Below are 144,179 nucleotides of genomic sequence, written 5' to 3'. Positions count from 1 at the left end.
TAAATAAATTCTGAATAGACTATACTATATTTTGTTTGGATTACAAGAAGTTACACAAAACCACATACTATAGAATATGAAATGGCGAAAAAATAAAACTAAAAAATGGTTGTGAAAAATATATTATAAACCTATATATACAAGGGAGGAAGATAACTGGATATATAAAATACAAAATGTGAAAAACTCTAAAATATACGGATAAACCAAACAACGTTGTTGGGACATATTTGCATGCATATTTTAGTGTTTTGTTTTATATATCGAATAATAAAATTAGTGTCAAAATAACGAAATGAAATAAAATGGGGTTTAACGTCTTATTGTTCTGCACCTTTTAAATTAATGAAAACATGTATTATATATAACAGCTAGCAGTTAAAATAAATATACCAAATGAATGAATTCGGAAAACTCGCGCATCAAGACAAGCTGGAAAGAAGTGAAATGAAATGAGGTTTAACGTCCTACTTTTTGCAACGACTGGGCGAATGAAGACAGGCATGCGTCATACAGTGTGCTATGAGGGAAATTATGCCCGGTCAGTGGAGTGGCGCTACACCCTACTCTTATTTCGAATTCCAACTGTCAAGGGTTATATTACGTGCTCGTCAAAGTGTACAAGAGACCTCGGATTTTCGTCCCATTCCAACTATTAGACACCTATATTTATCAAGAACACCCCGTCAAGGGAAACCATACCGGGAAACTACACCAGGCAATCACGAGGAAGTTTCTTGACCACCTGTCTTGGCTTGCTAACCTGGAGGTCCCATGTTCGATCCCGATGTTAGCCAATAACGCCCATCGGCATTGTGCCCCCCCCCCCTCTCAGTTAGTGATATAGGACGGAGGGCTGACAAGGTGCAACATCTAGTGGTTCGGATGTGAGATCCCGTGTACATATTGGCGTGCACGTAAAAGACACTTTTATTGTTGGATTAGGTCGAGGGCCTGGCAAGGGATAGTGTACAGTTGTTCGGATGGGACGAAAACCCGGGCCCGGTGTACACAATTGCGTGTACGTTAAAGAACCCTTGACAGTTGGAACTCAAAATAAGAATAGACCATAGCGCTGCTGTTCTGGCAAAATTTCCCTCGTAGCACACCGCATGGCGTATCTCCGTCTTCATTATCCCGGTCGGAGCAGAAAAGTAGGACGTTAAACCCAATTTCATTTCATTTTTGTATTCTGCATTACGCAGAAAAATATGATGAATAAAGAGTTGATTTCAGATGTCAAGTTTGTTTTCTTTCTGGGTTATCTCCAGGAAAAATCAATAATACATCCAACATGTTTTTGACATTACAACCCACGGTGTCGACATTTTCCTGTCAAATATGTACTGTCAAATATCATTAGAATTCTATTGATTTTGTTTGCCATTTCACCTGTATACCTATAAATACATATTATAAACAAAGATTCAAGATTCAAAATACCTACTAGTTGTTTATGGCAGTTTTCTAGAACGAATCGGGAAGTGTTTGGGTCAGATTCTAGTGAATATTTATTTCAAAACTGGTAAGGTTGTTATATTTCTAAACTTTTTTATATTAAATCATTGATATTTCTAAACTAATGATGAATTGGCAAGGCCTTTTTTTATATTAAATCATTGATATTTCTAAACTAATGACGAATTGGGAAGGCCTTTTTTATTATTAAATTGTTGATACTTCTAAAATAATGACGAATTGGGGAGGCCGTTTATTTTAATTAAATCATTGATACTTCTAAAATAATTACGAATTGGGAAGACCTTTCTTATCAAATTATTGATATTTCAATTATTGATATGGTATTATTTTTAATTATTGATATTTCTATAAAACAAATGATTTATAGGTATGGTATGGTGCTATTTTTTATTATTGATATTTCTAAAATAACGATGATTTGGCAGGGTCTTTATTTATTTATTGATATTTCCAAACTAATGATGAGTTAATATTGTTTTATTTTTAATCATTGATATTTCTAAAATAAATGATTATCTGTTAAAGCGATAATTTCATATTTTCTAAGAAAGTCAAAACATAATTATTTCTATGTCTTTTGCTCAATAGGTTATCAACTCACTATTATACGACCATGGGCATTATTTCCCTCCCTTAAAAATCATTGACACAGGAAATAATAACACAATTACTTCCCTTGTTTTCCTATTGCCTCCATGCATTAGCTACCTTCAAACGTTGGAATTTGAAGTTGAAAATGATATTTTTGCCAATTTCTCAGCTGGCAATAGTGACTTATAGGATTAATAGGATTATTCTTTAACAGGACGGTTTATGGATACCATCTATTTTAAGGCTTTATTTTAATAAATTTTAAAAATATAACTTAAAAATATGAAATCAACCACAGACTTCACAATTTTGCAAATAATAACTGAATGCAGTCCTGGGTAGATCCACGTAAATTCTGCTTCCACGAAAGTGATATCGCAGACAAGAATCTTAATGTAGCTATTGTTTTATTCATGAACGAATGATAAAAAAGTAAGAATTCGTGAAGCAGACTAGTGTCCCGTTTGAGTACTCTCTTGTATAGCTTTACAAACAAAACTTAATATTATCGGCAATTAATCACGAATTAGTTTGAGCTCTATGCTCCTGCGTGGTTTGGAAAAAGAAATGATTCGATTTCAGTTATCGACATGAAAGGTGTTTAACATAGGCTACGATCGATAAATCGCCATTTTTTTAAAATTGTTTTATTTATTTTTTTTTCATTTTCAATTATCTACTCAGACCAACATAAGTGGAGTGACATAAATGGCGAACAAAACCAGTAGTGTTAAAATCACAAAGACAAAACGTAGATCAAACACCACTCTCTTTTGTTTAAATATGTCGACAGTCTCTGGACATTATTCATGCATTTTGTGAAGAGCTCGTTGACATTTTGTCTTACAATTATAACCTGGAAACTTGGAGCTGGTAATTGTGCTTCAGTTATTTACTAGACATCTATTCACCTTTCGTCTGTGTTGTGATGTTTGTAAACACACGTACACCATTATAAACTACTAGCGGTTGGCGTAGCAGGGGTATAGCCACGAACCGGAAGTAGCATAACTCTTAAACCGGAAGTGGTAGGCCATCGCCATCAGGCCTATGTTACTCCCCGGTCCGAGCTTCCCCCACACACCAAATTTCAACCCTCGAACAGCCCTAATATAGCCGCCAACCATGAACAGACAGATAGACAAACCAACAAACGACAGTCACAAATATTAGTATAAATAAAAAAATACTTATGGAAAACGGCTATTAGACTATTAATATTTTTGCGTGGCGTTTCGTAAGAGTATTCTCTCAACATTATCAAGCCAAGTAATACAAAATGTGAGGTAAACATATGTAGAAACACTATAACCACCCCAATAACCGAAAGGACCAAATGAATTTCGCCTTAGAAAAAGAAGAACACCAATACCCCCCCCCCCCCCAAACACACACACACCATCCATTCCTAGTGAAGAAATCTTAAAGACAAGCTTACAAGTGTATATAGAAAATCCAGTACCAATTGATGAAACATTTCCTGGATTAAACCATTTTACTTTATACGGTCCCGTAGAGTTATTATTTACCAGTATTTTTTCCCTACTCTTCCCTGGCCGCATCACTGAGACAGGACTTGCACTGTTACATGGATTAGTCCACCCTTATTTATCACTGCCACTGAAGTAGAATATAATACAGGGTAGAGAAAGCTACCATGATCTGGTCACCGTGTCGTCAACATCTGCGAAAAAGAATCCATTAAAATAGGACTCGAAGAAAAAGTCCACACAAACTACGACAACTATCCACGGCAGTAAATGAAGAATACTATCAAGGCAACCACTAAGAATACGACTTCCTCCTCCAAAAGAATGCGTTTGTGAAGATTTATGTTCCGGTAACATCAGATATATTGATAATTGAATGAAATTGGGGTTTTACGTCCTAATGTTCTGCTCAGACTGGGCTAATGAAGACGGTCCATATATTGGCATATATCGGATGGAAACTTCATGGATTATGGCCCCTGATTGTACAAGAAAACACGTTTTTAGCTTGTTGACACTTTAGAGGTAACAATGTTTATCCGATTTTTGTAAAAAAAAAAACAAACAAAAAACGTTCAAATATAACACTGTTCCACACTAATGACAGATGAATTCAAATTTCGTGAAATTCAGACCAAAACTGTTGAACAAAATGGTCGCTCCTTGCACACATAGCATAAAAGTATGGTATATCAAAGTTGTAGGCCCTTATATGTTTATATCACAAGGATCTCAGTTCCTTTCGATAATCGCGCAGGTAGGAACGTAACTTCCTGGATTATGGCCCACGATTGTTCGAAAAATCACGTTTTTGGGTTGTGGACCCCCTAGAAGTCACAGTTTGTATTTAATTTTAAAAATCCCAATGAAGGTCCAGTTCGATTAATGTAGTTTAATTACCCTTTAGTGTCATATCGTGGCAGCGTCTGGTTATTCGGGTGGAAATAAAGAGTACGTCGCTGTTTGGACCAAATTCCGCTTAAGCATAATGTATGGCATATGTACATCTTCATTATGCCGGTTGATACCGAACAGTTAGGCATTAAAATACATTTGATTTGTTTCCTTCTTCATTACAATTGCCACTTCCTTACAGTATTATTTGGGGTGTGTCATATATCTATTTTAGTGAGAAAATTACATATTTATAGATAATTTGTTTCAATTCAAATATTTATTAGGAATTTAGCCTCAAATATAATCTGAACTAAAAGTTTACAGATATATTAGTAGAAATACTGTTTTAGGAGAACTTATACCCCCCCCCCTCCCCAACCGCTCCCAGATTTACTGAACCGTCCATATTTCTGGCAATGTATTTCAGTTTTTCGGGCACAAACATCAGAGAATGGAGAATGCGACCATATATCATGGAATAAAACTGTATCATTGTGTAATTAATTTAAAAAAAAAAACCCAACCATTACAGCTTTGTGGAAATTCGTTTTAATTATTGATTGATTCATTCAGAAAAATCGGGTGACAAAGAAAATTTTGGGCAAATAGGGTTAGCAACTCCCCTACCCCCTTCCATCTGAGATTGGCCCCCTACGCTCTTGTAGCCTCTTACTGTTGTTAATGCCGTTTCAGTTTGTTGAATCAAATATTGTTTAAACTATTATTATCTTCCAGTCCCCTCCCATCCCGTACCACTGTCAGGGGGAAACCGCACAGGGGTTATCTTGTACATGTACATATCTAATCTGTGTAAGTGTAGTAAATGTGAAAATGAAACAAAGAGACTATTAAAGAAACCGAATTTGATGTTTATGCATGTAGTGACACCAATGATGATAACGACTAAATTTGGTGATATTTAGAGTGAAGAGTGACGGCGTAATTTTGGTTTTCAATGATTGTTTTACGTCAATAAATAGTTAGTTTCTGCCTTATGTCTATTTGTGTTAGCAAATTAAACAATTATAGATACGGTTTCAGTTTAAATGTTTGTAATTTGGCCTTAAATATCTGAACTAGAGGTTTACAGCTACCTGTAGTAAAAATAATGTAGGGTCTAATTGAAAGAGTATGTGGATGTGGGTTTATATTTAAATGGAAAAATCACGTGGTATCAATCCGATTTACAAAAAATACGAACAGATTCTGGTCTCCATCCCTTCATAACCATATTGCTCATCAGACTAGGCGCTCCGCCCATAATTTCGGGGTAAACACCCGCTCACCAACCCTTGCCGGCTCCTGGAACCCCATTAATGATATAAATATTGGGCTTGTGTGCTCACACATGGTCTTGTGCGTCATACAGCATCAGCGGTTAACACGAGGAACATTTGACAGAAAAAGGGAAAGAAATCTCTATTACCGTTAATGGGTTTCCAAAATTCTGTATGTTCCCTTGTCCATTATGTTTTCGGCATTTTGGTTTAAATCAATATCATATTTAACCAATATCATATTCTTTGCCGAGGATGAAGGCATTGGCTGTTTTCGCCAATATTAAATTTTATGTCAACGTCACAATTATTAGTATAAATATAGCATTTACTTGACAATTATCACAATTTTTATCTGGTCCTAAATCAAGTTATTGCAAACATTTTGCTTGGAACTCTATGGATTTGTGTTCCTGGTGTTATAAGCTTTCCAAGAATGTATAGTTTGTTTAGTAGGGAGGACCTTGTGGCGGAATTGTGTTTCTAAGCAAGCTAGAAATTTTAATGTGAATGTATTGCCTACGGACGTTTGTAGTATTGTTTGTGATAGTATGGTACCATCCTCGTATATCCTCACCTCTTCCAGATAAGGGTAGGTCACGGTGGCTAAGTGGGCAAGACGCTGACTCGCTAGTCTGGAGGTCGGGTGTTCGATCCTTGCATTGGCCGAGAAAGTTCACCCAGATTATCCGGCGTGGTTCCCCCTTGTCAGTGATGCAGGGCGGAGGGCCTGACAAGTACAGCTGTCTAGTCATTCGGATGAGACGAAAAACCGAGGTCCCGTGTACACATTGGCGTGCACGGTTGGAATTCGATATAAGAGTAGGCCGTACTGCTGCTGTCCGGGCAAAATCTCCCCCACAGCACACTGTATGGCGTATGCCCGTCTTCATTAGCCGAGTTCGGAGCAAACAGTAGGACGTTAAACCCCATTTCATTTATTTCTTCCAGATAATTTGGGAGAATATGAGTTATCGATGAGCGGATAATATGCAAAACAGCTTTACAGTTGTTTAATAAAGCTTTAAATCACTTTGGCAAATGCATAATCCCGCAAAATGTTTCCAAGTCCCGCGTCCCGAAAATCAACCAAAATGTCTCGCAATATGCGTGAATCTAGTCTCGCTATAGTCTATTTGAGTATTAGTCTAGTCAAAATACTGAAAGAACCAACACAAATTCCTTTAGAAGGTCTTTTGGTACCAACATGTAGATGGCCTTTCCCTGTACATCATTCTGAAAATCCACCGAAATCCACCGGCGTTACCCCCCCCCCCCACCTTAAACTAGTGCAGAACAGGGGGCCTTGGTCAACGTATACCCATTCGGATGAGACGCAGTTGGAATTCGATATAAGAGTAGGCCGTAGCACCGGTCCCGGGCACGTTTTCCCTCATAGGACACAATATGGCGTATGCCCGTCTTCATTAGCCCAGTCAAAGAAATATATATTTTAGTGTAATAAACATAAGAAATGGAATATATTGACAAAAATCAACGAATATAATTTATATAACATTGACACCCCACACTATAGCTACAACCACTATCAGCAACCGACAACACCACGACCGTCACCATAATCAAAGAAAATTAAAGGAAATTAAATGAATATATTATATTATATTTTAAAATATATTGTAAAGACCTGCACTACCAGTAGAAATCTCAGTTCTCAGACAGTACATCTTCTACAATCTCCAAATATTAACGTACAACTTGGAAAACGTGCTTTGTCCTATGCTAGACCTTTTCTATGGAATAAACTACTAAAGTCAATTATTGTCAAAACAGTCCAGGGAGAGAGAGAAAGAGAGAGAGAGAGAGAGAGAAATGGGATTTTACGCCCACTCGAAACAAACTATAATTCGCTTGCACATAAGGTCTTTGGCTTTGTCACGTACAAGCGGGGAATCGAAACTACGCCACTTGACTCAATGACAGAACTTATTACCCAAAGAATAATAAAATTAAATAAATACTAGTATTTGTTACATGGTGAATCACATAAACAAAAAACATTAGCCGTGACCGAAGGCTATGTATTTATATTTTATATGAAAAAAAAATACTAGAAGACAACGGATGTATCGAATTGCGTGTTCCTTTATTTTGATGTATGTATACTTGGTTTAATGGAGTATCAATTACATTCGCTTTCGCTTTGCCGTCTCTGAATTATTAAAATTCAAATTATATCTATTGGTGTATAACATGATGGTGTAAAGGTATCTTGTATTATTAATATAGCATGACACGGTGATCAATCACGGTGATCAAAGTTAAAGATGAATTACGTAAGATTTAGATAAAGAGCTGACAGTTCTTGCAATAATTCTCCAAACATACATTATGCAAGAGCTCTTGAAATGTTATATAAACCATTAATTGGACATTTATTAACAAAACAAGACCATAATCAAGAACGGTTCGCCAGTTAAAAATTTAATCTAAAAATGGGAAAGTGAGGCTAAGTCTCAAATATACCAGAGAGAGGGAGAGATGGAGTTTAAGTCCACTCGACACAAACTAGTTCATTTTGGGACCTTAGAAAAATAGAGCCCCTGTGTAAATCACGAATAGCGTCTAGGGTTTTTTATTTGTAGGAATAGGTCTTCGCAGAGAGAGAGAGAGAGAGAGAGAGAGAGAGAGAGAGGGAGGGGGGGTTAACGCCCATTCGACACAAACTAGGTCATTTCGGGACTAACACATGATTTAATTTTATTTCAATCATTCGCTTGCGCGTACGGGTCTTTAGCAGTGGGAGGAAACCAGAAGACCCGGAGAAAACCCACGAGGTTGGACAGGCGATCGCGACCCTACTCCTTGTCACGTACAACCGGGGAATCGAAAATATGCTAGTTGACTCAATGACAGACCTTATGATACAGCTCGCACGTGATAACCATTCGGCCATCCAACCTCCCAGCCCTTAAATAATGCATCTTTAGCCAGCATTTAATTTTAACGATAAACGATTAATGTGTATGGATGATAATTCGGCAGTCATTTGATTGTAACTTAAAAATTTCATTCAACGCCATGATATATATATATTACAAGCACTCTTTCAAATGATTCTGTCGCACAAATTAATAATATATATATTTTGTTTGAAATGAAAGATGGGTATTTTTACATCTACAAAAGAAATTGTGTGAATATTCCATAGTTTGATTTTCTATTGTTGCTATGACGAAAAGTGAAGTGACTATATATCAACAATGTTATGCATACTGCCTCAGCTTTTTTTTAAAGAAAAAAAGACAATGTCCCGCAATATGATCAAGCAAAGGTGGTCACCCATTCTTCAAAGCCAGGATGTCTTCAACTTGTTATAGGACTTGGCGAGATAGTCGTAATTTGCAGCGGGTTATTTTAAATTTATAATTTCTCAGTTAATTATTTTCGGATGCGTGAATTAATGATAGAGAATATTTCTGATCTGATTTCCTTAATCTTAAATAAAAGAATTAAGTGCAGAATAATTTGTCATACATAAAATCAACCGGGAAGACACAGTAGGAGGACTTTATTAGATCCTATTTACAATCTGATATATATATATATATATATATATATATATATATATATATATATATATATAAATATATATATATATAAATAAATAAAAAAAATACGTCTAGGTAAGATATTCACCACTTTACTTCATTCTACACTGAAAAGAAAACTTGTGTTGAAACAACACAAACTTGTGTTATTTTCAACACAATTTGGGTGTCTCTATTTAACACCACAAACTTGTGTTAAATGTTGAAACAAAACAAAACTTGTGTTAAAATGCCTAAAATGTATTGAAACTAGTGTGAAAATCTACACATTACTCGTGTTAAAATTTCTGAAACTTGTAACATACATTAAATCATATATATAAGCTAGCTGTCTGCCCTGTATGAGCGTCTTCAGATAGTATTTATTGTGCATGATACCTAGATAAAAGTATGACGTCACCGCTTGACATGACTTGTTGAATATGTTAAGCCTCGTTCTTCGAGTAACTTGTTACAAATAGCGCCTAAACGCATTATGGTACACGAATCGTGTACCAATGGTTAAAGGTTTATTTTGTCTTAAATATTGGATACCAGAGGCCCATCCTTTCCCGGTAAGATCACAACATCAATGTTGATTTAAATTGACAAATAATTTGTGTTTTCAAAGTCGAAGACTTTTGATGATATTGAGTTAGAGACTCAGCTACTTTAAGTATAACTGAACAATCATCCAAAACACGCTTCTAAGATCTCGTTATTTGGTCTCCGAAATCGTTGCCAAACGTTGTTGTCACCATCTCATACCATAACCTAAAGTTAGAGTAGCGTAGGTAGGGCCAACTTTAGTACCGATTGCGACTCCTTTGATTTGTGAATAGTATAGGCTATTGAAGAAAAAAATATTATTTGATATTACAAGACCTAAAGCCCAGAGAATGAAAGATTATCCAGCCAATATTCAACAGTCCCAGAACTTTGCTTATGTTATTGTATAAATTAACTACATCAAAACTAATAAGTGTACTACCAGGTTCTACCTGTCTTGGTAGTTAATGTAGATAATCTATATCGTCGCCAAGAAAACTTTTTACACGGGAATATACAGGTTTTAAGATGATATCAAATAAGTTACTGAGTCGCTGGGTGCTACTATTTCGCCTTCCTACGATGGGTCGAAAATTTAAGTCTTTTGGACTTAATATTTCAATAACTTCACAATTTGAATTTTTAACTGCATCTTCTATAAGTTTGCTTTTGTGGACATTCGGCAAGTAAGCTGTGGTTGGTTGAAAATTCGCTAAGTATTCTTCTTCGCCTTTGTGCAAAGCCTTTGAGTTTTTTTAAACGAATTTCACCACTTTTTTCTTTGCAGCATTGTTTTCATCGGTACTTGATAAATGGTAATATTCCTTCCTTGTCATCGAGCATTTTCGTGATGTTCTGTTCGTAGAAGCAGCTATCCATATCTACTATAGCACCCCCTTTATCGGCTTGTTTAACAATTATGTTTGAATTGTTCTCGATCTCGTTTAACGCCTGTTGTTCACTCTTACTTAAATTTGGTTTGTAAGGTCTTGGTTTAAATTTGTGAGCTGCTGCAATAGTAATGCATTTGTCGAGGTGTACATCTTTGCCTAATCCCGGTGTGAAGTTCGATTTGTTTCGTAGACACTCCGTTTCTGTAATGCTTCTCGACGGGTCATCATTATCATTATCCTCATGGAAGTGGTGTTGTAGTCTTAATTTCCTGCAGCATTGTGCTATTTCAGACATTAACGCGCAGTTATCACTTCGAGGTATGGACATGAATTTTAGGCCGTTGTTAAATAAATAAATATGATTAAGAGATAGTTTAACGCTGCTTAGATTTATTACCATAGGATCCTTTTTGAAGGCTCTTGGGACGGTTTCCATTTTTCTGTCGGCCCTGGCCTAAAAAGAATTCCTATTGTCGCTGTGCGTATTTGCGATATTTCGGAAATATATCTTCGGTCTCTTTGTCCTGCGTTTGTGCTTGTATGGTCTTTGACGACGAGGTCCCACTTCTTGCCGCCATTGCGTTGTGGTTTAGGCCTTGGAATATATTGTCTTTCCTCTAAAACACGTTGAATGCCCGGCTTCGCTCGGGGGTCATAACCCCGAAACCGGAAGTGGTTGACTAACGCCACCTGGCCTATGTTACTCCCCGGTCCGAGCTACCCCTATACCCCAAATTTCTGACTCGGGGCCGACCTAGTGTAGCCGCCAACCCCGAACAGACAGACAGACAAACAGACAGACAAACGATAGTCTCAAATATTAGTATAGATTTTGGACACTTTTACTTTTGCCGCTGGATTTTGGTTTGTGATCCTAAATTAGTGTTTCGGGTTCTTCGCGTATGTCCTGTCCTTCTTCATAATCTAGTCCATAGGTATCTGAATAATTGTCAAGCCATTCCTTTCGTTTGGCCCATGTTGACTCGGTGTCAGCTTGATGAAATAGGCATTCAGATTTCCATTGCTGTTCGATTTCATCCAAAACTGGTTTACTCAATGCATGTTCGCAAAATACTTCATGTATATTTTGATCAACTTGTTGCCCTTTTGATTTAAAGTTAATGACATTGATCTTGAGCCTTGAATTTATTGATGGCTAGTTAAAGTCTGATGTTAATGACTTCCTTTGTTTGTCCAGTGACAGGTTTTAGCCGAAACTTTACCGGAATCGGTGGGTTTTTTTCCCAGTTGATCCATTTGTGTATTGTTCCGTGTGGTAGAATTTATTGTACCATCTTTTACGGTTAGAGTTTTGTGCTTTCCATGTTTTGTTTATTTTCATTTTCAGAGCATGCACTGCATCCACTTCCTTGCTCTGTTTATGGTGGTCTTTTGCGACATCATTGGGTTTGAGGTTGCCAATGATATTCATCATGTTTAAAAGTATTTTCGGGATATTTTGTCCTTCGGTGTTGCTTTGCATGCATCGAACTATAAAAAAAAGAAACGATATAGGATCTGTGTTTTATTCAGATTGTTATAAAATAATATTTTTTCAATAAATTGGATCTCAATTCATCAAGTCGTCGAATTCTGGGATCCTTGTCTAGGTCATTTAAAAGTTTTTGCAAATCTGCTATTGGGCCAAGATTAGTTTTCCAAATGAGGAAAGAAAACATCGTCTAAATATCTTTTTTAATTTCTCTTCGATGTAGTTTCTATAGCTAATACCAAATTTGTTTTCAGTTATTGTATATAATTCAATCCAATAACTTGTTGTCTCCAGGCAAAATTATGTTTAGATATTGCTATAGAGACTACAGACATCAAATGTTACAAATATTTCCTCATCATTTATTCTCAAGGCAGTTTATTAAGAAAGTCAATGTCATCCTTTATATACGATTTAATTCTAGCGACAAAGGATTTTAAAAAAAGAATATCAATTTAATAAGATAATCTGTTTGTAGCACACGACGTGCTAAAATCACAAAGACAAAACGTAGATCAAACACCGCTCTCTTTTGTTTAAATATGTCGACAGTCTCTGGACATTATTCATACATATTGTGAAGAGCTCGTTGACATTTTGTCTTATAATTATTACCTGCAAACTTGGAGCTGGTAATTGTGCTTCAGTTATTTACTAGACATCTATTCACCTTTCGTCTGTGTTGTGATGTTTGTAAACACACGTACACCATTATAAACTACTAGCGGTTGGCGTAGCAGGGATATAGCCATGAACCGAAAGTAGCATAACTCTTAAACCGGAAGTGGTAGGCCATCACCACCCGGCCTATGTTACTCCCCGATCCGAGCTGCCCCGATAACCAAATATCAGCCCCCGGACAGTCCTAATATAGCCGCCAAGACAAGCTTACAAGTGGATATAGAAAATCCAGTACCAGTTGATGAAACATGTCCTGGATTAAACCATTTTACTTTATACAGTCCCGTAGAGTTATTATTTACCAGTATTTTTTCCCTACTCTTCCCTGGCCGCATCACTGAGACAGGACTTGCACTGTTACAGGGATTAGCCCACCCTTATTTATCACTGCTACTGAAGTTGAATATAATACAGGGTAGAGAAAGCTACCATGATCTGGTCACCGTGTCGTCAACATCTGCGAAAAAGAATCCATTAAAATAGGACTCGAAGAAAACGTCCACACAAACTACGACAACTATCCACGGCAGTAAATGAAGAATACTATCACGGCTACCACTAAGAATACGACAGAATCTGAAAATCTAAAACTTGACAAACCACCAATAACAATGATTTACCATTCAAGGGGAAACTATCTTACCACCGCAAGAGACTTCCAATCCACACAGGCATACAAGCCACCTTTTCAACAGGATGAACCCTGAAAAATCTTCCCAAGTCCAGAGGTAAACTTCCTCCTCCAAAAGAATGCGTTTATGAAGATTTATGTTTCGGTAACATCAGATATATTGTTAAACAAGACAGTTCATTGATAAATGAATGAAATGGGGTTTAACGCCCCACTGTTATACGACTCCAACTAGGTTTTTGAAGACAGCCCATATAAAAGAATCAGTCTTTCATAATAACGCGGCCGTAACCTAACTCACCCAGTCAAACCTAGAATCACATCCTGCAAAAACCCCAAATCTGCCTATTGCAGGTCTTTCTTTAGGCCTTAAATGGTATATAAACTATTAATTAGACAATTAAAATTACCATACAAAACCATAATCAACTCTCGATGCCATCTGATTGGTACGATGTTAAACAGATTTGAATCCGATCTACTGTGCAACATCTGTTCATGATGACAATCGAGGCTACAGTGCTCAGAGCGAAGGAGTTTGACTGAAATTTTCAGCATAACCTCTTTACGTTATCGTTTTTTAACTATTATATCGAGAACTGTCAGCTCTTTATCTGATCTTCCATAACACCCCTTTAATAAGCCATCAACCAATGTTTCCTCATTACTGGAAACTTGTGCTTTTGAGGTTTAATTCTCATTAAATTATTTTTTATTATATGTTTAGTGTATTATTCATTACTCCATAATAAGTTGGGTTTTTTTTATCAACTTTGATATAGTTTAATTATCCTTTACTGTCATATCGTGAAAATAAAATAAAATATATCTTGTTACACTGTTGTTACAAATTCTTTATTGTCTCTAGTCCAGTTATTAATTGCCGCTATTGCATGGACAAGGTTTTCTGAAAAGGGGGTGTAACTTCGGAACGGAAGGTCGGAATATCGACAGAGTTCGTCCTCTCATAACCGTTATCCTTGAACAAAATCTGTTGGTGCATAATTAATAAATAAATGATTTGGATTTGGGTCTATCAAATACAACCAAACACATCTTTTCGCACGTGTTAATCTTTAAAGTCAGACGTCAATGGTATGATATTCGGTGTCGATAAAACCAAATCGCACCCATTTGAACTGATATTTTTGGGGGTCGGCTGGTGCGTTTTGCTTGGTTTTTCATGTGCAAGCATCATGGATGTTTTCAGGAAATCGAGTATCTTTCCAGTAAAATTGGATATCCCTGCTTTCCATATATATCAAATATGCCATACTTTTTATTGGAAATAGCTACCCTATAGTATAAATACTTTGTGGGAATGCATCTTTAAAGAACAAAGTTCAGATTGTTTTGAATTACGGTCACTATAGCCCTATAGATATAAAAGTGAAACTAGATATTATAGTTATATTTTAAACACCTACCTGGTTAATGGCAAATCAATTATTGTATCAAATTCTGATACAAAACCTCCTCGAGCATAATTTATGTCATCAGTTCAACCCCCTCAATTATACAATACAAATTTCAAATAATCCTAAATTAGATATAAGTTAATCATTTCAAAGAGTGCCAACCACTCAGTCGGCCTTTAATATCGTGGAGGACAGAAACAATAACATATAATATGCTACTTTTGTTAGGTTAATCCGACACATAAGATAGATAATATATAGAAAAAGAGAGAGATAAATGGGGTTTAACGTCCACTCGACACAGACTAGGTCAGTTCGGGACTAGATAATATAGAAACGTTTTAATGAATTGATTGGGAAGATGTGAATGTATTGATAACGAAATTATACTTATTTGTAGTGGTATTGTACCATCCTCGTATATCCTCGCCTCTTCCAGATAATTTACGAGAATATAAGTTATCGATGAGCTTTACAGTTATTTCATGAAGCATATTAAATCATTTTGACAAATGCATAAAATGTTTTGTTGAGACATACAATAGTGAAATGGTGGTTTTGGATTGTGCGTCATTTTCTTGCATCTAAATGTTTAAGGGCTTTACACGCAGATAGTTTTCGGGATCTTCAAAAACAGGATGTCTTCAATTTGTTATAGACCTGAGCAAAATATAGCCGTAATTTGATGCGGGTTATTTAAAATTTGTAATTTCTCGGTTAATTATTTTTGCGTGAAATGATGAGAGAATCAGAGACTATTTCTGATCTGATTTCTTTAATCTTAAATAAAATCAACCAGGAAGACACAATGGGGGACTTTATTAAAAGAGTAGTTTAAAGTAGCTAAGTCTCTAATTCAATATCATCCAAAGTCTTCACCATTGAAAACACGAATTATTTGTCAATTTAAATCAACATTGATGTTGTGAAATTACCGAGAAACGATGGGCTTCTGATATCCAGTATTTAAGACGAAATAAACATTTTACCATTGGTACACGAATCGTGTACCATAATGCGTTTCAGCGCCATTTGTAACAAGGGGCTTGAAGAACGGGGCTAGGCATATTCCACAAGTCATGTGAAACGGTGACGATATATTCTTATCTGGAGACCATGTACAATAAATACTGTCGGTGTAGACTGGAATAACCAGACGCTAGAGATTGCCATTCGATTGAGACTTCGGGCGTATTTCGTCGAACATAACTGATTTGAAATTACAGTAAAAACAGAAATGATTGAATGTAAATCAGTTTATATACATATTACATTATTATATGCGTTTCGAACCATTTGTGTCAATTTCTAGGTCACAAATATTAGCGATTTAGCTCCTTTAATTCTAGATTCTATTTAGAATTTGTTATACACATAACATAACCAACGAAGACAGCTGCTGTAATCTAATGCAAACTATTTTAATATTCCTGTTTCTGGAAGTTGTTATGCCATATCCAAAACAGTCGCTGTAATTTGACGCTAACTATTATAATTTTCCTATTTCTGGAACTTCGCATATATATATGTCTATTTATAATTACCATTAGCAGCCTTCAAGGAAAATATATCTTAGCGTTTCCTTTTCTCGTTCCAGATCCATTCCGTATTAAAAATGGCGACTACTGAACTCTACAAGATGGAACAAACAGTCACGGCTATCTGGAGCAGTGGCACAACTCCGGAAATCATGGAACAAACAGTCACGGCGATCTGGAACAATGACACAAGTTCGGAAATCAAATCAATGGAAGATTACCTCGAGTATAAGATTTCCTGGAAGATTTTTCAAGTCTACGTGCCGATTTGTACTTTCTTTGGAATCTGTGGAAATACCATGTCTTTTATGGTTCTGATGTTATCCAGCTTACGTCACACATCTACGTGTATTTATATGGCGGTCATTTCTTGCCTAGATACGGTCATTTTGTCGGTAGTCCTATGCTACCATGTTAACCGATATCCTGGCGTCAACGTATTTCACACCTGGACGTGCAGTGTCATCACTTTTTTATTTTATTTTGCCATACACTTTGACACGTTATTATTACTCGCCATGACGGCGGAAAGATACATTGTGGTGAGGTTTCCTTTAAAGGCCGCCAGTATAACTCGCAAGAAAACGTTAATGATAATTGCTGGAATAGGTACTTTCTCACTGGCCTTAAATTTACATATTTTTTTCACAAGGGGCATGAACGAAGTAGATGGAAGGTCATTCTGTGGCTACACGGGGGAAATGGAGAAGTATTTCGTAACCAAGGTGTACCCGTGGATTGATTCCACTATATACTGCTTTATTCCAATGTCGTCTCTATTCATCTTGAACATTCTCATCATTTGCAATATCAGAAATGCTGGTAAGATTCAAAAGAAAATGGTCGCTAATGGTAATGGTGTTTCGACGGGACGGGGAAATGGAGAAAACAAAAGTCAAAACCAGGTAACTTAAACAATAGTTTATTCAATAGACAAAATGAAATGAAATGGAGTTTAACTTCCTGGTTAGGGAGCAAACGTCTTACTCACTGAGTCATCGCGGCTCCATGTTCAATACAGGAACGGGACAATATAATATTTCAATATGGCGTTTCATTTTCCCCATTCACAACGTTACTGCATTATCTAATCGAATTAAGCATCCTTATCAACCAGGGGGTTCCCGGATACATCTGGGTGTTAGCCGAGAAACTTCCTACGGAAAGGCATCTAATCGTTCGGATGGGAAGGAAACTCGAGGTCCACCCGTCTACTTGATAGTTGTAATTCGACAGTTCCTGAATTTTGCAGTATTCGAGTACATCCATAGAAATAAACAGAAACAAAACTGGGATGACTGAAATCAGATACAGAGGGAACGCAAAACTCGAATCCTTCGTAACTTTCCACTGAGATGACTGACATGAGATACAGAAGGAACGCAAAACTCGAATGCGTCGTAACTTTCCATGTGGAACAACATAACAACATATTTCTAAAATAAAATTGGCGTAGCTCTGTGATCGGTCTAATAGGGAAAGCGCTGCCACCAAATCGTTTAACACATCGTCTTGAATGTCTATTTTAGCTACTGTAGTTTCAAGTTTCAAAAATGAAACTTTTTCTTCTTCCAAGCAAGGAATTTTGTTAATCACAAGTCTTCCCGACTTCCAAGAACACCAATGAACTCTTTGTTTAATCAGAACATGACATTGCCATCAGATCATTGCTATCACTGTTACATTTCATTATCAAGGATGCCAAACAAATATTGTCATTATTCGCATGATATTTTATTTTATCTAGAACTATGTCCAAAGCAAGTGACGCACCACTCTACTCACCTCGGACACCAGTCTATATCTTTATAAACATGTACTTAGCTTTCGCTCATTAATAATGATCTCGTATATATTAATTGCGTTGTTCACCCTCGTCAGTAACTTGACGTTACTCGGGAGTCACGGTGGCTAAGTGGGTAAGCCGCTGACTCGCTAGCCTGAAGGTCGCGTGTTCGATCCGCATTGGCCAAGAAAGTTCATCGGGATTTCCGACGTGGTTTCGCCTTGTCATCTGTGCTGACTAGTCGTTCGGATGGAACGAAAAAACCGAGGTCCCGTGTACACATTGGCGTTCACGTAAAAGATCCCTTGACAGTTGGAATTCGATATGAGAGTAGGCGGTAGTGCGGTTGTACTGCCAAAATTTCCCTCATACTCATAGCACAGTGTGTGGCGAATGCCCGTCTTCATTAGCCCAGTTCGTAGCAGAACAGTAGGACGTTAAACTACATTTCATTTCATTTCATTTATTTATTAACTCATCACGTGACTTGCACAGAGGTCAAATTTTCCACGTGACCATTAATCCATGTGAGGTTTGGAACAGATTTTTTTTTCAACAAACAGAAACATTTAACGAACATCTTGACATAATATCAACTTACACATTTTAATAACATCACGTGAACAAGTCAAGCAGATATATATATATAGGGTTATATGTTTTAAAGCAACAATATACGAAATCGTAATATATACCTAATCACTGACTCGCTGGATAATGTCATAAATTTAACGAGTCATTTATTTTAATTCTTCCATGAAAATGCACCTACACACATCCTCGCGGTTTATAAGGCTTAACACATAATACAGGCACTTCTACTGCCAGAACTTTAGCCTGAATACTCTGCGAACACCTATTCCTACAAATAAAAAACCCTAGACGCTATTCGTGATTTACACAGGGGCTCTATTTTTCTTATGCTGGTACCTCTTGCCATAATTTAACCTTATACTCAAAGATTAGATAACTCATTTTAGCCTTTACTTGGCTAACATCGAGTGAACATCATAATTTATGACTTGTACTCAAAGTCTTAAAACTCTGCTCTACTTAGCTAAACACATATAGACAACACAAATCTAGTAGAAGGGACAACCATGTAAACTCTGTGACAATCAAGTCCGGAGACACCATCAATTCTTCATTTTGTTCCCTATACATTTCCATATTATTCCTTATATTATTATTATACTTAAATTTATTAACCTACTACGCCCACTTTAAATTAACTCCAATTTAACATTCCTACTCATATTTCTACACATCTGATTTGGTGCCGTGATAAGGGTTGAGTACCCTGGGAAAAAACACATGGAAACCAGATACCAAAAGAATTCTGATGGAAAAATTTGGTGGATATATGCACAATTTACAAAGAAAATGCTCTGTAGTTATTTTAAGATTAAAATGAAATAAGTTTAATTGTAGGAAATAAAATAAATAAGTATTGTCGGTCGAATATGGAAAGCAGGGCCATCAGATCGTTTATCAAATCCGACGTGTGACACATTCCTTGCTACACATCTCGTGCTGGCCTGTCATCGTCTATATAGGTTTTTCTCTGGCGCGGATATTATTTTAATTCTCTACGGTTAGGACTTCACTTGTTGTTTACGTGTTTACTTTTACAATCGCCTGGTTATCACGAATAACAGTACGATAGATTCTTTTCTACATTTTGTGTCAAAGCAGGATACATGGTTACAAGCATAGACTACACAAAATAACAGTTTATCTCACTCATTCCAACTAAACTCGCAGAGCGAGTTTGCTGATGGAATCCACTACGTCACGAAAATGGATCCCGGCCAATCGTACGCGCCTACTGTGCTAAATCAAAACAAAACAAAAATTTAGAAGAAAGACATAACAGACACACGGTGCTCGACACCTGTATGGCGTTAACGCGATAAAGCTGTCAGCAGAACTTCGGAAAAACGCTAACAATTTAGAAATAAAGTGTAAAGAGCAAACAGGAACAAAGCCTCACAAGTAGCAACATAGCATAATACTGAATTATGACAATTGTTTCCCAACCTTCTTGTACTGGGATGCATATCTGATACAAAACAGAATTATAAATGTTTTATTTTCCATAATGAAACCAGCATGTCTCAATTGATAGTTCTAAACAATATACAATATGTCAATAGGCTCACTGAACTTTTTCTTTCTTTGAAAAATATTTAATAAGGTTAGTTCGGTGCTGTTTCTTTTGTGCTTTCAAATAAAATAGAGTTGGGGTAAATTAACAATTATTGATTTATCAAATACAATTTAAGCCACGAGTAATAAACATGCTGGTCTTTGTCACTTAATACAAAGCACAAACGTGGTACACATGGCCTTTAAACATTACATAATATAAAAGCTCAAAGGTTGTAAAACATGGTCTTTATTAAGTAATTGTAATTGTAATTTGTAAATGGATAAACTTGATATTTATGAACAAAAGGGATTTAATTTCTTCTCGATATTAATAATCTACTTGTTTGTTTATTTGTAAAACATGAGAAAAGATAGCACTATCATGTTGTCGTTTCACGGACAGGTTCTAGTAGTTACATTATAAACAACAGCATAGATGACACGTGTATAAGACAATTAGTTAAAAATGAAGGTAGTTGAAAAGACAAAACGTCCTGTCGATACAATACATAGTTCATTTTTTTTTGATTGGCAGTGAGGGAGTGGGTGGCGTGGGGCGGGAAGCCTAAACAGCAGCCGGGCACTTTGGCCTACTCTTATATCGAATTCCATCAGCTAATGGACCTTTTACGTGCACGCCATTGTATACATGGACCTCGGGTTTTCGTCTCACCCGAACGACTAGTCAGCACAGATGACAAGGCGAAACCACGTCGGAAATCCCGATGAACTTTCTTGGCCAATGCAGGGATCGAACACGCGACCATCAGGCTAGCGAGTAGCGGCTTACCCACTTAGCCACCGTGATTTCCGAGTAACATCAAGTTAGAAATATAAAAACATCACTATATAGAAAGCACCATTTACAGTCATTTTCTCAAGTCAGGCGAGGGGAGAGAGTTAGGGCCCCCTAAAGTGGTCAGACCCAAGAGCCGCCGGCCACCAGTAGGTCCTTGACATGATTAGACATGATACTATCTATTATCTGGTGCACCTCTAGTAATATAGCAGTTTAGATTTTATTCATATCGCTGATAGCAACTACTTCCGATTATCTTGAACCTTGTAATACGAAACTGTCTGAATGTTGTAACTGATTGTTTTATGATAAGAGGCTAAAGCAAACAAATGGAACAGCGAAATATATGTCAATCATCTTTTAATCTTTGGTGTTATATTGTGAAGTTATTTACAAACTACTATTGATCACAAACGCAATATACAGCCACTGGCCATCTCATTGTCCACGAAAGTGAAAGTAGCGAGATAGATGATATTGGTCGTATGAATAGACTGATTCGTTACACTTAATATGGTTTAAAATTTCAAATCAATTCTATCCCCAGCTTAATAAATTCTTAATCAAAGGGAATCATTCAAGATGTTATGTATTTCTTTGAAAATATTCTTTTGATGTAGAGATAGGCACATATTAAATAACAAATAAAATAAAATCGGGTTTAACGTCCTACTTTTTTGCGTCGTCACCAAAAGAAAATTAAGGATGCTAACATGATTGATTTGAATAGGTATGAACTGATATTTCAATCACGTCAACAAAATCGGAAATCTTAGGTGTTATTTTTTATAGGGATCACGTGGCTAAGTGGGTAAGACGCTGGCTCGCTAGCCTGGAGGTCGGGTGTTCGATCCCTGCATTGGCCGAGAAAGTTCATCCAGATTTTCCGGTGTGGTTCCCCCTTGTCAGTGATGCAGGACGGAGGGCCTGACAAGGACAGCTGTCTAGTCCTTCGGATGAGACGAAAAACCGAGGTCCCGTGTATACATTAGAATGCACGTAAAAGATCCCTTGGCAGTTGGAATTCGATATAAGAGTAGGCGATAGTGTTGCTGTCCGGGCAAAATTTCCCTCATAGCACACTGTATGGCGTATGCCCGTCTTCATTAGCCCAGCATAGGAGCAGAACAGTAGGACGTTAAACCCCATTTCATTTTATTTCGTTATTTTTTTATTATAAACAATATTTTTTATTCAGATTTGTATTTAAATAGGGATTGGGAATTTGGGGAACATGTATGGCTTATATTAAACCACTCTCTCTGTCAGATATAGATACATGTATGCACATTTTATAAATAAACAAACAATGTACAAATGAAAATATAATTACAGTGAGTGTGTTACAGTTGTCCTGGGAACCTACTGGTGATTTCGAAAAACGAGTGGACAGTTTTAAAAAAATTAAGTGAAATTTCCGTGTCGTCAAGTAAAATATTTGTATTTCGATGGGTAGACGGTAGATTATTTATGGTATTATTTCGGGCATCTGAATATGAGAAGCATTTCAATAGAAAGTGTTCAGTATCTTCAAATTGATGACTTCATTTACAGAATGGATTGTTAGAAATATGACGTAAAATTTATGGCCATTTAGACTGCTGCAAGAGAGACATGGTTTACAATGAATGACTTGGTTTAGGAGGGACCCAAAAGAAGGAGTTTTACGTGGTGTTAAATCGTGTGCCATAAGTTTTGAATTGAAAGTATTTAGGGATATTGAATTATTTGTTCCATTTTCTAATTGGCTAAGGAATGGAAAATTAAAGAAAATATTTATTTTACATTGCTATTCAGGTAGACTGGTTTTACGGAAATTATTACATGCGCTTTTCTTCAAGATTAAATTATGGAGATAAGATGGAGAAAGGCCATTTATAATTTTATAAATGAATTTGAGTTTGTGCCTTCTGCGTCTCTCTTTTAGCGTAATAAAACTGGTTTCTTCATACAACGTTTTATGGCTGGTACTCCTTACAAGTGCATATTGAGGTAGATTGAAAGAGATATAGAGGGTTTGTAACGATTTAGTCTGTATATTAGGGGTCTTTAGCAATTAACAGATTGGTGGGTTTTTTCTATAATGTCCGTAATAGGTTTATTCCCAATTCCATTTGCAATTTCGTTGAAAATGTTTGTGATCTGGGACCTCCTTGATAGGAGCATTATTTAGAGTAAAGGCAGGTAAAATAGGATGAGTTAATTTTATCCAGGTCACTGTTTAGAATATTTGCACAATGGGTTGGGTCAGTAATTTCCAGATAAAGGGAAGTATCATCATTTGATGTGATATCATTCACAATATCATTTATAAAGATGAGAAAGAGGAGAGGACCGAGATTAGGGCTCTGTGGCACGCCCGAGGCAATGGTTTTGTTGGAGGAGGAGACATACCCCATAACAACGGGCTGTTTTCTTCCCTCTAAATATTTGTGAAACCATTGAAGGATGTCTCCTGGTATCCCCACAGCTTCCAATTTAATACAAAAACATAATATGGAACAAAATAACTAGTTTAATTACTATTGTGACAAATTCCAGCTGCTACATTGGCAAAGGATGTCTCCCCACAGCTTCTAGTTTGTGACAAATTCCAGCAGCTACATTGGCAAATTTCCAGATATTCGGTAGTGTTTTCGTTAAGAGGGAGTTGTTAAATAATCTATATAGTGGTTCAGAAATTTCGTTTAATATTAATTTTATAAGCTTTCCGCTGATGTATTATCTGGTCCATTAGCTTTTGAGGAATCAATAGTAGAAATTGTCCTGGTTGCTTATTTTATCACTTTAGAGATATTTACTTTTGGTTTTTTTACATGTTTTTCATGTGCGGGTAAAATCTCAATCAATAATCATTGAATATAGTGATAGTCAATACAATAATTGTTAGAACTGGTTAAAAACTCCCAGTTTTATTCTATAGATATCTTAATAATCTAAAGCAATTTATTGATGAAAACACTTTAATCTCTTCTAAGTCGCGGACAAATCTACAAAAAGGGATATTAAATAAATATAGAAAATCTTTAAAGGTTCCTGGGCCCTGTTTCACAAAAACTTAAATCTCCTTAAAATCGTCTTAAACTAAAATTCCATCCTAACTTAAGATAGATGCGTTTCATAAAACGATTTTAAGCATTTTAGATAAAATCCACAAAAATAATATTGTAAGTTAAAATTCTATCTTAACTTAAAATAGTGGCGATTCACAAAGCTATTTTAGGGACAATTTTAACTAAAATCAATTTTAACTTAGGACAGTCGTCACCCTCTCCTAACTTAAAATGACGACATTAACAAACATTGATTAGAGCTACGTTGTGGGATCTATTGCGACATATGGATATATTTGGAATAATGATAATATTGCCAATGGACCGAGTTGAAAAATTTAAACATACCGTCATTCACAAAAATAATTTTCATTCATTTTTTTTTTCATTGCATCGGAAACACCCTTTTATTTTATTGTAAGGCAATATAAGCAATAAGATGACGACCCAAATTAAAACCTCAAGAACAAAACAAAAAAAAACCCCAGTAAACAAAACTCTTTGTTACTATTTTATGTATTACCATGATTCAAGTATAAATAATATTATTTTCAAACAATTAATAGACCAAAAAAAAAAAAAAATCCTAAAAAAAATCTAAACCCACTTTATATCTAGTGTCTAAAAAAAATAATCTTGTAGGCCTACAATTGTTTAAAATATGAGAGAGAGAGAGAGGGGGGGGGGCTTTTCGGGACTATCGCATGGTTCAATTTTATTTGAATAATTCACAACCGGGAATCGAAACCCCGTCAGTCCTATAATACTAGATACGCCATATACAATTTATGGCTTTGGGGTTATGATGATTTATATAGGAGCCAAGGGTATTTTATATTGGGAAAAATCATTTTAATTTAGTAAGATAGATAGGCATTATCCAATAAGGAGTGTGGCACTTTAGCATTTTCAAATTATTAGTGAAAGGGTCAATGGGACTGACATAATTTTCAAATCTAGGCATCGCCGGAACATTGGTTATTTCGTGTATCAGTTTAAAACTTTTAAAAATCGACAATAGTTTAGTCTAGATTAATCGTTTGAGTCAGAAATATCACGTTTGTGACAATTTCTCAATAGTTTCTGTTATCCAAAATACCATAAAACTACGAAATTCAAGCGATTTAGTATATCGATACGCATTATTTCTATTGAAGCCTGCGGGTAAATCATATGCCAAGGTCACGAAAGCGACATGCAAGTTCAAGGCCAACCAACTGATACATTTCAAAACAAAAAACACGCAATAAACTTATTTATTTTATTTCTCTACGATTGACTGACCATGTGCAGACATTGTTACAACGTATGAAACCCTCCTCATTGGTATTGTAACGGTTAGTTCAACCTGGCAACAGTTTTAAGTTCCGAAGCGTGTATGCTCACACCCTATGTGCCCTCACTGGAATTGTGCACTGCGCGAGCAATTTTAACTAAAATCTATTAAAATTGCATTTTAAGTTACAATCGATCTTCGTGAAACGCTTAAAATTTAAAATTTCAGTTTGATTTTAGTTAAAATCTATTTTAGTGATTTTAGTTTAAGTTTTTGTGAAACAGGGCCCTGATCTTTAATATGCAATCTTACTGGTGGAAAATGGCTTCCCCTCAAATTTGGAAGAAACCCCCGATTCCCAGCTTAACCGAAACCAAAAAATGGGACATGATACATCTGGCGACAAATAGATATTCATCAGCTTGGATTAAAATTTTTTTTTTTCTACAATCTATAATAATTTACATCTAAGCACCAATCTGATTAAAACACAAATCCTATTTCGTTTCGTTATTTATAGTTCAAAATTTGGTTTCACTTGCCTTATCAGATTAGCTGAGTACAAGCACACATATTCATTAACAAACCTGTTTTTTTTTTAAATGTCGATGTCACTCTTTTTCGTATTTTAATTAAATTTTTCTCATCATAAAATTATGATTCTCTTTTTGAAATAAATATTAGCCAGCTGAAGACAGGTCAATAGTTTCCAATCACTAAAATAGTATTGTGAATTATTGATGTCCAAACGTCCACTCATTTGTAGTTCCTAATAGATTTATAATTTGTTTGTTCGATATTTCAAATAATGATTCTGCCAGGGTCAGTCTGTTCCATTATACTAAAAGTACTTTTGAAATACTGAGGAATTACAGATAATATTTTCCTTCAAGATAGCGTTCGATTTATTGAAATACCATAAAGTTTTCATGCGTTACTATGCGATTGTGTTCGAAAGTACACTACAATTTTTGTCGTAAACAAACTACTAAAAATTGATCGCCAAAACTTCATGTTTGATTACGATGTTGCCTTATTTACCTTCTGTGAGTTAGCCTGGAAAAATTTCCAATGTTCAAGAAGGTGAAACATGCCTTAAGGTAGTGATGATTGCTATACGGGGACCGGGTCTAATTTCTTCCTATTATCTGTAAATATTTCACATGGATTAATAATGAGCTGGTCGCAATAAATGGTTAAGAAATGGTTCAATCAAATACACACGGGTCACCCATCCCCAGCCCATGCCAGTCATCAAGTGCATCAGTAATGAGTTATCGAGATTGTTTTTATAAGCGATATATTATTCAGGATATCTGATTGGGATTGGGGAACAGGCGTGACCTATATGTAAAACACCGCTCCTGATCGAAGTTTAAAATGATTAGTTCTGGTATGGTGAGGAGGGGGTGGCTGTATTTTATTTACCTGTTATGTGTATGTGTGTACTTTTTTTTATTTCTAAATTTATTTTCAGGTGACCTTGATGTTAGTTCTGGTATCTGTTGCCTTTCTACTGCTGGCTGGACCAATAGCCATCCTAATTATCACTCAGCGATATCTCTGGATTGCTAAAACACCTTACGACAGGGCGCTCAACTGGCTGGCCCATTCTTTTACGGATAACCTGATGTATACCAACCATGCTATTAACTTTGTCTTGTATTTGGTCAGTGGTCAGCGATTCCGGGGGGAAGTCAAGCGAGTCTTCTGTGGACGTGGTAGAAAGTATACTGCCTCATCAAGTACACAGAGAACCACCGACCAAAGTTTCGCCACTGAAACCAGTTCTCAATTATCCCAGTCTAACGTATCAGTCTCTATTCCTCTTGAATGAACATGATCAGAGATACCTTGACAGTACTCTTGAAAAAAAAAACATAATAAACATACAGGCTAACGTGTATATAAGAGCCCCCCCCCCCCTCACCCGCCCACCCCTCCCCCTCCCCAAGGAAATTATAGAGAATATACAGGATAAGGAGAACATTACAAAAGGGAACCCAGAGTCTTGAAACAAGTATGTTACCAGTACATAGCATAATCTGGTGGATGATAAATGAAATGAAATGAAATTGGGTTTCACGTCATACTTGTCTAGGATGGCGTGATACCAATAACTTAACACCTAGCCCAAAATATCCGCCGTTTACCCAGAAACTCTAGGATTATGGTAGCGTTCAAAAGTCTTCACATGCTATCAAGACTACGATTTGAAGATTCATTACGTAATATCTTAATCTGCCTATTTCAGGTCTTTCTTTTGGCTTCAAATGTTATAAAAATTATTATTTAGACAAATATTCACATGACGAGCCTATAACCAACTCGCTAGATCATCGGATGGCGTAGCTTTAAACGGTTTGAAACAAGATCGGTATTAAATGATTTCATGTTAGTCTCGATTAACAAATGCCGTTGATGCGATAACAAACAATCTATGCCACATCTTGTCAAAACTTCGCCCAGAATAAAAGTAATTTGAATGAAATTTTCATGATCTATTTTTGAACTATTATAACAAGAACAGTCGGCTCTTTATCTGAATCTTACACAACGCACCCTTAAATAGAAAACAACCCACGTGTCTCACTTATTCGTCACCAATTTTGTCACCTTCGAATTCATAAAATCTATCATTATTGTTGCGATTTAGCATACATACTAATATGAACTCGTGTTCGATGTAAATGCGCATATTATTGCTATTGTTATTATATAAAGATAGTAGCAAAATGTTTATCTGTGGAACACCTACTGTTTCTCATTCACCTAAATAAATATTAATTTTACAATCTGATGTATTTAATTCAGATCAATTCTGACAGGCTGTTTAGTTCAGTAGTATATGTATAGCATTAGTCGTTCTACTTGTATTCAGGCCCTCTGAGGTAGCTATTTTTCCACAGGAGTTAGCTGTTCATCAAATTGTTGTAAATTTGTAAGTCATTTATTATCTTTTCGCGAATAAGGCCCAAAAAGTTACGCATTATAAAATTTTATGGCTATTTATACACGTATACCGACAATGCTCCCCTCAGATGAGTATATCTATATTTGCCGTTCAAAAAATATTGTCTATAGGTTGTCCACATGTTGAAACAGAATGTACTTATTCCTTGCAAAACTTGTATGCTAAACCATTTGATTAAAACGCAGATACTTTTTCGTTTCTTTTTTTATAGTTCAAAATTTCGAAAGTTTAAAAATACGAAACGAAATATAGATCTTAAAGGAGCTAAATCCCCAGCTCTATATTGTCCATAATATTCGAAATTAAAATCACAAATTGGAATTCAATATTGGTGCATTTCAATCAATATTGATGTTGTTAACTTGCCATGAAAATATGGAACCCTAATATCCAATATTCAAAACACAATGAACTTATTAAAATCAGTACTTGAGTCGTGCACACTATGATGTCGGGTGCCATTTGTAATGCGACAGTGATTAGTAATGGCTGATTCACAAACTACAAAATAATTTTAAAAAATTGTAGAATGACGTAAAGGACTGTCGTTCAATTTGGACTCTTCGCGTATTTCACCGAACATAATTTATTCAAATTACAATATTTCTTTTTTAAAAATGAATATACATGTAAATCACTTTATATATACTCTTCAAAAAAAGTAGAGGATATTCAGAAACAATACAAAACTGAGGGAATGCACTGCTGTGTATGTTAATAACAGGCCAATTGCCTACACATGAACATAAACAATCCACATGTTCGGCTTCATTCGCAAAGAGATATACCGAAAAAATGAAAATAGACGTTTTTGATTTTGTCTTAATAATGAGAAATTGCTAAAATCTGACCCACTCCTCTTGCAGTGCCACGGCCAATTCGTGCAGTGTTGTCGGTTGACGTTGACTTCGACGAACACGTCTCCCGATCAAATTAAACGTAACACACTAAAGCAAAGATACGATAAACAGTAAATCTTATGCAAGAACCGATAGGAAAGCAAACATGGATAGATAAACCAGCACGCGGCAGTTTTCATCAACCCATCCTTGAATTTGACAATGAACCCCTCCCACGTGTATTGCGTTATTGTGTGTCGCATGTGCAGCTCAGTGGTTCTCTCAAAGCATTTCAAGTGTCCATGACTATTTATCATATTGCAGCCTGCATAGGTATTTGCATTTCAATATCCCCTACTTTTTTTGGAGAGTATATATTCATATTACAATAATATGTACTTCTAGATCCATTTTCGTCTAGAATAGAGCCATACGCCCTTTAAAGCCAAACTGATTCATAAAAATCATAATCAAGAAAGCAAAACGAAAATATCATGGAGCCTGGATTCAATCGGATTAAAAAGAGGACTATCAAAAAATTATACCCAACACTTGTTTATTAGATCTGTAGAGTATACGGAATGCTGCCAAATTTTAATTTCATCAGATCTTGTAAATACGGAACTTTCACAATATTGATGTCTGCAAGAGATTCAGATGACGATTGGCAGCGTTAAGGATTTGTAATCTACTTTTCGTAGGACAGCGATTGCCCAAAAGCCATTCTACGCCCTGGGCATATATGTATTTTTCTCTAGACTAGTCGGTGTATTTTTAATATTTGTTGTGTGTATTTTTGATGGATTGATAAATATTTATTTTACGGTTTATTATTGTTTTTGTTTTAATTTATACTAAAAGAGGGGATCACGTGGCTAAGTGGGTAAGACGCTGGCTCGCTAGCCTGGAGATCGGGTGTTCGATCCTTGCATTGGCCGGGAAAGTTCATCCAGATTTTCCGGCGTGGCCCCCCCTTGTCAGTGATGCAGGACAGATGGCCTCACAAGGACAGCTGTCTAGTCTTTCGGATGAGACGAAAAACCGAGGTCCCGTGTATACATTGGAATGCACGTAAAAGATCCCTTGGCAGTTGGAATTCGATATAAGAGCAGGCGATAGTGCCGCTGCCCGGGCAAAATTTCCCTCATAGCACACTGTATGGCGTATGCCCGTTTTCATTAGCCCAGCATAGGAGCAGAACAGTAGGACGTTAAACCCCATTTCATTTATACTAAAAGGAGTTGGGGGTGTAATGTTATTTCATTTGGATTGGGTTGCCGAGTGGTCTAACGCGTGCGCTTTAAATTATATGCTTGTGCGTGACGACGGGTGTGTCGCCTGTCTAACCTCATGGTTTCCCCCCTGAGCTCTTTAGTATCCTCTCACTACTAAAGACCCCTCCGTTTAAGTTGATAATTCAAATAAAAATATATGTTAGATCTTAAATGACCACGTTTGAGTTGAGTGGACGTTAAATCCCCTTTCTCCCTCTTATAATGTTTTAGTCCTTATGGATTCTAAATGTCTGGGCCACTTTCTGGGCCAACAATTGGGTCGCATCCAGACGTTTTGATTAGTGAGCCAGAGCCATAATCAAGGATCACCCGTTAAAACCCCATGGACAGTTGCAAATCGAACTAGAAATAGACCTTATTAACGTCTGTGTCAGAGCACAAATCCCCTTGTGACATGACTGTCTTCATAATCCCAGTAGCCCGTCTTCATTAGCCCAGGTGAGGAGCAGAAAAGTAGGACGTTAAACTCCCTTTCATTTCATTTCATTTCAGGTGTAGAAAAGTAGGACTTTCGTGTGTATGACCTCTAGAGTCATATTGTGTTCATACTCAATCAAAAGGTTACTATACATTTTTGTCTGGACCGGTATTCAGACGTAACCGGAAAAAGGTTGTCGAAACCGAGCAGGACCTAGACGAGGCCCAAATTCGAAGGCCTAGAACGTTCACGTGATCATGCTGGTTAATTTGATACACATATGTATCGCGGCGACAAAGCGTGATGGGCGAACACACACAGAGACATCTTTGCTTTTATTTATATAGATTTTTTGGAACTATAACAGGATAACAATAAACGATCGAAAACCCGTTTGCCTGAAAAATGATTTATTTGAGCATATAAACAGGCCAAGTTACTCGTATATCAAGTTCCGTACCCCGCACCTCGGATTTATGATAATGATTGAAAATCCGTTTGAATAAAGAATATATGAAATAAAGACCGTTTTTTATTCGAACCCATAAAAAAAAACAAGTTCTGATCCAAGGGCCATAGCAACTACCATATAGGCCATCCCACTCCTGTCGTCAATTGACTGCTTCCCGGGATATCAATTTTTTCACTAGTCATGGCAGAGGCGGATCCAAGCCTCGCCCCCCCCCCCCTAATTTTCGACAGTGCCCTATTTTATTGCTGAAAGTGCCTTTTCTCAGACCCAAATATGTCCGTTCCCAACATGTTGCTGGTTTCCCAAATGACTCAAACCATCGACTCAAACACACCAGTCTGGTCTAATTATAATAATGCTTCCACTTTCAAACGAATTCTTGTTGTTTAGCTGACGGTGCCCTAATCCTATAGAGTGACTATAGACAGACATCAATGATAGCATCTTGTGGAATCGGCGGCGTATACACTCACGCCCATCACCGACGCGCATGAGTGCAACTTGATGCAGCATTGTTTCATGTGTGGATAGTACACAGTGCAAGTTACAAGGCTTAAATAGTGAAGTGGCTAGGGAATAGATTCGTCTTTTTTCCCATCATGTACAAACATTATATATTCCGTATTTAAGGAGTGAAATATACCATTTTAACAATAACTCGCTCGTTTTGACAATTTTCGAGTCGCATGTTCAATTGGCTTTTTTGCTCGATTTTAAGGCTCTTTTTCAACGATTTCCGAACGTTTACTTAGACGAAAATATCAGCCAAATAATAGCTCTTGGAATGGCTACAGATGCAAGGAAATGACAGATAATTTTCTTGCCCCCCCCCCCTCCGCGGTCAGTGCCCTCATTTTGCGGCGCCCCCCCCCCCTTTTCAAAATTCCTAGATCCGCCCCTGCATGGTTTGTAATTGTTTGAGGTTATTTTTTAATGAAAAAAACTCTTAAGAATGTATATGACCAATTATAGTCATTAGAGGTGTTCGAGTAGGGTATAAATTATAATATCACAAAACAAAATATCTCTCTTTAATATGGTAAAAAAAAATTAGATATAGATCGATTTGTAAACAATAGGTATCGGTATGCTAATTATCTTCAATTATACTCAGATATTGAATTTTATCTTTAAAGACGTGCAGCTATCATAAAAAGAAATTTTGAGGTGTGCGATATTAACAATTGTGAAAAGATGGTAAGCAAATATAATTATTAACAATAATGGTGATATTAGGCATTTATATAAATTAGCATCACTGTTTGGTAATATCAGTCACATATGTACCACGTGTGTTGGTGCATATGTCCAGAATATGGAACACCAATTTTATTATAGGTCGTGTATACAGAACACGATCGTCATGTGTATTCTGGTTTGATCATTTTGGAAATGGTTTAACTATTTATTATCAGTCAGGGGTCTGGGGGCTCGGGGGATTGGGTAGGTGCCATCGGCTTCGTTTAGATGGTTTTTTTTGCTCTGATATTATAACTATTGGATCACTTTGAAACACAGAGAATAGATCTTTGCTCTAAATGGTCGCCAAATCCAGCAAGTTGTACACTGTTTTGTAATGCAGACCTACTCCGGTTTACAGGGGGGGGGGGGGGGGTAGCACGTGCGCGCTGTATCATAAGGTCTGTCATTGAGTCAACTGACGTGGTTTAGATTCCCCGGTTGCACGTGACGAGGAGTATGGTCGCCTGTCCAATCTCGTGGGTTTTCTGCGGGTCCTCCGGTTTCCTCCACTGCTGAAGACGCCTACGCAATTTATTGAAATGAGATTAAACCATGTATAAGTCCCGAAATTACTTAGTTTGTGTCGAGTGGACGTTAAACCCCATCTCTCTCTCTCTCTCTCTCTCTCTCTCTCTCTCAAGTGGAACTGATTGTAAACAGACAGCTAAGCTTAGTGTGTCACTTATGTATCACGTGTGTTGTAGCGTAAACCCAACACGATCGTCATGTGTATTCTGGTTTGATAATTTTGAAACCAGTTTAAATATTTATTTATCAGTCAGGGGTCTGGGGGCCCAGGGTATTGGGTAGGTGTCATTGATTTCGTTTGGATTTTTTTTTCTCTGGCATAACTATGGGTAATATCGACGTTACAACACACTACTATTGCTGTATATCCTATAACATATAATATGTGTTTGTGCATCTTGATCTTTGACCATACAAGACTATTTTATTACAGTTGTCCCGTGTCCAACCCCCTGTGGTGGCCGAGAAGGTTCATCGGAAATTTTCTGGCGAGGTTCGTCCTTGCCAATGGTGCAGGAAAGAAGGTATGAATCCCAATCATCAAGTCGCATTATCTCAGGCACTCATCTGCAAACAGTCTCGTTGGATCGAGTTAACTCTACCTGGTAAATCGTTGATATACAATAGAAACAAAAGATACTCTGATGTCTGGTACCCCCACCTCCAAAAGCGAGTCTCGCCTCAACACGACCTTGACCTTGCCAGGACAATCGCATTAAGTTTCATGTTTCACTCTATTTCCTGTTAATACATGCAGCGGCAAAAGTAGGGCATATAATATGTGAGGCCAATAAGACCAAGTTGCATTACGTGCCAGACGGTGTAGGGCTTCTGTATGGAAATATACAAACACTTGGTGGTTGTTAATTGAACTAAGTTTCTCGTGAAACTCGCCAGTTGGCCATAAACCATCAACGTCACTGCTAATCTGACTTTAAATTTTTAATGATATGTGATGATTTCATTACAGTGTTTAGATTTTTGCTTATCCCACGAACTGGTATAATAAGGGGGCGTACATATCGATTTTGTTTGGGGGTTGTTTAGCAAAAATGAGACTGACTGACGCACAGACCCGTAGTACGAGTAACGCAACCACGATCAGAGCACCGCAGTTGAGAGCTTTTCACGGGGATCGGGGGAATGCTACCGTGGAGAAATGTTTGAATCTAGAGTCCAAGAAATGCCATTTATTAGACTTTAGGGGAAGATTTTGCAAAAATTCTGATGGTCAGAAAACACTACCCAGTATTCATGTTATTCATGGTCTGTGAATCATCTGGAAAATTCTGATGTCAGCGTGGTTAATGCTGAATAATGCTGATCGCTAGGTTTATGCATCGTGTTATACGTGAACATACTCGGCTCAAATTTAAATAATAAAATTCGCAGTATTTTAATTTCGTTTGGTTTGAGTATAGAAAGAAAGAAAGAAACTTTATTGCATAAAAAACTTTACAAGGTTATGTGCATATACAAATAAAATAATAGAAATATACATGAAACAAACAAAGGATACATACATAGACATAATTATACAAAGATACACAACTTTACAAAGACATGAACGAATTGTATACAAAAGCTCCTAAACATTTTAAAATTTCTATATTTTTATTCATCGTCAGTATTTTAAATTGTTGTAAATCATTCAGTTTATTAAAAAATTTGGTTCGCGAACTAGAATTAATCTGAACAGTTCTTTTCTTTTTTGGTCATGTCTTTTACAATTTATTATCAAAGAATTTCGTCTACTACCTCCCGACATATATTACACAAACGACCGTTTACGTCTAATTTTAAATATCTCCCTGTTTCAATTTTCAATTTATGTGCGCTTATTCTTAGATTTGTTAGTGCTTTTCTGAGTTTTCGATTTCTTATCACATCTAAATAATTTTCATTATTTATATCATTTTTTATATTTGCATATGTCCTTAATTTATTTAAGAATGTTCCATCAAGGCCTTTATGATTATTTATTTTTTCGGACAATAAATTATTATTATTATAATACGATTTCAAATCTATGTTTGATTTTATATATTCACAATGCAACTAAACGTAAAGGAAACTTCAAAAGGTATTTATCACATTGTGGAGATTGGAAATGAAATGAAATGAAATGAAATGGAGTTTAACGTCCTACTGTTCTGCTCCTAACCTGGGCTAATGAAGACGGGCATACGCCATACAGTGTGCTATGAGGGAAATTTTGCCCGGACAGCGGCACTACGGCCTACTCTTATATCGAATTCCAACTGCCAAGGGATCTTTTACGTGCACGCCAATGTGTACACGGGACCTCGGTTTTTCGTCCCATCCGAACGACTAGACAGCTTTCCTTGTCAGCCCCTCCGTCCTGCATCACTGACAAGGGAGAACCACGCCAGAAAATCTGGATGAACTTTCTCGGCTAATGCATGTGGAGATTGGAGTCCGACTTTTGGGGTTCATACTTTCAGCATTATATAATTTATAAAATTTTTGCTAATATTGAATATAATCCGCAAATAACCTAATTGACATTTATGATATCGGGGTTGGATGGCCGAATGGTTAGCACGCGCGCGCTGTATCACGAGGCCTTTCATTGAGTCAACTGGCGTGGTTTCGAATCCCCGGTTGTACGTGACAAGGAGTAGGGTTGCCTATCCAACCTCGTGGGCTTTCTCCGGGTCCTCCGGTTTCCTCCCACTGCTAAAGACCCCTACGCGCAAGCGAATTATTGAAATAAAATTAAACCTTATGTTAGTCCCGAAATGACCTAGTCTGTGTCGAGTGGACGTTAAACCCCATTTCTCTCTCTCTCGTTTATAATATCGGCTAGGTGGTTAAGACGCTGGCTCGCTAGCCTAGAGGTCGGGTGTTCGATCCCTGCATTGGCCGAGAAAGTTCATCTGGATTTTCCGACGTGGTTTCCCCTTGTCAGTGGTGCAGAACGGAGGGCTTGACAAGGACAGCTGTCTAGTCCTTCGGATGAGACGAAAAACCGAGGTCCCGTGTATACATTGGAATGCACGTAAAAGATCCCTTGGCAGTTGGAATTCGATATAAGAGTAGGCGATAGTGACGCTGCCCGGGCAAAATTTCCCTCATAGCACACTGTACGGCGTATGCCCGTCTTCATTAGCCCAGTATAGGAGCAGAAAAGTAGGACGTTAAACCCTATTTCATTTCATTTTCATTTCGCCTAATTTAATAGTCAGTCTTAAAACCTCCATACATGAAAATTACGCGTATTGTGATATCCAGTCAAAGCAATAATACGTATACACAGATATGGGATTTTTTTTCCTTCTATTTTGGTATGGTTTGTTTACCTCGTTCAGTCGTCTGCACGAAATTGACGACACAAGTCTAACATAGTCCATATTTTCACCACAAGGTCTGCATGGGCCCTGTTTCTCGAAATCTTAACTAAAGATAAAATCCCAATTTTAGTAGATACTTCAATTTTGATTGGCTAAGCACTAAAATCAGTCTACCGTCATATTATCCAATCAAATTACTAAAATTTGGATTTTATCTTAGTTAAAATTTCGTGAAACAGGCCCCAGATTTAAATAACCTTAATTGAATTTAAATGTTACCGGACAAGATTCCATAAGTTTGTATAATATTATTTAGTTTTCCCGAATCTGCATTAATTATAGATTGTAATGAATTTTTGTCTGTAGTTCATGGTCAGTATCGGCAAATAATAGATCGGCTAGACCATTAGCACTATCACTAATGACATTAATACAAAGTAGAAATAAAAAGATCGCAGAAACTGATTCCTGTCAAACAGCTACTCTTTATGAACAAATGCTTAACATGGAATCTTGTAAGACAACTCTTTGAGATCGATTAGGTAAATACTTATTCAATCAACGGAGACAAACCGTCTTGATACTGCATGTATACAGCTTAAATTAAGCTATACCGGAAGGCTTTCTTATATCAGCAAATCCGAACCTAGTTATTTGTTTTATATCCAAAGTAAATAACATTTTATCATATGATCCCAGGAACTGGCGAGAACTGGGCATAAAATCCGATTAATATTTGTACAAAAGATCATTGGTTTAAACAATATGTTATTTCAATTCCGAAATGAGTACATAACGGATTTAAAATCAGGTCGATACTTTATTAAATCATCTCGATCTCGATAGGCTACCAACAGATTACCATATATTTCAAAACCAATTTACTAAAAATGTTACTCAAATAAATATATCTATCTCTTATTCATCTGATTAAAATACAGATCTATATTTCGTTTCGATTTTTTATACTTTCGATGGCCTACACTACATGAAGATCTGACCGATTGTAGCGATAGGTCGCGTCAGAGGTCATACGAGCGGCTTTTGACCCTATGGCGTCAGACATTTGATTAACCAATCAGCATTGGTGTTACTAGTGGATTACCCACAGCCGTGCAAAACACGCCTAAAGCTCACCGTAACAGACCGTTTCATTGGCTAATTCCTCAAACTATTCAGAACACGTCAATGATAACAACACTTCCAGATCCTTGTAGTAAAGACAAGTAAAACGAAATTTTGAACTATAAAAACGAACGAAATAGGATCTGTGTTTTAATCAGATTGTCTTTTATTACACGGTCCAGCACTTCTTGATATAAACTGTGTTCCCCCGTCTTGAGGTTTGGGTGGCCGAATGGTTAACGTGTGCGCAATGGAGCCAGTCATTAAGTCAAGTGACATGGTTTCGATTCCCCGCTGGTAAGTGACAAGGACTAGGGTCGCCTGTCCAATCTCGTGGGTTTTCCTGTTTCCTCCCACTGTTGGAATTGTTGAAATAAAATTGAACCATGTTAGTCCCTAAATGACCTAGTTTGTGTCGACACGACTGCATTTAACTGGTAATATCGTCTTCCGCGTCCATCTTAGTTAGCCGTCGTTTTTCATAGTTTAAAATATACTCGCACTCATATATTTTTAAAACGTTTTTATTGTTTCTGGTAGTAAAATCGCCCCAAGAATCATATGTATACGAAGTAATAGGTTTGAATAATAAATTAGACACTTAAATAATATCTTGGAACGTTCTCCTTTAATGGTTATTAATTAAATACTCTACACCTTTAATAGAAGATCTAGATGACTGAAGAGTTGTGCCTAGATATTTATATGTTCAAGTTCTTAATTGCTTATATATCAACCTGTTGAAAACATTTCTTACCAGATCTATCTTAAAGACGTGATTTGGGTTTGCATTGTTCGGAAAATATAAAATTCTCCACAGTTCAATCCACGTAAAAATGTACACAAATTGATTATTTAACATTTAATAAAGATAACAAAATGAGAAATCAACGGTAAATAAATCACCGGTTTAGCAAGGATTATAAGTGAGTAAGTAAGTAAGTAAATTTATTGCATCAAACGCCCACGAGGAGCAGCATACAATTTCAAAAATGACATTAATACAATACAACAAATATACATGTAATGAAATGAAATGAAATGGGGTTTAACGTCCTACTGTTCTGCTCCTAAACTGGGCTAATGAAGAAGGGCATACGCCATACAGTGTGCTATGAGGGAAATTTTGCCCGGGCAGCGGCGCCACGGCCTACTCTTATATCGAATTCTAACTGCCAAGGGATCTTTTACGTGCACGCCAATATGTACACGGGACCTCGGTTTTTCGTCCCATCCGAACGACTAGACAGCTGCCCTTGTCAGGCCCTCCGTCCTGCATCACTGACAAGGGGAAACCACACCGGAAAATCTGGATGAACTTTCTCGGCCAATGCAGGGATCGAACACCCGACCTCCAGGCTAGCGAGCCGCTGGCTTTTACAGAAAATAATAATATCATTCGCGTACAATATAACTAGTGTGAGTCAGAAGACTGCGTCAAAAATTCGGTTATAAATAGAAAAGATGCTTTTAGGCAATCCAAAAAAGCAACCCAGTGACACATAAAGACAATAGTTTGTAACACAAACCATCTCTCTGTACTCGATCAGTCTATAAAAATATTTTTCTTATTGATAAGAGAGACCTTAGGGTGATTATGTTTTCTAAGGTTTTAAAATTCTTACGGAAAGCACACTGAAGTAATGAATACATCGTCTTGGATTGATGGTCAAAATTATATACTCTTCAAAAAAGGTAGGGGATATTCAGGAACAATACAAAACTGCGGAAATGCACTGCTGTTTTTATTACAGGTAACCAGTGTATGTTAATAACAGGCCAATTGCCTACACATGAACATAAACAGTTCATATGGGCGGCTTATCTGACGGCCTATCTGACGGCCCCATTTCACTCGCAAAGAGATATACCGTCAAAAATGAAAATGCACGTTTTTGATTTTTGTCTTAAAAAATGATTAATTGCTCCATCAATCGTCAGACATTCAGCAATTCGTCATGGCATGCTCCTAATCATCCGTCCAATGCAAGAACCGATAGGAAAGCAAACATGGATAGATAAACCATCACGCGGCAGTTTTCATCAACTCTTCCTTGAAGTGTCAAATTTGACGATGAACCCCTCCCACGTGTATGGCGCTATTGCGTGTCGCATATGCAGCTCAGTGGTTCTGTTGAGGTGGTAAGTTCTTCATCTGTGAACATACTGTAGTAGTTAGTGTTTCATTGTATGTTTTAAAGATTATTATAAACACTACCTTAAAGATACATTATGGGAGATATGATAAAGAGATGGCAGTTCTCGCTATAATAGTTAAAAACTAGATAGTGTAAAGGTAATTTGCTGAAAATTTCAGTCAAATTGATCCACTATGAGCCGAGAAAGAAGCGGGTGAAATTTTTGCATAGTCTCGGTCATCATTACTAAAATCATTATTATAAACAGCATAGTCTCGATTATCCACTTTTATTGATTTAATTATCAATAGCCGTTAGCGGCATATAGGAATCTTGATCCAGCCAACATCGAAGGCTAGCCTTGACATCGAGAGTTTATTATGGTCTGGATAAGTTAATTAAGTTAATTAGGGGATATTCAGGAACAATACAAAACTGCGGAAATGCACTGCTGTTTTTATTACAGGTAACCAGTGTATGTTAATAACAGGCCAATTGCCTACACATGAACATAAACAGTTCATAAGGGCGGCTTATAGGAATCTTGATCCAGCCAACATCGAAGGCTAGCCTTGACATCGAGAGTTTATTATGGTCTGGATAAGTTAATTAATGTCTAATTGATATACTCTTCAAAAAAGGTAGGGGATATTCAGGAACAATACAAAACTGCGGAAATGCACTGCTGTTTTTATTACAGGTAACCAGTGTATGTTAATAACAGGCCAATTGCCTACACATGAACATAAACAGTTCATATGGGCAGTTCAATATTTTTGTATATTATTTGTTTTAAAACTATCGATGCACTCTGTCCAAAGTATGTAGTTTTATAACTTAATTAAACATACATTATGCAAGAGCAAAATCTGATTATTGCAAGTCTTAATTTAGGCTTCAGATGTTATAGAAATTATAAATTAGATCTTTATTTAAACAACAAGCCCAAAATCAACTCTGTAGACCCACGGATGGCTCGGCTACAGCTCGGATTTAAATAGGATTTCACTTATTAATTAATTCAAATATGGCGCACCCTGATGAGAGTACGTCAGTTAGATCGAGGCTAAATGATAGAGTGTACTTAGCGAGGCCGCTGTAGAGCGTTTCCGCATGCCATTGAAAACTTTACTTGATAATCGAGATATGTAGGTCAATCAAACGATCAGCCAAGGTGAAGGCACATTTCACTACCATTTCTAGTCAAATATTACAACGATGATAACTATGTTCAGAATAAAGTAATTTGACTGAAAGTTTCAATATATTCTTCTTTCATCATCTACTTTTGAACTGTTATAGCAAGAATGGCCAACTCTCTATAAAAATCTCCCATAATGTATCTTACTCCAGCGAGTAAGAAAGCTCTTACACCTACCCCCCACTTATGTAAATATTAATATGTCAATTTATTTTAATTATATGTTTAATACTAGTATATATATTATTAATACTTTATTTTATGTAATTATTTGTTTAATTGTTTCGTATAAATATGATTATGAATAGATATAATACATAAACTTGCTATACATCTAATACAGTGTTTGTTTTATTTAAGACTTAAGTCAAATGTCCATGACTATTTATCATATCGCAACCTGCATAGGTATTTGCATTTCAATATCCCCTACATTTTTTTGAAGAGTATATTTACCTATACAACTAGTTATTTGTCAAACCGTTAAATTCATTAATTGTAAGTCTGTACTTTCCGTAAACGAATAATGAAACAATCAGCAGTCAAAGTAACCAAGTTGCAAATAATTATTGAATAAGTACATTAAAGATATATGTCCCACAAGAGTATTTATCGGGTGGTTATTTCCAATAAATGTATGGCAATTTTGGTTTATATGAAAAGTAGGAACATTCAATCTTACTAGAAAAATACTGGATTCCCTGAAAAACACCTCCGGAGCGCATACAGGATTAGGGATGCCTGTTCGACTCGTGTTCGAGTGATGTCAAAGGTTGCTCGCGAAGATTGTCTGATTTCTCAGCGGTGAGCTTTAACGTAAAACAGTTTCTGAGATTAAACAAACACGGAAAAAACGTGGACAGTGGATAATCCGAGAATTGATTAGGCTTCGATATTTATAATAAATGGACAGCGACAACATCATCCTGTATGTGCAATGAATTCTCCTCCGGGTTGAGAAGGAGCCCCTATCTCCAAGCCACATACGCTCACACCTGGGATCGAAACCACAGCCGCAAGCCAGAGGTGACCGGCCAACTAGAGGTCGAAGCGTGACACTCTAGACCACTAGGCCATCCCAACCCCCCCCCCCCTTTAGATTAATTCATTTGAATATGTTTTTAGTCCAAATGTATCATTAATCACCCAGTTTGTTCCCGGGAACGCAACTTTAATTATGGTAAAATTTTAAAGCTTTCAGCTATAAAGGAATATTTAAATATGCATTCATCTGTCTTATACTTTCAAATTTGGATGTTGATCTAAAGCACCACTAGTTGGGGGATTCTCTCCACGTCCCTAGTCTTCTGTGAAAACAGGGGGATCACGGTGACTAAGTGGGCAAGACGCTGGCTCGCTAGCCTGGAGGTAGGGTGTTCGATCCCTGCATCGGCCGAGAAAGTTCATCCAGATTTTCCGGCGTGGTTCCCCCTTGTCAATGATGCAGGACCGAGGGCCTGACAAGGACAGCTGTCTAGTCGTTCGGATGGGACGAAAAACCGAGGTCTCGTGTACACATTGGCGTGCACGTAAAAGATCCCTTGACAGTTGTTGGAATTCGATATAAGAGTAGACCATAGTGCCGCTGTCTGGGCAAAATTTCTCTCATAGCACACGTTACTGTATGGCGTATGCCCGTCTTCATAATTAGCCCAATTCGGAGCTGAACAGTAGGACGTTAAACCCCATTTCATTTCATTTCATTTCTGTGAAAACAACCTCAATCGGACGAGGTATAACATCATTGTCCTCGTTTGATTCATTTGAGTACAGTCTACAGAAAAAGTTTGTTGCCACTTCTTTTAACCTTGACAATGTTTGTATTGGAATGGGGTGTTGACAGTAGTTGCAAATTGTTCCATAAGGGATGGCACTTCGTGCATCAACGTACGTGCTTCCCCATGGCTGCATCGATCCATTCTGCCAATGTCCTGGGATTTGGGCCGTACCAAATATATGCGTTGTCGGATGCCTGAAAACAAAACTTTTGCATCAATTTGAAATGAAAACAAAATACCCATGCACGCCCCCCCCCTCTCCCCCACTAATAGGATAACCGTGACAAAATCACCCATGGCTGTCAAAAAAACTCCCGTACACCTCAATAACCTTCACATTCCTCCATACTATAAATCAGTCTAAATATAACATTTTAATACATTGCAAGCCACGCTTGAAGCAGTCTACTGTAAACCACACTGCGGCTGCACTTGAGATACTATAACCCACACTGAGACTGGTAAGTTTTTCTTTGTTTTTTTTTGCTGTTCCCTGTAATCTTAATCATAAAAGTTTTCGCATTTCGCGTATCATATCCATTAATATATATTCAGAACGATACAAAAATATGACCTAGCATCTGTAGGCCTAGAACTACACGAAAATTATCTTTATTGGAAAAACCTTGAGAGTTGGAAATGGGAGATGGCCGTAGCACCGCCGCTGTATAGCTGGACAATATAATATTGTCCTTACATCACACTGATTGCATATGCATTTATCATAAGGTGTGTCACTGAGTAAACTTGCGTGGTTGTACGTGACAAGGAGTGGGTCACCTGTCCAACCCCGTGGGTCCTCCGGTTTCCTCCCACTGCTAAAGACCCCTACGCGCAAGCGAAATATTGAAATAAAATTGAACCATGTGTTAGTGCCGAAATGACTTAGTTTGTGTCGAGTGGACATTAAACCCCACTCTAAATTTGTGCGTAAGCTAACAAAATCTGAATGTACTCTAGAAATCCCCGTTTATAATCAGTATTTGAAACAAATGCTCGCTGCAGGAGGCAGTTCAAAATACGTATTTTAGTTTTACAATTTGCAATTTCCTTTGCTCCACAATACCAACGCCACAGTGTTAAAATACAGAATACACTTTTCAATAACACAAAATACAGCGCACTAGATAGTTATTTTGCATATTACACTTTTCAATTCTGCATTTTGCATTATAGACAAATACATAATAGAACTTAGCATATTAGAACACACGCCATGTAGTGTGCTATGAGGGAAAATTTGCCCTGACAGCGGCGCTACTGTGTACTCTTATATCGAATTCCAACTGCCAAGGGATCTTTTACGTGCACAGAATCTCGAGACCTGCTTGTCAGTTCCACCTGTTTTGTGAGAGTGGACAGAACATTTGCACAGTCTGTCGCCCCACGACTCATTCACTAGTGGCACTAAGTGGACGGTTAACTATTATCGGGAACATGATAGTGACGAGATAGTATAAGACCCCAGCGGAGTGGAAGAATGATGACATAATGGAATTGAGCGCCATAGGTGCGAAAAAAATTCCAGATAGTGGCGCATAATATGTAACTGTCTCACAGTGGCACTTAAGTTTCATGGCCAAAATCCGCGCCTATACTTTGGATATAAATTGTACTTCGTCCCTGCGTTGACAATATATTAAATATTTACTTTGTGCAGCAATCCAATCTCTACAGCATACAACATTATAGTTTACACTTAAATCAGTGAAATGGGATAATCGGGGCTACTTAAAGGTCAATATCACATGTTTAACGTAATATTTTCCCTACCAAAACACCATTATAGCCACCGTGAGAGTAACATTCTGCTCACTACTTTATGGTGTCATAGTACATGTATACAGTGTTTAAAATTTACGTTATTTTGAAGATGGTGGGTCGGCCCTGTGAGCGAACTGTTTTTGTCGGGAAAAATATGTGTCATGGATATTTTGTTCATGGTTCTATCAAATTCTCCTTTGAAAATATTTATATTGTCCCTATTTATATCCGTAATATATTTCATCCAGATATTAACTGTATTTCATTATCGGAAATGAAAATAAAATTGTCCACCGAAAGAAATCGTTGTAGGAGTGATTTACTAGCAGACTTGATTATCAAATCTAAAAAATTGTGACCTTTTCTAGAGGTACCACAAGCTAAAAACGGGATTTTTTTGTACAATCAGAGGCCATAATCCATGAAGTTACGGTCCGGTACATGCCGATTTCGAAAGTGTCCACAAACAAATTGTAGACGGACGTCCGGACGGATAGGGGCGACGACAATATACATCCACATGAAAATGTGTATAAAAATGTATCCTTTACTGTGACATAATGGGTCATATTTCTTCTTTCTATGTGTATCACAAACAAGCCTATGTGGCGTATGTAGGCCTACTTCACCTGTTTTAACCTACATAGTAGAAATCCTTGAACTTTTATATTAAACTATCTAGCGTTTAAATATTTACGATGAGAACATGCGTTATTCAGCGGGCCGTGGTATATAACTTAGTTTAAGTGGGCGTTAAATAAAGATACATGTATTTCACACACGCCGAAAACCAGGGACCTGTTTCACGAAATCTTAACTAAAGGTAAAATCCAATTTGAGTAGATACTCCAATTTTGATTGGCCAAGCACTAAAATCAATTTAATATTATCCAATCAAATTACTAAAATTTGGATTTTATCTTAGTTAAAATTTAGTGAAACAGGCCCCAGGAGAATGTAGAGTTGATGTGTACTATATTACGGTACATAGTTAATTACACACGGGTATATTCTACTTGAAGTCGCAGATTTTTACAATACTGAAATGCACATGCCCTAATATATCGGAAGCTGGCAATTTTAACAGGGCTATCACTAACCATAACCCTAATCTGCAGTTGACCTTAATATTTAGAGTCCACCCGTTCAGCCAACCCGTCCAGATTAGTCTGCTTAGAACAAAAGCCGTCTCAAAGGCTGTTTTTCATTGTGGTTGGAGGCTTCCATTCAGAACGTCGTATTTCCAGATGTAACAAACTCCGTCTTCAAAAACCCAGTCGGAGCAGAACAGTAGGACGCTAAACCCTATTCCATTTCTAGATGTAACACTCTACGAAATCGACAAACGTCGTCAATCATGGCGATTTTTGTTGTGCTGGCACAACGTCGTTTTCTGGGTTACATCTGGAAACACGACAATCTAAACGGGCGCTTTTAGCCACCATATGTTTATTTGCCCCACCTTTGCGTTCAGACAACAAACTTAATCTAGCTTAAAGATCGTTTGCGTTTCTGAATCAGCTATTAACGGAAGCGTCTAAAAGTCGGACGGCATAAAGGTCAAAATCTTTGACCATCATGCAAAAGTATGCACTAATTTCTGGGGAAATATATAATTGTCCAGTGATGGTCAGACACAGTCGGTTCTTTGTAATATGAAACTTCAAACATAAAATCATCGATGACAAAGTATTCTAAAAAACTGATCGACAAGGAATGGTGTGTGGGTTACCCGCCATATCCAAAATGATTTTATTCAAAATTGATAAAATTATTGATAAATGAAATTTCGATTTGAATTATTTCTGATTATTAGTTCATGGGTTGTTCCTGTTGAGCAGTGTCTGGATTGTTGTACATGTAAATGCTCAGATTGCCTACTAAAGAATAAATTTGCGACAACCTTTGTTTACTGCCGGACGACTTAGCTGCGTATAATTCGTTGCCTCGCATCCTCTCTTCATTTCCTTATTCATACAGCGTTGACGTTAGTTCGTAAAATGATATTCTCAATATGAAATTGTACAATTTGTTTTTATTTCTCAAAACATTTATTTTTCAGCAAAAATGGCGGAACACCAATTAACTACAGTTGTGAAAAATTTCTACAATGACGTGGCTATCAATATGAACTTTGTGTGTGCTGTAAATAAAAATCAGATATCACAAAAATATAATGAACTTATAAGTCAACTTCATCCTGAAACCATGAAAAGGTATACACAGCAGACCAATCCTTGTTTTCGGGGGTGGATTGGTCCTCGGGTCGTCAGACGTGGTCCGAGAAGCATCGGGATCAGGGGTCGGCCCATCGGTTCAGATTCAATACAAAAAATATAATGGCCTAAATTCTAGGAGTATCAAGCTAGTTTCGTTTTCTAATTGTACAAAAATTGTTCACCGCTATCATGGCCCAAGGAAACCCAATCCATCCCTACTTGTTTTAGATAGTGTGCGATTATAGTTCACAAGGTCTGGCATTTAGTCACGTAGCAGTAGGGTCGTTTGTCGAACCGTGTGGGATTTCTACGGATCCTCTGGTTTCCTACAACTAGTAAAAACCAATACGAGCGAGCGGAATAATGAAATAACATTGAACCATCTCTCTCTCTCTCTCTCTCTTTCTCTCTCTCTCATTTCCCTAAAGGCATTTCATCCTAACCTTTTTATGTCTCTTTTCCAGGTATTATGGTTCAGGATTTTTTATACCTGAAAAAGTGGGTGGTTTAAGAGTATTGGATATGGGCTGTGGATCAGGTAGTCTCGTCTATATATTGAGTAAGCTGGTGGGAAAGGATGGTTTCGTGGATGGTGTTGATATCACTCCTAATTTGGTATGTTTGACAGCGCCTTGTTCATATCCCAAAATTATGAATTTTACTATATATTAACACTTGCACAAATCTTTGAAAAATCAATATAGGGCGGAGTTTCCACTTTATAAAATTTAAAATTCTGTACACGATCTGGGAAATTTGAATTTTCGTTTCGTTTTGTATATACTTGAATAGCTTTTAAATAAACAGTATCCGGTTTGATGTGGGGAATTAGCCAATTAAATTGTCTTTTCTGTCGAACTCTATGAAATATGTGCACGGAATTCTGGGAGTCCAGTGATTGAGACTAAAGTTCACCTACATTACCATGGGGGGTGGATGGCTGAGTGGTTAGCACGTGCGCGCTGTATCATAAAGTCTATCATTGAGTCAACTGGCGTGGTTTCGAATCCCCGGTTGTACGTGACAAGGAGTAGGTTCGCCTGTCCAACCTCGTGGGTTTTCTCCGGGTCCCCCGGTTTCCTCCCACTGCTAAAGACCCCTACGCGCAAGCGAATTATGGAAATAAAATTGAACCATATGTTAGTTCCGAAATGACCTAGTTTGTGTCGAGTGGACGTTAAACCCCATTTCTCTCTCTCTCACTTACATTACCCTTGACGTGACCACTCGCATAAACCGATCCGATGTGAAGAAACAAAACACAAATTTAAATATTTTGAGTTTTGCGACTTCCTTGACATGAACAAATATACATGCAACTACTTAAAATTGATTCTTTTGACAGATTCTTGAAGCCAAGAAACATTCGAATTATCATAAAGAACTGTGGGGATACACGGAGGCTAACTTTAAGTTCAAAGTTTGTAATATTGAACAGTTCGATGATCTTGGATTTAAAGAACAAGAATTTGACGTCATTGTGTAAGTACTTTACTGGGCTTGGGAGGTGGAACTAAGAAAATCCCTAATACTGTGTACACTGCTTTATTTATATACCCCCCCCCCCAATAACGTCATAGTCGGCGTGTTAATTTGTTAAAGACAAACAAAGTGTGTCTAGTCGTTTGGATGGAACGAAAAGCCGAGGTAATTAGCCCGTGTAGGCATTGGCGGTTGGACAAAATCCCCCTTTGCATTGCAGACGTAAACATTAAAATGAAAATTAGCATGAAAATCGCCGAAATAATGTGTTGATTTACAGCTCTGAGCCAATTGTATTGGATTTCATTTCTGAAACGCTCTAATGATTTTGACCTTTTATTAACCTTGGTATGCAGTGAACGGTGATCTACTGATCTGATAGAAGTATAACTTGACAGTGTGGTCTTTTGTTCCCTTGTAGCGAAAAAACATGTTTCAGCTATCGTCTCAAGTTGTACTCGTTAAGTATTTATTTATAGTAGAACATTTTTTAAAAAAAAAACCAGCCATTATCAACGAAGCGTGTTAAAGAGATATTCAGCCGGTGGGTGTACATTGGTATTTTCAGTCTAAAGCCTGACTCACAACCAGCCCTACGTATACTACCGGCAGTCTACGGGAGAATTTTAATTAACCCGTGCGAGAGTCTTACGCATCACTTGCGTGTTTTCCGCACTATACTATAGAGGATCGCGGACTGGCTGTAAAGACTTTTGGTCCTGCACATAAAACATTTTCATCCGGTTCTTGCGGCTGGTCTACGAGCTACCAAACCCTACGACCTATGCGTGTCGAAATACGTACGCGGGTTGTGAGCTAGACTTTACTCGTGAGGTAAAAACCACGGTGGCTTAGTGAGTAAGGATAGTGCCTCACTAAGAAATGAAATGAAATGAAATGGGGTTTAACGTCCTACTGTTCTGCTCCGAACTGGGCTAATGAAGGCGGGTATACGCCATACAGTGTGCTATGAGGGGAAATTTTGCCCTGACAGCGGCACTACGGCCTACTCTTATATCGAATTCCAACTATCAAGGGATCTTTTACGAGCACGCCAATGTGAACACGGGACCTCGGTTTTTCGTCTCATCCGCCTTACTAAGAAGGAGGTCTCCGTATTCATCCCGGTGGTGGCTAGTCCAGCGTGGCTTCTCCTTGGCGGTAGTGTAGGAAGAAGACCGTGGCAAGGAACAATTTCAAGTGGGTCGAATGGTACGGAAATTAGAGGGCCCTAAGAGCATAAAACAAACCGAACAACCTTTCCGCCGTAGCACACTGCTTGACGCATGCCCGTCTTCATTAGCTCATTTCGCGAGGTACTATTTTCTAGTCGTTGTCACTATATTAAAACTATTGAAACGAGATCTTTAAGATGGATAGGTATTAATAAGTAAGCAATGAAGGACTATAGCCAAGAGTACACTAGTCTCAAAGACATTCTTCAACAACATATTATATTCCCCGAAAAACTTGTTCTCGTCTGACCATGAATGATTGTATTATTTTCGCAACCGTTGATTTGCAAACAAATTCTTATCGTGAACAGTATCTCTAATAATTGTTAATCAAAACTATAACCTTCCGTTAACAAACCCAAGTCATGTTTTCAGCACAGACTTGTAAGCCGAATGCACTCAAATGGACCAATCAACAATGAGTTAAGATTAATTATCCTAGATAAAAAAATTTTTGTGCATATCAAGAGGTTGGAAAAAATAGCACAAAAAGTCATGCCAGAGAACGAGTTTTGAGATAATTTAGTTTGTTTAAGGATAGCTTAAGAGATGTGTAATTCAGTGTACTTCTTGCTCGGCCCCATTGCTTTCCTACCTTGTTCAATGTATATGACTACACCAGTATTTATAGAGTTCATAACGACAAGCTCCGGTATGCTACAACAACAAACTTCGGTATGCTGCATTTCTGGAAGGTTCTTCAACACACTATCCCTTTATATAAGCACATATTCATGCTGTATGTTATCTCTATTTGATAATTAAAATTGTTAGAGAATCGTTTAATGGTTATCTATATTCGCCTATATCGATTATCGATTGTCTTGATTACTATAGGTCTAATGGAGTGCTTTGTCTGTGCCCAGACCAGGAAGCTGTTTTCAAAAATGCCTATAGACTGCTCAAAGTGAGTAAACAAAATTGATGTTTTTATTTTGGATGGTAAGTTAATAAAACCCAGAACTGAATATGATGACGTCATCGCAGCCATGTTAGAATTGTGATGTCATACCAAAACTCGAAATCTGTCAATCGATGCACAATTGTCCCAGGAACAAACATGCTAAGTGTCATGCCAGTCGTACATGCATTGGCGGACCATTTGGCTTTTTTTCGGAGAGCATCGTCTCCACGAACTGCAAGATGGGTAGTTCCTGGTGTAACACTATCGGTGTATAATAGAATATCGGTTTTGTAAATATAAAATTTATTTACATCAGGAATAAGAATATAACACAGAAACATAAATAAAACAGGAACCTAAATAAGAACATAGACAAGGTGCATCACTAAAGGCTATACCAGGAGGATAAACTAATTTAAAGCAACCATTTCACCCCTCTGTCATAGCAGCTCGTTTCTAAACTACGGGCAATAACGGATCTTACCTTCCAACAGGAGGGGGATCAGATCTAATGAGGGGCTGGTCTTAAACTACGGGCAATAATGGATCTTACCTTCCAATAGGAGGGGAATCAGATATTAACATCAAATGAGGGGCTGGTCTTAAAACGCTAGTGATATATACATCGTCAATAACATGGGGCAGTTATCAAGTCGGTTATTAAACACAACCATTACATGTTGTGGTCAGTAGCCTATATAACCTATATTATCTATAGCAACATGTGTGGCTCAGTGTAACTAATATTAATGTTACTATTATATGTATATATAGTTTATATTTGATAAAAGTTATGAAGCACTTTGTCACACTGGTCCAAATGATTTCTTTTATATGTTAATGTCGTTAATGATCTGGGTTAAACAAAGATATAATAATTCTGTTATCTTTATCAAAGACAAAATAATTATAAAGATCGAAGGAATTTTCAGCATAACCATCAAGGATCATCTGATTTTTTAAATGATATTGAAATTACGTGGAGATTTGGCCGTATATTGCCCTTGTCAGTAAACCCTCTAGACTCTAGAGACTAGATTTCGCATGAGAACGTTGTAACATTAAAATTAATATATCTTGCTTACGTTACTGAAAAAAAAGAGATACTTTTGATTTAGCAGAGTTAATACCCTTGATCACTTTGTGGAATCATGTGAAGGCTCCTCCGACCAAGGTTTGAAGTTGATATGCATTATTCAATTAGTTAAACGGAGAAACCTCGTGGATGTCACCAATTCGCGTTATTTGCTGCTAAAATCTTGTTAATGCTAGTTATCAGCCAATCTGTTTGAAATTTTAATTTATTGTTCAGGTTATTGAAACGAAGCAATCCTGTCGAATTTTGACAATTATTTACAGCGTTATTGTCCCAGTTCAGTTAGTTTGTATATGCACTGTTTGGTCTACTAACTACGTATAGCTTTATTGCCCTTGAGTATGTCATAGAATCGTCTCAACGGTTCATTGACATTTTACGGTGTAAAGATTTTTCTTTTTAGTTACCCGGGTGCACGACGTAGCTGCTCTGGGTGTATGTTTCGTTGCCTGACAACCTATCTTTATTTCAGGATGGTGGGGAATTTTGTTTAAGTGATGTTTATGCTGATAGAGCAAGACCCGCTGAAGTCATGGCTGATTCAAGATTGTTTTGTAAGTTGCCACATGCTGAAAATGCATTGTCAGATTTCCTTGTCTTTTTGAACACATATATTTATATATTTTATTAATGTTACACCTCTACAAGTCACACTTATCTCAATCGAATCAAGTCAGATCTTTATTTTAATCCACTTTTAAACAATCGTTAGTCTACACAACAAGCACAATCGCTCTATGCTGTTTTTCGGATATCCGGTTTGGCTGGGTCTAGTGCATGCGACTCGAATGAACCGCATTTTCTTTTGAAACAACCGAAGGTTGATTTATCATTTTATTTATGCACGAGACTTTTACAACGACGTGTTTATTATTCGTATAAGTCTTATTTATTTACATAATTTTCAGTTTACTGTTATTATTATGTCTACTTAAGTACATTCAGGCTAAGGTTGCTTAATCTTTGAGTGGCATTTAGCGTCGGGAAACACGTTATCATTGTGCTTGATAACGATACTTGTTGAAACGGTGTGCCTTTAGTGATTGTTTCCCATAAAAATTGTGTTCTGTTAAGGTCGCTTGTTTCGTAACTAAAAATACCGATTCAAACGGCGTCACCGGGGGTTAGCAGTCAGTCCTGTGTTTATATCACTCAACACACTGCATCATGACGATTGCTAATTTTCCGGCAAGAAAATTACCAAAATCTGTACAATCTGTCGCCGCATATGTGCTTAGCAATAAAAAGTTGAAAGTTGAAGTTGAAAGTTGGCGCTGAAACAATTATAATACCATCAATGATTCCATTCGACCCTATTCTTTTAACCGATTGTTATTTTTCAGCTTTGGGTACAACAGGTTCCATGGTATTAGAAGAATTCAACCGGCTGTGTGAATTAAGTGGTTTCTCGAAACCCTACCTGACAGGTGCGGCACCTGTGGAATTTAAAAACACGGAAATACACGAATCTGTTAGTAAGTAATCGATCGAAAAATATTTTATCTTCAATTCAAACACTCTGTCTTCTCCGTCGTGGGATTGTCAGCTTGCATCCTGAAAAGGACCAAGTTATGTTTCCTGTCCAAAGACCAAACGAACAGCTCTAGCGACGCACACTGGATCAGGATCATTTGAGAGAGAGAGAGAAATGGGGTTTAACGTCCACTCGACACAAACTAGGTCATTTCGGGACTAACATATGGTTTAATTTTATTTACATAATTTACATAAGGGGTCTTTAGCAGTGGGAGGAAACCGGAGGACCCGGAGAAAACCCACGAGGTTGGACAGGCGACCCGACTCCTTGCCACGTACAACCGGGGATTCGAAACCACGCCAGTCGACTCAATGACAGACTTTATGATACAGCGCGCGCACGCTAACCATTCAGCCATCCAACCCCCCAGGACCATTTGAACTACTAGGTCAATGCTAATATTGGACCTAACAAACAGCTCTGATGCAAGTTGGTAGTTTCGGGATCTGAGAAAAACTAGAACAATACTAATATTTGTTCAGAGAATCAACCCTATAAAACATTACAGTGTACCTACTAACTAACGTCATTCTTTTTCTTTACAGATAAAGTTCAACTTGCTTGCGCTGAATGGAGATTGTTCAAGATTCCTGCAGGTGCTCGTCGCTCAGCAGCCGAAGTTACGTATAATGGAAACATATTCGGTTTTGAAGATACGTTTAATTGGGACGTCAATACAGAATTCAAGGTAAAGTGGTTTCATTTTATCTAACGCGGAGCGCAGGGTAATAAAAAATGATACAGATAAATAGGGCACAAGTGGATAAATGGACACAAATGAATTTAATTCTCCCAATCTGATTATCATTTTAGTGCTGATGTCTTCGTCACAACATCTGTATAAATACGTGTTGTTGTTTTTAATTGTGCTTCAACAGAATGCTGTAATTACCTTAGTTGTGAATTAATATGACAAATTAAATAATCATATGTTAGTCTCAAAACTATCTAAGATCTCCACCATTAGTTCATTGATACCAACTGTTTTTGTTTTCTAGAGAGGACAACCTGTAACTGTAGATGCTGAATTGGCGTCCATTTTGTCTACAACCAGATTTAGAGATAGTTTTAGTTTTAAAGACATCAATACGCCCATAACAACACCCAGAGTAAGTTTGTTTGGTGTTTATATTTTTTTTCAAGAATTGTATTTTATGGCGCAAAAAAACAATCTAATGTCAACAAGATTACACTTTTGGCAGTTTAATAGTATGGCACCATAATTGAGCGCATTTACAAAATCACAGGAATCAAGGTCAGTTTGTACTCTAGGCGTTTTGCACATCGAAACTAACTTCTACTTCGTGACATGGTTTTATACCACTGCCCTGGCAAAAATCTGTTGGTGAAAGTAAATTCATATACCAGTTGTAATGCTACAGAAAGTATCTGAATGCAGCTAATTGTTAACGACATGCGAACTACCCACTAATCACATCCTCGCATCGCTCGTTCCAGATTAAATAGAATATGGGTTTTGGTCATTAATTATAATTATCCCATTGTATAAGATATCTGAAAGCTTGACATTGCCAAGGTGGAGATAAATGGGTATGACATATTGTCCTCTTCTTTTGTTGTTGTTAGTTAGTTGTATTTTACGTCCGCTTCCACCGAGGTGATATCGCAGACAAGTCCTTTTCAGTTTGATCGATCAAATAAATAACACGTAGAAATATTCAGAGGAATCGACATTCTTCTTATCATCTTCCGTGGAGAAAATACTTATATTGGTCATAATATGACATAACTAGAACTTGCGTTTATTTATTGGTTAAAATCTCTTTGTCTTTCTTTTCAGTTTCAAAATCCATTTACCTATTTGGATGAGCTGAGAGCTCGTGGAGGAGAGGTGGAATACGCATATACTATTTAGGCTTAAATTGGTGCTGTCTGAATATGTTTTATTATATAATCCTTGTAATATAGTATTATCAAAATTACTGAACACAGAAGCTAGATCGATAGAATATATCTCAAAAGTAAAACTTGTGTATTATTTTAAGGTATAGATAGTTTGTTATTCTGTAATTAAGCACACCCGAGTAGTAAAAGTTTCAATAATTATAATTAAAGATACATTATGGGAGATTCGGTAACGAGTTGGCAGTTTTCACTATAATCGTTAAAAACTAGATAATGTAAAGGCAATTTGGTGAAAATTTCATTCAAATTGATCCACTATGAATCGACAACTAAGCGACTGAACTTCCCATAAGCCTCGGTCATCATTACTAAAGTCAGTACGATAAACAGCATAGTCTCGATTATCCATTTAATCGTTTAATCGAGAAGGAAAGTTATGCAGTAAATCGGCTTACAATCCACTAAAGATCGCAGGCTAGCGCTGCCATCTAGAGTTGATTATGGCCTGGATAGGTTAATTAATGTCTAATTAATAATTTAGATAACATTTCAGCCCTAAAGAAAGACCTGAAATTGGCAGATTTAGCTCTTGCATAATGTATGTTTAATAAAATGGGATAAATCACCAGATATGATTATAAACATCAAATTTATGTATAAACACAGTTTTATAATATTGATGACTTAAACCAGATGTAGTCTATAACATCACTAATAGAAACAAGCCAAAATGAAGATTACTTAACGCGAAGACTATGATCATATAATGACGTTATATTCAGTATTTGCTAACAACGTATATAATTCATGTTCTTATTATATTTACTATATTTTACAAGTTGGTTTTAGTCTTTTATATATCTTACATGTGTAGCCTATGTATAAGAAAATAAATTTACACTTCAATTTATTAACGTTTGTGTTGTATACGCCTACTGTTGTATTCAATTTAAAGTCATTAGTCCTATTCAAACGAAGAATCTTATTGAATTTCACCAATTATTTTTGTTAACTACTTCTGGAGTTAGTGTCCTTAATTTGCTTGTAAAATCTTGTGGACACTCAAATGCGTTGTGGCCCTAAAAAGGGCGCTATTATGATATAACTGTGTCTTATATAAATAGCTATATACCTACTCCCAATTACAAAAGAATAAACATGCGACAACAAACTATACCGCTACCTCCGATGACTTAGTTGTTGTAGGCGTATGCCCGTTGCCTGACAACCTATCTTTATGTCTTATGTTAAATTTGTGTATCTAAGTCTTCTGTGTTGTATCGCCATTTGCCCTGTGTGCGGGTCTATATACAGCCTTCCGACATTCAGGCCCATAATTAGCCCCCCCCCCCATCACAGCAAAAAGTCCCCCCCCCCCTCCCCTGTGAAAAAATTGTCGACCATTAAAACAATAGATATACATTGTCCGTCAATTTTACAGCACCCCGACACTGGTAACACTTCCCGTCCCCCTCGTTGCTCTGGGCTAGTTACAGCCCTGCCTGCATTTACAAGGACATGGATATTGGCCGATCAGAGATTTGTATGTATCCGATAACCTGTTCGGTACACAAGGTTAGGATTAATAGTAGTCTTCCTACAATTTCTCGGATTTAGGGTTCAGTGCCCGTTCATCCTCTCCCACAAGGTGTTATCAATTTGATCACGAAAAAACTTACTATCATGCCGCTTCCTCGTGTTCCTGGTCGATACACAATACCAATAGATTAACGGATATCGGTCATCGGTTGAATGAACCTTGAAGTAGCTAAGTCTTTAACTCAAAATCATCCAAAATCTTCAACATTGAAAACACGAAAACATTGATGTTGTGATCTTACCGAGAAAAGATGGGCTTCTGATATCCAATATTTAAGACAAAATAAACATTTTACCATTGGTACACAAGTCATGTCAAACGGTGACGCAATATTCTTATCTGAAGAGCATGCGCAATAAATACTCTATCGGTGTAGACTGGAATAACCAAACGCTTGAGATTGCCATTCGATTGAGACTTCTGGAGTATTTCGCCGAACATAACTGATTAGAAATTACAATAAAAACAGAAAGGATCGAATGTAAATCAGTTTATATACATTCATATTACATTATTATATGCGTTGCGACCCATTTGTGTCAATTTCTAGGTCCCAAATAACAGCGATTTAGCTCCTTTAAAACAAAATATATTCGGAACACACACAGTTACTGCACTTCAAGTCTGATTGGATTGTCTCCCTTGGATGGCTCCAGACGTTACCCACATAACAATATGATGTTAATTTTACATTACATTTACGTAAAAATGGTCAGTCAGTTTACCATCATTTTGCTCATCTTTTTAACGATAATTTTACGTCAGGAAATGACGTTAATCTAACGTAAACTTTACGTCATTTTTACGTTATATTTACGTCATTTTCTGACGTAAATCTAACGTAAAGTTTACGTCATTTTCTGACGTAAATCTAACGTAAAATTTGCGTAAAGTTTACGTCATTTTCGTTAGATTTACGTCAGAAAATGACGTAAACTTTACATTAGATTTACGTCAGAAAATGATGTAAATATAACATAAAAATGACGTAAACTTTACGCTAGATTAACGTCATTTCCTGACGTTAAATTGTCGTTAAAAGGATGAGCAAAATGATGGATATCTAACCGACCATTATAACGTAAATCTAACATTAAATTAACATCATTTACGGATGCAATTCTAATGTCAAATTTTGATGAGCATTAAAACCTTCAAAATTATTCATTATTCGCCGCAGTAAATGGGAAGTACATTCAACCAATAATCAAATTTTCCTGACCCGTGGGTGAGGCTAAAAGTTGAGTGGTCCAACGTGTGCGCTTTAGATCATAAGGTCTGTCATTGAGTCAAGTGGTTTCTTTCCACACCCAACTTGAACATGGGTTTTCTCTGGGTCCTCCTACTACTAAAGATTCCTGGTGCGGATGAATTATTCAACTTGAATTGAATCACTTAGTCCCAAAGGACAGTTTATGTCTATTGGATGTTTTACCCCACTGCTCTCTATCTACCCATAACCAGTCAGAATTCTAAATGTATTGCACAGAAAAGTTAAAAATCTAGCAGAATTATATGACAAAATATACTACAAGTATGTATACATATACTTTATTTAAAAGACAAAAATATAATGTTATAAAATACAAAATACACATTTAAATATTAACAGTTTTTATCCACAGCTGTTTGAGAAATGAAGACGGGCATATGCCACACAGTGTGCAGAGCTATGGCGTACTCTTATATAAAATTCCAACTGCCAAGGGATCTTTCACACACACACACTTGAGTATACACTGTACCTTGGTTTTTTTTGTCCCTTCCGTATGACTAGTCAGCCATCCATGTCAGGTCCTCTGTCCGGCATCACTGACAAGGGAAAATGTTCAAGAAAAAGGTCTACATTAGCGCTATGAAAGTGTTGATATGCATATAAGAAAGAAAAAACTGGGATATTGACCAAATTGGGCCAAAACCTATAGCCTCTATCTTATTTGCTCAAGGTATTGATGGAATAGGAGTTAACTTTGGAATGAGTGAAATGAAATGGGGTTTAATGTCCTATTCCGACAGGGCTAATGACATGGAAATATGCTATACAGTGTCCTATTATGGAATTTTATCCAGACAGCGGCGCTAAAGCCTACTCTTATATCGAATTCAAACTGCCAAGGGATCTTTCACGTGCGAACCAATGTGTGCACAGGACCTCGGTCATTCGTACCTTCCAAACGACTAGACAGCTGTCCCTCCTTGTCAGGCCCTCTGTCCTGCACCTCTGACAAGGGGAGGAAACCAAGTCTGGAAATCACGAAGAATTTTCTCGGCCGACACTGGAATGGAATGTTGTGGAATACTGAATATTGATAGGTTTCGTCCTCTCATGATTCCAGTGTGTAACACAAATTTGAAAAAGATCAATTAAGAATAAAGACAGCATCTATTGCATTTGAAAAAAGGAGAATTAACCAAGGAAGGCAAAGTCCTGAAAAGCTGTATATTGATAATGCTTGTCCTCTCACAATCGGAATGATTCACATTTCACACCCAGTGTACGGACAAACAGGGCCAAAATTGATATGTGGGTGTATAAACAAAGATATATACTACACCAATATTACATGTGTTGCAGAATTGGTTTAACACATTTCAAATATAATTGTAACACGGATATTTGCAATGGTTGATCCATGACAAAAGATTTGAAATATTTTGAAGAGACGCAAAAGGTTACGGCATACAGTGTGCTATGAGGGAAATTTTGCCCAGGCAGCAGTGCTATGGCCTACTCTTGTATCGAATTCCAACTGCCAATGTGTACACTGGACCTTGTTTTTTTTTTCCCATCCAAACGACTAGACAGCTGTCCTCGTCAGGCCCTCCGTCCTGCATCACTGACAATGAGAAACCACACCGGAAAATCAGGATGAACTTTCTCGGCCAATGCAGGGATCGAACACCCGACCTCAAGGCTAGCGAGTCAGTGTCTTACCCACTTAGCCACATGATCCCCCCATGGCCTATGTATATGTAGAGATGAATTTTGAGCTACCTTTATATATACATGTATCTTTCTATTTTTAAAACCTGCGACAAGTATATTTATATCAAGGATGTAACCCTCTATCAGTTAACCCGTCACAGATTGGTTGCATTGGTTCAAAATATTCGTTTCATATCATACCTGACCTTCAAATCCAGGAATTGTAGCCACAACGGGGATCACGTTGGTTAAGTCCGTAAGACACTGGCTATCTAGTCTGGAGGTCGGGTGTTCGATCCTTGCATTGGCCGAGAAAGTTACTCCAGATTTTCCAGCGTGGTTCTCCCTTGTCAGTGATGCAGGACAGAGGGCTAGACAAGACAGCTATCTAGTCATTAAAATGGGACAAAAAAATGAGGTCCCATGTACACATTGGCGTGCACGTACAAGAGCCCTTGAAAGTGCCGTAGTGCCACTGTCCGGGCAAAATTTCCCACATAGCACACTGTATGGCGTATGCCCATCTTCATTAGCCCTGTTCAGAGCAAAACAGTAGGACGTTAAACTTTCATTTCACTAGCCACAGCTCTGTTTTCTTTCACCAAAGGGGGGGGGGGGTGGATGGCTGAATGGTTAGCGTGCGCGCGCTGTATCATAAAGTCTGTCATTGAGTTGACTGGCGCGGTTTCGAATCCCCGGTTGTACGTGGCAAGGAGTAGGGTCGCCTGTCCAACCTCGTGGGTTTTCTCCGGGTCATCCGGTTTCCTCCCCCTGCTAAAGACCCCTACGCGCAAGCGAATTATGTAAATGAAAAATTAAACCATGTTAGTCCCGAAATGACCTAGTTTGTGTCCAGTGGACAGTAAACCCCATTTCTCTCTCTCTCTCTTTCACCAAAGGGGGGGATCAAGTGGCTAAGTGGGTAAGACGCTGGCTCGCTAGCCTGGAGGTCGGGTGTTTGATCCCTGTATTGGCCGAGAAAGTTCATCCTGATTTTCCGGCGTGGTTTCCCTTGTCAGTGATGCAGGACAGAGGGACTGACAAGGACAGCTGTCTAGTCGTTATGGGACAAAAAAACGGGGTCCCGTGTAGACATTGGCGTGCACGTAAAAGATCCCTTGGCAGTTGGAATTCGATATAAGAGTAGGCCGTAGCCCCGCTGCCCAGGCAAAATTTCCCTCATAGCACACTGTATGGCATATGCTCGTCTTCATTAGCCCAGGTTAGGAGCAGAACAGTAGGACGTTAAACCCCATTTCATTTCATTTCTTTCACCAAAGACCACATAAATACTTCATTTAGCACTTGTCATTTGAAACAGTTATAGCATAAGTCGATGTTGAGTATAAGTCAAATTGCCAAATTTTACATTTTTCCGACCTACATCCATAATTAAGTAGAGGCGGTATATAAGACTAATGTTTATCCTAGTCTAATACCGTGCCGGTGTACCCCGAAGAAAAGTTGGGCCATATAAATAATGAGGGTCTGGGACAGTTGTCAATAACACTTGCATTTATAAACAAACATGAATAGTGATGACGAATTAGGATTCAATAAAAAAAACAACATAGATATGGCCCATGAAGAGAGAAATTTTACAATAAAAAAAATTAAGAGTGTTGGATATTGAACTGACAATGCAATCAAATGGATTTTCGGAAATGGCATTCTTATATAAATTTCATGGGCGTCAACATCCTGTTTTAGGACTAGTTACCTCCCTTAGACTTTGTTTATGATAATGTAAAAGACCGGATAATCTAGCCTATGACCGATTATTCTCAAATGTTGACAACGCAACCACACTAATATTCGTAGAATATAGAATATTTTTTTCTAGATGATAGAGACTAATAATATGCCAATATTGAAATGCGTGCATAAATATGGTATATACTTAACTACACCAATATTATACCTATGTCATAGAATTTGTTACACACATTACAAATATAATCTTAATAGAGATCTTTGCTATGGTTGATCTATCAGTAAAAATTGGAAGATTTGTAAGGAACGCAAAAGGTTATTGTTTACTGGCTGCAGCAGGGAGCAATAACAGGAACACAGATGATTTTCAACTCACTGATACAACTCAGTTTAAATTTTAAGCCAAAGAGCTGTTATATACTATTCAAAAAAAGTAGGGGATATTTGATTTTGGGGGTATAATACTAAAATATGCAAATGACTACGAAAAAAGTCACTATAGAACCTAACAGAAGAACCATTTCCAGTTATATGTGACGCCCAAACGCACCAATAGCTACCGCATGGAATGCAGGTGATGCTTGGGATCATCATGGGGGTCCAACCCAAGATTTGCACGACTCTGACTTTGAATGTTACAGTCATTGTGGCATTGAATTCCAGGGTGGAAACATCAGTTTAATTGTTTTAGTGACCAGAAAACAAATTTTGATATGCGTCGGCTTACCCAAAATGAAAGGTTACGTGCCCTTGGCATGCTACAGATCGGCACAACACAGGCGGTTGTGGCGCGGACGATGAATGTTTCTCAGTCTGTCATAAGCAGGCTATGGTCCAGATACCGTGATACACAATCTGTACAGGACAGACCACGCTCAGGCCGTACCTTGGCCTTGAGAAATCGTGTCATCACAGCAAATCAGTTCAGCGCCCGTCTTCAAACAGACACTGGTGTGAGAGTGAGTGGCCAGACGATTCGGAATCGACTGCATAGGGGTCACCTTCGCGCCCGACGTCCTCGCGTGATCCATTGTTTGAGAGATCATCACATTCAGGCAAGACGTCGTTGGTGTAGGGATCGTCAACACTGGGATAATCGACGCTGGAGCAATGTGATGTTTTCAGATGAGTCAAGGTTCACTGTTGATTTTTTGGACAGACGAAGGAGGGTGTGGCGTCGTCGAAACGAGCGCTTCCAAGACGTTAACGTCATCAGACATGATCGATTTGGGGGTGGTTCTGTTATGGTGTGGGGAGGCATCACTGTTGCTGGAAGAACGGCTTTACATGTTGTTGCAGGGCGTGTTACAGGCCAGTACTACCGGGACAACATCTTGGCAGTCCATGTTGTGCCGTTCGCACGACGTCATGGCCGCCGTTTCATCTTCCAGGATGACAACGCAAGATGTCACATGGCCAGGATCGTTACAGGTTACCTCCAACAACAGAACATCACCACATTACCTTGGCCAGCACTGAGTCCCGACCTCTCCCCCATCGAGAATGTCTGGGACATGCTTGGACAGAGGTTACGTCAACGTCAACAACGTCCTGCCAATGTCCAAGAACTTGCTGCTGCGTTGCAACAGGAATGGGACAATCTGGACCAAAATGACCTTAGACGTCTCATTAGGAGTATGCCACGTCGGATCAATGCTTGTTTGGCAAACAGAGGAGGATTTACTCGTTACTGACTTGGTTGTGATGCTGTGGTAACTTTGCTGTTTGACCCCGGGTATCATTTTACCCTTATAATGGTCAGTCTGTGCCTTACTTAGTCTAACGATCATTTGGAATAAATCGATGAATGTGAACTTCATTTCATTTTGTCATTTGTTTCTTCGTCAGTTTCATTATGTGACTTTAATAACACTTAAAAATCAAATATCCCCTACTTTTTTTGAATAGTATATAATACTGTGACAGGATATCTGCTCTAAACTAACTAGTCATCAAAGAATTGACTGTCAAAAGTTCAGACAGAAAGTATTTTAGGCCTACAATGCTTGTAAAGCTTTGGCCTACATTCTGATGATATTTGTGCTACCATAGATACATATATATTTATATCATTACATTATGTGACAAGTAGTAGTGTTTGGCAAGTAGTAGTGTTGTCTAACTTTCATTATAAAGCCCATATAAATCTTTTTAGAACTTCTTTGTCATTACTGCCACCACGGGTGCTCAAATATACATGTAGGATCTGTAAAAAAAAAAATAAATAAATAAAAAGCAACTTTATACTCCCCAAAAAAACGATATTGGGTTAAACGGCCTACTGTTCAGCTCCAACTGGGCTGACAGCCAACCTACTGTGGATCTGTAATGAAATGGGGTTCAACATCATACTGTGCTGCTCAAACTGGGCTAAAGAAGTTGGACAAATGCTTGAAAGTGTGCTATGATGAAAATTTTGACTGGACCGTGTGTACAAAAGAGCTTGGTTTTTTGTCCTATCCGAACAACTGTACATTAGCCCTTACCAGCCCCTCTGTCTTGCACCAGTTAAAAGAGGCACCATGCCAGAAAATCCTGATGAACTTTCTTGGCCACCACAAGAATAAATAAGCAGGGGAGTAGGACTGAAACCTTTATGTACAAGTATGTACGGGCAAACTTGTTATTTAATGTTATATCATATAAATAGGCCTATGTATATAAGCTTAAAGTCTTGATTATCCATTTTTCAATTAAATTAAATCATTAACATTAACCGCCAGTGTTTGAATCTGTGAACATCTCGAGCACCCGATGGCATTGAGACTTGATTATAGACTTAGCAAGTTAATACATTAAAATGTCTTATAAAAAAATTTAACATTTACAGTCTCAAGAAATACCTACTTAACCTACGTACAATATATAGATTTAGCTCTTGCATTATGCATTATTAAATTTGCAAAAATATCAGTACAATAACAACAAAAAAACCCAACCTGAAACACCCATAAAAATGTTTAGAAAATACTACATGTACTTATATTATAATTAGCACAGCCTGAATTTTAACAGTCTACATCATTAATAAATTCGTTATGTGTTTGATAATTTTTGGATCCAGATTTTTTAAAAACAATTTTGGAACCAGTATTACTTTCGATAACTTAAAGCAATGTTGATTTTGTTTATGAATAGTATGGTTTACGGACAATGTAACTGCATCGTGTTAAAAACAAATACTGACTGTCTGATATACAAAGTTGCGTGCAAACTTTTTCCACGGCCAGATTATTTTTTTATGAACATTAGATCTATCGGTATACTGTCAACGGAAGTTCGCATAAAAAGTGCACTTACCTTCAACTTTACTTTGCTGAATCCAAAATCGTGTGTGTATGTGTGGAATAGCTTTATTTAACTTTAAATCACGGCATCATTTCTTCTTTGGGAAAAATAATAAGCTATGCCGCCATTTTAAATCCCAGAATTCCGTACGTTCCGGTCAAACGAACAAACAAAAAATATTTAATAAATAATTGAAGCAATTTTGATAAATAACAACAATAACCGTAACCTATAAAAAAAATATTGTAATGTGAATAGAAATAATATGATATAAACCGATTTAAACACAATCATCAACCGTGAACAGATCGTGACCTTGACCTTGCCCGAGACGATAAAAATATATTTGTACATCTACATGTATTTAGGTCTAAAAATGGCGACTGTTCGTTTGAAAGGCCTGTAATATTTCTGATAATGAATCTATTCATATTATTTGTTTGTATACGCTCTACCATATTTTATATGAGGTTACATGATTACGTTATATTAAAAGAATAATCAAATCGGGTAATTTTAATTTATATTTACTGGTGAAAGGATCATTAATTTTATATTTACTGATGCAAGGTACTATATTTAATAAATTTAATTATAAAAACACTTCATGCATAGTCGGCCTAGGTGTGGACTACTCCTAACATTTGGACAGTGATAACCTTTTAGTAGAGAACAACTTTGCTTTATGAAACAGTTTCCGACAATCAATCATTATTTGTTTTGTCAAATTTTTGGGTATCAAAATTGAGAGAGAGAGAAATGGGGTTTAACGTTCACTTGACTCGATGATAAAACAAAAAACACAATTACTATTTTAATTAAAGCGACATTTCGTTGAGGGTTCTCTCAACGTTTTCAAGTAAATGATGCTCAATAGTCAATGGGTGCACTCGTCCGCTTGCCAGCCTATCTTTTATAGTCCCATTGGTGCAGAAAAGTAGGAAAATTAAATAAAATTAAATGAGATTAAACATCCTACTGTTTTGCTCTGAGTGAGCTAATGAAGACAGGCATACACTATATACAGTGTACTATGACGGAAACTTTGCACGGATAGCGGCACTATGGCCTACTCTGATATTGAATTACAACTGTCGGAGTGTCTTTTACGTGTATGCCAATATGTACACGAGGACTTGATTTTTCGTATGACCCGAACAACTATACCTTATCCCTTGCCAGATCCTCCGCCCTGCCACAGTCCATAGAAAATTTCCGTCATAGCACTCTGCATTGCGTATGACTATCTTCAATAGTCCGATTGGTTCAGAAAAGTATAAAAATGAATTTTAAATGGGGTTTGAACATCCTACTATTTTGTTCCAAGTGGGCTAATGAAGAAGGGCATATGCTATAATGGTTAAAATGTTGTGATTTCGGGTTAAAATGCCGTGATGTTGGGTTATCGCCTTACGAAGGGTGATATCAGTCACCATATCTACTGGGTTTCTTTAATACTCATATTTATAGTATTTTATAGAGTCAGACTAGTGGACTAGTGAATGCACGGATTAGTGCACCCACAGACTAGTGAACCCGCAGACTAGTAATTGGTAATGATGGAAAAGTGTGTAAAGACATGTTTTACAGGTTGGCGTGCACTTAGAACTATTGGTAATGACTATATGTGGAAATGCTGCTCTCCAGGCAAAATGTCTTTCCTAGCACTTCTTCATTAGTAAGTGCGGTAATGCTGCTGTCCAGGCAAAATTTCTGTCATAGCACATCTTCATTACTAATTTTGATAAAGCCATGGTGGCTAAGTGCGTAAGATGCTGGCTCGGTAATCCGTAGGGCACGTGTTCGATCCCTGCATTGGTGGAGAAAGTTCATCAGGATTTTCCGACATGGTTTCCCCTTTTCAGAGGTGCAGGAACAAGGACAGTAGTCTAGTCACTCAGATGGGACAAAAAACCGAGGTACCATGTATACATTGGCTTGCACGAAAAGATCCCTTGGCAGTTGGATTCGATATTAGTAGGCAAAATTTCCCTCATAGCACATTTTATGGTATGTACCTGTCTTCATTAGCCCAGTCGGAGCAGAACAGTAGGACAATAAACCGATTTCATCAGGACAAACCTACATGAGGAAAAACCTACATTTCACAAACTTAGTAATTAGTAACGGGGGGTTGGATGGCTGAATGGTTAGCGTGCGGGCGCTGTATCATAAAGTCTGTCATTGAGTTGACTGGCGTGGTTTCGAATCCCCGGTTGTACGTGACAAGGAGTAGGGTCGCCTGTCCAACCTCCGGTTTTCTCCCACTGCTAAAGACCCCTACGCGCAAGCGAATTATGTAAATAAAAATTAAACCATATGTTAGTCCCGAAATGACCTAGTTTGTGTCGCGTAGACGTTAAACCCCATTTCTCTCTCTCTCTCTCTCTCTAGTAATTAGTAACACACTGGCTAGCAAATGAGGGGTTCTGCTCCTAAACTGAGCTAATGAAGATGAGCATACGCCATACAGTATGCTATGAAGGAAATTTTGCCCAGGCAGCGGCGCTATGGCCTACTCTTATATCAAGTTCCAACTACCAAGGGATCTTTCATGTGCACTCCTGTGTGTACACGTGACCTCAGTTTTTCATCCCTGACGAGACAGCTGTTCTTGTCAGGCCCTCCGTCCTGTATCACTGACAAGGGGAAAACACGCAGAAAAATCTGGATGAACTTTCTCAGCCAATGCAGGGATCGAACACCCGACCTCCAGGCTAGCGAGTCAGCGTCTTAGCCAACGTGATCCCCATGTTGGTCGAGAAAGTTCCCTTTGTTAGTAGTGGTGTAGGACAGAGGACCTCAAAAAAACAGTGTCTAGTCCATCACGTGGGTGTGCACGTAAAAGAACCCTTGACATTTGGAATTTGAAATGAGAGTAGATCATTCATTCATTCGTTTTCTCTTTGTGTGTCACCTAGAGACCGCAACTATTAAAGGAGCTAGATCTCTAATCTTGGGCACTTAGAAATGGATACAAAATGTAATGAAATGAAATGGGGTTTAACGTCCAACTGTTCTGCTCCGAACTGGGCTAATGAAGATGGCCATACACCATACAGTGTGTTATGAGGGAAATTTTGCCCCGACAGTGGCACTACGGCCTACTCTTATATCGAATTCCAACTGTCAAGGGATCTTTTACATGCATGCCAATGTGTACACAGGACCTCGTTTTTTTTTTATCCCATCTGAACAACTAGACAGCTGTCCTTGTCAGGCTCTCCGTCCTGCATCACTGACAAGGGGAAACCACGCCGGAAATCTGGATGAACTTTCTCGGCCAATGCAGGGATCGAACACCCGACCTCCAGGCTAGCGAGCCAGGGTCTTACCCATTTTAATGACTAGACAGCTGTCTTGTCAGGCCCTTAATTGTTAGTATCATGACATTAAACTGACATTTGTTTTACGTTTTACAACTAATATCAGGTTTATGTTAGAAAACTAACGTTAGATTTATGTTAGAAAACTAAAGTTAGATTTATGTTATAAAATTAACATTAGATTTACGTTAGAAAACTAACGTTAAATTAACGGTTAAAATTATGACATAAAACTAACATTACATTAACGTTAGAAAACTAACATTATATTAACGTTAGAAAACTAACGTTAGATTTACGTCAGAAAACTAACGTTAGATTTACGTCAGAAAACTAACGTTAGATTTACGTCAGAAAACTAACCATAAACTAACGGTTAGAAACCTGATGTAAAATTTACGTTAGATTAACGTTAGAATTATAACCAATAATACATATATAATTATTATGTCTGAATTCCGACTATATATCAATTGTTAGAATGTGCACACACTTGTAATGTTATTTAATCAAGAAGTATTCAAAGGGAAAAAAATTTGTTAGTAATCCGTCATAAAGTTTACGTTACATTTACGTCATTTTCTGACGTAAAAGTAACCATAACCATTATGACGTAAAAGTAACGTAAATTTAACCAAAGAATTTTACCATTATTGGACGCTAACCATAATCTAACCATAATGACGTAAACTTTACGTAAATCTAACCATCACTGTTAACTGGGTAACTGTAGACGAAATCGTGTAATTGTCTTTCCCTGAAGTACCACACATAACAGTTTAATCGAAAATAGAAACTCAGAAAACATTATAATAACGGAGGCAAGACAAAACATTTATATTGTAAGCTATATAAGGCATAGCAAAGACACGAGAAATTTTGAAAGTATGTTGTGACAAGAAAGGAAATGATTTAATTAACTAGTTTATCGTCTCGTCAACTGCACTTTCAAACGTGCTATGGCTTGGGGGATAATTTTGCACTGACAGAGGGGATCTTTTACGTGCTCGCCAATGTGAACCTTCGTTGTCGTTCCATCCGAAAATCTAGACAACACCGTCCATGTCACCTCCTCCAGGTGCTTCTCTTGGTAATCGAGAATTAGGCTTGTAAATTCTCGAGCGTTTTTTCCTCGATCCACGCCAGAATTGGAACTCTTGACATTCTAGTTGAGAGTCTAATGTACTGGTCTGGTCGCTCTGCTACCTCAATTTTTTTTTATCGTAGGGCTATGGATCTTGCCCCATATCGAAATAACGCCTCAAATCAACCCAAGTTAATTGTGCCTTTTATTTGGACCTAAATCAAAGATGTCTGCCTCCTTTAAAATGACTAGACCTCCACAGTGTAAACATATTTTACTCTGCGAGAACTCTTTGTTTTCTTCAAGAAAAGGGTCAGAAAGGAAATTAAAAATAGTACGGTACCGTACTAAAGAAACTTTTATAGTATATAGTGCTTCATCATCCAACACTAGTTAAAAATCAAAATAGGATATCAGGTAAACACAGTTCAACACCACAGCCATTAACTAAAGCTTATAGACTACCCCCACCCCTACTCCCCAATACACACAGTGGTTAGTATAAAACATAACGAAAATAGACAGCCAGTGGAATATTTGGAAAATATTTTTTTTTCAAAATGTTCTATTATCTTTGATAAAAATTAATGTTTTGCTGGGGATTATATTATCTATTGTTGTTATTTCATTTTTTTTTCTCTCTCTCTCTTTTTTCTGAAGCAGCAAAATCAATTTATAATTTATTTCCTGAAGAAAAATGATTATTTCACCATCGATGCACCATACGTTTAATATAGCAACATACAATGGGAGGTAACTCTGGCAGAAACTCTCCACACGTGGAAAATTTTGTTTACCAGACGAGGACGCTGTCTCTGTTTTGAAACTTCCAAACACAAAAGATTGATCATGGCAGTAGCTGGAGAACTTGGTAAAATTATATTTTAGGTTTATTTTATAACAGTAATTATTCGGCGCTTTCGCAACTGATCGATTCGGCTGAAATTTGATGTGTGTGAGGTCATGGCAAAAATTGATAATCCCCCTTATCAGACATAACATCCTCTGCAGCAAATTTCAAGTGTCTACGACCGCGGCAACTAGTACTGTGTAGAGGTACGAAAGTGCAATAGCGCCTATTTATTCGCAATTATCATTTATTCTATGATATTTGTGAATTGTCAGACAAAATTCAACCCGATTTCCCGTCAGTCACTGTCTATAACTATAATTTTGCATAACCATGGCATAAGTGACGATCAAAAGTGATATTCATATTGATCATACCGAGGCCCCGTACCAAATGGCTATAGACCACCGGTGACCGTGACCCAATCAGTTGGAGGATATGTCACGCATTTAAACAAACTTAATGTAAGAAGTTGATTATTGGCATGTATTGTGTGGGAATGATTATTTGCTAGTTCTTTAGAAAATTAAAAATAGAATACACAAGAAATAACAAAGTTGCTCTAAAATCGCATTGGGCATTACATAGGCCTACATAGTACATGTATGTTTATGGAAAAGATAGGGGAATGGGTCTCAAATATCCTTAGCTTGTTTGTGTGTCAAATTACTTCTTGCTAGCTGGGTCCCAAATGTGTAATATAAATATTAATAGATCTATTAGTTGTTTTAGTTTATAATTCAATTATTATTTAACTCACCACTTTTATAAATGAGTATGATGTTATCACAATCCTATAAAAATGCACGATATTTCGATTCCCTCAAAGTCAAACACTAAAAATTTGACAAAATGTTGACAATCCTGATTTTATTGTGCAGATACGGGGCTATAAAATGAGACTTTTAATATGTGATAGATGTAATCAGTACAAATCCTACAGTTCTTGAAGTTGCAATGACATGCCAAGGATGACACATGAACATTAAAAATATATCATTGCGTTAAATATGAGAACACAGGTACACTAGAAGCAGCATAGCAACGACAAGCAGCCATGTTGTAAATGTGACTGCCAGAGGTGGACACACCCATTACAGACTTTTGATTTTTATTGAGGTCTTAATTTTTTTTTTTAATATTCAATATCAGTTAAAACTAAGATTTGAAATAACCAGAATTTCTAGAAATCCAATACTTACAGTTAAATCTATCAATTCTCTTTCAGCTTTATTAAGTGTCTCGAATAAAACAGGCCTCACAAGCTTTGCCAAAAATTTATCTGATGCTGGCCTACGTCTGATTGCATCTGGTGGAACTGCAAAGGCAATCAGAGATGCAGGAATACCGGTTAGGTACACTGATATTTTTCTCTTATATACTGAACAATTGAGTTGAAAAATTAAAAAGAAATACATAGCTGATTATAATGCTGCTCAAGAGTTCTATCACTAATTAAGATGTTGGCAGAGGTGTGTGTACTGAACACCCCACTCCTCTTCCCCGTATTATTTGAGTCACCGAGAAAAGGATTCATATGTTAATTAAGATGGTTATTTTCTATAATGATGTACTGAGCACCCCACCCCTCTCCCCCTCAGGAGGGACCGAGAAAAGGATTCATTCATATGTTAATTAAGATGTTTATTTTCCCTACCCCTCTCCTGATTATGGGAGGGACTTAAAATGGACATACATGTATGTTAATTAAGATGTTTATTTTCTGTAGTGATGTGTCCGATATCACTGGTGCACCTGAAATGTTGGGAGGACGTGTTAAAACCCTTCACCCAGCTGTACATGGAGGTACTTTATATCAAATAATTTATATATACATTTATTTTTGATCATAATAATTTCATTTTTTATCAGGTTTTATAAAATTTGATATAGTAATTGTATATTCTATTATAGTATTTTTAAATTCTATGTCCAGGATCTTGTGTCAGATTAAAGTTACCTTATTATTAGACTAGTGATAGTATTCATTGGTTTGATTTTTAACCAAATTTTAATTTTTAATGTAGGTATACTGGCTAGATTATCTGAATCTGATCAAGCTGACTTGAGTAAACAGGATTATAAAATGATCAGGTATTTATAATGTTTAGATTGTAAGCCATTAATTAACGGCGAATACACAGAAATAAGGCCTTAAATAGTAAGAGCAAGGGACTGCACTACACACAAACAAAACCGAAAGACAAACCTGTGGACAAGACACAAACTACACATCACTTTGGATGGGACAAAATAAAGCGGTCCTGTGTACCAATTGGCATGTACGTACAAGATCCTTTGGCAATTGGAATTCGATATAAGAGTAGGCTGTAGTGCCGCTGTCTGGGCAAAATTTCCCTCATAGCACACTGTATGACGTAATGCCTGTCTTCATTAACCCAGTCTGGTTTCGAATCCCCGGTTGTACATGACAAGGAGAAGGGTCGCCTGTCCAACTTCGTGGGTTTTCTCCGGGTCCTCCAGTTTCCTCCTACGGCTGAAGACTATTGAAATAAAATTATTGAAATAAAATTGAACCATATGTTAGTCCCGAAATGACCTGGTTTGTGTCGAGTGGACATTAAACCCCATTTCTCTCTCTCTCATTAGCCCAGTCGGAGCAGAACTGTAGGACATTAAACCCAATTTCATTTCATATGTAGTAATGTAGGTGTGAATTGCCCAAATTTTATACACTTTATTCCACAATATTTAATGACATGTTATTTACCGAATGCTATTACAAGAGTGAGATTAGGGAGCAGTCTAAGTGTATCCTTTCTTACATTGAACATTGACCATAGAAAACAAGATGACTGTAAACTACAACACATTTAGGCCTAAATAAATGAGTAGCCGTTTGCGATACGTATGTGTTATAGTTTATTAATCTACCCACTAGTACCCAGTTACTAAAAAATAACTGTAAGTTTATCTGAAAATGGCCAAAGTATTGTGCTCCCTTATAGTTGATTAATAAGAAATGTTTTGTTTTTTTTATTGTAGAGTTGTTGTGTGTAACTTATATCCATTTGTGAAGACTATATCTGATCCTAATGTTACTACAGAACAAGCTGTTGAACAAATAGATATAGGTAAGTGTATATTAAATATGTCTTAGTTCTGTGATTAGAATGGACTGGTGATTATTTATGTAAACTTAGCTGGAATGGTACAGAATGAAATGAGGTCTAATGTCCTACTTTTGTGCACCAATCAGACTGTTGAAGACGTGTTTACGGCCATATGTACAGAGCCTAGACGGCAATTGAATTTCATCTCTCAAGGGTTCTTTTACGTGATCGCCAATGCATACACAGCACCTCAGTTTTTTGTCCCATCTGAATGACTACATGTAGGTGGTGCAGAAATGTATAATGTTGAGTCCCATTTGATTTCATGTTGTTTTATGTTGGTACCTTGTTTATGTTCATAAATCCACATTGAATGATTACAGGTGGCGTTACGTTATTGAGAGCTGCTGCTAAAAATCACGCTAGGGTTACGGTTGTTTGTGATACAGCAGATTATCAAAGGTAATCCTTCTATTTCAATCATTAATCAAATAAGACAGGTCTTTGCCTTAAAATTTCTGGAAATTTGATTTTTTTAAAGATTATTAAATATCGATTGTGTTTTACTCCATTGAAAATCACTAGAGAGTTGGTTGCGTGCTTGTCATGCGAATAAATGTCTAATTAATAATTTATATAACATATGACGCCCCCCAAAAAAGACCTGTAATAGGCAGATTAAGCTCTTGCATAATGTATCTTTAACGCGTTGAAATTAATTATTAAATTTTTGCTCAAATATAAGTATTTATGAAGGTAGAGAAAGAAATGAAATAGGTTGAAAATATTCTTAACTTTACCGATACCTGAGGTATGTTATTTTATCCTACAGAGTTTCTGATGAAATCACCAATTCTTCTTCCCATGACACAAGTCTTGAACTGCGAAAACAGTTGGCTGTTAAGGTTAGTTATAGATTGGATGTATTGCATGTTCCCATTGCAGGTGTTTTGTTTGTATGTTTTAGAAATATAGTAGATTGTGTAATTTTTCGTTGTGTATATTTCAACTGTAATATATTGCCTCGTTTGACCAATGTGTCACTTTATGGTGCATTTTGTTTGGTTGTGGGGGGGTAGGTGCGTGCGTGTTGCATCATGAGGTCTGTCATTGAGTCCAGTGTCACGGTTTCTATTCCCCGCTTGTCTGTGACAAGGAGTAGGGTTGCCTCTCCAACCTTGTGGGATTTCTCCAGGTCCTCTGGTTTCCTTCCACTGCTAAAGACCCTTGAGAGCAAGTGAATAATGAAATAAAAATTTAACCATAATTTATGTTAGTCCCAGAATGACCTAGTCAGTCTCTCTCTCTCTCTCTCTCTCTCTCTCTCTGTGATTGTTTAAAGAGAATATTATATTTTGTTTTATTACAGGCGTTTAATCATACAGCAGAATATGATGCGGCTATATCAGATTATTTTAGATGTCAGTATAGTAAGGGTATATCACAGTTACCTTTAAGATATGGAATGAATCCACATCAAAAACCTGCTCAACTTTATACAACATTACCACAGCTTCCTCTAACAGGTACATATTTATTTCTTGTTGTGACGCTGCACTCTAGAGAAGACTGAGCCGACAAAAGCCGTCAGGATTTTCAAGCCCCCTTACCACTTGTCAGGGGTGATCCTTGCGAAGCCGACAAGGAAAGTGTTGCCTAGTTGTTAAGATGAGAAAACGATCAACAATCCTCTGTGTACATGTTGGCGTGCATCTAAAAGATATATGATTTGTGTGTTTACGGTATTACATATGTAAATGATATTGATTTGTGTATTTCTAGTATTAAATGGATCACCTGGTTTTATCAATCTGTGTGATGCTTTAAATGGTTGGCAATTAGTTAGAGAATTACGTAAAGCTACAGATCTTCCAGCTGCAACATCATTTAAACATGTTAGTCCTGCTGGTGCTGCTGTGGCTAATACCCTCTCCCCTGAACAAGCTAGATTATGTATGGTAGATGATATGGATGGCTTATCTCAACTTGCAACAGCATACGCAAGGGCAAGAGGTAATTTAAACAATTTAGAGAAATTACAGTGTATTTAAAGTTATACACAACAAATGCAAGAATTTTATGAATTTACCATAATCAAACACAAACCAAGAGTATTTAAAGTTTAGACAATATATTTTGCAATAGGGGATTGCAACATTATGATAAGAATATCTTGCAAAACGAATACAAACTATATATTAACTAAGGATTTTTAGTATCTAATTAATTTGGCAGTAAACACAATAGCTCGCATACTTGGTGAGATAGGATTATTATTATAGCTTAGTAGACTGCAAGTTGCTGTATTTAAATGGACAGATTTTAGTCAAATCTCGGTAGATCAATGAAGGATCGTGATCGAAACTCAAAATACTTACTACTAATATATTTAAATGCACATACGTGGATCTGCAAGTACTTAACAAAATTATATAATGTTTCCTCGTTTATATAGAATATTTACTACTGTTTATGATAAATAATTTATTACAGGTGCTGATAGAATGTCATCATTTGGTGATTTTATTGCTTTATCAGATGTTTGTGATGTATCGACAGCTAAAATTATCTCCAGAGAGGTAAATATCCCTTGTTAAAATTATCTCTAGAGAGGTAAATATCCCTTGTTAAAATTATCCCTAGAGAGGTAAATATCACTTGTTAAAAATATCTCTAGAGAGGTAAATATCACTTGTTAAAATTATCTCTAGAGAGGTAAATATCTTTTGTTGAAATTATCTCTAAAGAGGTAAATATCACTTGTTAAAATTATCTCTAGAGGGGTAAATATCATTTGTTGAAATTATCTCTAGAGAGGTAAATATCATTTGTTGAAATTCGATTCCCCGCTTGCTAGTGGCAAGGAGCTGGTTCTTCTGTCCAACCTCGTGGGTTTTCTCTGGGTTCCCCAGTTTCCTCCCACTGCTAAAGACACTTACAGGCATGCGAGTTATTGAAATAAAATTGAACCATGTTAGTCACAAAATAACCTTGTTTGTGTCAAAGTGGACGTTAAACCCCATCTCTCTCTACAGGTATCTGATGGTGTTATAGCTCCAGGGTATGATAATGCTGCTCTAGATATATTGAAGAAGAAAAAAGGAGGAAATTATTGTGTGCTTCAGGTATTAGAATTTAATATGATTTGTAAAACTGTGTTTAACACAAGTGTCATCACTCAACAGAAATATTGAAAATGTGGAGACACACCAGTTTGAACATTTGTTCTTCAGGAAGTTTTGCTTCCTATATCTTTTGTAATAAAATTTAAAAACAAGTGTAGCTGGGTGCTCTTCTAAAATAATTACACAATACATCATACACCATACTCAAATTTTACACAATACATCATACACTATACTCAAATATTACACAATACATCATACACTAAACTCAAATATTACACAATACATCATACACTATACTCAAATATTACACAATACATCATACACTATACTCAAATATTACACAATACATCATACACTATACTCAAATATTACACAATACATGCACATTATTAAGATCCCAAAGAACTTGGTTAGATACTCATATTTTGTCTTTAAATAATATTTTTGGAGAGTGTTCTTTTACTTTCAACATATTTTCATTGTCTAGTACCTTTTTATTTATTTTGTTTATTACTATGATTATTGTGTATATAATTATATTGCTATCTGCAGATGGATGCCGAATACGAAGCTCCTGATTTAGAGACAAGAACATTATTTGGATTACAGATGGCACAGAAAAGAAATGATGCCACCATAACTAAAGAACTGTTTACAAATATTACCACAGCTAGGAAAGATGTAAATATTCTTTGTCATTTCATGTATTCAAATATTCAATTTACAAAGCCTCATTTGGTACATTAGCTGATCTCATCGGGCAATATCTCATTTTGTAATGCTTAATCCAGGCTAAAATATACTCCAATTGATCATGTAACATTAAATACAAAAACACAACTAGAATAGCAATGGAAGGTATTAAATCTCCAGAATTCAATTAGATTAAAAAGAGACCTATCAAAAATTGAACCCAACACTTACAGATGGCTGTAATTTCAGTTCATTTACAACACACACTCTAGTAGTAGTAATTTATTTTTCATTCTTTTCTCCCACAGTTACCAGAGGCTGCTGTGAGAGATTTAATTGTAGCATCTATTGCCTTGAAATATACTCAATCAAACTCTGTGTGTTATGCTAGAGATGGACAGGTAAACATATTTGTTTATTATTTATGAAATTTATTTACCTATGGTGGTAGCTCACTAACCAGGATGTTTCGGTTTCGATCTGGTCTGGTTTGCCTTTGTCAGTAGTGCAGGACAAAGAACCTGGAAAGAAAAGTGTTTAGTCTTTCAGGGTGCAGCTCACACTGATCAGCAGTGAATTTTCGCTAGGTCGCTACAATCACTGATAAGGATGACATCGATGCGACTTAATAAGTCCCAGATATTAACTTTTTTCTTCCGTCAAATTAAATTCTAAAACATTATATTCTTTTATTAGAAAAATAAATAAAGACGTTTGAATTGTTTGTAGGTAAAAATCATTTCCTATTTAGTGTAAATGGGTATTAAAATAAGTAAAATTCACCATTTAGCCTGAATCAGTAACGTCTTATGTAAACAATGCACACACTATTGAGCCAATGATTGACGCCGCGTGAATGACATCACATGTCGAAACAGTCATCTGTAACAGAGATATTAAAAGATCTCTGTGAAACAGATTTGGTGCAGCTGTTGGGTATGTCTGTCTTCATTAATCTGGTTGATGCAGAAAAGTAGGGCTTTAAACCCCTGCATTCTTTAAATACAAAGATCAATTGAATTCATAGTCGCTGATAAGCTAGCATGAAAGTCTAGCTCATTATGAAAGTAGACCTGATTCGAGACGGGCTGACATACTAATTGTGTGTTTGTTCATGGGGTTTAATGTCCGCTTAAACCTTGGGGGATAGTAGGAACAATATCCATCAAATGTCTGTAGAAATGGTGGTACAGCTAGCACTGTAACATCACTCAAAATAAACGAAATTGAACATATATTTATCAGCTAAAGTGATAGTCTGGAACAATATCCATCAAATGTCTGTAGAAATGGTGGTGTAGCTAGCAAGATGAATGATAGAGAATATGAATTTATACTATATATTTTATATTTAACTCTTCTGGACTCTAAATAGTATTTGATAAATATTCTGGTCTGATGTCTCTACTTAGAATAATTCTGTTTCAGGTTATTGGAATTGGAGCTGGTCAACAATCACGTATTCACTGTACAAGATTAGCTGGTGATAAAGCTAATAACTGGTATGTCATTTGTTTTTATATAGATACATGTATATTTCTATGTTTTCTGTACAGCTCTGATTGAATTTCTGTATTTAAACATACATTATCCAAGAGCTGAATCTGCCTATTGCAGGTCTTTCTTTATTCCTGAAATCAATGTTATCTAAATTATTAATTAGACATTAATTAACTAACCCAGACCATAATCAACTCTCGATGGCATCAGATTTCACCGATATTAAATAGATTAGAACGGGTCAGCCATATTTTGATTTGATTTAAAAATGGAGGAGCGAGACTTAGCTTCGAACAGCCAGTACGGTGGTTGAAATTATTGCACACATCTTATCAAACTATCAAAGCCCAATACCTTTGCTCGCGATAGAGTAATTTGAATTAAATTTTCAAATTATTCGTTTTACATTATCTATTTCCGAATTATCGCAAGAATGGCTAGCTCTTTATCTACCGTAAGTAAATCTTACATAATGTATAAATGAGGGTCAGCAAGAGTTTTTAACAAAATTCTATTAAAGTGCTTTATTATAGTGCTAGAACTTATCAGACATCAGTGTTATTCTTCCGAAATGGACTTGATTTCCACTTTCACCTAGTATTCAAATCAACGTTATAGTGGCTTGTTTATTTTATAGGTGGTTACGACAACATCCTAAGGTTCTAGGTATGAAGTTTAAAAAAGGTGTTAAAAGAGCAGAAATGTCCAATGCTATTGATATCTATGTTCTAGGAACTGTTGGTCAAGTGAGTCATTTATTTCTAGTGTCTACTATACTGTAGGGAAGAGGGGGGGTTGGATGGCTGAATGGTTAGCGTGCGCGCGCTGTATCATAAAGTCTGTCATTGAGTCGACTGGCGTGGTTTCGAATCCCCGGTTGTACGTGGCAAGGAGTAGGGTCGCCTGTCCAACCTCGTGGGTTTTCTCCGGGTCCTCCGGTTTTCTCCCACTGCTAAAGACCCCTACGCGCAAGCGAAATATTGAACTAAAATTAAACCATATGTTAGTCCCGAAATGACCTAGTTTGTGTCGAGTGGACGTTAAACCCCATTTCTCTCTCTCTCTCTCTGTAGGGAAGAGATTGAAGAATACCCTTACTTTTTAATATAAGGCCATATAGAAAAAAAACCCAAATAATCAATAAGGCCATATAGAAAAAAACCCAAATAATATAGTTCTCATCAGATACTGGCACATTACTTAAAAAGCTACGTGATCCGTACTTATTTTTAAACAAAAGTAACAACTAATCTAGTTCTCATCAGATACTGGCACATTACTTAAAAAGCCACATGATCCGTACTTATTTTTTAAAAAAATAATCATAAATTTATGATATCCTTGATTTTATAAGACGGCGTATAAAGCTAGTATTAATCTTGTAACAGGTTCTTATATTATATGTATGCATCTATTCTATCTATTTGTTAATGGGAAGGAATGTACTGCTGAATGACAGAAATCCTCTGTTGAAAGTGTAACAACTCATTTGTTGAAATGAAATAATACAATATAAAAAAAAATAATTTCAGGATATGAGTGTAAAAATGTGGGAAGATCAAATAGAAAATCCTCCATTACAACTTACCCAGGTAACTGTTTTATATTAATTGAGTTATAGAATCGATATTTGTTAAATTTTACACCTCACATGTGAGAGTTGAATCTCTGATAACAATATTAGCCCCAAAATGGTTTAATTGTGTTCATTAATTTCAAAGATTTGAAAATTTTGTAACATTGGTAGATGATATATACAAACTAGTGCCACCTTTAAGTGTTGGGTGGAATCTTTTAATGGGCCTATTTTACAGACCTGTCAACTCTACCGCATCACGCGGTAAAGTGTCGCGAAAAGGCCTCATGTACCGCTCTACTGCGCGGTAATAGATTTCTACCGCATTTTCAAACAAAGAGTTTTTTAATTTTCTTGCCAAAACTATGGAACTAAGGGAAGCAACTCTTTGCATGTAAACAATAAAGATCGCGACTTTCGGTTATCAACATGATTTAAGATATTGTAAATTGTAATTTAGCTAAGAGATTTGTTCTCAAATTCTTTTCAATCTATTTTAGAGTAAATAAAGTGGATATAATTATTGGCACGTGTTCCAAATACTCTTAAAATGCGTAGCGATAAACTAAACAAATAGCGACCAATTTACGGCAGCAATGGCTGACATTTTCGTTTGCGCGCGTACATACAGCATCTAATACAATACTTCGAATGCAACACAACCTGGATATTTAATTTCAAGATGGGAATACGCCTCGCCGATTCTGACTTACATGGAACACTCTGTCGAATAAATGTAAAAGCAGATTTACGCAATCATGGGGGGCATGATTAAATCGATACCAATATTTAGTCGTTACCGGTACGTTATGCAAAACTAATTTTTTACGCCCCCCCCCCCCTCTATTCCTAATGTAGAAATACTATAGAATCTAAGAAGCACACCAATTATCTTACATGAAACAATATTGTTAAAAACTCTGGAATGGGGAACACGTCACAAAGATATTTTTTAAAATCATGCTAAGTTAAAACAAAAGAAAAGTATTACTGCCAGTACTACTGGACTGGTAATTTTAATTATTTTTTTCTTTACTAATTATTTCTTTCTGTACGACTGTAGGCTACATATTCAATTTTGGTTTAATTACATAAATAATTTTAGATATGGTACCATTGCTTGTGTATATTTTATCTATTACCCATTTAATGCAATTTTTGTATTTTTGGGCCTACAGTTCAGTGTATCATTTCTAAATTAATTACCCTTGGAAGTGCGAATTTACGCGTGTTTGGAAATCTACTGCCAAATCATGGTTTCTACTGCATTTTTTACACTACCCAAATGCATTTCAGCTCTGAGGGGTTGACAGGTCTGCTATTTTATATCCAATTCTTTCTCAGCCAGGAACCATGGAGGCCAAGTGAGTAAGACGCTGGCTCGCTTGCCTGGAGGTCGCGGGTTTGTTCCCAGTGTTGGCCGAGAAAGTTCCTCAGGACATTCCGGAGTGGTTTCCCCTTGCCATTAGCCTAGTCGTAAATAATCAATCTGAGTATATTTTACCATGCATTTAATTGAGAACATTAGATATTGTCTGAAAAATAAAAAGAACGATGAGAGGCTTTTAGAGGAAGAGACAAGATATCATTAAGTATATATATGATATATATTATTTATTTATTTGATTATAGGAGGAGAGAAAAGAATGGATTAATAAGCTAGATAATGTAGCTTTAAGTTCTGATGCTTTCTTTCCATTCCGTGATAATATCGATAGAGCTCGTCAGGTAAAATATTTCTTTTATTTCTTGTCGTTTTTCACATCCAATAAAGAATTCTTAAGAAATTAAATCAATAACTTTTACTATACAGCGAATGTCTGTTTTTGTGGCCAGGTTGTACGTGAGAAGGAGTAGGGTTGCCTGTCCAACCTCTTGCGTTTTCTCCGGGTCCTGTGGTTTTCCTCCCACTGCTAAAGACCCCTACGCGCAAGCAAATTATAGAAATAAAATTGAACCATGTGTTGGTCCCTAAATGACCTAGTTTGTGTCGAGTAAACCCCATTTCTCCCTCTCTCTGTTTTTCTGGAAATCTGGAAGTTCTGAAAAGAATTATTAATTGCTAGGAAATTGGTTTCCTTATTACCAAAACTCACTTTTCAGTGCCAATTAAGAGTACATTCAGGGGCGGATCCAGGAATTTTCGCAGGGGGGAGGGGGGTGCCAGGTTCCTGAGACAATGTAACCCCCCCCCCCCCCCCCCCCCCCGCATGGTCTCTATCCTTATTTTGGCGTATATACATACACATTGAGCTTTTTCAACAGAAATTCAACACCTCGTTTGACATCAATTTTTATTATGACTTAATACAATGACATTGTGATTCAATTTCATGGATGCAAAGCATTAATTGTGATATCACATAATGTCTATATCATTATCTTGTGCTTTGAGTGCCCATCCTGTCCCACATCTGACGATAAAGGATAAAGCACACAGCACACGGCCGAGAAACTTTTCTCATAAAAAGTGTTGATTTACAAAAAAATTTATGTAGCTGAGCAAGGGGGCAACACCCCCCCCCCCCAAACCCCCCTGTGGATCCGCCCCTGACATTGATTTATTCTAAATAATTACTTAAAACACAGGATATTTTTAAATTAAAATTAAATTAATATGTATATTTTTTTTTGTAATTACAGAGTGGAGTTAGATATATTGCCTCACCTGCAGGGTCTAATAATGATCAAGCTGTTATTGATGCTTGTAATGATCATAGTATTACTCTAGCCCATACCAACTTACGACTCTTTCATCATTAAACGTAATATTGACTCTTCCGTCATTAAACATAATATCTACTCTTCCATCATTAAACATAATATCTACCCACTTATTCCTCTATACAATACTCATCATACTTACATCCACTTATTCCTAGTATTATTCAGATTTATTACTTCTATACAATACTCATCAACTTACTTCACTAAACATATATACACTTGTATCAATAAAGGATGCTAGTGCATTAATAATAATAAGGGTTCTTATAAAGCGCTAGACTCCAAACAGTATTATTTGCTTAAAGCGCTAACAAAGTTTACTATAAGGTGAACAAGTGTTGTTTTTAAATATGGTCATTTGATTTTTTCAAATAAATCCATTTTTAGCAGATTTTCTTGTCCATTTTTTTCATTCTGATTCCCCTTATTACAATATATGTCAGTTTTAGTCTTCTGGTCTAAAAATATGCAAAAAAAATATTTTGGGAAATTGCACTCTATTGCACCTTATTGCATTAGCATCCTCAATTTATTTCTAGTAATAATCAGATTTAATACTTCTATAAATAATAATACTTATCAAGTTTCATGCAAGGTGGGGGCACTGAATTAAAGTATTAAAAAAAGGATTTATTATTCAGTTTCTATATGTATAGCACTGCATTAATGATAATAGATCTGATTCATTTTCCATCAAGGACATCAACTGTTTCTAATTTACATAATATATCCTTCCTACATACAAGTTAAATAAAATGTTCATATAAAATTGGTTTTTAATCGTGTTTAAAAATGAGATAGTTAATAAAGGTCCTACAGAATTCATTGATAATTTAATCAATAATTCAGATTAAAAATTTTGTATTTTATATAGTGTAGATAAATTCAATGTGCTTGTAATCCATTCCATTTACATGTACAGCTTGTGTGACTCAAAATTTTCAAGTTTTTAAGTTGATTTTTTTTTTTAAGAATGAGGGGGACTCCAGTTGAGTCAACCTAATCTGTCTCGATGTGAAGTGATAGAGAACATACTGACAATTTGTAGACCATTACTCTGTGTTGTATTCATCATAAAATATGTTCAATAGTCATAAATATTTTGCTTCATTTAATTGTAGAATGTCTGAACTATCAAGTTCTAAATGTTGATTCCTGATGTAGTTTTGGTTATAAATGTTATACGGTATATGTAAACTGCTTGTTGTTTAATTTCTCATATAGTTGGCATCATTATTCATATTCGTAGTCACAAATTTTGGGCAGTCAGACCTTTCAGCTACAGATGTTCAGTAGGAGCTAACAGTATGGATATGCACTATATATGTTACCTTTTTATCATTCTAGATCTCATATTTACTTGTTTTGCATTATAATATGTGGATATCATTGAAGTAAATAAATATTTGTTCCATTATTGAAGAATTCTCATTCTTATTGAATTGATATGTGTATATGTTACTATTTTTGTTAAGTTAAAATAAAACTACATGTTAAATCAAAATTTTAAAGAATTCATCTATGTTCCATTAGAACATTTTAATTCTGGTATGGTGTAAGTGAACACCCATATATTTTTATTTGGGCAAAATTAGTAGTATATTTATAGATCATGTGTTGCCCCTAAATATGCCAATGTATAATTAAAGATGGGTTCCCGCGTACAAACTGGGTGATTTAATGGTATATATGGACTAAAAACATATTCAAACTAATTAATTTGTCATAATTATTCTTCAAATCCTTCTCAAACATTGTAATTGCGAATGAATGCCCTGCTATTAAAATTCGATCAAACCAGGTCATGTTTACGTCACGTCTTGGAAATCAGAGGAGAATTCATTGCATACATACAACAATGTTGTCTTTAATCGTTTACTATTTATTACAAATATCGAATCTTAATTAAATTCTCGGATTATCCACTACCCTCGTCTTTTTCCGTCATTTTTATCTCAGAAAGTGTTGTACCTCTAACTCTTCATAAAGTTTATCAACTTGTACATCAAGCGCTCAATGTTCGCGTGTGACCTTTGACATTACGCGTGATGAAATTTTTAATGGTCGGGCTGTTGATTAGGGGAACCCTTACATTTTTGTCCTGTATACGCTCCATGAGGGTTTTTCGGGGAATCCAGTATTTTTCTAGTAAGATTGGATATCTCTACTTTCCATATATACCAAAATTGCCAAACTTTTATTGGAAATAACCACCCGATAAATACTTTTCTGGGAACCCATCTTTAAGATATCTTGTATATGAATTGAAATATAGTTCTGTGTTATCATTAATAAATATATAAATTCATTATCCTACTTGCTTGTCATTACTTTTCATCGGTACATCCCAACCATCTCAATCATTTTAATTTGGGGCCTACAGATTCTATTTATATATTTTTTTAAGGTTTAAATTAGACATACAGTGCACTGTCTAGCAACCAGTAATCATTTTTACTTGAGACAGGTTGCTCAGAAGTATCTTGTGTTTCTCTATAAGTGAATATTAACAAGGCCTTCTGTATCATTGCTGGATTTTCAGGAAGACTTCAGAAATTTTGGTCTTTACACAAAATTTAATACATATTAATAAATTTCCAACCAACCTGTCCGATCTTTTTCAAAATTAGTATGAGATACAATTGACCTAATAGTTTTTCCATGTTCCTTGACAGTTGGAATGTAATTAAGTTTTGGTAATAACGTTAATGTCCTTGCAAAATTTCCATCATAGTACACTAGGCCTACATATTAGGCCCTATATACCCGTTTTCCCATAAACCCAGTTACTGCAAAAAAAGTGGTTAAATAAAATATTTGCAATCTTTATGAAAATCGGTGCAAGAGCTATATTCTATATTTTGAAAATGAAAAACAACTTTAAAAACTTTTCAACATATTTGAAAAGAAAGGCCATTTCAGTCAGTTGGGTGCCGGAGACAAGCTGGACATTAAACCCAAACCCCCTTTCATTCATCGAACCCCCCGGTTGTACTTGACAAGGAGTAGGGTCGCCTGTCCAACCTCGTGGGTTTTCTCCGGTTTCCTCCCACTGCTAAAGACCCCTACGCACAAGTGAATAATTATTGAAATAAAATTAAACCATATGTTAGTCCCGAAATGACCTAATTTGTGGCGAGTGGACGTTAAACCCCATTTCTCTCTCTCTCTCTCTCTCTCTCTCTCTCTCCTTTCATTCATTTATTCCATTTCAATCGACCACGTGTTTCCCGTCCTTTTCATTGATAATAGATCGCGGATCCAGTACAGTAGCATTCTGGGAATACTGTGCGAAAAGAAAGTAAAATTAACTTCCTTGAGGTAGCCTACGATATGAAGATCTGTAAAAGATTTGGCCTAAGTAAGTTCAGAATTTCGATCTTAATAATAAGAGTAGATCTTATCTATGTTGCTAGCCCTAGCTGTAGCTATATATATAATGTCATTAAGTTAGTAGTATAAGAATGTTACCTGAGTCAAGTACGGCCTGTATTAGTGTATATGGCATAAAATTAAGGTGCTATATATGGAAATGACTAACCTTATGTCGGCTACGTGTTTGTATAATTCATTGGAGATGTTTACGTTGAAAATTTTAAACGGAACCTAGACTATTAATATATAGGCTACTCATAGCCTACTGTGAATGAACAGGTTAATATTTAATAACACCATGGACCTTTATATAAGGTCTATGATAACACGAAAACGCCCATAGGCGTACGGGCTCGATGACAGTTAGGGGGGCAGAACCAGAAATGCCCGGAAAAAAATTGGGGTTTACATAGAGCGCTGTTCTTCCTTGAGATACGAAGAGAGCGGAGCTTACCTTGCCCCCCCCCCCCACCCTGTCAAAAGAAAATTTTGGAATATTTGACGGCTGCAAACCCGTTTTCCTGCTATTTTAGCCCGTGAACAGTAACTTCAAAGTGGTCTTATATAACCTTATTAAGGTGGCTGGGCTGACTCAAATTCCAGTCAATCGTATACAGTCCACGAAGGCAGGACCGTTGGGAGAAAATTTTGAAAATTTAACTGCCGCAAACGCGTTTTCCTGCTATTCCAGCCTGTGAATACAGCAACTTCAATTTGGTCCAATATAGCCTACCTGGTTGACCGGAATTCCAAACAACCAATCAATCGTCGCTCGGTTCGGGGGTATACCCTCCCGGAGAAAATTTTAAAAAATAAAACCACCGCAAATCCATTGTAAACTCCAAAAGTATCCAATGGTTTTGAAACCGAAATCCCACTCTGAATTCCAACCATCTAATCAGACTGGTGCAGCTGCATTCACAAACAATAATCGATGCCCGAAAAATGTCGCACAAAGTAGAGTGGCTCCAGGCAACATTTTTTAATCCATAGTCAACTCAGTACAAATTCATGGTATTCAATTAAAAGAAAAGTTAAATTAATGTTATATTAGGGCTCGATAACAGTAAGGGAAGCAGAACAAGAAATGCCCCAAATAATTTCGGGTTTACAGACAGCGGCGCCGGTTTTCTTCGACAGGCGAAAAAGCGGGACTGACCTTGTATGGAGTCCCCAAGAAAATTTTGGAATATTTGACAGCCAGAAACACGTTTTCCTGCTATTCCAGCCCGTAAAATTAGTGTTTTATTAGATTTCGGGCACTTTATTTTGCCAAGTAGATGAAATACAAAATTTTTTCACTTTACCCATCTGCCCGAAAAGTCAGCTTGGCCGAAAGTTAGGGGGGCAGCTGCCCCCCCTGCCCCCCTGGCTCGTACACCTATGAAAACGCCGATTAAATGGCAGTTATAAAATCGTTGAATTTTCCTGTTAGATATACCGGTAGCCGATGTAAGTTGTTTAATTTATATTTAATCATTGATAGCTCAAAGTATATTCCTTTATAATTAATAAGTGTGTGTCAGTTTTATTGGGAGAGATAAAAAAAAAATAATTTTGTTTATAGGCCTAATAGACTATTGGCCAACAGATGATCATGAATTGTGTAAACTGCACTTATTCCATTAGATTAAAAACAAAGAGGTCTGATTTTAACATACAAGTGAGACTTCTTGACGCAGAAAACCCTGCTATGCTCTATACTGATCCCTGGGTTAAAAAACCCACGGTTGCTAGGGTCATGATTAGATAACTGAGCAGTCGATCTTTATTTCTAGTCCATCTCACATGCGTTGCATTTATGACAGATTAGCTAGATAATTAGAAAAACGATGGGATAGAGTTTTATTTATAGGCCTACTCTTTCCGCTAGTCTCTCCCCTAAAGACCTAGGATAGTACCCCCTATCCCCCTCCCCCCCCCCCCACACACACAATTAAGAAGTGCTTCCTCCAGTCCAGAGGAGATCTTTGTGCTGATATGAATTTTACTAAAAAAAAATGTGAAATAGCAAACAATGGTTCAGGGTGGGGGTAAATATAGAAAGCGATGCTGGTGTTAATAGGCTATCACTTGGATTATCACTGATAATGCCTCTCTAAATCTAAATGAATTCCAATATATGTTTCAGGATATTAAAGGCTGGTTCAAGTGAATTTCTAAAACGATCTGGAAAAATGATGGCAAAAATATTTAGTAAGAAACCGTTGTTTGCATCCGAATTGAGAAAGGAAGATGGAATAAAATATAAAAAGCTAGAGCTAAAAGCCATTGATACAGCTAGGCCAGTCAGCAGTGATAAACTGAGATTTGTTTGTATATCAGACACCCATGATTGGTTTTTAAGAATGATTGAGAGAAGAAAGATACCAGATGGTGATGTTTTATTACATGCTGGTGATATTACAATGGACGGTGATCCAGTGTCTATCAATGATTTTAACAGATTATTACGTAAGTACATGTACGAATATAGACTGTTACTAGGTCACAGAAATGAAATGAAATGGGGTTTTAATGTCCTACTGTTCTATTTCGACTGGGTTAATGAAGCCGGGCATACATGATACAGTGTGCTCTGTGAGGGAAATTTTGCATAGACAGTAGTGCTACAGCTTACTCTTATACGTGCACGCCAGTCTGTACATTGTCCCTTGCCCGGCCCTCTATTCTCTGCGAGCCAACATGGTACTCCCTAATTTGGAAGTGAGTGTGGCTCTTGGTTATTGAAGATAAATGTATTTCTCAATCTCCGACTAAAATTCTTTTCATATTCTCCTAGTTTACGGATCCCTGAGGGATGCATTGATTCCTAAATTCTCCAGTTATCCAGGAAAGCGACATGTCAATTATGTCATGTTTTTACTTGATACAAGCCGGTTGTATCTTTAAAGATGTGAAAATTATTTATAGTAGGATAATATGCTAATAATAAAACATGTATATTTCAGCTCAATTACCACACAAAGTGAAAGTAGTGATAGGTGGAAATCATGATCTCTGTTTAGATCAGCAATTATTAGATACAAACAATCAATATTGTGTGAAGCGATTTGAATTAGATACATATAAATCGGATATTAAATCTTATGTTAGATCTAAGACACAGTTACATGATAAAACAGAAGCAAGACATCTATTTACAAACTGTATATATTTAGAGTCAAGCATGGTGGATATATGTGGTGTTAAAATTTTTGGTGCTCCCTGGTAAGATTTCCTTATTGTTGTACCTTGGTTAAGATCTTTGCATTGATGATTTATTTGGTGCACTATGGTAAGATTTCCATATCCATCCTTTTTAATGCATCATGATAGGATTTCCATATCCTTTTTAGTGCAACATGGTAAGATTTCCATAATTATCATTGTTAGTGCAATATGGTAAAATTTCCATATTCTTTTTGTTGCATGTTGATAAGATTTCCATATTGTGTTTTGTGCATGATGGTAAGATTTCCATATCATTTCTGTGGCACATTGGTAAGATTTCCATATCCTTTTTGTTGCATATTGGTAAGATTTCCACATCAAATATACTTGATGTCACTGGAGTATAATATTAAAAATTAAGCAAAATACAATTGACATCCATATTCATCAGAATGGATACATTCTTCTGGATGTGTGTATATATGAATATAATTTTCTAAAGGTAAAATCGAGGGATTGGATGGCCGAATAGTTAGCATGTGCGAGCTGCATCATAAGGTCTGTCATTGAGTAAACTGGCATGATTTCGATTTTCTGGTTGGACGTGACAAGGAGTAGGGTCGCGGGTTTTCTCCGGGTCCTCCAGTTTCCTCCCACTGCTAAAGACCCCTACGCACAAGCGAATTATTGAAATAAAATTGAACAATCTGTTAGTCCCGTAATGACCTAGATGGTGTTGAGTGGAGTAAAGGTAAAATCCATATAAACCCCATCTCGAAAGATACGATTTATATGAAAAATAATCAAGTCTGACATACAAAGCACCAATTCACTAAATTGTCTCCCTTAGTTGTATTTTCTGTTTAAATTATTTCAGGAATGTGAAACATGCTAGATATTGGGCATTTTCACGTGAAAGAGGAGATCCATTGTTAGAGAAATGGAATCAGATTCCTGAAAATGTAGATATTCTGATGACTCATTCTCCACCTTTTGGATATGGTGATAAATCTTCCAAACATTCTCACGTTGGTTGTGTGGATTTACTTAACGTGGTACAGAATGTGGTTAAACCTAAATATCATATCTACGGCCATATACATGAAGGTAATATTTTTATGTGTTCAGTCATAGTTTTATAAGCATGCTGGGGGGTATGACTGGTGACCCAATGCCCTTTAGATCACAAGGCCTGTCATTGAGTCAAGTGGCGTGGTTTCGATTCCCAGTTTGTGCATGTGTGAGAAGGAGTAGGGTGGCTTGTTCAACCTTGTGGGTTTTCCCCGAAATGATCAAGTATGTGTCCAGTGGATATTAAACCCTCTCTCTCTCTCTCTCTCTCTCTCTCGGCATACTTACTAACCAGGAGACCAAGAAAGTTGTTCAGGATTTTGTGACCTTGTTTTTCCTTGTCAGTAGTGCAGGATATAGGGCCTGACCCGCCTACATTAGCCATTAAACCCCATTTCATTTTATCTATAGTGCCTGACAAGAAAAAGCATCTAGTTATCTAATCATTCTGATGGAAGGACAATCCTAAAAGAAAAACATGTGTTTTTTCTTGGAAATGCTTTCTGTTTGTCAAAAAAGTGGGATTACTAAAATATTGAAAAGAATTGCTATATTCACATGTAAGATTTATTGTTTTTTAAGATACTGTATAATCTTCAATAGTTTATATCTGTTTGTAGATTATGGTATAAGAACTGATGGAGAAACTATATTTATAAACGCAGCTAATTGTACCAAATCTTACCGACTTATGAACCGACCAATAGTCTTTGATTACACTTTGCCCGAGGGTCACTCCAAAGCTGAACTACTTCAACCAATGCTTTGGAAAAAACCCGATTATAGCAATTAATGACAAGGGCTTTGGATTTTAAGGACAAGTTAAAACTGGAATGAAGATGTCTTTAGTTTTTTTTAAAATATATGGAATCCTTAAAGGGACAATAACACTCTTGCTGGCTTGACAGCTCCAGAAAATAAAAAATAGCCTTATTCTAAGTACTAGATGTGCTAGTGTCCTACCTGTTGTGTAAATTATCCATTAAATCCTATTTTACTTGTCCAAATGGTTTAAAAATATTTTTAAATCCAAGTCACATTTGAAAAGCTTTACGTCAGGCTTTTCAAATCATTTAGTTGAAGTTTTCCAATTTTTTAAATTAAGTGTGTTAAGATGAAATTTGTATCATCAATTAATTGGAATATTGTAAAATAGTACAATTTGTTGACCAGAATAGAGATTAGGACATATTATTAAGTTACAACAAGAATGGTATTGAGCCTTTAACATTATGAATATGAATGAAGGTGGATGTGAATGAGTGTTTTTATATTTATATCCAAGAAAGCACAAAAAGTAAATTCAATGGATAAGTTAAAAGTTTGGATATAAATTTTGTTTATCAGTGAATAATTTTCAATATTAGTTAATTTCGACCTCATCTTCTCTCACCTTTTGGAGAATGCATGGGACTATTCACTGTAACCCAGGTATCGTTTAATCTTGTGTATCTAGCATTAATTTCTTTCACATTCGTTTAATATCCAATCTTTGTTTAAAAATTTGTAAAAACTGTTTAAAATCACCATAAATCGTTTAATTTGTACTTCTGTCCAGTTTAAAGCTGACCATTCAAATTTGATAATTAGTGTCCAATTTACAAGTGTTTAATTTCTCAATCATTGTTAAAAAATAAACAACCCAATTGATTACTGAGGTATAATGATTAATTTTTGAACAGTGATCAGGAAATTAAATACTTGTAAATTGGACACTCATTATCAAAATTAATCATTCAGCTTTAAACTGGACACATGTACAAATTAGATGATTTTTGGTGAATTTAAACGATTTTTACGAATTTTTAAACAAAGATTTGATGTTAAACGAATGTGAAGAAATTAGTGCTAGATACACAAGATTAAACGATACCTGGGTTACAGTGATTATAGAGCATTCGTGTTCATGCACCAAAAGTTTGGAATTCGTTACCTTTTAACATCAGAAATTCTACAACAATTACAATTTTTAAGAAAAATATTAAAACTCATTTATTTAAAGAAGCTTTTAATCTACAACTAAAATATTTTTTGAAGAATGTATATTTTAATCCAGATCGTGATATTTAAATACTCTTATTTTGTTATCAATAGTTTTCTTATATTATATTATTTACAGTTTTATGTATAAGTTTATTAAATTTTATGTTAGTTTATTTTATTTCTGAGTTATTGTATTGTACTTTGTGTGTGTTATATTAAGTAGAAATTAAAACGTAGAAAGGCTGTCTTATCTACGTTCAGATATTTAAAAATCGTGGCACTACAGCAGTAAAAGTAGACTTGCAGTCAGATGAGAGATGGTGTATTGGGTTGAAATACCCTTTATCTATTGTTTACTGCTCTGTCTCACGGCATCTTAATTTGATCCAGCAGCTACACAGAACTATCGGCCGGTCGAACCACTGTTAATCTTTCAAGAAAGCGTTGCCCCCCCCCCCCCCATTCCTGTTATCTATGTTCATTAAATATTTCTCTGTAGCCAGGAAACATTTTTCAATATATCCAACGGTTTTATAATTGCATGTGATAATATTATTTTTTTTTTTATTAATTATATTTGTATTTTATTTATAGATTCACATTTTTGTTGATTGTTATATATATAGCTTTATTTTTTATACATATTAAACTGTTACATCTAGTTATACATGTTCATTTTTAGCTGGGAGGTTTACTCCTGGTTTTGAGTTATTATTTACTGAAATGAAAGTGGGTTTAACGTCCTATTGTTCTACTCCGATTGGGCAAATGAAGCTGGGATTTCTGGAAAAGAAACAGTGTTTTGAGGACCACGTACAGATAGATAAAGAAATACAGTATATTTTATCCTAATATAATTGATTTCTTATAATTTTAACATTTAAAGCATCATTTTCACGATAATAGGGCCATTATTATTTTATTGATAACATTGATTAGTCTATCATGTAATTAATGATGGTTGAATATTGTCTTGTTTTGTGACAAGGACAGCTGTCTAGTCTTTTGGATGAGACGAAAAACCGAGGTCCCGTGTATACATTGGAATGCACTTGTATACACGTAAAAGATCCCTTGGCAGTTGGAATTCGATATAAGAGTAGGCGATAGTGCCGCTGCCCGGGCAAAATTTCCCTCATAGCACACTGTATGGCGTATGCCCGTCTTCATTAGCCCAGTATAGGAGCAGAACAGTAGGACCTTAAACCCCATTTCATTTCATTTTGTCTTGTTTTGAGGATGTATGACAATACTCCTGATTTACAAGACAGTAGACATGTCACATTAATTTTTTACTTGCAGTATTTCTTGTTTTGAGGTAATTTCTGTACCATTGTGTAGAAGAATTGGGAGGGATTTGTGGTTAGGAAATAAAAGGGAGTCTTTAGATGTTAATGGGGTGACCAACGGAATAAATTACACAGAACATAAAAAGGAATCTTAGTTTACTTAGATTGGATCAATTAATGTCATTGTCTGGTTTAGCTGTTGGGGACTGTAGCCTAAAACAGGGGCAAGATTTTTTTTCTGGTGGAAACTTTACTTGTTACAGCAATTTGTATTTTTGTAGTACACAGGAGAGAGAGAGAGAGAAATGGGGTTTAACGTCCACTCGACACAAACTAGGTCATTTCGGGACTAACATGTGGTTTAATTTTATTTACATAATTCGCTTGCGCGTAGGGGTCTTTAGCAGTGGGAGGAAACCGGAGGACCCGGAGAAAACCCACGAGGTTGGACAGGCGACCCTACTCCCTGCCACGTACAACCGGGGATTCGAAACCACGCCAGTCGACTCAATGACAGACTTTATGATACAGCGCGCGCACGCTAACCATTCAGCCATCCAACCCCCCTAGTACACAGGAGAGAATTTTTCCCAGAAATCAGCGCTCAGTGTTTTCCATCCCACCTGAAGACCATTAATGGGTACTGGTGGTGCAACCACTGACCAGTAAGTACTGAGCTTCTTGGCCCATGCTATTTGAACTGGGTGGTCCCAAGCCAAAACCACCCTACTCTGTCTGACTCTGTCACATACAATCCTGGAAATATGGTGTTAATGCACTAAAGATAAGCAGCACCATGCTTTGAATCACTCAGCCAACCATCCTGCTTCCTAATTTTTAGACTTCTTCAGCATTAAACATAACTAATAAAAAAAAAAACAACTCTGGCTTTCTTTTTTTAAATATTTATATTCAACATAAATAATGTTGACATGTTTGATGATTTCTTATAGCTAGAGTTGACAAAGATAATAATATAATAATAATAATAATACATTATCTTTCTCTGTATACCAATAGTAAATCTACATTAAAGTGCACACACATATGAGCACATATAACAAAGTCTTAATGGACACAAAATAACAGTTTTGTTATATATATATTACATTACAAGAATTTACAATAATAATTATAGTTAAATGTTTTTGCATCTAGAGGTGCTTTGAGCACAGAAAAAAAAAACAATGAACACAAAGATAATAAAATTACTGGTTAGTACATAATATATTACCACATGGCACATTAAAACAAGGGGGTTTTATCGGTCTATATACATATATTAAGAACAAAGAAAAATCAATTTGTAATATATACAAGTTCATAAAGATTTTTATATTAGCACTAATTCACTAATAAAAGTATAAATTTTCTTCATATAGATGGACTTAACAAAACAAAAACATCCCTTAATATAATATTTTGTATGTATAAAACAATCGAGAAATATTTACATTTATTACAAAATATTTATATCAATAACATTAGAAATCACTAAAGCCACAAGAACAAAAAACATTTTATGCCATTTTATCAATTGCTTTTCATTAACTTAAACATTCAAGATTACATTCATAATTGTCATCACCCATCAAATGGTTACATTCAATTATTCCTTAATTTGCACAACTCGGTAATTTTCTATTTAGCTCGATAACTCGAAAAATGAAATTATCTATACTATAGTTTAAATGAATTTTAAAGAAACAGGTTTTATTTATTAAAGTTTAAAGAAACGGATATATAAAGATACTATAAAAGAGATTTATTAGAAAAAAATGTCCTCTAGTCAACATGTTAAACATGATAGGAAATAAGATAAAATATACTTATTAAAGAACACATTCTGTACAGTAAAAACACTTATATCATTTACAGAACCTATATTGCATCTTACAAATTCAATAATATAATACAAGTGGATTAGCTCCCCTGTTATAATAGTTAGGTTTAAAATTGTATGGTCGTACACACTCTATTTGATTACAATCTGGGGTGTCCTTCACTCCACTACAAGATAAAGCTATAGACTATGTCCTTTACATGTACCTCATCTAACTTCTTTAAAGTGACTAGGCCGCTTTGATTTGTTTCAAAAAAAATAAAATTATAGATTTGATTTGTGTCAAAAATAAATTTATCATTTCATTTATTTTAATCTGTATTGTGGAATTAAAATTTTACAGATAAAGCCAGTGTTGACAGAAACTGATTTTATATTCCACTGGTGACAAGAGTAAGCCAATATTTAAACTAAATTAAGTAAACAATTGATTTTCACTTAATCTTTGGATCCAAAAATTTAATTATACAGCTTGCTCCTTCCCAAACCAAAATAACCAATCAGATCAAACCAATTTAAATACTTCATTTTGACATATAGTACATCAAAGATGTTTAATTCATTTGAGGTATCAATTCAGAATATACCATATATAAATTAATTGCCATATAAAACTACCTGCAAAATAATATGTTTATAATCAATCAAACCATGAAATAGTCAAGATTTTTAAATCACAAAATAATCTTTAAAAAATCCTGACGTTGAAATACTTTTAAATAGAAAGAAGTATCTTATGTCATGTTTTGGATTTCTACACAGTAACTAGAACATGAAATATCGTAAATATATAGGTTGGTTGAACAGCAAGGGGAAAATAATCTAAAATTAACATTATGCATATAAAAGATGTACACGTCATTCAACTCCTGACTAACTAAACCACCATCTTCGTGAAGTCATGGTGTTGTGACATCTGATGTATATTGAAACAACCTCTTTTGATCTTAAAACCTTGTCATTGTATCAGACATATTTTGTAAATGCTTGATATTGTGAAGATGACAAAAGGACAGACACCAACAAACAGAGACTGCATATTAACAATATTTATAATAATAATAATAATAATAACAATTAGTAATAATAGCACTATGCAGTCAGAAATAAATAAAAGAAGTACTACATATATATGATATAGATATATATATAATATAGTACCAGAAAGCTTCATAAGCTACAAGGGTTAAAAGTAAAACATAAACTTAACAGAGGAGGTTATTTAAATTAAAATTAACAGTTTGTATGTTATCTCAAGTACATGTATTCCATTGTCCCTATATACCTACATAATGGTCTCTTTAATGTTGGCAAAAAGAGAACCTTTTAGCTTAAAATACACATATTTATAGTAGTGATCTCTCATTTTGCTCAAATTAACTAGTATTGACCAATTGATAGTGAAATTAATTGTTGTCTGGTTGGGAAGTTTATGTGAGGAATAATATTTCTTTCAAAAATTCTGTGAAACACAACAATTACAGTAAAATTGATAGCTTTATCTGCAAAAATACTTAATAGTTGATTTATAAATTAAAACAGTGATAAAAAATTGACATATTTTTGAAAGAAAATGTTTTACAAATCTGAAATAAACGAAATATGTGAAAATTTAAATGTTGGGCAAAAAAAATGTGAAGCCAGAGCCCTGATTTGTAACCATGCTTATTTCAGTACACTGTATTTTACTTGGAACAAATATTAAACTCTTCTTTTTTTTTTTAGGTAATGTCTCAGATTGCTCTATAAATTCATCTTTTACAATTTAAAGTGGAAGTGATAAGGCCAGATTGTTTGTTGTGTTTATTTTAATTTCATAAATTTCTGAAATAAAATGTACTTTCTTTTGTAAAAATCGATAAAAAAATGAACAATTATCCTCAGTTTTATAAATATAGTTTCACATGTTGTCAATATACAAATAGTAAAAATCTATGGACAGCGAACAGGACCAAGTATTACCAATACTTTTCGAAAATCTTATTTTTACTTGTTGAACCACTGATTATATATCGCAGCAGAATGCCCTTATAATAAATTTCTGTTAAGATACAATGTACACTAACCTAGCAAATTTTTTTTTTTTATTTATCTAATTAATTGAAGGGTTTTTTCAACAAAAAAAACAACAAAATATAAAAATTAAATAAAAATCAACATTATAAAATTCATTTTCACTTATTAAATATTCAAAAATAAACAACCGCAATATTTTAGAAACATTAGAATTTTCATTTCAAGACCTAGTCAATAAAGAATTTAAACTTTAAGTGATAAATAGAGTAACAATTTTTGACTATGAAAAAAAAAACAAAGGTACAGAAGACATAACCATAAAATTAACCCCTAATTTTAATCAGGGGAGCAAAATGCCCATAACTCACCAACTCTGTTTTAAAAACCTACAAAATCACGACAAAATATATTTTCTTTTTGACAGTAAAAATAAACATCATTGATATGAAAAGATATTACTTCATTTGAAGAGAAATATATTCCTCATATAAATACAATTATTTACAATTTTAATACCAGAATAATAAAGTATATCTATTAAAAACTCAAACTTTCTTTTTTTTATTTGCTCTCACCATAAGAGGTAGATTATTTGCACGTTCTTGTAATAAAGCTTCTTTAATGGCTTCTTCTAAAGTAGCATTAAAATGTCGCTCTCTGAAATAAAAAATATGGTTATCTAAAATAGGATATAAATTGATTTTCAAATCCATAAATATTCAGAATATAAAATCTCTACTAATTAAATAAAAGCCCCACAGAATTCATCATCATATCAAATTACATTATGCTCCTCATTAACCATATTTTGAATCCCTTGATAACTACAATATTGTGAAAGTTGATGAATCGCAGGAATATTGGTCCAAAAATGATTCCATTATAAAAACATCACAAATTGGAAATTTTATAACAGTTGACATCTTAAAAAGACAACATAACCAAGAAAGTGTCATCTTGAGCCCTTTTTTTTAATCCCTTACAGATGACTCTAACATGTTGAATGTTGAATAATCCATTCAATAGTACATTTTAACACAAACTGTTAAAAATGAGGTACATTGTATAATCATAAAAATACAATATAGTAATCTGTGACTTTAAAATAACAGCCAGCTACAATACGTGAGAAGCAGTGGGATTTGTAGTTATACACTGACATGTTCATGTACATCAACAATCCAGGCTAATGCTGTATTCAGTGACTCGTGTCAATTGGAATTGTAAATAAATTATGTCGTAATTACTATCAGAAGTGTTTGGGGATATTACTTTCAGTCGCATGGGAAGCAAAAAATTATTTGCTTTTCCCAACATATGATCAACATTTAATACATTATATTATACTTTAAAATCCCATTTTCTAAATTGATAACTTGTAACTTTTATCTTATAAATACTCAATTTTTCATTTTGGTGTTGTAAGCTCAAACATACATTGCCGCAAACATTACTGAAGGTGAAGGTTACAAACTCACAAGAAGATATTATTTCACAAATTAAGAAGTCTGCTGCTAAAAATGCTTTTCACTAGCTATAAACAGGTAAATTTGAATTCAAGAATGAATCAAAAGTTGCAGAAGTGATGAGTTTGGATATTAAAAAAAATGTACAAATACAATATATCCATTTAGCGCTCTTGAGCAACCAGTTTGTTGAATATTCAGCGCTTTATAAATAGATTATTATTATTATTATTTAATATTAAAGATATATCATTATATTCAACCAACCTTTTATTTTTAGTTTGTTGTGTTTGTTGATAGGCTAACAAACCTTCATTCCATGACTTCAAGTGAACTAATTCAACACGAGATTCACCACAATCTCCAAACCATTTTACTAATACCTGTATATATAATAATAATAATAATAATAATAATCTATTTATAATGAACAATATCCATGCATGAGTATAAAGTGGTGGACACACTAGCGGAATGATTCGGCCGAATCAATCGGCATCGAAATTCGCCTAGTGTGTCCACTGTCATTCGGCCGAATGATTCGCCCGAATCAAACAGGTTTGATATATTCGGCCGAATTCGCCTGGTGTGTCCGCTTCGCCGAAGCATTCGGCCGAATATAGAATTCATTAGCCAATCACCACTCATATCGAGAAGTCACGTGATACAGTGAAGACATAGACGCCGCCATGTTTAATCATGTGGCGTGAAAGGTGATGCAATCGGCAGGTTGAATCGGGCGAAGCATTCGGCTAGTGTGTCTACCCATTCGGCCGAATAAAATTCGGCGCCGATTGATTCGGCCGAACGATTCGGCTAATGTGTCCACTGCTTAATGCGGTGGACACACTAGCCGAATGATTCGGCCGAATCAATCGGCGTCGAAATTCGCCTAGTGTGTCCACTGTCATGCGGCCGAATGATTCGCCCGAATCAAACAGGTTTGATATATTCGGCCGAATTATAATCGCCTAGTGTGTCCGCTTCTCCGAAGCATTCGGCCGAATATAGAATTCATTAGCCAATCACTAGAAGTCACGTGATAGATTGAAGACATAGACGACGCCATGTTTAATCATGTGACGTGAAAGGTGATGCAATCGACAGGTTGAATAGGGCGAAGCATTCGGCTAGTGTGTCCACCCATTCGGCCGAATAAAATTCGGCCCCGATTGATTCGGCTGATCGATTCGGCTAATGTGTCCACTGCTTAATGTATGCTCAATCAAAGAGCATATAAGAACAATATAATTATGACTGCAACTGTCTGTCACAAATTAAAGTGAATGTATTTTGAACAGAAATGTTTAAAGTCTGGATCTAAATACAACAAATTCCCAAGATTCAAGCTTCCAGTGGCTGCATTTCACTTAACCCACTGACTTCGGGATGGGGGAGAATAGTAGGAAAATGCCATTTGATCAAACAGAGCTGTAGGAGTTTTAAATTTGAATTTGAATCTGTAACTACATTTTGTAACAGATTAAAAAATCCTAGTTCTTTAAGAATTTGTGCTAGTGAATGTAGCAGGGAGCGAGAGACAATATCTTGGCTGCTGTGTTCTTAATCCTTTGGAATTTTACATGTAGCTGCTGTAAATACAACAAATTATTACAAGATCTAAATTCTGTTGCAAATAACAGCATTCAAATTATTAGATGCTTTTCCAGCCTACACCACTGACAAGGAGGGTGGGGGGGGGAACAAACTGGAAAATCTTGGGGATCAGAGAGAGAGAGAGAAATGGGGTTTAAGGTCCACGAGGCACAAACTAGGTCATTTCGGGACTAACATATTGTTTAATTTAATTTCAATAATTCGCTTGCGCGTAGGGGTCTTTAGCAGTGGGAGGAAACCGGAGGACCCAAAGAAAACTCATGAGGTTGGACATGCAACCCTACTCCTTGCCACGTACAACTGGGGAATCGAAACCCCGCCAGTTGATTCAATGACAGACCATATGATACAGCGCGCACATGCTAACCATTCGGCCATCCAACCCCCCCTCTTGAGGATTATATCCAGGATCCCCTGTTCAGTGATCTAGTTCCATATAGTACATGTAGTCATAGTAGATTTTAAAATCATATACTTACTTTTTCTTCACCATTAATACCATTACTATCTGTATTGTTAATGTGATTGTTACAGTGAATTAATTTCCCTGGCCAATCAGAACCAGCTACTTCTCCCCATACTAAATCACCATGATGAAAATTTCTAGATAACTTCTCTCTTTTTACTAATATACCACCTATTTACATAAAATGAAATAATACTTTAATTTTATCAGTTTTAAAAAAATTTTCTAGAAACAAACTGTATACATGTACATTTTTACGTTGTACTCTGAATGCTGTTATATATCGTACTTGATTTTATCTGATGATAATAAATGTATGTGAAATGGCATAGAAGGACAGTAGAACTTAACTTATTCTGAATCCTTCTAATTACAATGTACAGTTTCAAAAAGTTTTTGGGAAAAATGATATAAGTGATAAAACAAATCTAAAACAACTGTCAGAAACATTCCCTAGATAAAACAAAAAGAATACAAATTACCTGAATTGTTCAAATCTTCATCTCTTGACCTTTTTAAACTGGCAGTATTAACAAGAGTTATCTCCCCATTATAATGATGGACAGGTCTATTGCTACTGTGTTTCACATTAGTTTCAGTTTGAACACAACCACTAGTTATATGATTTTCACTGGTATTACTAGCAACAAAATTTGAACTAGTTACATGTAAATGATTGGAACTGTCCACTTTAGTTTTGTCATGATTAATGTCGTGCTTTAGCTCCTGCTTTAACTTTTTTCTAGGCACACACTTTATTTTATCAGATTGCATCAAATTCCACCCATGATTAGTTTCACTAGTACTGGCAGAGTTTATTTTTTTATTCACATTTTTTGCAGATGATTTACTAGTGTTCCTTTTTATAACCACACCAACATGAGGTTTTTCCATTACTTTGGTTTCAAGCAATGGCTTCTCCTCCTCCTCTTCTTCAGGCTTCTCAGTGTCATCTGGTTCATCTTCTCCATCTTCTGCTTGAGCTACTTCTTCTTCGCCATCACCGCCATTACAATCCTGCTCCACTTTCAACCCCTGTGTTTGTTGAGTACCACTTTCCAATCCCTGCTGTGATACAGTCTGAAGACTAATTTGATTTACTAGTGTCTGCATACCTTGAAGTTGTTGTAGCAGAAGCTGCTGAAACTGCAAAGTCTGTACTTGTTGAAGTTGGGCTGGAGTCAGGTTCCCTACAGCAGTTGTGGACAAATTGTTCCACATTTGCTGCATGCCCAATAAACCAAGTAAGTTGTTTTGGTTCTGTTGGTTAGCACAGAACTGACCTGTTGGATCAACTATAGGATTTGGTACCATGTACTGTGGTGTGCTCTGAAGACCTAATTTTTCAATTTCCGCCTGCTGAAAATATGGATTAGATCCTTGAACTTGCATCATAGGAAAATTTAAATTGGGCAAGAAAAGAAGCTGTTGGTTTGCATTATTTCCCAACTGATCATTCTTTTGGGCTTGTGCCAAAATGTCTGGATTAATATTACCAGTGACAGCAACATTATCAACTGGTGTAGGGCTTGATTTGGGTACAGCTTTATTTTGTTCTCCAGGTTGCATTATATCCATCAAAGTCAAGTTCTGGTTACAATGTTGATTTGGAGCAATAGGATTAGTTACAAATAAACTGTTCATGGCAGGAAAAGTCATCCCTCCTAACATCTGGGTCAATGGTTGTTGATTCAGTATTGGCTGTGTGACTCCAACAGTGGGGATAACTTGCGAAATACTGTTGGTAACATTGGACACCAGAGGTACTGATATTCTTGGCATGGGAGTATTAACTGATGATATACCTTGATCTGTATTCATCATCTCTGTTGCTTGAACTTGGTTTGAGGCTTGCACATGAGCCACAGAAGATTTTTGATGGTTAGGATCCTGGGACGTAGTCAATACTGTTGAAGTAGCGTTTGAAACATCAGATTTCATAAAAGGAACCTGCTGGTTGACATTCAGTAACAGATTAGAAGGTGACAAAGATGACGGATCTACAGCTTGTCCTAAAGGAAAGAACATGTTCAAAGGCAATCCTGTCATCCCATTGAAGGTGTTCACCAAACCTCCATGACCACCAGCTAAAATATTAGGATTTTGTTGTAGCATTATGTGAGTGTGTTGATCTAAAGGTACATTTGCTGCTCCATTGTTAGCCAAAACAATTTTGTTCATCCATTCAGCAACATTAGCATTATCGGCCACAGTGTTAGTTATAGTGTTAATATTGTGTCCTAAGATATTCTGAGTTTGCTGTTGAGTGATCTGAGCTCTGGCAGCAGCAGACAAAAGATTACTAGCTGGGAAATCACCCTGTTCAGTATTTATTTGTTGAAGATTATTTCCAGATTGGTTGACTTCATCATTCATAGTTGCACTAACTTGAGCTAAAGGAGTGTTAGGGGATCTTTTCTCTGTTTGGTTTGAGTTTTGGGGACATTGACCCAGTCTTACAACCTTATCACCTGAAGTGGCTGAGTCACTGGGATTGTTTTCATTTCTTGATGTCTCTGCGCTATCTTCGGTTTTCTCAACTTTTATGGTTACTGGAGACCTCTGGTGTCTGTCTAATGGTTTGGTTTCTTTCAGATTGGCAGTCGATGTATCATCTTTATTATGGTGTAAGTTAGTTGGTTTGTTAGTTGAAGCATCTGAACTAATGCCAACTGGTGAAGCAGTTGTAATACTTGTGTTAGTAGCAAGAGGTTTAGCTGAGGACTTCCAACCAGATGATGTTCCTTCACAACCCTTCATATTACTAGGAGGAGTTAAATCTTTGGACTGTGCAAGTGGAGACTTAATTGAGTTATTCACTAACACTGTTTGCTGAGCAAGAAATGCTGTAGGATTTTCAAGGAAAGATACTTCAGAATTAGACTCTGGAGTTTTGGGGCCGAGATTTCGAACATCAACATTGGGGCATGGAGATGTTCGATCGACAATACTGTTTAATTTGTGCTTGTCCTTCTTTCCCCTTGGTCTTTTACTCTTTGGTTTTCCAGATTCCAGCCACATCAGATCCGTCATTTGAGGATAAGTATAGTTACCAGCATTCGTATTACACAAAACATTTTGTTGGTAAGGATTATTTGGATTATACATGGCCTCATTACCAAGTCTTGGTGAAACAGGATTGTGTACTGGCATCATCTGTTGAAACATGACGCCGGTATTTGATTGTATGTTAACCGGTACTTGGAACTGAGACTGTAAGTTAGCAGTATTCATTGCTGACGTTGGAACTTGCTCAAGAAAATGTCCTGAAGGCACAGCACAAACTGGTGCTGAATTTTGAAACACAACTGGTCCCTTCATACCCTGAGATTGGGCATTGAACACACTAGGAGGTGAAACGAGTCCTGGTTGTGGAGACAGAAGACCCTGTGGGGAAACTAACCCCTGTTGGTAATCGTTAGGACTTAATGAAGGCTGCATATGGCAGTTCATCTGATCCATCTTAAAACGATAACTAAAATGACTTTCTTGACTAAAATCTAATTTCTGTGGAACATGACAAGTAATAGGACCTAAATCGGCAGCTGGGTCGGGCGTTTGCGATTTCTTTGCCCTAGGTTTACGCTTTCTGACTGGCCTCGGTTTTGTGGCTACTTCAAACGGATTAATGTGAGGCACATCAGTAAATTTTGGCATTCTGTGGTTATGCACCATGAGTCCTGGTGGTAATAAAGTCTGTGCATCTAATAAAGCTGTTCCAAAAGACTGATTACCGAGAACTTTAGGTTGTGTTGAAGTAATATGATTAGAACTGTTTGGCTTTATTTCACTACTAGAAGACTGGTCTGTTTTATTACTTTCTACATCAGATTGATCTAAAAAAAATTTGAATTCAAACTTTATGTAAGAACTGATATAATTTGAAAAGAAGAATCAATCATGTTTTAGAAGTCTCTTCAACTGACCAAGACTCGACTTAGTTAGTGGGTTTTATAAAATTGAATAAGCTTGGTAGAAAGAAGAACTTTAAAGTGGAGGATTATCACTATCAGTGGTTTTAAACTAAAGATCTCGACATAACCAGACCTCCACTGAATATGAATATAGGCAAGCAACCAGTGTATAATTTGTGGGGTATAATCATTAATGTCTACAAATATGCCCTACACTCTCTGCATTCATCTTCAGACAAAATTGGGGGAGAGGGCTCCTTTGCTAAAAGCTTCTTACGGTAAGATTTGGTTTGAATTATTATTTAAGGGAGTGTAATATAAAACTTACCTCTATCATCTCCATGACTTGAACAACTAGCACTTCTACCTGTAGAAGTTTGAATAGATTGACTATGTTGAAATCTGGCCATTGCAATAATTTTTCTGTTATGGTTACAGAGTTTCGAGAGGTCCTGAGAACAAGTTACATCCTCCACATTCCACTGTTGTCCCACAACACACACATCAAAATTAAACACTTTATCCACTAATAGAGGACACTCTAGTCCACACTTACATGTTCCATCTAATAGTAAATAATTACACACTTCCTGTTTATTACACAATTTCATACTGCTAGGACTGAAAATATAAATAAACACACCGATAATTGTAATATTAAATACACGATTGAAATGGGGTAAAGCGTTCTACTTTTCTGCACTGACTGGGCTAATGAAGACGGACATGCACCAAACAGTGTGCTATCAGGGAAATTTTGTATGGACAGCAGTGCTACAGCCCATTCTATATCAAATTCCAACATGTCAAGGGTTTCTTTTACGCCCACCATGTACCTGTACATGGGATAATGGTTTTTGTCCCATCCGAACCATTAGACATGGTCTTGCCAGGCCCTCTGTCATGTACCACTGACAAATGGAAACCATGCTACAAAATCCCAGGGAACTCTCTCAACCAACACCATGATCGAACCCCTGACCATTAGGTTAGGGAGCCAGCACCCTACTCACTGAGTCAATCCTGCTCCCATAAAATAAATATGCTACTCTATGCTGTTTATGGACCATTTAAATGTATCATAAAATAAATACATTTTATTCTATGCTACATTGTATATGTATTCATCATATATCATAAAAGACACAAAATTCAGAAACTTCCAGGATGTTTGTTCATGCTGCTAAATTGCCAGCATAATAAAAAGAACAAAAAAAATACAGAACAAGCAAACAAAATACAGGGAAATATATGTATATTCATGTGGCTAAGGCACCAGCATTTCAAAGAGATTTCATTTAACTGACTAAATACATATGTACAGTGTACAGTTTTTATTATGGGGTTGTTCATGTGGCTCAACAGACAATGTACAACTGTAAATGATGGAAAACTGTATTTAATAGACAAACGTAAGAAAAAAGATAGCTTTATGTTTTGATTTTCATGCGGCTCAACTGTCATCATGATGAAGATGAAAAGAGCACCGATTTGGGAACCTAACATAGTAAATTTATTTAAAAGACAATTTGATTTTTCTGAAAAACTGCAGTGTTTGACAAAACCCAATGACTGTGACAGGTGCCTTATTTCCAGCATGCAGGCAAAGCGTTCCTTTACATGTACATATAGCTTGATCATCAACACAATTCTCACAGCATTGAGCTTTTGAATTGTGTTTACTGGGAGATAATACTAGTCTAGATAGTAGATAGTATTATAAAAGTGAAGACTTGGTGTTCTAACCACATTTACATGTACCGGTAAAATATCTTTTTTTCTAATGATATTGCGTACTGGCAATGTACATGTACGTGAAAACTTGTTGATTTGTAAATATTACTCGCACCATATTATAAAGGGTTTTTTTTTCAGTTTTATCTTTTATGAAATTTTACTGTGAAGAATAAAAGTGCAGGTCACAGGGGCAGGGATGTGAGAAAGAACAGAAGGCATATTGAGAAAAAAAGGTACATTGTGGAATAATATATACCCCTGCTAAAACCTACATACATGTATGTACCGGTATACGATTTTAGTTTTCTACATAAATGTATAAATCAAGTCTATATTTACCTGTAATACACAACTTGATTATTTTCAACCGATCTCTTCCAGCCAAACGGTATTTTAATACCATGTACAGTATCAGTAATACTGTCTTTATTACAACTTGGGTCTATAGTTTGTGGTTTAATAGTAGCCGTTGTACTACTAGTGGGTGATAGAACAGATGTCACTGGGATTCGGGAATGAACCGTAGCTGTCTCTGTTACTTGTGCACTTGTACTACACGTTAAAGTTACTGTGGTGGTTGGTGTGGTCACTTGGTTTGAACTGGCTGCTAAACTAGTTGTCACCAAGCCGTCTGTATTTATAACTGGGGGTTGCGCCATTCCTGGAGGGGCTAAAGTAGATTGCAAGAGGCCAGCATTGGCTTGTAGGTTGGTGGGGATCATTCCTTGATGCCCTATGCCCATATTGGGATGGCAAGTGTTAACTATTTGGGGGTTTTGACCGGCTTGTGGTATTCGATTAATTACAAATCCCCCATAATTTAGAGTGTGGTTTAATGTTCCTGAAGACTGGTTCATTCCATACTGTAGATTTGGATTGCCACAAAAAGTTAAGGTATCGGTATTACTGATGAATTGTTGTTGCTGTGGTGGTGGAAGATATGTGACTTGCTGTTGATTCACATGCTGTTGTGGTTGTTGGATGTTTTGTTTGTTGTGTTGCTGTTGTTGAAAATGAGACCACAAACTACCAATGCTTGGTAAAGCCATAGCATTGGGAGGGTTAGGATTAGTCCAGTTGTTCATAGTTTTATACTGCATGTTAGGTCTAGGAGGTCCCATCTGATTAAAATTGGCAAGAATATCTGCTGTAGGAAATGTTCCTGCCACAACAGGTGTACCCATATTAGCCATACTCGCCACAGGAAATGTAGCTTGACCAGCACCTTGTTGACCTGGGACTGTTTGTGGAGGACCCATGTAGCCATGATTACGACCTTGTGTGGGACTAAACTGGTTGCTTTTTAAGCCTTGATGGTGAACTGGCATCCCAACATACTGAAACTGGCATAAATTAGGATTATTAGGAATCTGCTGCTGTACTCGCCCCACATGCTGATTTGGCCTCTGCCCATTCCCTGTGTTCATTATACTTTAAGAATGTTATTTATCTCCTAACAAATATAAATTTTTAGGGAACACATTAAAAAGTTCAGACGAGCTTCTCTTTAGTCTTTTCATGTTGTCTCTTAACAATTTATAATGATCATCCACTTAGAAATATCCAAAAATATAAAACATTCTTCTTGTCAGGTGGTTTTCAACTTCAGCCATTCTAAAACAATAAGAAGGAACAAGCTTTCATCATCATTATTATAAAAAGCTTTACTTTTTGAACACTTAAATAAAAAAGAATAGAAAAACATGTACATGTATATAGCTGACCTCAAATGTATAATTTTTTATTTCACTTTACAATAATATTAATTTAATATTATAATTCCATGTATGCTAAGTTTATGTGTACTTGTATTGTATACAGTAATGTTCAGTTCAGTGTAATAAATCAATCAGTTTTTTAATTAAATGCAAGTTATGTCAAATTAACGTCACAATGTGATTTATTTAGTTAAATAATAAACTCAGTCATAGGCTACACCTTTAACATAATATGTAATTGAGCACAACATTGTGACAGAGATTTTAAATGTTTTATTGCTTGCATTGATCAATTCTTGTATGCATTAGTTTATAACTAAAAGTATGATACATCTTCAAACTTCCAAATAAAAGTCTGATTTTATGCTTGTACATGTAATTCAAAAGTTCAATATTGCATGATGTAAATCATCTAGCCTTATTGTAATTTAGTAAATTATATTGCATGACAATAATAAACACATTCAGAAAATAATACCAATTTATATCTTGCATCATATCCACAGTGTGCCCTGTGGCTGTAGTGTAGTGATACGATACAGCCTCAAAAGCTTACATAACAAGTATGTGGGCTTCTGCAACTACATAAAATGCATATATTAAATCATATTAATCATAAACTGAAAGCATTTAGTCTCGAGAAAAAGGTTAAATAAACCATCAATATAATTTCCAGCATAATAATAGTATTATGTAATCCAACCATGACAGTGTTAGTAGGCTGTAGTATACATATACTATACAGTATAACTGAGTATCATCAGTGCCTTGTCAAATCCAGTCTCGACACTGAACAGAGCAGACTCGTTGTACTCTTGTAGGTAAAAATAATTCTAAATACCAATTACGGATATATTACGGATATAAATGCACATGCATTTTCTGACATTGTTGACTAGTCTGTTGTATTAATTTATTCGTATTTTAAGCCATTATAATTCTGAAAGGGGACAGACATCGTGGGTTATTGCCAGTGATAGTTCTCTACAACTAAAAACACCGTTACCAGGTGCTTTGTAATTACGGTAAGTTTACCGTTATTTCTCGTTGCAATTGGCATACTCACCAATTTAATTGATGTATTAGACGTTAGCAATATTAATTCCATGTGTGAGAAACGTAATATTTCCTTGCGTCATGACAATAAATGGTTAAATAAATCTAATAATATATTTTGCATATATTTATCTGCAATGGCTGACCATTTCTACGCATGCGTCGATACCCAGAATTCCAAGCAAGTAACATTACCTACAAAAAATCTCTACCGAATAGGCTTGTTTGGCACTATCACAAAGTCAATTAAAATCATAATTTATGCCTGGAAAGTTACCAACAGCACGGAGGTGAACAGGAAATAACTCTGATGGCACTAGCATGTCAGAAAAACAGTTACTTGACACAGGTATAGCTGAGTAGAAAATATCGGGAAGTAGATTTTGGAGGACCAGTGAATATTTCTCTACTTTCGTTTTATTATGGAAGACGTTGAATATATTTTTTTTAAAGCTTCTGGGTTGACATATCTTTTATATATTCTGTCTTAATTAATACAAACTAAAACTTGAAAATAAAAGAAAAGAATGCCAGAAGACCTGTTTATAATATATGAATGATATAGACATACATCCAGGGCCTGTGAGGTGGGGTGTGTGTCTGTAGGATGGGCTGGGTGAGGGGTGGGGGCAGCTGGGAGACTTATAATCTAGCGAAACTAGATTGGCCCGGAGGTATGCTGAGTACTGTTTTTTTAAGAAAATTTCTTGATATAAATTAAAAAAAATAAATACTTTTGTTTGCTTAAAATGTTCTGTCAAAATCGTGCACATCTGATTATTACTATTACATCAGAATGTACACATATGAAACCATGTATTAAATATCTTCTTCCTGGTGTACACAGACTAGCTTCAAAGATAGTATATGATATGAAACTGTTTTATTACCTGTCATTAAAATTCATAATTCAAAATGTCTTTTTTGTATTTTTCTTTTGTAGCTGTCAAGTAAAGTCGTAAGCTGTGAACCTAAACAGTGTCAGTTGGTCTTAAATGGAAAGAAAAGTAAAATTAATGGTTTTGAATTAATCTTAGAAGATACAGTTCTCTTTCCTGAAGGAGGTGGTCAAGTAGGGATTAAGATTTGTGTCATTTGTAGTTTAGGATTTTATTCAATAAAAAAGAGAAACTGTTACCGTATACCGAATTCTATAAAAAATAGCTTCATTTAAATCACTTTAAACTGTTAGCTTGGGTTAATCAATGACATGGCCAGTGGGGAGTTCTATGGAAGATGCTGGACACCCACCACCTCAACCATGTTTTATCAAGCTTTTTAAAAGTATGTGCAACTTTCAGTAAAATCTGGTAGTATCAGTACATAGGGGTTAAAATTCCACTTCTACCTAGGGAGATCTAAGGCAGGAAACTTTTCAGAAAAGGTCAGTGGCTGAAATTGAAGGCTGTGTCAAGTGTAGAAAATGAGACAGGAAGGAAGCACAAGAAATGAAATCGCATCAAATTTCTGAGTTCGACCTGATTAGATATGAACTATTACGCATTTTTGTCAAAAGAGAGAGAGAGAGAAATGGGGGTTTAACGTCCACTCAACACAAACTAGGCCATTTCAAGACTAACACATAATTCAATTTTATTTCAATAATTTGCTTGCGCGTAGGGGTCTTAACCAGTGGGAGGAAACCAGAGGACCCAGAGAAAACCCACAGGGTTGACAGGCGACCCTACTCCTTATCACGTCCAACCAAGGAATCGAAACCACGCCAGTTGACTCAATGACAGACCTTATGATGCAGCGTGCATGTGCTAACCATTCAGCCATCAACCCCCCCTCCCCCATTTTTGTCAAAGGAAAACTGAGATCCAATCCAACTTATATACTATTGCAAGGAGATAAGGTGCTGGCTGGCCTAGATTGCTATCTCCGATGCAACCCCCAGCAATGCTGCTGTGTCGGTGTTCTGGTTAAGGTGTTGTCTGGTTCACAACTGTGCGTAGGCTGGTTCACAAGCTTGTTTTACTCTCACATGAGAAAATCGGACCATCATTTCCCCAAGCACCCCGAAAGTTGTCATGTTGAATGAGAGAGAAGCCACACAGTTATGATTTTCCATTTTTTTAAATTTCAGCCAGATGATAGAGGAACTGTAAGTTGTTTTAATTTGTAAAATGTACTTTAAGATTAAGATATAAATAATTCTGATAATAATGATAAATTTATAAAGCACCTCTCTCTCATCTAGAAATTTTTTACTCGATGGCGCTGAGCCGCACTCTCACGTTTCGTATTCACAATTAAATAAGCGAGTCTTTAAGCATGATTTAAAGGACTCAGATGTTCAGGCTTCCTTTAATGTTGCTGGGAGTTTATATATGTATTTGTGACTTGGATTAGGAATGGAGTTCAACATCTTGCCATCATGATTTAAAGGACTCCGATGTTCTGGCTTCCTTTAATGTTGCTGGGTTTTTATATATGTATTTATGACTTGGATTAGGAATGAAGTTCAACATTTTGTCAGCATGATTTAAAGGACTCCGATGTTCTGGCTTCCTTTAATGTTGCTGGGTTTTTATATATGTATTATGACTTGGATTAGGAATGGAGTTCAACATCTTGTCAGCATGATTTAAAGGACTCAGATGTTCTGGCTTCCTTTAATGTTGCTTGGAATATTTATGACTTGGATTAGGAATGGAGTTTATCATCTTATCATCTTTTCAATCTGTTTCAATTCTATTATTAGTCAATTATTGATTTGTGGCTTTAGCACAAATTACATGGACATATTATTATTTTTATTAGATTGAAGATATCCCTGTGTTAAGAGTGACACGAAGGGGAGATAAGGCTGTTCATTTTGTTGAGAAACCAGTTGATGCAGGAAAAGAGGTTTCCATGACAGTTGATTGGCAGAGAAGATTCGATCACATGCAGCAACACACTGGTAAGAAAATAGTGATATTAAAACATACTTATTGATGAAGTTTACCTGTATTCATAGTTTGACTAGATACTAGGATATAACCACCACTGACGTTACTGGTATAATACATTACACTGAACAAGGGTTAGGGTTAGATTTAACTATGAGAAAAATTGATAGACAGGTTCTGTAATGGCTTCCAAAGATTCTAACCTTTCTGTACAGTGCTGTCTTAGCATAAAAAGTGTAACATTCGATATTTATAATATTACTAACTTTTAGTGGCTGGAGACCAAGGGAAGATAACTTTCATAATAATTGGTATCTTAATGCAGGACTTTATGTGAGAAGTCTTTACGATGCAGAATTGAAAAATATACTGATGATTTGGTATTCAGAGTTTAAAAAAATTTAACCTAATGATTTAATTCACAATATAGATAAATGCTCCTTCCTGCTGTGCTGTAGCCCATTTTGGTGCTGCTATGTCTATGACTTTTCCAGGAACCTATGCCAATGAAATATATATATTGGTTGTTATTTGTATTGTAGGTCAGCATCTGATCTCTGCTTTAGCTGAATCTAGATTTGGTTATGCTACTACATCATGGTAAGTACTTTATACTCAAAGTAAAAACTATCGCTTTTCTCAGATATTTTCAGGGAATTATGGCAGTCAATATTTATATGTATCAGGTGCTAAAGAGTTAAAACCACTAATTTTTTCCAAAAAGCCTTGCAAAGATCCTAAATGTTACTTGAGGTCCTTGATGTGCGTCATTGATTTGCATCCCTGTACCATACTAGTCTTTCAAAGGTGATTTGTGGAATATTTCTTCAATTTGGGGTTTAAAGATCAGTATTAACCCTGAAGTACTCTGCTTTTAAACAAAGAACTTTTTTAACTATTAAGACATTTTATTACAGATGTTCCTTTAAATGTTTAGATATGATAGAAAGGTACCATTATCTTGTTGTACGGAATGAAAAAACTAGCGTAACAAATTTTATCTCTTTTGAAAACACTGATTTAGAGAATACGATTTTCGAAACTACAAGGAAAACCTTTGTTGATTTTCTTGATGACTTAATATATTGTATCAAGATAGAATGACTAAATGTGATATATGGCATCAGTTATTGATGACTAAATGTGATATTTAGCATCAGCTGTTGATGACTAAATGTAATAAATGGTTTCAGATATTGATGACTAAATGTGATATATAGCATCAGATGTTGATGACTAAATGTAATGTATGGCATCAGTTATTGATGACTAAATGTGATATATGGCATCAGATATTGATGACTAAATGTGATATATAACATCAGCTGTTAAAAATGTAATATATGGCATCAGTTATTGATGACTAAATGTAATATATGGCATCATATATTAATGACTAAGTGTGATATATGGCATCATATATTAATGACTAAGTATTATACCTAGCATCAGATATTGATGACTAAGTATTATACCTAGCATCAGATATTGATGACTAAATGTGATATATGACATCAGATATTGATGACTGTTTTATAGGAATTTAGGCGATGGTAATAAATCTTTTATTGAACTAAACACACCAACCATGACAGATGAAGAAATTACAGAATTAGAGAAAGAATGTAATGATAAAATAAGAGAGGGTTTAACAGTTAAACCTAAACTGTTTTATGATAAAGATGATCCAGAATGGAAAAAGGTACTATGATTAATTGTTTATTTAGGATATGTTCACTTATTTTTACTCCAGGGTTATATCTCCCAGAGCAACTATTGATGTATTAAGGTGGGGTTTCCCCATTTATTAAGGTGGGTATTCCCCATTTCAACATTCTTTCATTACTACTGACAATGATTCACTAATAATTCTGTTTTTTTTTTTACAGGCGTCATGTCGAGGTTTACCAGATGATCATGTAGGACCTATTCGTGTTTTAAATATTGAAGGCGTCGATTCTAATTTATGTTGTGGAACCCATGTTTCTTCGCTAGCACATTTGCAGGTAACGAAAATTAAGCTTTCATTGAAATGTATCTAACTAATCTCCAGACAATAAAACATGTTGCTGCACAGGTCATATTATCAATATTACTAATTGAGTCTATTTATTCGAAGGAGCCACGGTGGCTAAGTGAGTAAAACGCTGGCTCGCTAGCCTGGAGGTAGCAGGTTCTCTCTCGATGTTGGCCGACAAAGTTCATCAGGATTTTCCGGCATGGTTTCCCCTTGTCAGTCGGGCAGGACAGAGGGTCTGACAAGGACAGCTGTCTAGTCGTTCGCATGGTACGAAAAACTGAGGTCCCATGTTCACATTGGCGCGCACATAAAAGACCCCTTGACATTTGGAATTTGATATAAGTATAGGACATAGGGTCGCGGTCCAGACAAAATTTCCCTCATAGCACACTGTACGGTGTATGCCCGTCTTCATTAGCCCAGTTGGAGTAGGACATTAAACCCCATTTCATTTCTATTTATCCGAGCTTCAGTGATTGAATGTATTTATTGAAGACCATAGATTTAATTGATCCAGTACAACACTTTATTGCAAAACATAACCATTGAAATGTGGTCATGTATTGTTGAAATCCCTGTCAGTCCACCACAATTTGCTTGTGGATGCTCTAGGCTGGAGGCTAAAGTTTTTATTTTGATTGTCATCCAATTAAAATTTATACACAGTGTTTTATGTTCATAGACGAAGATGCCTATTGATTATTAACAATTTCCAATAATTATTGTCAAAGTTATTGCCCTTGAGCTTAAAGAAAATCCAACTGCATACAAAAGAATATATATGTGAGGACGACTTAGCTGCTGTGGGCATATGTTTTGTTTCTTGGCAAACCATCTTTATCTATTTTACCGTCTATGTTCTACAGGCTATAAAGTTATTAGGTGTAGATAAAGGTAAAAAGGGCAAGGTGAATCTCCTGTTTGTGGTTGGTCAAAGATTACTTGATTATTTTGGTAAATGTTATGCAGTGGAGAAAGGGTTAACAAATGTTTTAAGGTAATCGTCAAAACCATACTTAACACTTTAACACTTAGAGAAAATGTGTTTTTGAACCAGGAACTGGGCCCCAAGTGCTACTCATCTTGTTGTGCTTGTTATTGGGGGGAATGCTCTCTATAAGATTTAGATAAAGAGCTGACAGTTCTCGCTATAATAGTTAGAAAATAGATAATGAAAAGGGAATATGTTGAAAATTTCAGTCAAATTACTTCATTCTGAGCCGAGTTGCCAGAATAGTGTAGTCTCGATTGTCATTGCTACTGTTGTTACGTTGATAAACAAAGTCTCCATTAACCATTTTTATACGCCCACATTGAAATATGGTTGTATGTTTATACACAGTATTTAAGGTCATGAAACGAAGAAGCCTATTGATTTTCAATTATTTCTGATAATTACTGCGGGAGTTATGGCTCTTGACCTCTTTGAAAAATCTTGTTGAAGCTCTAGGAAGCTAAAGTTAATATCCAGTGAACTTAAATTTATACACAGTGTTTAAGCCCAGTGATTTAAAAAAAATTCCAATAATTACTGCCAGAGTTATGGCCCTTGGATGTTCTACAGACCAATGTTATCATCCGATTGACTTTAAATGTAATATCATGAGACGAAGAAGTCGATATCCGATAATTAGAGTTATATCCCTTGACCTCTTTGCATATTCTTGTTCATTCTCAACAGACCAAAATTATCATCCGATTATCTTTGAATTTATACATAGTGTTTATGGTCCTGAGACGATGAACATTATTGATTTTTTTTTTAACAATTTCTGATAATTATTGCTAGAGTTATGACCCTTGATGACTTTGAAAAATGTTGTGGATGCACTCAAGACCAAAATTTTTTACTTTAAATTCATACACAGTGTTTAAGGTCATGAGACGATACAATCTATTGATTTTCAACCATTTCCGATAACTTGAAAAGCTAATTTCATGATATTCATTGTTTTGTATACTAAACGTAAGCATGTGGCAGTCGAACTAGAAGCCAAACAAATTCTGAAGATTTTTTGATAATTACTTAATGGGTTGTTACTCTTAATCAGATTTTAGTGTGTTGTAAATATTTTCATTAGCAAAAAATATGTGACACCCCTTGTTGACGTCTCAGAAGACTTAGCTGCTGTGAGCATGTTTTTCATTGCCGGGCAACCTATCTTTAAATGAATTCATTTATTTAAATCTGTTGAAAATCAAAACCATCCGAAGTTCTAAAGAGTTAATTATGGGCCTGGCATGTAAATAAATGTCTAATAAAATAACATTTGAGGCCAAACGAAAGATCTGTATTTATTTAGCTCTTGAATAATGCCTGTTTAATCTGTTAGAAATGGATACTAAAGTTGTACTAATTATGGGGATCACGGTGGCTTAGTGTGTAATACGCTGGCTCGCTAGCCTGGAGGTCAGGTTTTCGATCCCTGCATTGGCCGAACTAATTGTACTAATTATAGAGATCTCTAGTAATAATGATTGTTCAGATTGTTTTGATGCTAATAATAAACAGATATGATAGAATTATCATTCTTGTTTTATTATTTCAGTGGTCCATTAGAAAAACAAGTAGAATTAGCTGATAAAGCTGTCAAAAATCAGAAAGCCTCTCAGAAGGTAAATCATTAAAAAGTTTTGTGTTCATTTTACCGACCTGACTTTTCATCTCACTAATGAACAGGCACTTTGGCAAGAATGATTTTAACCAATGGCTCCAATGACAACTGAGAATTGATAAAGAAATAGTTAGGTCTAATTGGTCAATCAAAATGAAAACCGCAATGAAATAAAGATCAAATTTTAATGAGATTCATATGCAGTGTCGGAAATACAAGAATTGTCTCCCTTCCCTGCTGTTTAGTTTATACTATACTCATACACAGGGGGAGGGGTTCATTGTCAAATTTGACACTTCAAGGAAGGGTTGATGAAAACTGCCGCATGCTGGTTTATCCTATCCATTTTTGCTTTCCTAGCAGGTCTTGCATAAGATTTACTGTTTAGTGTATCTTTGCTTTAGTGTGTTACGTTAATTTGATCAGGAGACATGTTCGTCGACGTCAACGTCAACTGACAACACTGCAAGAATTGGCCATGGCACTGAAAAAGGAGTTGGTCAGATTGCCCCAAATCGTGATTGGACGGTTGATTAGGAGCATGCCACGACGAATTGCTGAATGTCTGAGGATTGGTGGAGCAATTACTCATTATTAAGACAAAAATCAAAAACGTCCATTTTCACTTTTGACAGCGTATCTCTTTGCAAGTGATATGGTTACCTCTAATAAAAACAGAAGTGCATTTTCGCAGTTTTGTATTGTTTCTGAATATCCCCTACTTTTTTTGAAGAGTATATTTGTATTATTTACAGTTGGCACTAACACTTCTAAGAGACATGGCGGTTATGGAGGCTAAAATGTTTAAATTAAATCCAGAAAAACAGCCTTTGTTCAGTCATCACAGGTGAGAATAGGCTATAACATTTTCATATATTATGTATGGGAAAGTCTTGATTTTTATCTGAGATTCTGATTTCTCACCGTGGAATGAAGTGGAAAGTTATCTTGTATGTCGTTTACAAGTTTCTTTTAGAGATGTATATACCAGTAGTGGTACAAATTTTAAATTTGATAGATTTAAATTCAGAAACAGCAATAAATTTTTGTTTTAATGTCACTTTTTCTTTTTGATACCTGTTACAATACTAATCTTGTAGTAATCTTTAAATGGCATTTAGTAACTGGATAGAGTAACAACAAAAAAGCATACTTATGGAAAACAGCTACTAGTGTATTTTTAAGACGACATTTCGTAGAGTATTCTCTTAACGTTATCAAGCTAATACAGCAATACAGATATGAGACACACATATATATAGATAAAATACAACAACATAACTGAAACCATACTTGACAACGACCAACACTAATAATCTGATAATCTGATCAGTAATTATTCAAAGGCAGTGTTTGATTATTTTTTGTAGAAAAGAAGGAGATGGTGAATATATGAATATCATAGCCACTGAAATAGGAGATGTAAGTTTAATACTCAATCTATTAATCAAAGTATTTGGTATCTAGCATACACTAAAAAAAATACACTAATTAACTTACACTCCAAAAAATACACTAATTAACTTACACACCAAAAAATACACTAATTAACTTACACTCCAAAAAATACACTAATTAACTTTTCTTGAGGTGGGTTATGCTGTATTTGATATATCTTTATGTCGTAATGTCAGGGGTGGTGGTCGAATGTGCATGCTTTAGATTATAAAGTCTTTCGTTAAGTCCTGTGGCATGATTTCAATCCCAGAACTGTACATGGCATGGAGTAGGGTCACCTGCCTAACCTTGTGTGTTTTCTCCAGTCCTTCCCCATCAGAATACCTTTATCAAGTAATTTATTGAAATAAATATATTCGATGTTCGTCCTGAAATAACCTGGTTTGTTTCTCTCTGTTTATCTTACATCATTAAACATTATTTAGGTTGCTCCATGTTTTTTGACAACTGGTGATGAAAAAGGATCAGGAATGTTTTTATTATGTGGTTCACAAGATTTACTGGATAAAGCTGGAAATCAGTAAGTTATTTTCTTAGACATGTTTGAACTAGCAGAGTAGAATTTTAAAAATATATTATTAATACAATATTGCGCATAATGATCCTTTTGAAAGATTTGTTTATCAATTTTAACAAAAAGCTTTATCAATATAAACAAAAATACTTTTTCTATCAATATTTTTGGGGTTTTTTCCAATGGCCTCTTCTATATGAAATCAAATATGAGCGATGTTTTAATTAGATTGCAGTTAAAGGATCAATATGGAAGATTAGATAAAGAGCTGGCAGTTCTCACTATAATAGTTAAAAACTAGATAATATAAAGGGAATATGCTGTAAATTGCTCCACTCTGAACCAAGATATTAGCAATTGGATTTTAGGCCTAGCCTTGATCATCATTACTAAAGTTGGTACGATAAATAACATAGTCTCGATTATCCATTTTTGGTTTTAATCATCAATGAGCGTTGAGCAGCAGATCGGATTCAAATCCAGTGAAAATCCGATGCATAAGTTGGCATCGAGAATTGATTAAGGTTTTTTCATGTTAATAAATGTCTAATTAATAGTTTACATAAAATTTCAGGCCCAAAGAAAGACCTGCAAGAGGCAGATCTAGCTAATGTATGTTTAATCAATAATTAAATCACTAAAATTATTATTATAGAGTAATGGATATATTAGAAGCCAAGGGTGCATGTAGTGGTGGAAGATACAGAGGGAAGGCCAATAAATTAGCTAATAAACCTAAAGCTGAACAACTTTTATTAGATTTAATAGCAGAATTGTGATGTAAATGTTTTAATATTAAAATAGATATTTCTAGATTTGTTTTTTTTCTCATCTTATTGTTGAAATGTAAATTGTTTGATATTTTACAAATACTTCTGACAAGATGTTTACACACATGGTCAACAGTGCAGGTCAGCAAGGAAATTGGAAGGTCACAGAAAGATTTTGGGTAGTTACTTCCCCTGACACATTTTTAAATCCCTCCAAAAATAAATTCTCTCGGTTCTACAAAAAATTGATATTAAAGTAACCATGACAAGGTTAGCTGACTAAAATTATATGTCCACCGATCATCACTGCTGACATGGCCAACTGAATATGATTATATCTCCTCCAATCATCACTGCTGAAACAAGCTCCCCATGGTCTATTATGTAACCGTTTTACACACCTCACCCCAAGTTATCAGGATTAGTATATGTGACAGAACTCAATTCTGTGTCATTCAATCACCATTCATGTCAATTCACAAACGAACACCCCAAAAATTACCATATTCATGCAGGTGCAGTTAAAAAAAATTTGTACTGATGATTGACTAACTAGAAAAGTAGAGAAGTCAAATGACAATCCTGCCATTACAAGATATTATTGAGATTTGGTCAGGTCGTTTTCTTGGTTGTAAGCATTTCTAAGTAGAAAAATATGCAATAATATTGCCCTTACCATCAAAAATTTATGACTGGTTTACTGGAAATGAAATGGGGTTTAACATCCTATTGTTCTGCTTCGACTGGACTAATGGAGAAGGGCATGGCAAGGGCATGGCATATGCCATGCAGTGTACTATGAGGGAAATTTTGCCCGGGCAATGGCACTACAGCCTAAGTCGATTGTCAAGTGATCTTTTATATGTACGCCAATGTGTACACAGGACTTTGGTTTTTCATCCCGTCCAAACGACTATATGTTGTCCCTTGCCAGGCCCTCGACCAATGCAGGGATCGAACACGTGACCTTCAGGTTATCGAGCCAACGTCTTACTCACTGAACCACTTTGGCTCCCCTGGTTTACTGGTCAAGAGTATTTGAATTTTTTTAAAACTTGTTGTCAAGACTTGTAATATAGCTTTCTTTTACTGAGATTTTTTATTGAGAATTTCTTGAGATTGTTTGACTAGTGCCCTTTTTTTTTAAATTTTCTAGGATTCTGGCAACATTCTTTTGAAAAAATGAAAACATTAATTTGGTGACAACCTTGTTAAGTCTATTTTTTATAAATTGAGTATATCATAAAGGATAAAAACACAAAAATGTTAATAAAAACTGTATATAAAACAACTTTATGTCAAAATTATAAAGTATATAAATGTAAATTCAACAAAAGAAACAAATATTAAGACTATCATTCACTTGATGGTTAGAGAACATTCAATGAAACACTGCGTTAATTAAAATAGTAATTGTAATCAATATATTATTTTTGTGTTTATTACGTAGATCAATTATTGCTAAATACCGCCCAAAGATGAATAAAAATATCTTTTTAAGTTGGGGAAAATGAGGTATACACCAGGATCTCACTAAAGCACAGTTTGTTGGCACCCAATGTGTAGGAAATCCAAGGGTCTCTCTGTGAGGTAGATTTTGCATTATGGACTTCAGCATCTTGCTAGCGTGTCGTTTGTTAACGGTCTGTTAAATTTCTGTTGCTGGAAAGTCAATTTCATTATCCGTTAGGACTGATTAAAGTTAATCCAAGAGAAGTCTGTTTGTTCATTGGCTGAATTTTAAATTTTTAAATTCAATGTACATGTATAACAACTTCATAGAAGTTAGTATTAACAAGAAACTGAAGACAGTGGGACAACTGTGCAGTCTGTTCACAAAACAGATAACAGAGCCCAACAGCTCCATTAAATATAACGGCAGGTTAACGACATGTTAAAGTTCACAGAGCTTCCAGTAATAGACTTTCTCTCCATTAAAGACAATCTATTAACTCTATTTTAATGGTGTATAAATGACAGAAGTCTGACTATAGACAGACAATATCAACAGTGTGGCAATAAACAGTTATAGAATTCCCTGAGACTCTTTAAACTCTCGATAACATCAAGAGACATAAAGAAGTTCTGATTTTGAATGACCATCAGGTATAGGCATATCAAATACAACTGGAGGATTGACAGCTTTATAACGTAGATTACATGTTGAGGCATTTATATAAGTAGTAAAACCATCGGTTGTAACACCATAATCTGAAAAAATATAAAAGTATGTCTATGATAAGTAATTTTAAGGGATAGTACAAATATGAACTTATGCTTTAGTTATATTCTAGCCAGCTTACTGTTCATTACGAACAAAAGTCACCAATATCTGATAGGTATTACTGCCTCGCAAAAAGAAATTTTTTTTCTAATGGGAAAGTAGAAGGATACAAGGCATCTGACTCACTCAGAATTTTTTTTTTTTTAAAAGTTTAAGTATCTTTGATGTGTTGTGTTTTTCTTTTGTTGGGGGAGGGGGGGTGGCAAACACAAGTACCACCCTAAGTGTCACAAACTCTACTAGCTACAACACTGCATTATCAGTAACACAATTATTTACAGAGTTACTGCCCTTTTCTCAAAAAATGTAAATGTGGTACATACAAAAACTGATTTTTCAAAATGTACTTAGAACGTTGTGGAAAAGAGTGTGTGCAAACTTTGTTAATCTGTTGCGCAGACGCTCGTGCATCAAATTTTCTAATGTTATTCAATATAATATTACAAGTATATAAAAATAATTATTATAAGTGATAATACCTCTTTAAAGTAATAAATAAAGATCCAAATTTAAACAGAAAAGACATTATTGAAAAGGGGGATCACGTGGCTAAGTAGGTAAGACGCTGGCTAGCTAGCTTGGAGGTCGTGTGTTCGATCCCTCCATTGGCCGAGAAAGTTCATCCAGATTTTCCCGGTTTTCGGCGTGGTTCCCCCTTGCTAGTCATGCAGGGCGGAGGGCCTGACAAGGACAGCTTTCTAGTCGTTTGGATGGGACGAAAAAACTAAGGTCCCGTGTACACATTGGCGTGCATGTAAAAGATCCCTTGATCTGTCCGGGCAAAATTTCCCTCATAGCACACTGTATGGCATATGCCCATCTTCATTAGCCCAGTTTGGAGCAGAACAGTAGGACGTTAAACCCCATTTCATTTCATTATTGAAAACATTGATTGATTATTGAGTTTACTTACCTTCATGTATATGGCCAAATACATGATATTTTGGTTTAACACGTCTCTGAATAGTGAAAAGAAGTTCAGCACATCCTGCACGGTTATTACCAGAACACATATCGCCATAACCTGGTCAAAATAAACATTTAACATTTAATATGATGGCATCTGTTTACACTATCAAGATTCAAATAACAGATGACAATTTAAAATAGGATTCAGAGTCTCTATTTTCATAAACGGCACAAACAATCTCCTGGAAATGTAGGTTTATTGTTTAAATAGGATAGCAAATAACTCTTTATTGTTCTAAGATATTTGCCAGTTGCCACTTGGTTGCCGAATATCCACTCGGCTACATACAGAATATTATTTCATGAATGGAATGAATATCAATTCTTGCACAGAAGCAGTGAATGTAATCCAAAGTATTATGTGAGGGTGAGAGGCTCAGTGGTCTAATGTGATTGCTTTAGATCATCAGGTCTGTCAATGAGTCAAGTGGTAAGATTTCAATCCCCACACTTGTACGTGTCAAGGATTAGTGTCGCCTGCCTGACCTTGTGGATTTTCTCCAGGTCCTCAAACTGCTTAAGACCCTTACGTCCCAGCAAATTATTTCATTGTAAATCACTCTCTCCCGCCCCAAATAAGGGATTTGTTCAATCATATTCAAATGTTATCCTAGGAAATGAAATGAAATGAAATGGGGTTTAACGTCCTACTGTTCTGCTCATATACTGGGCTAATGAAGACGGGCATACGCCATACAGTGTGCTATGAGGGAAATTTTGCCCAGGCAGCGGCACTATCGCCTACTCTTATATCGAATTCCAACTGCCAAGGGATCTTTTACGTGCATTCCAATGTATACACAGGACCTCGGTTTTTCGTCTCATCCGAAGGACTAGACAGCTGTCCTTGTCAGGCCCTCCGGTTATCCTAGGCCCATACTGCACTTAGCAATGGAATGAATAATTTAACAGATAAATACTAATGTATGTTATAATTCTTGTCTTTTACCTAATGGTGGACCATGACTCATTAAAATATCTGTATCTTCTGGTATAAGATTCCATTTATCTAAACATGGTTGACCACGTTTTAAATTAAACCCCCAACCACAGAATTCTGGCTGCCTGTTAATAAGAAAAAAAACAACTACCATGTAAGGCCATTCAGAACATATTTTGGTGAGTTCAAAAATCATGCCACAATTCATATTTCTGCTGTAGGCCTATATGTATTATGTTTTGACAGCACCTCCAGCCAAATCAGTAGTGCACTTTCACTGCGTCTCAGAATATTAACTAAACTTGATATTTAATTGGGTCCGAACGTGAAATACTACCAGAAATTATCAACTGAAAACATGTTCTTTATCTCAATCATCTAGTGAGTTGTAATATGACAATTATAGCTTCATCCTTAACAAGGCCTACATGTATAACATAGTTGTAGTGAACTGAGGGAAGAAATGTCTAACATAGGGGACATAAATGGGGCCTAACATCCTACGGTTCTAAAACGACTGGACTAATGAAGACGGGCATACACCAGTGTGCTATGAGGGACATTTTGTTGGGAAGTAGTGCTACAGATAGAGAGAGAAATGGGGTTTAACGTCCACTCAACACAAACTAGGTCATTTCGGGACTAACACATGGTTCAATTTTATTTCAATAATTCTCTAGTGCGAAGGGGTCTTTAGCAGTGGGAGGAAACCGGAGGACCCGGAGAAAACCCACGAGGTTGGACAGGCGACCCTACTCCTTGTCACGTACAACCGGGGAATCAAAACCATGCCAGCTGACTCAATGACACACCTTATGATACAACGTGCACGTGCTAACCATTCAGCCATCCAGTCCCCCTCAGTAGCACTACAGCCTACTCTATTTTATATTCCAACAAGGGAGCTTGAGTTTTCGTGCTGTATGAACAACTAGTCACTGTCCTTGCCAGACCCTACGTCCTGAACTACTGAAAAGGGAAAACCAAAGTGGAAAATCCAGAGAAACTTTCTGTGCCAACACCGGGATTCAACCCGAGATCTCCTGGTTAGCGAGACAGTGCCTTACTCTCAGAGCCACTGCAGATCCCCTAGGCTTAGGACTATGAGTATGAAAGGAAAGTATAATCTGAATTAATGGTACCTACCATGGTGTTCCATATATTTTAATACCACACAGATTTAATGATTGATCTTCTAAATAAATACAATTCGTCAACATTTCCTTTATATTGGTGATATTCAGTTGTTTTAATCTATCTTCAAAATTTTTCTCAGTTATACAGAAACAATGTTTTAATCTTTCTCTATCTTCTTTAACAAACTGATCATCAAATGTCAGTTCATGATTACCAGCTATTGCTACTTTCACTTTATAGGGTACTGTTTCTAAAAATAACAGAAATGACATGAAATGGGGTTTAACATCCTACATATCTGCACTGACTGGGCTAATGAAGATAGACATACGCCATACCATGTGCTATTCAAATTTCAACTGTTAAGGGTTCTTTTACGTGCATGTCAATGTTTACACAGGACCTCAGTTTTCCGTTCCATCCAATGACTAGCCAGCCAGGGGCAATCCCCCCAGAAAAAATGATTTGCCCCCCCACCCCCCAAAGTTGCCGACCATAGTTCTAAAATACCTACTGTTTGTAATAGACAGCAGTCAGGGATCACCATGTGGAATATTGATTTTGGGAGTTATTATACATTACATATTATTGGTTATGCTCTGATATTTATCTGCCATATATTTAGTACTGACTTGCTCAATGGCCCACTGTCGTGTGGGCCCCTGTCTTGTCACTATGTTCATTGTTCAGAGTTCGCTAGAGAACGATTTTCTGGGCTGGAAAACGCGTTGTCCAATTTTCAAAATTTTCTGGGGGAGAACCCCGGTACTCCCCTTCGTCTGGGGGAAGAGAACCCCCTAGCTGCCCCCCTAAAAATAAGCTATGGGCCTGGACAAGACACTGTTAAAATTCAATATCCTAACTTGTCGGCTTTTTGAAAAGTCATATTGAGATACACAACAATCTAAACTCTGAATCTGTTTGGCAACAAATCTGCACATATAATAAAACATCTGAAAATATCCATTTTTAGATGAGAAAAGACCTACATACCTAAATAATTATTAAAATTCTCTATATCAGTTGGTAATCCTATATTGGAGAAATCACCAGCGTGCAATAAAACATCACCTGCTGGGAGTTGGTATCCTTCTGTCTTTTCTAACACACTATGGGTATCTGATAAACACACAAATCGTATTTTATCCTCTGTAATGGGTGTATTTACGTCTAATGGCTGAACTGTCTCCTTTTTCTGATGAATTCGTACTTTTTGCCAAGCTTTATTTGGGTCATGTGTGTTGGGATGAACTGTTATCTCTTTCATCTTATCTTCATCTTTCTTTGAAAAGAGATCTCCAAAAAACATTTTACATATAAAAATATAGCTGTTTAATTTGTTCCTGAAATAAGAGAAGATATAAGACTTTTATTTGACATTTTGAAACAACAGAAATCGAAGCATTTCCGAAAGCTGTGCAGATGGTAAAAGAAATAAAATGGGGTTTAACGTCCTAGGCGATGGTATGACCTATTCACAAATATCCAATTCCAACTGCCAAGGGATCTTTTACATGCATGCTGCAATGTGTACATGGGACCTCGGTTTTTCGTTCGATCCGAACGACTATATGTTGTCCCTTGTGAGGTGCTCAGTCCTGCACCACAGACAAGGAGGAACCATGCCGAAAAATCCTGATGAATTTTCTCTGCCAACGGGATCGAACACGTCTTACTTACTGAGTCACCATGTCTCCCGAGCAGAAGATAATGCATAAGAGTTTTTAAGGACTCCAAAAGTTGGAAGGGGCACTGGAAACAGTAAGTGTCCGTCTACTTGTAATTTAAACTACAAGGGTCCTTTATTGTGTGCTTCAACATATAGACTACACCAGAACTTTTTAACCCATCCGAATGACTAAACACTGCTCCTTCCCAGATTCTCCATTCAGAGGAACTTTATAACTGGGAGAGAATCCTTAACCTCCTGCGCCCCTCTGTATTCATGGTTGATGTGAAACCCATTCAAAATCCTATCCCTTACCCAAAAGATTGGGAGTCGCCACTGTCAACGTGAACGTTTATCTGCTTCAGTGCTTGGGCTAGATTAAGATAGAATGATAGATTATATTTTTGTTATCCGGGAGTTCAACCCTTCTATGGACAGTTTCCACAACTGACGAAATGAAAAATGTTATTTATATATCACAACTAACCTATCTACCTCTGTATTTTATGTCCTACAAATGTCTAAACACCGGAATGCGTCTGTTATGATGTCTCAGTTGTTTATACTGATGTAAACAATTTATTTTTAGAATGTTACGACATTAAAGGGAGTTAACACCTTTTGTGGATACAGACCACAGATGTTAATGTCACACTAATATATTAGCTGGGTATTCTTACCCTTCAAGAACACCTACCTATAACAATTATGTATTTATCTCATCAGCATGTTAAATTTTGTTATCATAGTTTGTTATATTTTCTTTATTGTTGGTTTTTCTTTTCAGTAATTGGGCTATATGTTGTTTATAAGGATTGAGTCCACTATAGAATAATCTCGTTAGTTGGCTTCCGAATTGATGTTTTCTCTTTAAATACATATTTTATTATCCTTTTATTCTTATATAGCCCACACTCATAATTATATTCATTGTTATCTCCTTAAACCTTGACCACGTTGACATTATGATTAAATTGTGTTTTATATTTCTTTTATGTTACTGTAAAGCACTTTTACATTTTGGATAATCTGAGCTGTGTTCATGTACTGTTAGTTGATGTTTTACAGGGCTGTGGCATTCCGAACATATGTCCCGAAAATCAGCCAGTCCGTAGAACGTTTTCTGCGATGATATGACAAAGTCAGTGAAAATTATCAATTCTAGCTTATTTAGTTATGGCCTTTTAAATTTGGTATTCGTTTAAATATTTATTTGTTAAAGATCATGAACATAATTACAATTCAGAATGATTTTCATACTAACCATGTCATTCTGTGTACAGTTCGATTTACATGGGGGTTGGGTGGTCGAATGGTTAACACATGAGCGTTGCATAAGGCATAGACGTACGGGCTCGATGACAGTTAGGGGGGGCAGAACCAGAAATGCCCGAAAAAAATTTGGGTTTACAGATAGCGCCGGTCTTCCTTGAGAGGCGAAGAGAGCGGAGCTTACCTTGCCCCCCACCCCCCACCCCCCAAAAAAAAAAAATTTTGGAATATTTGACGGCTGCAGCCCGTGAACAGTAACTTCAAAGTGGTCTAATATAACCTTATTAAGGTGGCTGACTCGAATTCCAGTCAATCGTTAACAGTCCACGAAGGCGGGACCGTTTGGAGAAAATTTTGAAAATTTAACTGCCGCAAACGCGTTTTCCTGCTATTCCAGCCTGTGAATACAGCAACTTCAATTTGGTCCAATATAGCCTACCTGGCTGACCGGAATTCCAAACAACCAATCAATCGTCGCTGGGTTCGGGGGTATACCCTGCCGGAGAAAATTTTGAAAATATAACCACCGCAAATCCGTTGTCTGCTATTCTATCCCATGTAAACTCCAAAAGTATTCAATGGTTTTGAAACCGAAATCCCACTCTGAATTCCAACCATCTAATCAGACTGTTGCAGCTGCATTCACAAACAATAATCGATGCCCGAAAAATGTGGCACAAAGTAGAGTGGCTCCAGGCAACATTTTTTAATCCATAGTCAACTCAGTACAAATTCATGGTATTCAATTAAAAGAAAAGTAAAATTAGTGTTATATTAGGGCTCGATAACAGTAAGGGAAGCAGAACTAGAAATGCCTGAAAAAATTTCGGGTTTTCAGACAGCGGCGCCGGTATTCTTCGAGAGGCGAAGAAGCGGAACTGACCTTGTATGGAGTCCCCAAGAAAATTTTGGAATATTTGACAGCCACACACGCGTTTTCATGCTATTCCAGCCCGTAAAATTAGTGTTTTATTAGATTTCGGGCACTTTATTTTGCCAAGTAGATGAAATAAAAAATTTTTTTCACTTTACCCATCTGCCCGAAAAGTCAGTTTGCCCGAAAGTTTGGGGGGCTGCTGCCCCCCCCACCCCCCTGGCTCGTACGCCTATGGCATAAGGTCTGTCAGTGAATCAAGTGCCGTGGTCACAGAGTAAAAATACGTGCCGTGGTCGCAGGTCCAACCTCGTGGGTTTTCTCCGGTTCCTGATCCGGTTTCCTCTCACTGCTTAAGACCCCTATGCACAAGCTAATTAATGAAATAAAATTGAACCATATGTTCGTCCCGAAATGACCATATCTCCCTCTCTCTCTTTCTCTCTCTCCCTTTCTCGGAATGTGAATTGTTTGATATTCTTCAAAAATACTTCAAGAGAGTAGGTCAGCACTCAGTAGGGAAATTGGTATGTCACAGAAAGATTTTGGGTAGTTACCACCCCTGACACATTTTTTAAATCCCTCCGAATATGAATTCTCTCAGTTCTACAAAAAAAGTTGATAATATGATATGGCCAACTAAATAAGATTATATATCCGCCAATCATTCACTGATGACATGGCCAACTGAATATGATTACATCTCTTCCAATCATCACTGCTGAAACAAGCCCCCTATTACCCATCCATATCAAGTTATCAGGGTTAGTATATGTGGAAGGAGTCAATTCTGAGTCCATCACTCACCATTCATGACAATTCACAAGCGAACACCCCCCAAAATTACCATATTCACGCAGATGCAGTTAAAACAATTTGTACTGATGATTGACTAACTAGAAAAGCAGAGAAGTTATTGAGATTTGGTCAGGTCGTTTTCTTGGCTAAAAGCCTCTCTAAAAATATGCATTTAGCTTTCACAAGACCATATTTCACTTGAAGAGCTAATGGGAAGAGAATAGTGTTCATTTGTACTGACGTTTAGTAGTTGTGAGAAATTCCCTTTCTTTGTGAAAGACAAAAGAAAATGAAATAGAGAGTAAACATCCTACTTGTGCCGAAGACAAATGGAACAGGCTGATTAAATAGTTCCCCCATTTAAATTCTCTTTTTTATACATCCGCATTCATGTGATCCTATATTTTGTTGTTACGTCTGTCTATCCTTTGGATATCACTCTACAGTCTACTCTGTAGAACTTGACCACCTTATTCATCTACTCATGTTTACTGGAAGTGAAATGAAATGCGGTTTAACGTCATACTGTTCTGCTCCTATTGGGCTAATAAAAATGGGCATGACATACACCATACAGTGTGCTATGTGGGAAATTTTACCCGGGCAACTGCACTACAGCCTAGACTATGTCGAATGTCGACTGCCAAGTGATCTTTTACATGTACGCCAATGTGTACACAGGACCTCGTTTTTTCATCCCATCCAAACGACTATACATTGTCCCTTGCCAGGCCTTTGGTTCTGTACCACTGACAAGGAGGAACCATGCCGGAAAATCCTGATGAACTTTCTAGACCAATGCAGGGATTGAACACAGGACCTTCAGGTTATCGAGCCAACATCTTACTCACTGAGCCACCGTGGCTCCCCTGGTCAAGGGTATTTGAATTTTTTTAAAACAAACTCCCTATGACTGGTCAACTTGTTGTCAAGACTTGTAATTTGGCTTTCTGTTATTGAGATTTTTTGTTGAGAATTTCTTGTATTGTTTGACTATTATTCTTGGATTTAGTGCCCTTTTCTCAAAATTTTCTTGTACTCTGGCAAAATTCTTTTGAAAAAATGAAAACATTATTTTGGTGACAACCTTATTGGGTCTTTTTTTTAAAATAAATTGAGTATATTATGAAGGATAAAAACACAAAAATGTTAATAAAAACTGTATATAAAACAACTTTATGTTTAAATTATAAAGTATATAAATGTAAATTCAACAAAAGAAACAAACATCATTCACTTGATGGTTAGAGAACGCTCAATGAAAGATTGCTTTAATTAAAATAGTAATTGTAATCAATATATTATTTTTGTGTTTAACGTCCACTCGACACAAACTAGGTCATTTCGAAACTAACATATGGTTTAATTGTATTTCAATAATTCGCTTGAGCGTAGGGGTCTTTAGCAGTGGGGGGAAACCGGAGGACCCGGTTACTATGCACCTCAACATCAACATTATAGTGAAGGCCTGGTGTATTAATGATCGAAGTCTGACTATAGACAGACAATATCAACAGTGTGGTATTAAACAGTTATAGAATTCCCTGAGACTCTTTAAACTCTCGATAAGATCAAGAGACATAAAGAAGTTCTGATTTTGAATGACCGTCAGGTATAGGCATATCAAATACGACCGGAGGATTGACAGCTTTATAACGTAGATTACATGTTGAAGCATTTATATAAGTAGTAAAACCATCGGTTGTAACACCATAAGCTGAAAAAATATAAAAGTATGTCTATGATAAGTAATTTTAAAGCGATGGTACAAATAGAAAATTATGCTTTAGTTATATTGTAGCCAGCTTACTGTGCATTACGAACAAAGTCACCAATATCTGATAGGTCTACTGCATCAAAAAAGAACTTGTTTTTCTAATGGGAAAGAAGAAGGCTACAAGGCGTCTGACTCATCTCAGAATTTTTTATTTAAATGTCTGATGTGTATTGTGTTGTGTTGTTATTTAGTAGGGAGGTGGGGGGGGGGGGGACACAAGGAACACCCTGAGTGTCACAACCTCTAACTACACCACTGCATTATCTGTGCCACAATTATTTACAGAGTTACCGCTCTTTCCCCAAAAAATGTTATAAACGTGGTTCAGAGAAAAACTTATTTTTCAAAATATGCTTGTTTTAATCATATCCTCATAAGCATGAACACTTTCGATAAAACATGTGCAAACTCTGTTAATCTGTTGCGCAGATGTTATTGAATATAGTATTACAAGTATATATAAATAATTATTTTAAGTTATAATACATCTTTAAAGTAATAAATAAAGTAAACAGAACAGTTCCATGGATAACAGAGAGAGAGCAATGGGGTTTAACGTCCACTCAACACAAACTAGGTCATTTCGGGACTAACATATGGTATAATTTTATTTCAATAATTCGCTTGCGCATAGGGGTCTTTAGCAGTGGGAGGAAACCGGAGGACCCACGAGGTTGGACAGGCGACCCTACTCCTTGTCACGTACAACCGGGGATTCGAAACCACGCCAGTCAACTCAATAACAGACTTTATGATACAGCGCGCACGCTAACCATTCAGCCATCCAACCCCCTCCATGGATAACAATTACTGTATTTCTATTAAAGATACATTTCAATAATAATTCTCTTGTCGTTATCATTGTGCTTGAGTAGCTTTAATAGAAATACAGTAATTATTATCCATAGAACTGTTCTGTTTAATTCAATGTGTTTAATTACAAAATGCCATTCAAACAGTACAATAAATAAAGATTCAAATTTAAACAGGAAAACGTTGATTGATTATTGAGTTTACTTGCCTTCATGTATATGGCCAAATATATGATATTTTGGTTTAACACGTCTCTGAATAGTTGAAAGAAGTTCAGCATATCCTGTGCGGATATTATCGAAACATTTATCACCATAACCTGGTCAAAATAAACATTTAACATTTAATATGATTGTGTCTGTTTACACTATCAAGCTTCAAATAACAGATGACAATCAAAAAAGGATTCAGAGTCTCTATTTTCAATAAAGGCACAAACAATCTCCTGTAAATGTAGGTTTATTGTTTAAATAGGGTGGCAAATCACTGTCCATATTGTTCTAGGATATTTGCCAGTTGCCACTCGATTGGCAAATATCCTCTCGCTACATTTTTAAAAAACATACAGAATATTATTTCATGAATGAAATGAATATCAGTTCTTGCACAGAAGCAGTGAATGTAATCCAAAGCATTATGTGAGGGTGAGAGGCTCAGTTTTCTAATAGGGTGTGCTTTAGATCGTCAGGTCTGTCATTGAGTCAAGCGGCAGGACTTCAAACGCGACACTTGTACATGACAAGGATTAGTTTCACTTGTCTGATCTCATTGGTTTTCTCCAGTTCCTCCCACTGCTAAAGATACTTCATACTCCCTGCAGTGTTTCATTTGATTAGACCTAATCCCACTTAACACTGTTGTAATGGGTGCAAATTTCTGTTCCAAATTATGATTGGTCAATAGTCTGATTAACAACCAATGTCTAACTGCGTAACAATAGCATTCGGCCTTAAACAGAGCTCCAAATTGAAGTTTACATAACGTTACGTCATGACTCACGAATTTTATTACGCCCAATTAACCGGTGCATAGCAGAATATTGCAGATAAACTATTGCATCACAAACGAGGCTATCAAAACAACTACAATGTAAACAATATTGTTTGAGACGAACAACACTTTTACTGTTTTAATACCCAGATTAAACGAAGGGCTGTCATGTTGCTGTAATTGGGATAGATTTGATTGAACCGGAAGAATAGACACACTCCCTCAAAAGCTCAAGTATCAGAAGTCAATCCAGCAATGGCCAGAGAGGGCTTTCTTGGGTCAGTGCTTCAGGAATATCAAGATCCTTACGCCCCAGTGAATTATTTCATTGTAAATACCCCCCCCCCCCAAAAAAAAAGAACTAGCTCAGTCATATTCAAATGTTATCCTAGGCCTATACTGTACCTAGTAAGTTACATGGAAAGTATAATTTAACGGATAAATACTAATGTATCTTAAAATTCTTGTCTTTTACCTAATGGTGGACCATGACTCATTAAAATATCTGTATCTTCTGGTATAAGATTCCATTTATCTAAACATGGCTGACCACGTTTTAAATTAAATCCCCAACCGCAGAATTCTGGCTGCCTGTTAACAAGAAAAATAAACTAATATGTAAGGCCAGTTAGAACATGTTTTGGTAAGTTCAAAAATCAGTCTTTAAATGCTATTTTTTTCAAAATCATGCCCCAATTTACATTTCTGCTGTATTAAGTTTTGCTAGCATCTCTAGCCAAATCAGTGGTGCATTTTCACTGCTTCTCAGTATATTAAAGGACAATATTTTGGTGTCAGTCATTATCACATATGTGATAGAACTAATTAAACACATTCCAAATATAATTTTAACACAGAGATCATTGCTACGATAGCTGAGTAATACAGGTTTCCTGAATCAGAAGTGACAAACGCCAAAGGAAAACACGAGTCATACTTCTATATAACTGACTGATGTGACGAGTGATAACAGATACACGGCCGAATTTCTGCTCACTAATAATTCCTTCCAAGACCAAAAGTTGTTGTGTGAGACTGTGAGTGGATATCTGACAATTCATAAAAAGAATTGACTGCCACTATATAATGACTGGCACCAATATTGTCCTTTAACTATACTTGATATTTGATTGGCTCCGTACGTACCAGAGATTATCAATTGAAAACATGTTGTTTATCTAAATCATCCAGTGAGTTTTTATATGACAATTATAGCTCCAATCTGATTTAAATACAGATCTATATTTTGTTTCATTTTTTATACTTTGGATGGCCTCTACTACATGAAGATCTGACCAGTTGTAGCAGGAGGTCGTGTCGGGGGTCATATGAGTGACTTTTGACCCTATGACGACAGACATTGAAGTAACCAATCAGCATTGATGTTTCTCGTAGGATATCCACATTTCCGTGCATCGCACGCCACAAACTGGCTACAACAGACCGTTTCATTGGGTAATCTCGCACATCAACTAGAACGTGGGTTATATAACAAGTCTTCCAGATCCTAGTGTAGCATAGACAAGTAAAACGAAATTTCGAACCACAGACCAGGATAATCGAGACTTTGTTAATTATAGTGACAGCGGTAAAAATGATAACAGGAGCTACAGAGATTTTAAAATAAGGTTTTCTCGCCTTAGAGTGAAGCAATTTGACTGAAATTTTTTCAGCATAATCCATTTACATCATCGAGGTTTTAACTATTATAGTGAGAAATGCCAGCTCGTAATCTAATCTTCGATAATGTATCTTTAATGGTACATATATGTACCTACCATGGTGTTCCATATATTTTAATACCACACAGATTTAACGACTGATCTTCTAAATAAATACAATTCGTCAACATTTCCTTTATATTGGTGATATTCAGTTGTTTTAATCTATCTTCAAAATTTTTCTCAGTTATACGGAAACAATGTTTTAATCTTTCTCTATCTTCTTTAACAAACTGATCATCAAATGTCAGATCATGATTACCAGCTATTGCTACTTTCACTTTATAGGGTACTGTTTCTAAAAATAACAGAAATGAAATGAAACAGGGTGTAACATCCTACATATCTGCACTGACTGGGCTAATGAAGAAGGACATACGCCATACAATGTGCTATTCAAATTTCAACTGCACATCAATGTGTACACAGGACCTCAGTTTTCCGTACCATCCAACGACTAGCCAGCCGGGGGCAATCCCCCCAGAAAAAATGATTTGCCCCCCCCCTCCCCCCAAAGATGCCGACCATAGTTCTAAAATACCTACGGTTTGTAATAGACAGAAGTCAGGGATCAGTCACCATGTGGAATATTGATTTTGGGAGTTATTATACATTACATATTATTGGTTATGCTCTGATATTTATCTGCCATATATTTAGTACTGGCTTGCCCAATGGCCCACTGTCGTGTGGGCACCTGTCTTGTCACTATGTTCATTGTTCAGAGTTCGGTATAGAACGATTTTCTGGGCTGGAAAACGTGTTTCAGGTCGTCCAATTTTCAAAATTTTCTGGGGGGAGAACCCCGGGTACTCCCCTTCGTCTTGGGGGGAGAGAACCCCCTGACGCCCTAAAAAGTTCAGGATAGCTACGGGCCTGGACAAGACACTGTTAAAATTCAATATCCTAACTTGTCGGCTTTTTGAAAAGTCATATTGAGACAACAATCTAACCTCTGAATCTGTTTGGCAACAAATCTGCATATATAATAAAACATCTGAAACTATCCATATTTAGACCAGAAATGACCTACATACCTAAATAATTATTAAAATTCTCTATATCAGTTGGTAATCCTATATTGGAGAAATCGCCAGCGTGCAATAAAACATCACCTGCTGGGAGTTGGTATCCTTCTGTTTTTTCTAACACACTATGGGTATCTGATAAACACACAAATCGTATTTTATCCTCTGTAATTTGTGTACTTAAGTCTAATGGCTGAACTCTTTCCTTCTTCTGATGAATTTGCAGTTTTTGCCACGCTTTAGTTGGTTCATGTGTGTTGGGATGAACTGTTATCTCTTCTATTTTATCATCATCTCTGTTTTTCTTTTGAAAAAACATTTTACATATAAAAATATAGCTGTTTCATTTGTTCCTGAAATAAGAGAAGATTTAAGAGTTTTATTTAACGTTTCGAATCAACAGAAATTGAAGCATTTCCGAAAGTTGAGCAGATGGTAAATGAAATGAAATGGGGTTTAACGTCCTACTGGGCTAATTGGGCTAATGAAAACGCCATACAAAATGCATTGAGAGAAATTTTGACCGGAGAGCGACGGTTTGGCCTATTCACAATTAATAGCCTATTCCAACTGCCAAGGGATCTTATACATGCATGCTGCAATGTGTACATGCGATCTTGGTTTTTCGTTCAATCAGAACGACTATATTAATTTTGTCCCTTAATTGTAAGGCGCCCAGTCCAGCACCACGGACAAGGAGGAACCATGCCGAAAAATCCTGATGAACTTTCTCTGCCAACACAGGGATCGAACACGTCTTACTTACTGAGTCTCCGTGGCTCCCGGGCAGAGGATAATGCATAACAGTTTTTAAGGACTCCGAAAGTTGGGAGGGGCACTGGAAACAGTAAGTGTCCGTCTACTGTGCAATTTAAACTACTATTTAGGCTATGGTGTACGTCACACCAGAACTTGTTGTCCCATCCGAAAGACTAAACACAGCTCCTTCGCAGATTCTCCATCCCAAGGAACTTTATAACTGGGATAGAACCTGGGACCTCCTGTGCTGAGCTGCATTCATAGTTGATGTGAAACCCATTCAAAATCCTATCCCTTATACCCAAAATAATTGGGAGTAGGGCCTAATGGGAGTCCACTTTATTAAACCTTTAGTTTATCTGCTAGCCTAGGGCTAGAAAGACAGATTATATTTTTGTTCAACCTTTCTATGGATAGTTTCCACAACAGACAAAATGAAAAATGTTATTAATATATCACAACTAACCTATCTACCTCTGTATTTTATGTTCTACAAATGTCATAACACCGGAATACGTCTGTTGTGATGTCTCAGTTGTTCAAATACTGATGTAAACAATATATTTTTAGAATGTCACGACATTATAGGGAGTTAACACCTTGGTGGATACAGACCACAGATATTTTATGCTACACTAATATCTTAGCTGGGTATTCTTGTAACCGGGTCTAATTCAATCAAAAGACGAGGCTGTTTAAATCTTTATTTAAAAAAACCTGTAAAAATATACATACATAGAATTAATATCAATGACACTTAATTTATAATACATATAATACACTTTAAAATACATCAAACATTACACCGTATTATATTATTATACTATATATTTAATTCTATACCGGTACTCATATCTTTGGTTCATTCCCATATCGCCGACTCACCGAGTTTTAGGGGAAAAATTTTGGTCGACGTTAGAGTAATAATTTCTATAATATCTCTAATTATTAGATAACACCTATATAAAATAACATACCCTGAAAGTGGTTTTAAAGATCTGTGCTGAAACAACACTAACTTGTCACTAACAGCTAGAAGGTATCCTGTATAAACAAATGATTCCATAATTATTTAATGCTAAAACTAACCTAAACTTAAATTACTAAATGATAATACTTATTGCTTAAGAGCTGTAGAATATGTATAAATGTATTTTACTGCGTATGTAAAGAATAATATATGAAATCACTAATTAAAACATCTTACATTCACCCCATCCCAGACAATACCAATGATATTCAAATCCACATACATGTACCTTAATTTGACCAATGAAGACTTGACCAAAAGTATTAACAGTAACTGCAATAACTTATAAACTTCGGCGCGAAATACAAGTTTAAGGTTTAAAAGATAATCTTATGCATTCAAAATCCTAAGTTACACTGATTTAGATTGTTACACAAGAGTCGCTATTCAAAGGATATCTTAAGTCTAAGATTTCACTCAAATATACGCAACTTAATGTAAGTTAAGGGTAAGTGGTATTCAAAGGCAGTGTTAAGTATCGAATTTTCTCTTAAAGTTACAATTTCATATTTTTAAGTTATATTTTAAAAATGTATTAAAATAAAGCCCTAAAATAGATGGTATCTATAAACAGTCCTACCGTGTTAAAGAATAATCCTAGTAATCCTTGGCAAAAATATCATTTTCAACTTCAAATTCAAACGTTTGAAGATAGCTATTCCATGGTGGGGAATAGGAAAACAAGGGAGGTAATTGGGAGGTAATTGTGTTATTATTTCCGGTGTGAAGATTTTTATGTGTGAGAAAGATAACCTATGATCGAAAATAGTGAGTTGACAACCTATTGGGCAAAAGACATAGAAATAATTATGTTTTGACTTTTTTAGAAAATATGAAATTGTAACTTTAAAGTCAAGCTGCCTTAACTTCTTAGTGTTTGGTCTTTTAGTGGTATTCAAAGGCCAGGGGCCTGTTTCACGAAATTTTAACTAAGATAAAATCCAAATTTTAGTACTTTGATTGGATAATATTAGATTGATTTTAGTGCTTAGCCAATCAAAATTGAAGTATCTACTAAAATTTTAGTAATTTGATTTGATAATATTAGATTGATTTTAGTGCTTAGCCAATCAAAATTGAAGTATCTACTAAAATTTGGATTTTATCTTTAGTTAAGATTTCGTGAAACAGGACCCGGCTTAAGTGAGAAAAATCCATTAAACTTTAAGTGACTTATGGGAGGTACCTTAAAGTTAAGTTATCACTGACACTGGGGATTACTAGGTCTTCATAGCCACTCGTATCTCTGAGATTATAATGGCTTCTTTTAACCGGAGTACACAATGTAGTAGCAGGCCCGTAATGGCGATTTTGACAGTTAGGGAATTGCGATTTAAACCAAGACAATGTCGCGGAGCATAGCTGGCATCAAACTTTTTTCTTTGCCGTCATGGCCAGGAATTTGGGATTCTAAAGTGTAGCAACTGACACAATTTCTATGAATTTTTCAAATGATAGATTGATAAACAACACCGAATGGTTTGTTCAGTTTAACTTTAAAGCCAACAGCTCTGTGTATTACTAATATGTTGTTTTATATTCGTTATATATTGTAAAATAATAAAGTTTACAATATCCATCATACTACCACTATTCGATAACTGCTATTGAAATCTATTGTTTTTGAAAAACATCTACGAAAACAGCTGTTCCGGCAACGGATGCGTACTATCATAATTTATCATAAATTATAGTCATACTATTTTCGTGCGTTACAATATAATATCTCGACAAATATGTTCCTAGTAATGATAACTTCATAAGATTTTGATAGAATATAGTGGTACTCTTAACGTGGCATAACTTGCGTGCGACGTAATTCGTGATTTTTGGCAGTGGACTTTATTCCCTTAGTTAAAAATTCACGCTTTTTAGCTAGTGTTGGTATTATATATTTTAAGTCTGCAGTTAAGTTTTCACATAGCCAAGTATATATAAAATAGAGCCTTTAAATACCGATTTATGGTAAGTCACAGGGTTAAGTGGAAAAATTAAGTATTTTTACTTAACTTTGAGAAAACCTTTGAATACGGACCCTGTAACCCAGGAAGTTGGGTTTGTTAAGAAAAGTATCCAAGGAGACGATGAGATGATAGTCACTGATGTTGTTACAAAAACCTGTCCAGAAGCTGAACATCTAGTGACTATGAAAATAAGGGTACAAAGATCAGATGAAAGTGAAAGTTTGTTATTGTTTATTAACCTTCTGTCAGTTTAGTGCAGTGTAGACTAAAACCTATTATATAATTATAACACCAAAATTCCACTCTATCACATTCTTACCCTTCAAGAACACCTACCTATAACAATTATGTATTTATCTCATCAGCATGTTAAATTTTGTTATCATAGTTTGTTATATTTTCTTTATTGTTGGGTTTTCTTTTGAGTAATTGGGCTACATTGTTTATAAGGATTGGGTCCACTATAGAATAATCTCGTTAGTTGGCTTCCAAATTGATGTTTTCTCTTTAAATACATATTTTAGTATCTTTTTATTCTTATATAGCCCATATTTTAGTATCTTTTTATTCTTATATAGCCCACACTAGCTTATTTAATTATGGTCATTTAAAGTTGGCATTCGTTTCAATATTTATTTGTTAGAGATCATGAACATAATTACAATTTAGAATCATTTTCATACAAGCCATGTCATTCTGTGTACAGCTCATACAGTTAATTAGTCATATATTAAAGTCACACGGTTAGATTATTTGTGTTATATGTATAATTAAGTCAAGTAGAGCGACATTAATGTCTATATATAATAATATTGATTTCCTATGACTCTTCAACGGGATGTTTGTGTATGGATGTCATAGTACTGAAAGGTGTTCAGTCTCCAAAAATATCTGATTTAGATTTTGAGATATGAGAGAAAAACCTATTCCAATCTTAATAACGCAATTACGATATCAACATTTTTAAAAGCAATTTTTGTGAAAGTTACGACCTTTGTGAAATTTTGCATAGAGAATCAACCTCAATATGATTAGTGATCCTATGCAGAAAAAAGCTATTTCAGAACTATGGCATCGGTATGTCGATGTGCAAATAAAATTGAATGCATTTCTTCACACATTTGGCATAACTATTTTGTCATTTCATTTGATATCAATTTATAGTTTGGTTCATATTCTAGAAAGCTGATTAGGACTAAACAATGTCTAACGTTGAAGGAGCGAAGAAAAAACTTTTCAAATTATTTAACCTTAATCAGCGATTTGGAATATTCTGTCCCTTAACGACATTTTTTTGTTTTATAGTCTTGCTAATAGGAGTTTTGTTATACAGGTGTCTATATAACTAGATATTATAATGTCATGTATAACAAAAATACATAGGTGTATATTATAATATTATGTTACCAACATTATTATTACTTTATTTTCCAAGACACATATAGGGATGATGGTGTGGAATCAGTAGAAATTAATATAAAATTTAAACGAATATAACTTAAGTCTCTAACTCAATATCATCCAAAGTCTTCTGGCATGTTGAGGCTTTAAGTGAGCAAACGAAATTCAATTTATTATACCAAACTAGAATATAAGACAAAGTTTAGAAACATATTTCCCAATCGATGCAGAGCAGTAGGGAGCTTAACCCCATTTCATTCCACAAACATATACATGTATACTTTTTAACAAAGGGTTTACTACACAAAATATGATTACACAAACAAATATCTTAGAAAATTATCAATGACTTAGCCCGATCAATTGGACAAATAGCTTGTAATCTTTGAATTACTTTGAGGAAAGCCCTTTTCGAAATATCACTGACTTACACTCTGCCTTGCCCATAATAAATGTATAGGTGAATAATATATTAGCAATAGGAAATGATATTCCATATATGCTGGAGAAATCAATTTATTCAGTACTTCCCAATAAATCTTTCAATTTAAATAAATAATACAAAAGCACAATTATGCATGCAGTTGTTGTCGGGATTGAATGAAACGCTTCCTATATCAAGCAGCTGGGAATAGCGATGAATTGTGTAGGCTATAAATAATTTAGTATTTTTTTACTACACCACCTAATGAAATAATAGTGCTTATATCAGCATTGGGCTAAATCAGGTACTCGTAATCATATCCATCCAGGGTATAGACAATGAGTCAACTCGAACACTATATCCTGTTTGTCATTAAAAGTTATATATATATACTATATCATTTACAAACAGTGGGGCTATTTATGAAGTAAATAACAGTGATTTAACTACATGTACTTTACTAGTTGGATTGGTTATAGTTCTTCTAATTGCTGTCATCATGTCCCAGAAAGAACAATATAGTATTCCTCCTGGACCATTTGCTTGGCCGATTGTTGGTAATGCCTTTTCTATGGGTGGTAAATACAAAGGAAAGCGGCACAAGTACTTTGACGACATGCGAAAAAGGTATGGAAGTATCTATAGTTTCTATTTTGCCAATCAGCTGCACGTAGTATTGAATGATGCAGAATCCATTGAAGAAGCATTTGTGAAGCATAAGAGTGAGTTCAGTAACAGACCAGCAGATGCATTCTGGATAGTGAGGGAAATCAACAAATATGGAACAGGCATCGTCTGGTCAAATGATGACGCATGGAAGGTAAAGACGGGGTTAGCACACCAGATTCTCGGAGAATCAAATCTTGAAGATATGGTGAGAGCGGAAACAAAAGTTGTGTTAGATGTTTTATCTCAGTCAGATGGAAAGCCATTGGCCAGTCAAAAACTGTTCTTAAATGCAACGGTAAACATCATTAGTCGTATACTTTTGGGTTCCAGATTTGACGACAATGATCCTGACTTCCTCCGCATTATCGATGTAGTTTCAACAGCTTTTACAAACGAGGGAACGTTTTCAATGCTCAACGTGTTCCCAAAACTACGCTTTTTACCGTGTATAGCATCCAAATTAAGAGTACTTTTTGACAAAGTTGGCACAGTACGAAATTATCTGTCTGGACAAATTAGTGAACACGAAAAGCAACACACAAAAGATAAACCAAACGATTTAATTGACGTTTACCTGTCCAAAAAAGATCAAGATGACGGAATGAAATTAGTTAGCGAAGGTGATCTTGTAAGACTTATCTTGGAGGTATTCCCAGCAGCTTCGGTTACAACAACGTTTTCTTTGAACTGGGCGTTACTTTATATGATTCTACACCCAGAGATACAAAAGAAATGCCAAGATGAAATTGAAAGCGTTGTTGGTACCGATCGGATGGTACATTGGTCAGACAGATCAAAGCTGCCTTACACACAGGCAACTCTTCTGGAAATTCAACGTGTTGCAAGTGTTACCGCAACATCTATTCCATATACACCAACCAAAGATGTCGTTCTATCAGGTTTCTTGATTCCAAAGGACTGTATAGTTATTGGTAATTTGTATAGTTGTCACTTTGATGAACAAACATGGGACGAACCCTTAGTTTTTAAGCCCGAAAGGTTTCTTAATGATGATGGAAACCCGACAAAACCTCCTGCTTTCATGCCGTTCTCTGTGGGCCCAAGAAGTTGTCCAGGTCAAACTCTTGCCGTATTGGAGTTATTTGTATTTTTTACTAATATTTTACAGAAGTTCTCTCTGACTGGTAGTGGAGAGTTGAGTACAGATGGTAATTATGCCATCTTCTTGTCGCCGCCTCCATTTCTTATTCATGCAAAAAGTAGACAGTTATAGTATAACATGTAATTAATAATGAGGTATTCAACATTCAATCAGCATTATATTGTGTTCTTAAACGTTTAAATGATTTCAGTTTCATCGTTACTTTCTATCGTTAATATAATTGGTCCATTGTTTTAATCGCTTTAATATTTGTACTTAATTGATAGTTAAAGGAGCTAAATCGCTAATATTTGGCACCTAGAAATTGACACAAATGGGTCACAATGCATATAGGCTAATAATGTAATATGAATGTATATATAAACTGATTTACATTCAAACGTTTCTGTTTTTACTATAATTTCTAATCAGTTATGTTCGGCGAAATACGCCAGAAGTCTCTACATCCCTGATATTTGGGACCTATAAATTGACACAATTGGGTCACAACGCATCATATAGGCTAATAATGTAGTATACTACAGAACAGTATTGTGGTCATTTCATCTACACTGCAAGTTATGTTCGGCGAAATACGCTAGAGGTCTCAATCCAATGGCAATCTCTAGCGTCTGGTTTTTCCAGTCTACACAGACAGTATTTATTGCGCATGCTCTCCAGATAAGAATATGGCGTCACCGTTTGACATGACTAGCGGAATATATCTAGCCTCGTTCTTCGAGCCCCTTGTTACAAATGGCACTGAAACGCATTATGGTACACGATTCGTGTATTTTACACTTAGACTGCTGGTTAAAATTCATAAAGATATTATCACCAAAACAAAAATTGAATTAGTTATTGTTCTTTGAATAAAGGTCATTTTGGATCTGAATAATCAATAGATATATTAATTGGCTAGGTCGACTGATTTTTCTTATCCCGGAGATAAATTAAACAATTTTGACAAATGGCTTTACACTTGGGGGTATCAATTAGCAATAATCCAGATAATTGGATAATCCACAGTAATTCAAACGGCTTAAAAAATCTATTAATGTTTAACTTTATGTCTTAGAGATCATAAAATATCGATGTCATTTTTTATTTATA

At 36.1% G+C, this 144,179-nt stretch overlaps 7 protein-coding genes across 11 annotated transcripts; 4 read left to right on the top strand and 3 right to left on the bottom strand.

Moving 5' to 3' along the window:
* Positions 1-46,712: 46,712 nt before the first annotated feature.
* On the top strand, positions 46,713-55,819 carry LOC126820319 (arsenite methyltransferase). Its single transcript, XM_050548186.2, has 9 exons — positions 46,713-46,859; positions 47,327-47,477; positions 48,208-48,344; positions 50,417-50,486; positions 52,052-52,133; positions 52,923-53,054; positions 53,662-53,804; positions 54,115-54,225; positions 54,918-55,819. Exons 1-9 carry the CDS (start codon positions 46,771-46,773, stop codon positions 54,990-54,992), a joined length of 990 nt encoding a protein of 329 aa, XP_050404143.2. The 5' UTR covers positions 46,713-46,770; the 3' UTR covers positions 54,993-55,819.
* Positions 55,820-69,682: 13,863 nt separating this feature from the next.
* LOC126820308 (bifunctional purine biosynthesis protein ATIC) lies at positions 69,683-84,776 on the top strand. Its single transcript, XM_050548166.2, has 18 exons — positions 69,683-69,790; positions 70,998-71,124; positions 71,499-71,575; positions 71,797-71,863; positions 72,776-72,864; positions 73,227-73,305; positions 73,676-73,748; positions 74,213-74,369; positions 74,626-74,856; positions 75,337-75,422; positions 75,879-75,968; positions 76,524-76,652; positions 76,973-77,065; positions 78,093-78,166; positions 78,802-78,910; positions 79,697-79,756; positions 81,373-81,468; positions 82,384-84,776. The coding sequence occupies exons 1-18, from the start codon at positions 69,769-69,771 to the stop codon at positions 82,501-82,503; spliced, it is 1,779 nt and encodes a 592-aa protein (XP_050404123.1). The 5' UTR covers positions 69,683-69,768; the 3' UTR covers positions 82,504-84,776.
* Positions 84,777-85,723: 947 nt separating this feature from the next.
* LOC126820898 (metallophosphoesterase MPPED2) lies at positions 85,724-91,826 on the top strand. The gene is made up of 5 exons (XM_050549068.2): positions 85,724-85,828; positions 87,974-88,296; positions 88,794-89,052; positions 89,873-90,102; positions 90,687-91,826. Exons 2-5 carry the CDS (start codon positions 88,020-88,022, stop codon positions 90,857-90,859), a joined length of 939 nt encoding a protein of 312 aa, XP_050405025.2. The 5' UTR covers positions 85,724-85,828; positions 87,974-88,019; the 3' UTR covers positions 90,860-91,826.
* Positions 91,827-94,227: 2,401 nt separating this feature from the next.
* LOC126820551 (uncharacterized) lies at positions 94,228-109,317 on the bottom strand. Its single transcript, XM_050548580.2, has 7 exons — positions 109,182-109,317; positions 106,737-108,011; positions 104,989-105,281; positions 101,229-104,582; positions 100,760-100,917; positions 98,931-99,046; positions 94,228-97,854 (listed from the first exon to the last, which is right to left on the bottom strand). Exons 2-7 carry the CDS (start codon positions 107,822-107,824, stop codon positions 97,743-97,745), a joined length of 5,121 nt encoding a protein of 1,706 aa, XP_050404537.2. The 5' UTR covers positions 107,825-108,011; positions 109,182-109,317; the 3' UTR covers positions 94,228-97,742.
* A 30-nt stretch (positions 109,318-109,347) lies between these two features.
* On the top strand, positions 109,348-119,490 carry LOC126820552 (alanyl-tRNA editing protein Aarsd1-B). The gene is made up of 13 exons (XM_050548581.2): positions 109,348-109,520; positions 110,115-110,243; positions 111,261-111,278; positions 111,938-112,079; positions 112,611-112,668; positions 113,608-113,770; positions 113,958-114,074; positions 114,955-115,085; positions 116,638-116,704; positions 117,459-117,550; positions 118,074-118,125; positions 118,587-118,681; positions 119,331-119,490. Exons 1-13 carry the CDS (start codon positions 109,482-109,484, stop codon positions 119,452-119,454), a joined length of 1,227 nt encoding a protein of 408 aa, XP_050404538.2. The 5' UTR covers positions 109,348-109,481; the 3' UTR covers positions 119,455-119,490.
* A 1,229-nt stretch (positions 119,491-120,719) lies between these two features.
* LOC126820572 (metallophosphoesterase MPPED2) lies at positions 120,720-128,475 on the bottom strand. Of its 4 annotated transcripts, none has more exons than XM_050548609.2 (6): positions 128,156-128,475; positions 125,769-126,118; positions 124,785-125,025; positions 123,648-123,763; positions 122,643-122,753; positions 120,720-121,656 (listed from the first exon to the last, which is right to left on the bottom strand). In XM_050548609.2, the coding sequence occupies exons 2-6, from the start codon at positions 126,082-126,084 to the stop codon at positions 121,511-121,513; spliced, it is 930 nt and encodes a 309-aa protein (XP_050404566.2). In that variant the 5' UTR covers positions 126,085-126,118; positions 128,156-128,475; the 3' UTR covers positions 120,720-121,510. The 4 variants fall into 4 exon arrangements, with proteins under 4 accessions (XP_050404566.2, XP_050404570.2, XP_050404567.2 ...); XM_050548613.2 differs by lacking the exon at positions 128,156-128,475 and adding an exon at positions 126,940-127,768; XM_050548610.2 differs by lacking the exon at positions 128,156-128,475 and adding an exon at positions 126,932-127,766.
* Positions 128,476-130,543: 2,068 nt separating this feature from the next.
* On the bottom strand, positions 130,544-137,124 carry LOC130013037 (metallophosphoesterase MPPED2-like). Of its 2 annotated transcripts, none has more exons than XM_056101420.1 (6): positions 136,951-137,124; positions 135,727-136,070; positions 134,747-134,987; positions 133,444-133,559; positions 132,187-132,297; positions 130,544-131,105 (listed from the first exon to the last, which is right to left on the bottom strand). In XM_056101420.1, the coding sequence occupies exons 2-6, from the start codon at positions 136,034-136,036 to the stop codon at positions 130,960-130,962; spliced, it is 924 nt and encodes a 307-aa protein (XP_055957395.1). In that variant the 5' UTR covers positions 136,037-136,070; positions 136,951-137,124; the 3' UTR covers positions 130,544-130,959. The 2 variants fall into 2 exon arrangements, with proteins under 2 accessions (XP_055957395.1, XP_055957394.1); XM_056101419.1 differs by having other exon boundaries at positions 136,943-137,119.
* Positions 137,125-144,179: the final 7,055 nt, after the last annotated feature.

The sequence above is a fragment of the Patella vulgata genome, chromosome 5 (genome assembly GCF_932274485.2).
Source record: "Patella vulgata chromosome 5, xgPatVulg1.2, whole genome shotgun sequence".
In the NCBI taxonomy this organism is placed as follows: Eukaryota; Metazoa; Mollusca; class Gastropoda; family Patellidae; genus Patella; species Patella vulgata.
This window is presented reverse-complemented; position numbering and strand designations above follow the sequence as displayed.

What these genes read in the sequence shown, in the direction of transcription:
- LOC126820319 (XM_050548186.2), top strand. Translation starts at nt 46,771, where the DNA reads ATGAACTTTGTGTGTGCTGTAAATAAAAATCAGATATCACAAAAATAT. An exon ending in GGAAATACACGAATCTGTTA is followed by an intron (nt 53,055 to 53,661) that starts GTAAGTAATCGA and finishes TTTTCTTTACAG; the next exon opens with ATAAAGTTCAACTTGCTTGC. An exon ending in ACGTCAATACAGAATTCAAG is followed by an intron (nt 53,805 to 54,114) that starts GTAAAGTGGTTT and finishes TTTGTTTTCTAG; the next exon opens with AGAGGACAACCTGTAACTGT.
- LOC126820308 (XM_050548166.2), top strand. Translation starts at nt 69,769, where the DNA reads ATGGCAGTAGCTGGAGAACTTG. An exon ending in GGCAGTAGCTGGAGAACTTG is followed by an intron (nt 69,791 to 70,997) that starts GTAAAATTATAT and finishes ATTCTCTTTCAG; the next exon opens with CTTTATTAAGTGTCTCGAAT. An exon ending in TCACCCAGCTGTACATGGAG is followed by an intron (nt 71,576 to 71,796) that starts GTACTTTATATC and finishes TTTTTAATGTAG; the next exon opens with GTATACTGGCTAGATTATCT.
- LOC126820898 (XM_050549068.2), top strand. Translation starts at nt 88,020, where the DNA reads ATGATGGCAAAAATATTTAGTAAGAAACCGTTGTTTGCATCCGAATTG. An exon ending in TGATTTTAACAGATTATTAC is followed by an intron (nt 88,297 to 88,793) that starts GTAAGTACATGT and finishes TGTATATTTCAG; the next exon opens with CTCAATTACCACACAAAGTG. An exon ending in AAAATTTTTGGTGCTCCCTG is followed by an intron (nt 89,053 to 89,872) that starts GTAAGATTTCCT and finishes AAATTATTTCAG; the next exon opens with GAATGTGAAACATGCTAGAT.
- LOC126820551 (XM_050548580.2), bottom strand. Translation starts at nt 107,824, where the DNA reads ATGAACACAGGGAATGGGCAGAGGCCAAATCAGCATGTGGGGCGAGTA. An exon ending in AAGTCATGGAGATGATAGAG is followed by an intron (nt 104,583 to 104,988) that starts GTAAGTTTTATA and finishes AATTTTTTTTAG; the next exon opens with ATCAATCTGATGTAGAAAGT. An exon ending in GTATTAATGGTGAAGAAAAA is followed by an intron (nt 99,047 to 100,759) that starts GTAAGTATATGA and finishes TTATATATACAG; the next exon opens with GTATTAGTAAAATGGTTTGG.
- LOC126820552 (XM_050548581.2), top strand. Translation starts at nt 109,482, where the DNA reads ATGGCACTAGCATGTCAGAAAAACAGTTACTTGACACAG. An exon ending in GGGTTAACAAATGTTTTAAG is followed by an intron (nt 115,086 to 116,637) that starts GTAATCGTCAAA and finishes TTATTATTTCAG; the next exon opens with TGGTCCATTAGAAAAACAAG. An exon ending in ATCAGAAAGCCTCTCAGAAG is followed by an intron (nt 116,705 to 117,458) that starts GTAAATCATTAA and finishes TATTATTTACAG; the next exon opens with TTGGCACTAACACTTCTAAG.
- LOC126820572 (XM_050548609.2), bottom strand. Translation starts at nt 126,084, where the DNA reads ATGTTTTTTGGAGATCTCTTTTCAAAGAAAGATGAAGATAAGATGAAA. An exon ending in AAAATATATGGAACACCATG is followed by an intron (nt 123,764 to 124,784) that starts GTAGGTACCATT and finishes TCTTATTAACAG; the next exon opens with GCAGCCAGAATTCTGTGGTT. An exon ending in ATTTGGCCATATACATGAAG is followed by an intron (nt 121,657 to 122,642) that starts GTAAGTAAACTC and finishes ATATTTTTTCAG; the next exon opens with ATTATGGTGTTACAACCGAT.
- LOC130013037 (XM_056101420.1), bottom strand. Translation starts at nt 136,036, where the DNA reads ATGTTTTTTCAAAAGAAAAACAGAGATGATGATAAAATAGAAGAGATA. An exon ending in GAATTTTAATAATTATTTAG is followed by an intron (nt 134,988 to 135,726) that starts GTATGTAGGTCA and finishes TGTTATTTTTAG; the next exon opens with AAACAGTACCCTATAAAGTG. An exon ending in AAAATATATGGAACACCATG is followed by an intron (nt 133,560 to 134,746) that starts GTAGGTACATAT and finishes TCTTGTTAACAG; the next exon opens with GCAGCCAGAATTCTGCGGTT.